At 41.4% G+C, this 144,179-nt stretch overlaps 1 protein-coding gene across 4 annotated transcripts; it reads right to left on the reverse strand.

Annotated features, from left to right (window-relative positions):
- Positions 1-15,288: 15,288 nt before the first annotated feature.
- Positions 15,289-108,882, reverse strand: CEP63 (centrosomal protein 63). 4 transcript variants are annotated; one of them, XM_053709788.1, is made up of 15 exons: positions 108,548-108,882; positions 106,676-106,743; positions 102,389-102,566; positions 100,554-100,649; positions 93,842-93,958; positions 92,728-92,841; positions 90,354-90,563; positions 82,605-82,750; positions 68,473-68,607; positions 68,263-68,377; positions 53,369-53,566; positions 38,924-39,001; positions 24,674-24,792; positions 16,717-16,963; positions 15,289-16,050 (listed from the first exon to the last, which is right to left on the reverse strand). In XM_053709788.1, exons 2-15 carry the CDS (start codon positions 106,717-106,719, stop codon positions 15,889-15,891), a joined length of 1,959 nt encoding a protein of 652 aa, XP_053565763.1. In that variant the 5' UTR covers positions 106,720-106,743; positions 108,548-108,882; the 3' UTR covers positions 15,289-15,888. The 4 variants fall into 4 exon arrangements, with proteins under 4 accessions (XP_053565763.1, XP_053565762.1, XP_053565765.1 ...); XM_053709787.1 differs by having other exon boundaries at positions 90,354-90,566; XM_053709790.1 differs by lacking the exon at positions 53,369-53,566 and having other exon boundaries at positions 90,354-90,566.
- Between the last annotated feature and the right edge of the window lie 35,297 nt (positions 108,883-144,179).

The raw sequence follows: 144,179 nt of genomic DNA on the forward strand, positions 1-144,179 counted from the left end.
CTCCTGGTTAATATTTTTGTTAGAAACAACCTTTGGAAGGAAACCAGGCTTAGTACGCAAAACCACCTTATCTGCATGGAACACCAGATAGGGCGGAGAACACTGCAGAGCAGATAACTCTGAAACTCTTCTAGCAGAAGAAATAGCAACCAAAAACAAAACTTTCCAAGATAACAACTTAATATCTATGGAATGTAAAGGTTCAAACGGAACCCCTTGAAGAACTGAAAGAACTAGATTTAAACTCCAGGGAGGAGTCAAAGGTCTGTAAACAGGCTTGATCCTAACCAGAGCCTGAACAAATGCTTGAACATCTGGCATAGCTGCCAGTCGTTTGTGTAGTAAGACATATAAAGCAGAAATCTGTCCCTTTAGAGAACTCGCAGATAATCCTTTATCCAAATCTTCTTGCAGAAAGGAAAGAATCTTAGGAATTTTTACCTTATTCCAAGGGAATCCCTTGGATTCACACCAGCAGATATATATTTTCCATATCTTATGGTAAATCTTTCTAGTTACCGGTTTTCTGGCCTGAACCAGAGTATCAATCACCGAATCTGAAAACCCACGCTTTAATAGAATCAAGCGTTCAATTTCCAAGCCGTCAGCTGGAGGGAGACCAGATTTGGATGTTTGAATGGACCCTGAACAAGAAGGTCCTGTCTCAAAGGTAGCTTCCATGGTGGAACCGATGACATATTCACCAGGTCTGCATACCAAGTCCTGCGTGGCCACGCAGGAGCTATCAAGATCACCGAGACCCTCTCCTGTTTGATCCTGGCTACCAGCCTGGGAATGAGAGGAAACGGTGGGAACACATAAGCTAGGTTGAAGGTCCAAGGCGCTACTAGTGCATCCACTAGAGTCGCCTTGGGATCCCTGGATCTGGACCGTAGCAAGGAACCTTGAAGTTCTGACGAGACGCCATCAGATCCATGTCTGGAATGCCCCATAATTGAGTCAACTGGGCAAAAATCTCCGGGTGGAGTTCCCACTCCCCCGGATGGAATGTCCGACGACTCAGATAATCCGCTTCCCAGTTTTACACACCTGGGATGTGGATCGCAGATAGATGGCAGGAGTGATTCTCCGCCCATTGTATTATTTTGGTTACTTATTTCATCGCCAGGGAACTCCTTGTTCCCCCCTGATGATTGATATACGCAACAGTCGTCATGTTGTCTGATTGGAATCTTATGAATCTGGCCTTTGCAAGCTGAGGCCAAGCCCTGAGAGCATTGAATATCGCTCTTAGTTCCAGAATGTTTATCGGGAGAAGAGACTCTTCCCGAGACCACAGTCCCTGAGCTTTCAGGGATTCCCAGACCGCACCCCAGCCCACTAGACTGGCGTTGGTTGTGACAATGACCCACTCTGGTCTGCGGAAGCTCATTCCCTGGGATAGGTGGTCCAGGGATATCCACCAACGGAGTGAATCTCTGGTCTTCTGATCTACTTGAATCATCTGTAATGGTCTTAGATGAATTCGCGCAAAAGGAACTATGTCCATTGCTGCAACCATCAACCCTACTACTTCCATGCACTGAGCTATGGAAGGACGTGGAACAGAATGAAGAACTTGACAAGCGCTTAGAAGTTTTGACTTTCTGACATCTGTCAGAAAGATCCTCATTTCTAAGGAATCTATTATTGTTCCCAGGAAGGGAACTCTTGTTGACGGAGACAGAGAACTTTTTTCTATGTTCACCTTCCATCCGTGAGATCTGAGAAAGGCCAGAACGATGTCTGTATGAGCCTTTGCTTTTGAAAGGGACGACGCTTGTATTAGAATGTCGTCCAAGTATGGTACTACTGCAATGCCCCTCGGTCTTAGAACCGCTAGAAGGGACCCGAGTAACTTTGTGAAAATCCTTGGAGCAGTGGCTAATCCGAATGGGAGGGCCACAAACTGGTAATGTTTGTCCAGAAAGGCGAACCTTAGGAACTGATGATGTTCTTTGTGGATAGGAATATGTAGGTACGCATCCTTTAGATGCACGGTAGTCATAAATTGACCTTCCTGGATAGTGGGTAGAATCGTTCGAATGGTTTCCATTTTGAACGATGGTACCCTGAGAAATTTGTTTAGGATCTTTAAATCCAGAATTGGTCTGAAGGTTCCCTCTTTTTTGGGAACTACGAACAGATTTGAGTAAAATCCCATTCCTTGTTCCTTCATTGGAACTGGGTGTATCACTCCCATCTTTAGCAGGTCTTCTACACAATGTAAGAACGCCTGTCTCTTTATTTGGTTTGAGGATAAGTGAGACATGTGGAACCTTCCCCTTGGGGGTAGTTCCTTGAATTCCAGAAGATAACCCTGAGAAACTATTTCTAGCGTCCAGGGATCCTGAACATCTCTTGCCCAAGCCTGAGCAAAGAGAGAGAGTCTGCCCCCCACTAGATCCGGTCCCGGATCGGGGGCTACTCTTTCATGCTGTTTTGTTAGCGGTAGCAGGCTTCTTGGTCTGCTTACCCTTGTTCCAGCCTTGCATCGGTTTCCAGGCTGGTTTGGACTGTGAGGCATTACCCTCTTGCTTAGAGGATGCAGAATTAGAGGCCGGTCCGTTCCTGAAATTACGAAAGGAACGAAAATTAGACTTATTCTTGGCCTTGAAAGGCCTATCTTGTTGGAGGGCATGGCCCTTTCCCCCAGTGATATCTGAGATAATCTCTTTTAATTCTGGGCCAAAGAGAGTTTTACCCTTGAAGGGGATGTTAAGCAATTTTGTCTTGGATGATACATCCGCTGACCAAGACTTTAGCCAAAGCGCTCTGCGCGCCACAATTGCAAACCCTGAATTTTTCGCCGCTAATCTAGCTAATTGCAAAGCGGCATCTAAAATAAAAGAGTTAGCCAACTTAAGTGCGTGAACTCTGTCCATAACCTCCTCATATGGAGTCTCTCTACTGAGCGACTTTTCTAGTTCCTCGAACCAGAACCACGCTGCTGTAGTGACAGGAACAATGCACAAAATGGGTTGTAGAAGGTAACCTTGCTGTACAAAAATCTTTTTAAGCAAACCTTCCAATTTTTTATCCATAGGATCTTTGAAAGCACAACTATCTTCGATAGGAATAGTAGTGCGCTTGTTTAGAGTAGAAACTGCCCCCTCGACCTAAGGGACTGTCTGCCATAAGTCCTTTCTGGGGTCGACCATAGGAAATAATTTCTTAAATATAGGAGGGGGAACAAAAGGTATGCCGGGCTTCTCCCACTTCTTATTCACTATGTCCGCCACCCGCTTGGATATAGGAAAAGCGTCGGGGTGCACCGGAACCTCTAGGAACTTGTCCATCTTGCATAATTTTTCTGGAATGACCAAGTTGTCACAATCATCCAGAGTAGATAACACCTCCTTAAGCAGTGCGCGGAGATGTTCTAATTTAAATTTATATGTCACAACATCAGGTTCAGCCTGTTGAGAAATTTTTCCTGAATCTGAAATTTCCCCATCTGACAAAACCTCCCTCATGGCCCCTTCAGATTGGTGTGAGGGTATGACAGAACAATTATCATCAGCGCCCTCCTGCTCTTCAGTGTTTAAAACAGAGCAATCGCGCTTTCTCTGATATGCAGGCATTTTGGATAAAATATTTGCTATGGAGTTATCCATTACAGCCGTCAATTGTTGCATGGTAATAAGCATTGGCGCGCTAGAAGTACTAGGGGCCTCCTGCGTGGGCAAAACTGGCGTAGACACAGAAGGAGATGATGTAGAACCATGTCTACTCCCTTCATCTGAGGAATCATCTTGGGCAATTTCATTATTTGTGGCAGTACTGTCCTTACTTTGTTTGGACGCTATGGCACAATTATCACACAATTTTGAAGGGGGAGACACATTGGCTTTCATACATATAGAACATAGCTTATCTGAAGGCACAGACATGTTAAACAGGCTTAAACTTGTCAACAAAGCACAAAAACCGTTTTAAACAAAACCGTTACTGTCTCTTTAAATTTTAAACAGAGCACACTTTATTACTGAATATGTGAAAATATATGAAGGAATTGTTCAAAATTTACCAAAATTTCACCACAGTGTCTTAAAGCATTAAAAGTATTGCACACCAATTTTCAGAGCTTTAACCCTTAAAATAACGAAACCGGAGCCGGTTACAGATTTAACCCCTATACAGTCCCAGCTACAGCCTTTGCTGTGACTTTACCAAGCCCAGAGGGGAATACGATACCAAATGACGCCTTCTAGGAACTTTTCCAACTACTCTCAGGTCCTCACACATGCATCTGCATGTCTTGTACTCAAAAACAACTGCGCAGTAAAGGCGCGAAAATGAGGCTCAGCCTACAACTGGGAAGGCCCTTCCTGACTGGAAAAGGTGTCTAACATAGTGCCTGACGTTAAAAAACGTTCCCCAAGTTTATAAGTGTGAATTATCAGCATAAACATGTATAAAATGTCCAAATAAAGCAATCGATTTAGCCCATAAAAGTGTCTACCAGTTTTATAGCCCATATTAAGCCCTTTATTCTGTTTGAGACTAAGAAAATGGCTTACCGGTCCCCATGAGGGGAAATGACAGCCTTCCAGCATTACACAGTCTTGTTAGAAATATGGCTAGTCATAGTTAAACAGAAAAGTCTGCTAACTGTTTCCCCCAACTGAAGTTACTTCATCTCAACAGTCCTATGTGGAAACAGCAATCGATTTTAGTTACTGTCTGCTAAAATCATCTTCCTCTCACAAACAGAAATCTTCATCTTTTTCTGTTTCAGAGTAAATAGTACATACCAGCACTATTTTAAAATAACAAACTCTTGATAGTAGAATAAAAAAACTACAACTAAACACCACATACTCTTAACCATCTCCGTGGAGATGTTGCCTGTGCAACGGCAAAGAGAATGACTGGGGTGGGCGGAGCCTAGGAGGGACTATATGGCCAGCTTTGCTGGGACTCTTTGCCATTTCCTGTTGGGGAAGAGATATTCCCACAAGTAAGGATGACGCCGTGGACCGGACACACCAATGTTGGAGAAAACAATTTTGAGGGAACAAATATACGTTTGCCAAAAGGTCAGAAGCCACTAAATTCACCATAGAAGTGTGTCAGGTTGCCAGCTTCTCTAAAGTCTAGATAAATGTTCTTTAAAATATTGTGACTTTATCTTTCTAAAAAGAAGTAACATAAACCTGTGGCCAGCCAGAAAATGAAAAGTTAGAAACTGAACTGTTCCAAAGTAAACCTGAAGAGACTGAAATTATTTACGTTGGTGGGTAGGTGCGAATACGAAAAGAACATTACATCTGACCTATAGTTGTCATAAGTGAACTTGGGTCTAGTTCAAGAATAGATGTTTGGATTCCTTATTACCACATGATAAACATTCTGTCCATTTATATCAAGGAATGAACACTCATCATTGGTGGTTACTGTAATTAGTCAAGAAAGAAATACTTTTAAAAAAAATCTACGATTTGTACACTGCTTATAAATGTAATGCATTCATGATTCCCTGTCACACTAACAAATGGAATCCACTTAAGTTCATGACTACATTCCAACTGATAATAGGCATATTGAAAATTTCTCAGAGAGAGACAACAGCGTGTACTGACACAAAAATAGACATCAATTCTAGAATGAGACAGACTGTATTATCCTCACTCTACTACCAACCAATGCACAAATGGATTAAAATCATCAGTAGATAAGACACTTGCAATGAAACCTTAAATAAATGAGTCATCAAGAGCTGATAAAAACATAATTTATGTAAGAACTTACCTGATAAATTAATTTCTTTCATATTGGCAAGAGTCCATGAGCTAGTGAAGTATGGGATATACAATCCTACCAGGAGGGGCAAAGTTTCCCAAACCTCAAAATGCCTATAAATACACCTCTCACCACACCCACAATTCAGTTTAACGAATAGCCAAGCAGTGGGGTGATAAAGAAAGGAGTAGAAGGCATCAACAAAGGAAATTTGGAAATAATTGTGCTTTATACAAAAAAATCATAACCACCATAAAAAGGGTGCGCCTCATGGACTCTAGCCAATATGAAAGAAATGAATTTATCAGGTAAGTTCTTACATAACTTATGTTTTCTTTCATGTAATTGGCAAGAGTCCATGAGCTAGTGACGTATGAGATAGCAATACCCAAGATGTGGAACTCCACTCAAGAGTCACTAGAGAGGGAGGGAATAAAATAAAAACAGCCATTTTCCGCTGAAAAACATTAATCAACAACCCAAAAAAAACATAATTTATGCTTACCTGATAAATTCCTTTCTCCTGTAGTGTAGTCAGTCCACGGGTCATCCATTACTTATGGGATATTAACTCCTCCCTAACAGGAAGTGCAAGAGGATCACCCAAGCAGAGCTGCTATATAGCTCCTCCCCTCTACGTCACACCCAGTCATTCGACCGAAAACCAAACGAGAAAGGAGAAACTATAGGGTGCAGTGGTGACTGGAGTATAATTTAAAATTTAGACCTGCCATAAAAAACAGGGTGGGCCGTGGACTGACTACACTACAGGAGAAAGGAATTTATCAGGTAAGCATAAATTATGTTTTCTCCTGTTAAGTGTAGTCAGTCCACGGGTCATCCATTACTTATGGGATACCAATACCAAAGCTAAAGTACACGGATGACGGGAGGGACAGGCAGGATCTTTACACGGAAGGAACCACTGCCTGAAGAACCTTTCTCCCAAAAACAGCCTCAGAAGAAGCAAAAGTGTCAAATTTGTAAAATTTGGAAAAAGTATGAAGAGAAGACCAAGTTGCAGCCTTGCAAATCTGTTCAACAGAGGCCTCATTCTTAAAGGCCCACGTGGAAGCCACAGCTCTCGTAGAATGAGCTGTAATTCTTTCAGGAGGCTGCTGTCCAGCAGTCTCATAGGCTAAACGTATTATGCTACGAAGCCAAAAAGAGAGAGAGGTAGCAGATGCTTTTTGACCTCTCCTCTGTCCAGAATAAACGACAAACAGGGAAGAAGTTTGGCGAAAATCTTTAGTTGCCTGTAAATAAAATTTCAGGGCACGGACTACGTCTAGATTGTGCAGAAGTCGTTCCTTCTTTGAAGAAGGGTTAGGGCACAATGATGGAACAACAATCTCTTGATTGATATTCTTGTTAGTGACTACCTTAGGTAAGAACCCAGGTTTAGTACGCAGAACTACCTTGTCTGAATGAAAAATCAGATAAAGAGAATCACAATGTAAGGCCGATAACTCAGAGACTCTACGAGCCGAGGAAATAGCCATTAAAAACAGAACTTTCCAAGATAACAGCTTGATATCAATGGAATGAAGGGGTTCAAACGGAAAACCCTGTAAAACGTTAAGAACTAAGTTTAAGCTCCATGGTGGAGCAACAGTTTTAAACACAGGCTTAATCCTGGCCAAAGCCTGACAAAAAGCCTGAACGTCTGGAACTTCTGACAGACGTTTGTGTAAAAGGATGGACAGAGCTGAGATCTGTCCCTTCAAAGAACTTGCAGATAAACCATTTTCTAAACCTTCTTGTAGAAAGGACAATATCCTAGGAATCCTAACCTTACTCCATGAGTAACTCTTGGATTCGCACCAGTGTAAATATTTACGCCATATCTTATGGTAAATTTTCCTGGTAACAGGTTTCCTAGCCTGTAGTAAGGTATCAATTACTGACTCCGAAAATCCACGCTTTGATAAAATCAAGCGTTCAATCTCCATGCAGTCAGCTTCAGAGAAATTAGATTTTGATGTTTGAAAGGACCCTGAATTAGAAGGTCCTGTCTCAGAGGCAGCGACCAAGGTGGACAGGATGACATGTCCACTAGATCTGCATACCAGGTCCTGCGTGGCCACGCAGGCGCTATTAGAATCACCGATGCTTTCTCCTGTTTGATCCTGGCAATCAATCGAGGAAGCATCGGGAAGGGTGGAAACACATAAGCCATGTTGAAGACCCAAGGTGCTGTCAGAGCATCTATCAGCGCCGCTCCCGGGTCCCTGGACCTGGATCCATAACAAGGAAGTTTGGCGTTCTGGCGAGACGCCATGAGATCCAGATCTGGTTTGCCCCAACGTCGAAGTATTTGGGCAAAGACTTCCGGATGAAGTTCCCACTCCCCCGGATGAAAAGTCTGGCGACTTAGGAAATCCGCCTCCCAGTTCTCCACGCCTGGGATGTGAATCGCTGACAGGTGGCAAGAGTGAGACTCTGCCCAGCGAATAATCTTTGAGACTTCCATCATCGCTAGGGAACTCCTTGTCCCTCCCTGATGATTGATGTAAGCCACAGTCGTGATGTTGTCCGACTGAAACCTGATGAACCTCAGAGTTGCTAACTGAGGCCAAGTCAGAAGGGCATTGAGAACTGCTCTCAATTCCAGAATGTTTATTGGAAGGAGACTCTCCTCCTGAGTCCATGATCCCTGAGCCTTCAGGGAATTCCAGACAGCGCCCCAACCTAAAAGGCTGGCGTCTGTTGTTACAATTGTCCAGTCTGGCCTGCTGAAGGGCATCCCCCTGGACAGATGTGGCCGAGAAAGCCACCATAGAAGAGAATCTCTGGTCTCTTGATCCAGATTCAGCATAGGGGACAAATCTGAGTAATCCCCATTCCACTGACTTAGCATGCACAATTGCAGTGGTCTGAGATGCAGGCGTGCAAAAGGTACTATGTCCATTGCCGCTACCATTAAGCCGATTACCTCCATGCATTGAGCCACTGACGGGTGTTGAATGGAATGAAGGACACGGCAAGCATTTAGAAGTTTTGTTAACCTGTCCTCTGTCAGGTAAATTTTAATTTCTACAGAATCTATAAGAGTCCCCAAGAAGGGAACTCTTGTGAGTGGTAATAGAGAACTCTTTTCTTCGTTCACTTTCCACCCATGCGACCTTAGAAATGCCAGTACTAACTCTGTATGAGACTTGGCAGTTTGGAAGCTTGACGCTTGTATCAGAATGCCGTCTAGGTACGGAGCTACCGATATTCCTCGCGGTCTTAGTACCGCCAGAAGAGAGCCCAGAACCTTTGTAAAGATTCTTGGAGCCGTAGCTAACCCGAAGGGAAGAGCTACAAACTGGTAATGCCTGTCTAGGAAGGCAAACCTTAGATACCGGTAATGATCCTTGTGAATCGGTATGTGAAGGTAGGCATCCTTTAAATCCACTGTGGTCATGTACTGACCCCTTTGGATCATGGGTAAGATTGTCCGAATAGTTTCCATTTTGAACGATGGAACTCTTAGGAATTTGTTTAGGATCTTTAAATCCAATATTGGTCTGAAGGTTGCTTCTTTCTTGGGAACCACAAACAGATTTGAGTAAAATCCTTGTCCATGTTCCGACCGCGGAACCAGATGGATCACTCCCATGAGTAAAAGATCTGGCGGGCCGTGGACTGGATACACCACAAGAGAAATAAATTTATCAGGTAAGCATAAATGTTTTCTCTTGTAAGGTGTATCCAGTCCACGGATCATCCATTACATGTGGGATACCAATACCAAAGCTAAAGTACACGCATGAAGGGAGGGACAAGGCAGATACTTAAACGGAAGGTACCACTGCCTGTAAAACCTTTCTCCCAAAAATAGCCTCTGAAGAAGCAAAGTTGCAAGAGAATGACTGGATATGGCAGTTAGGGGAGGAGCTATATAGCAGCTCTGCTGTGGGTGATCCTCTTGCAACTTCCTGTTGGGAAGGAGAATATCCCACAAGTAATGGATGATCCGTGGACTGGATACACCTTACAAGAGAAATAAGTTTATTTTCATAATTGAAAGAAAAAAACTTAAATCAAAAGCAGAAGAATCAAACTGAAACAGCTGCCTGAAGAACTTTTCTACCAAAAACTGCTTCCGAAGAAGCAAATACATCAAAACGGTAGAATTTAGTAAATGTATGCAAAGAGGACCAAGTTGCTGCTTTGCAAATCTGATCAACCGAAGCTTCATTCTTAAAAGGCCACGAAGTGGAGACTGATCTAGTAGAATGAGCTGTAATTCTCTGAGGAGGGGCCTGACCCGACTCCAAATAAGCTTGATGAATCAAAAGTTTCAACCAAGAAGCCAAGGAAATAGCAGAAGCCTTCTGACCTTTCCTAGGACCAGAAAATAAAACAAATAGACTGGAAGTCTTCCTGAAATCTTTAGTAGCTTCCACATAATATTTCAAAGCTCTTACCACATCCAAAGAATGTAAGGATCTTTCCAAAGAATTCTTAGGTTTAGGACACAAGTAAGAGACAACAATTTCTCTACTAATGTTGCTAGAATTCACAACCTTAGGTAAAAATTGAAAAAAAGACCGCAAAACTGCCTTATCCTGATGAAAAATCAGAAAAGGAGACTCACAAGAAAGAGCAGATAGCTCAGAAACTCTTCTAGCAGAAGAGATGGCCAAAAGGAACAACACTTTCCAAGAAAGTAGTTTAATGTCCAAAGAATGCATAGGTTCAAATGGAGAAGCCTGTAAAGCTTTCAGAACCAAATTAAGACTCCAAGGAGGAGAAATTGATTTAATAACAGGCTTAATACGAACTAAAGCCTGTACAAAACAGTGTATATCAGGAAGTATAGCAAACTTTCTGTGAAATAAAACAGAAAGAGCGGAGATTTGTCCTTTCAAGGAACTTGCAGACAAACCCTTATCCAAACCATCCTGAAGAAACTGTAAAATTCTAGGAATTCTAAAAGAATGCCAGGAGAATTTATGAGAAGAACACCATGAAATGTAAGTCTTCCAAACTCTATAATAAATCTTTCTAGAGACAGATTTACGAGTTTGTAACCTAGTATTAATCACTGAGTCAGAGAAACCTCTATGACTTAGTACTAAGCGTTCAATTTCCATACCTTCAAATTTAATGATTTGAGATCCTGATGGAAAAACGGACCTTGAGATAGTAGGTCTGGCCGTAATGGAAGTGGCCAAGGCGGGCAACTGGACATCCGAACCAGATCCTCATACCAAAACCTGTGTGGCCATGCTGGAGCTACCAGCAGCACAAATGATTGTTCCATGATGATTTTGGAGATCACTCTTGGAAGGAGAACTAGAGGCAGGAAAATGTAAGCAGGATGATAACACCAAGGAAGTGTCAGCGCATCCACTGCTTCCGCCTTCACATCCCTGGAACTGGACAGGTATCTGGGAAGTTTCTTGTTTAGATGAGAGACCATGAGATCTATCTCTGGAAGCCCCCACATCTGAACAATCTGAGAAAATACATCTGGATGGAGAGACCACTCCCCTGGATGTAAAGTCTGGCGGCTGAGATAATCTGCCTCCCAATTGTCTACACCTGGGATATGTACCACAGAGATTAGACAGGAGCTGGATTCTGCCCAAGCAAGTATCCGAGATACTTCTTTCATAGCTTGGGGACTGTGAGTCCCACCTTGATGAGTGACATATGCCACTGTTGTGATATTGTCTGTCTGAAAACAAATGAACGGTTCTCTCTTTAACAGAGGCCAAAACTGAAGAGCTCTGAGAATTGCACGGAGTTCTAAAATATTTATGGGTAATCTCGCCTCTTGAGATTTCCAAACCCCTTGTGCCGTCAGAGATCACCAAACAGCTCCCCAACCTGAAAGACTCGCATCTGTTGTGATCACAGTCCAGGTTGGCCGAACAAAAAAAGCCCCTTGAACTAAACGATGGTGATCTATCCACCATGTCAAAGAGTGTCGTACATTGGGATTTAAGGATATTAATTGTGATATCTTTGTATAATCCCTGCACCATTGGTTCAGCATACAAAGCTGTAGAGGTCTCATGTGAAAACGAGCAAAGGGGGATCGCGTCCGATGATGCAGTCATGAGACCTAAAACTTCCATGCACATAGCCACTGAAGGGAATGACTGAGACTAAAGGTGCCGGCAGGCTGCAACCAATTTTAAACGTCTCTTGTCTGTTAGAGACAGAGTCATGGACACTGAATCTATCTGGAAGCCTAAAAAGGTGACCCTTGTCTGAGGAATCAAGAAACTTTTTGGTAAATTGATCCTCCAACCATGTATCCGAAGAAACAGCACTAGTTGATTTGTGTGAGATTCTGCAGTACGTAAAGACTGAGCTAGTACCAAGATAGCGTCCAAATAAGGAAACACCGCAATACCCTGTTCTCTGATTACAGAGAGTATGGCACCCAGAACCTTTGAGAAGATTCTTGGAGCTGTTGCTAGGCCAAATGGAAGAGCAACAAATTGGTAATGCTTGTTTAGAAAAGAGAATCTCAGAAACTGATAATGTTCTGGATGAATCGGAATATGAAGGTATGCATCCAGCAAGTCTATTGTGGACATATAATGTCCTTGCTGAACAAAAGGCAGAATAGTCCTTTTAGTCACCATCTTGAAAGTTGGTACTCATACATAACGATTCAAAATTTTCAGATCCAGAATGGTCTGAATACATTTTCCTTTTTTGGGACAATGAAAAGATTTGAATAAAACCCCAAACCTTGTTCCTGAAGAGGAACTGGCATGATTACCCCTGAAGACTACAGGTCTGAAACACACTTCAGGAAAGCCTGAGCTTTTACTGGATTTGCTGGGATACGCGAGAGAAAAAATCTTCTCACAGGAGGTCTTACAGATTTTATCCAAATATCCTTGAAAAACCTTAATCTGCCCCCTACCAGCTGAGCTGGAATGAGGGCCGCACCTTCATGCGGACTTAGGGGCTGACTTAGGTTTCCTAAATGGCTTGGATTTATTCCAATTTGAGGAAGGTTTCCAATTGGAAGCAGATTCCTTGGGGGGAGGATTGAGTTTTTGTTCCTTATTCTGACGAAAGGAACGAAAACGGTTAGAAGCCTTAGATTTACCCTTAGGTTTTTTATCCTGAGGCAGAAAAACTCCCTTCCCCCCAGTGACAGTTGAAATAATAGAATCCAACTGAGAACCAAATAAAGTATTACACCTTTAGATGTCATATCAGCATTCCAAGATTTAAGCCACAAAGCTCTTCTAGCTAATATAGCTAAAGACATGGATCTAACATCAATTTTGATAATATCAAAAATGGCATCACAAATAAAATGATTAGCATATTGCAGTAAGCGAATAATGCTAGATAAGTCAGAATCCAATTCCTGTTGCGCTAAATTCTCCAACCAGAAAGTTGATGCAGCCGCAACATCAGCCAAAGAAATTGCAGGTCTAAGAAGATGACCTGAATATAAATAGGCCTTCCATAGATAAGATTCAAGCTTCCCATCTAAAGGATCCTTAAAGGAAGTACTATCTTCCATAGGAATAGTGGTACGTTTAGCAAGAGTAGAAATAGCCCCATCAACTTTGGGGATTTTTTCCCAAAACTCTATAGATTTTGCTAGTAAAGGATACAATTTTTTAAACCTTGAAGAAGGAATAAAAGAAGTACCTGGCTTATTCCATTCCTTAGAAATCATATCAGAAATAGCCTCAGGAATAGGAAAACCCCTGGAGAAACCACAGGAGGTTTAAAAACTGCATTTAAACGTTTATTAGACTGAACGTCAAGAGGACTGGTTACCTCAATATCCAAAGTAATTAACACTTCTTTTAACAAAAAACGCATATACTCTATTTTAAATAAATAAGTAGATTTGTCAGTGTCAATGTCTGAGGAAGGATCTTCTGTATCAGATAGATCCTCATCAGAAGAGGCTAAATTATTATGTCGTTGGTCATTTGAAATTTCATCAACTAAATGAGAAGTTTTAAAAGACCTTTTACGTTTATTAGAAGGTAGAAATGCAGACAAAGCCTTCAAAATAGAATCAGAAACAAATTCTTTAAAATTTACAGGTATATCATGCACATTAGAAGTTGAAGGAACTGCAACTGGCAATGTACTATTACTGATGGATACACTATCTGCATGTAAAAGTTTATCATGACAACTATTACAAATGACATTCGGCGAAATAATTTCAACAATTTTACAACAAATGCACTTAGCTTTGGTAGAACCAATGTCAGGCAGCAATGTTCCAGCAGAAACTTCTGAGGCAGGATCAGATTGAGACATCTTGCAAAATGTAAGAGAAAAAACAACATATAAAGCAAAATTATTTATTTCCTTATATGACAGTTTCAGGAATGGGAAAAAATGCAAATAGCATAGGCCTCTGATAGAGAAAAAAGCAAGAGGCAAACATCAATGGGGTATTGAAATAATGAAAAAGTTTGGCGCCAAGTATGACGCACAAACGTAACGTAAACTTTTTTGGCACCAAAAATAACCGGAAATGACACACTCGTGTTACTAATGACGCAACCGTGTGAAAGGTGTCGGCGTCAAGTATGAACCTGGAAATTACGAAGTTGCGTCATAGACTTATTTTTCCGCGTCAAAAATATTTTCGCGCTAAGAATGACGCAATAAAGTTTAGCATTTGACGCACCCGCGGGCCTAATGCCGCCCGCAATTTGCAAGAAGTAGTCAATAGAAAAAAGACTAAACCCCAGGTAAGAAAAAAATTTCTTTAAAAGATGTTTATATTTCCCAAATATGAAACTGACAGTCTGCAGAAGGAAATACATGAACCCGACTCATGGCAAATATAAGTACAATACATATATTTAGAACTTTATATAAATGCATAAAGTGCCAAACCAGAGCTGAGGTGTCTTAAGAAATAAAAACATACTTACCCAAAGACACCCATCCACATATAGCAGATAGCCAAACCAGTACTGAAACAGTTATCAGTAGAGGTAATGGTAAATTGAGAGTATATCGTCGATCTGAAAAGGGAGGTAGGAGATGAATCTCTACGACCGATAACAGAGAACCTATGAAATAGATCCCCGTTAGGGAAATCATCGTATTCAATAAGTGATACTCCCTTCACGTCCCGCTGACATTCGCTGTACTCTGAGAGGAATCGGGCTTCAACAATGCTGAGAAGCGCATATCAACGTAGAAATCTTAGCACAAACTTACTTCACCACCTCCATAGGAGGCAAAGTTTGTAAAACTGAATTGTGGGTGTGGTGAGGGGTGTATTTATAGGCACTTTGCCCCTCCTGGTAGGATTGTATATCCCATACGTCACTAGCTCATGGACTCTTGCCAATTACATGAAAAATGCTTGTCTGATGTGCAGTATTCAATTATGAGTGATTAAGGGCCCCACAAGAAAACGCCATAAATGTTTACTTCTGTAGAGAATGATATACAGCGATCAAAAAAGCAACAGCAGATGTAGGGTATTGAGTGAAAAGAATCGCAGGGTTAGGGTAAGATGTTATAAGCTTTATAGGAGAGATTTAGGATCCGACAACATAAAAACAGATGTAAGACAAAACAAATAAATTGATATATTAAAACATTTATTTATAAATAAAATAAAAATATATTGATATAAATATGTTTAAACAGATATAAATATACATTCACATTTTATAGCAATGTCTAGCATGAAAGCAGCTCATTCACAATATAATGCTGTCACGTGTTGCTATATAACATCCTATTCTACAATGAGTTTACTATACACAGGAAATTAGTCATTTTAGAACGGCATCAGACAATCGAGAATTATTTCTTACACCAACCCCATGGTTAAGTATGGCTGTGTTTCCCACCCCATACATTGCTAAAACATCAAATAGGCAGTCATAAAGCTGCACTACCAGCCTAGGTCCCATTTCATACCATACGTAAAAGCTTTACATCCAGCTATCGCTGTACCTCAGAATGAGGAATGTGTACAGCTTCCTTGTTGCACCAAAGGATAGAAAATCCAATCTTCATAGATACCAGAATCTATTGCAGTATCACAGTCTGAGCTCACGTGTAGACAAAATCAATAACTTCCGCATGAGTATGCACTGATCCATTTACGAATATGCACCATTCTGAGTCCAGCAGCATATACATATTATATACATAGCATATACATATTACTGTAAGTTATCTAGGCTGAGAAAAGATTTGCACTGTTCGCTGGCTCTCTTGCTTCAGCTCCTCAATATGAGAGTCTAGTCGATGTATAAGTTCCTGGGAACGAATTTCTTCCTCTTGCAAGAAGCGTGAGGCAACTGCATCTGCAGGTGATGTAGGTGGAATTGGGAGCTATTTAAAAAAAAAAAAAAAAAAACACACATAAATAACAGAAGCTTTGTACATCAAAATGAGCCGTACTTACTGAAGTAGAAAAATACATCAATTATAGTAGTATAAAATGGGCAGGAAAGTGAGAGAGAGGATAACTCATAGCTTCTTCATTGTATTGAAATTGATGAAATCATAGTGCAAAAGTAATGTCTAAAGCTAGCATGGGCTCACGTTTTAAGCTGATCACCTTGTTTGTTCTTCTTATAAAAACACTTTTGGTACTTTACAGCAGATGAACTTTGAGACATCTAATAATAGTCAATGATAACTTTTTCCAAATTGAGTTCATGTAGGAAACTTGGATTTTTATAGTAGGACAGCCATGTGTATCTTACAGGGTATGCACTGCAAAAAACATTGCTCTGCACATGCCAAGTGAAATCTTATAAAAAGAAGAAAAGGTGGCAGTCAATGAAAGATTAGTTACTATTATTTGCTCAAAAACAGCAAATGAGAAGACAGTGGAAATTGTCAATATTATACATGCCAAAATATTAGAAAGTTCAGAAAAGCAAAAGTTGTTGGCACAGGGCAGAAAGAACAAATGTTTGATATACTTCAGCAAAACAATGTAAGAACATATGCATGGTAATACTAGTAACTGATGTTGTTCATACAACTTACCAAAGATACAGACTCCACCAATGACTCTTCAGAAGAGTTCTGCTCTCTTCCGATAGGCTCAGATGACATCAGATCAACCCCCTTCCAGACCTCTGAGGACAGAGAATCAACAGAGTTGCTTCTACTAAGTTCTTTTTGAGTAAAGCATGGACCCTGCTGAGATTGGTAATTCTCTGTGGCTTCTTTCAGACGCTCTTGCATCTGCTTTATTTCTTGCTTGTGTCTCAGTAACAGCTCCTGGGATATCCTGGTCAGATGAAAATAAACTTTACTGAGCTGCATATTAAATATGATTTCATATGAACATACATCATAATTTCTCTTTAATAGCAATGTTATTTCTTGTATAAAAATATTTTTGTCAGAGTGCACATCATTTAAAAAAAACTAATAAAAAACAAAAAAACACAACAAAACACACAGCAAATCTGTCAAGTCTAAAACATGTTAATTTCATATAACCAGACTGTAAGGGTTGGTTCAAGAAAAGCCTCTCACAATTATAATATTTAAGTGAATGTCTGTTGATACATTAACTGCAGTTAAATAAATACACATTTCACTATTCACGTGGAGTATAAAAAGCAACAAACTGTAAAATGTCCCTTTTTCCTAACTACTTGCTCCGGAGCACCACATCAGGAACCCTTGATTGTTTTGGGCTGGATACTGGCATACAGGGAAAGCGCAGGAGTTTGTTTGATGGCTATTGTACTTAGGAGTTATAATTAGATTTAACATAGGTTTTGAAAGACATATGTATTAAAATATCGAAACTCTTTGAATGTGATTGTCATGATTTGGTTACCACTTATTATGAGCCCAGTGATCTGTACATCATGTTACGTTTTTGATTGTGATCTGTCTTTCTTGAGCTTTGTATTATTGGGGTCTTCCACTTATTCCCCTTATCCCACAATAAATGTAATAATAATTAAAAAAAAAAAAATTCCATTATGCCCCAAATTCATTGGCCCATATATAGTTTTTTGAAAAACAAGTATGTGGTCTTTGATATTTTTGGGCCATCATTAAATACCAAACACATATGGCACAGTGCAGTACAGCACAGCACTGAAAAGAAAATTTATGCTCAACTGATAAATGTATTTCTTTTTTGACACGATGAGCCCACGGATCATCTTAATTACTAATGGGATATTCACCTCCTGGTCAGCAGGAGGCGGCAAAGAGCACCACAGCAAAGCTGTTAAATAGCTCCTCCCTTCCCTCCCACTCCAGTCATTCGACCAAAGTTAAGGATAGAAAGAAAAAACCAAGGTGCAGAGGTGTCTGAAGTTTACAATAACCAACAACCTGTCTTACAAGAACAGGACGCGCCGTGGACTCATCGTGTCAAAAAAGAAATACATTTATCAGGTAAGCATAAATTTTCTTTTTTCTTTTTTATGACACCATGAGTCCACGGATCATCTTAATTACTAATGGGATTCAATACCCAAGCTAGAGTACACAGATGATACGGGAGGGACAAGACAGGGAACCTAAACAGAAGGCGCCACTGCTTGAAGAACCTTTCTCCCAAAAACGGCCTCGGCCGAGGCAAAAGTGTAAAATTTGTAGAATTTTGAAAAAGTGTGAAGAGAAGACCAAGTTGCAGCCTTGCAAATCTGTTCCACAGAAGCTTCATTTTTGAATGCCCATGAGGAAGCAAAAGCAATGAGCCGTAACTCTCTCAGGAGGCTGCTGTCCAGCAGTCTCATATGCAAAACGTATGATACCCTTCAGCCAAAAAAGAAAGAGAAGTAGCTGTAGCTTTCTGTCCCTTACGTTTTCCCGAAAAAATCCCAAACAAGGCAGAAGACTGACAAAAGTCCTTAGTCGCCTGCAGGTAAAACTTTAAAGCAGGGACCACGTCCAAATTGTGCAGAAGTCGTTCTTTCTGAGAAGGAGGATTAGGACACAAAGGAGGAACAACAATCTCCTGATTAATGTTCCGATCAGAAACGACCTTAGGAAGAAATCCTAATTTAGTACGTAAAACTACCTTATCTGAATGGAAAATAAGGTAAAGAGACTCATACTGCAATGCCGAGAGCTCAGACACTCTCCGAGCAGAAGAAATAGCAACAAGAAATAAAACTTTCCAAGATAACAACTTAATATCTAAGGAATGCATGGGCTCAAACGGAGCCCCTTGAAAAACTTTGAGAACTAAATTAAGACTCCATGGAGAAGTAACTGGTTTGAAGACAGGCCTGATCCTGACCAAGGCCTGACAAAATGATTGCACATCTGGGACATCCGCCAGACGTTTGTGTAACAAAATAGATAAGGCCAAGATTTGACCCTCTTGGAGAAAAGACAAAATTCTAGGAATCCTAACTCTACTCCATGAGTAGCCCTTGGATTCGCACCAATTGAGATATTTACACCAAATCTTATGGTAAATCTTTCTAGTCACAGGCTTACGAGACTGAATCATGGTCTCTATGACCGAGTCAGAAAACCCCCGCTTGGATAAAATTAAGGGTTCAATCTCCAAGCAGTCAGCTTTAGAGAAACTAGATTTGGGTGAAGAAAAGGCCCCTGAATTAGACGGTACTTCCTCAACGGAAGTCTCCAAGGTGGCAGAGATGCCATCTCCACCAGATCTGCATACCAAATTTTGCGAGGTCAAGCCGGTGCTATGATGATCACTGATGCCCTCTCCTTTTTGATTCGAGCAATGACCCAAGGAAGAAGAGCAAACAGAGGAAATAGGTATGCTAGACTCAAGGTCCAAGGAACCGCCAGAGCATCTATCAGCTCCGCCTGGGGGTCCCTGGACCTCGACCCGTATCTCGGGAGCTTGGCATTCTGTCAGGATGCCATGAGATCCAATTCCGGCTGACCCCACTTGAGAATCAGATTTGAAAACACTTCCGGATGGAGTTCCCACTCCCCCGGATGAAAAGTCTGCCTGCTCAGGAAATCCGCCTCCCAGTTGTCCACCCCTGGGATGTGGATCGCCAACAGACAGCAAGAGTGGATTATTTTGGCTACCTCTGTCATCGCTAAGGAACTCCTCGTTCCTCCCTGATGATTGATGTAAGCCACTAAAGTTATATTGTCCGACTGGAACCTGATAAACCAGACCGAGGCTAACTGGGGCCAGGCCAGAAGGGCATTGAAGATCGCTCTCAGTTCTAGAATGTTTATAGGAAGAACAGACTTTGACTGAGTCCAAACTCCCTGAGCTTTTAGGGAGTCCCAGACTGCTCCACACCCTAGAAGGCTGGCGTCTGATGTCACAATTACCCAAGATGGTCTGCGAGAGCAGGTTCCCTGGGAGAGGTGATCCAGAGACAACCACCATTGAAGAGAATCTCTTGTCTTCTGCTCCAGTAGTATTCGAGGAGACAAGTCCGCATAATCTCTGTTCCATTGCCTGAGCATGCTTAACTGCAGAGGTCTGAGGTGGAACTGAGCAAACGGGATAATGTCCATTGCCGCCACCATCAGCCCGATTACCTCCATACACTGAGCCACTGACGGCCAAGGAGTGGACTGAAGGACTAGGCAAGTATTGATAATCTTTGATTTCCTGACTTCTGTCAAAAAAATCTTCATAGACAGGGAATCTATTAAGGAACTCTTTTCCAAATTTACCTTCCACCCGTGAGTTCGCAGGAAAGATAACACCATGTTGGTGTGGGATTTTGCTTGTTGAAAGGATGGCGCCTGGACTAGGATGTCGTCCAGATAGGACGCCACTGCAACGCCCGTGACCCGAAACACCGCCAACAGCAATCCCGGAACCTTTGTGAAAATTCTGGGAGCTGTGGCAAGACCGAAAGGAAGAGCCACAAACTGGAAGTGTTTGTCTAGGAAGGCAAACCTTAGGAACTTGTGATGATCCCTGTGAATAGGGACATGTAGGTACGCGTCCTTTAAATCCTCTGTTGTCATAAATTGACCCTCCTGGATCAAGGGAAGAATGGAATGAATAGTTTCCATCTTGAAGGACGGTACCCTGAGAAATTTGTTTATACTTTTGAGGTCTAAAATTGGTCTGAAGGTTCTCTCCTTCTTGGGAACCACGAACAGATTGGAATAAAAACCCCGACCCTGTTCCTGTACTGGAACGGGAACAATCACTCCCAGGGCGGAGAGGTCTCCTACGCGATGTAAGAACGCCTCTCTCTTTGTCTGGTTTGCAGATAATCTTGAAATTAGAAATCTGCCTCTGGGAGGAAAACTTTTGAACTCTAGTTTATATCCCTGGGACACTATTTCTATTGCCCAGGGATCCTGAACATCCCGAACCAAAGCCTGAGCGAAGGAAAGTCTGCCCCCTACCAGATCCGGTCCCGGATCGGGGGCATACCCTTCATGCTGTCTTGGATTCAATAGCAGGCTTCTTGGATTGTTTTCCCTTATTCCAAGACTGGTTGGGTCTCCATGCAGGTTTAGATTGTTCCTGCTTAGAGGAGGAAGAATTTCCTGTGAAATTTCGAAAGGAACGAAAATTACTCTGTCGTCCTTTCTGTTTGTTTCTCTTATCTTGAGGGAGAAGATGACCCTTACCTCCCATGATATCAGAAATATTTTCCGTTAGGCCAGGTCCAAACAAGGTCTTCCCCATGTAAGGAATAGCCAGAAGTTTAGACTTAGAGGAAACGTCCGCAGACCAAGGCTTTAACCATAAGGCTCTGCAAGCTAGAATAGAGAACCCCGAAATCTTAGCTCCCAGCTTGATAACCTGAAGGGAAGCGTTGCTAAGTAAAGCCGTCGGGAGACACAAACCACCAGAGCAAAAAAAAAAAAGCTTTACTCCCAGGCCTAGTGCCTGCAGATTTGGCTTTCTAAAATCCTCTCCAGTCTAGGAGAGTCTGTAGTCCCAAACACAAAGTGCCACTTTCCTGTATGAGCCTTATATGTTCATTATCGCTTACTGAATGTCGGATTTTCCTCTTACGCTTGCCCTGCAACATTGGAAAAGCAGACAACGCATCAGAAATTGTAGAAGACATGAGAGAAGCTATGTCTTTTAAGGTAACTCTAGCGGGAGTTAGAGCAGAAGTGCAGGGCACTGCTTGTGAGGGCAGTAACATTTGGAACTCTTGGGGAGAAAGCTGCGGCATATATTGAACCTCGTCATTAGACTTTTGGACAGCATCCGCTTTAGAAAAATTTTGCTCAGAAAAAATCTTTTCCCTATAATTTAAATTCCTCTCAATACATGAGGGACAGAAAGGGATAGGTGGTTCCACATTTGCATCAAAACACAAGGAGCAAAGAATAAAAAAAGCAGCACTTACCTTGTATCTGCCTGACAGCAAGACAGCTCATAGGCTTGAGAGGTCCTATCCCTCACATCGACCTGTGGAGAAATAAAAGTCTGAGTAAATCTATCTCAGGCTATAGAAGATAGAGCAGGATGAAATACATGGGAGGCGCAGTGAGAATGATGTCCCACAAGTTGCCATTGCTCTAAAGCCACCACTGCTCTACTGAAGAGACTGATATGGACTACGGCTACACCCTAGGACAAAGCAGCACTATCTTGCACTTCTTTAAAAATAATAAACTCTTGATTGAAGAATCTTATCTAACACCTCACTTTAACACTTCCTAGCACTAACGTAGGCAAAGAAAATGTCTGGAGTGGGAGGGAAGGGAGGAGCTATTTAACAGCTCTGCTGTGTTGCTCTTTGCCTCCTCCTGCTGACTAGGAGGTGAATATCCCATTAGTAATTAAGATGATCCGTGGACTCATCGTGTCATAAAATTGAAAGAACACTAGTGGATGATATTATACATATAAATGCTTCTGCATACAGCTTGAAGGACTTGCAAGAGTGTGTAAGTAACTTCAGTGACAACATATGTCTGTTTATTGAATTAACTGCATCAATAATTAAATTAGACGTCTGATTAGCAGAAAAGAAGGTCCAGATATAAGGTTCAGAAATGCACAAGTTTAAATGTATTTTTTGTTGAAAACAAAAAATTAACAATTTAAGATTTAAAAAAAAAAAAAACACATTTTACAACCAATTAATAAGAAATGGAAATTATGATAAACTATTAAAGGGACAGTCTACCATAGAATTGGTATTGTTTTAAAAGATAGATAATCCCTTTATTACCCATTCCCCAGTTTTGCATAACCAACACAGTTATATTAATATACTTTTTACTTCTGTGATTACCTTGTATCTAAGAACCTTCTTCCAGCCCCCTGATCACATGACTGTGACTGTTTATTATCTATTGTCTTAAATTTAGCCTTGTTTTGTGCTAAATCTTAAATAACCCCCTGTGCCTGAACAGTGTTATCTATATGGCCCACATGTACTTTTTGTCTCTTTGTGTTGAAAAGAGATGTAAAAAGCATATGATAAGAGGCAGCCCACAAAGACTTAGAAATTAGCATATGAGCCTACCTATGTTTAGTTTAAACTAAGAATACTAAGAGAAAAAAGCAAATTTGATGATAAAAGTAAATTGGAAAGTTGATTAAAATTAAAAGTCATATCTGAATAATGAAAGTTTAATTTATACTAGACTGTCCCTTTAAGTTAAAACATCACTTTCATGCCCCATTTAAAAAAAAAAAAAAAAGCTCAATTATTAGAGTTTGTAACAATTCCTGTAGACAGAAAACACATTTGGACAGAGTACTCCTTAGAATCAGGATACTACTTTTTCCAGTGAGGGAACTCATGACTCACTTAATTACACCAGGTCTAATGTAAAGGGATATTCTAGTTTAAAAAGCTGTTTTTCTATTAGCTCTTTTTATTGTTAAAGTGAATGTAAAGTAAAAATATTAAAAACAGGGGCACTTTCATTCATTAAACTTTACATTGCAACATTTTTTTGTTTTGTTTTTTAAATACTTTCCTTTTCTTTAGCAAACCCAGACCGCAATCCTCCGCCTGCAGCTCTTCTGTACTTAGCACTTCAACAATAAAACTGGCTTCCTCCAATCACGGCGTGGCCTCACGAGATGGACGCTCTAAGGTGCACGCCATGAAAAAAAACCACTGCAATGTGAAGTTTAATGAATGAAAGTGCCCCTGTTTTTAATAGTATTTTAAAAAAACGGGCACTCATTCATGGAACTTTACATTCACTTTAAATGACTTCTGTTCTCACACAATGGACATGCACCTCAGTACTATGGATCTGATATGGGAAAAATCTAGCAGAAAACGCCTAAAGAATCTCACAGTGGTATCATTTTACAAACCTAGCAGAAAATGCCTAAAGAATCTCACAGTGGTTTCATTTTACAAACCTAGCAGAAATCACCTAAAGAATCTCACAGTGGTATCATTTTACAAACCTAGCAGAAAGCACCTAAAGAATCTCACAGTGGTATCATTTTACAAACCTAGCAGAAAACGCCTAAAGAATCTCACAGTGGTATCATTTTACAAACCTAGCAGAAAACGCCTAAAGAATCTCACAGTGGTATCATTTTACAAACCTAGCAGAAAGCACCTAAAGAATCTCACAGTGGTATCATTTTACAAACCTAGCAGAAAGCACCTAAAGAATCTCACAGTGGTATCATTTTACAAACCTAGCAGAAAGCACCTAAAGAATCTCACAGTGGTATCGTTTTACAAACCTAGCAGAAAGCACCTAAAGAATCTCACAGTGGTATCATTTTACAAACCTAGCAGAAAGCACCTAAAGAATCTCACAGTGGTATCATTTTACAAACCTAGCAGAAAGCACCTAAAGAATCTCACAGTGGCATCATTTTACAAATCTAGCAGAAAGCACCTAAAGAATCTCACAGTGGTATCATTTTACAAACCTAGCAGAAAGCACCTAAAGAATCTCACAGTGGTATCATTTTACAAACCTAGCAGAAAGCACCTAAAGAATCTCACAGTGGCATCATTTTACAAACCTAGCAGAAAGCACCTTACTCATAGCAGCTACATTTTAGCAACCTAAAGAATCTCACACTGGTATCATTTTACATTAGTTTTACCTCTCTACCGCAGTTTGGATGTCAGACTGTCTTTTCTGTTGAAAAAGCTCTAGATTTCTTTTGGTGTCTGTGAGCTCCTTCTGTAGTTTCTGGTTTTCACATTCCAAGTTATCCAGTGCCTAAAAGATTAATAAATTGTGTGGATAAACAATCTAATGAGATAAGGAGGAATATATGAATACTGTAAAGGTTATATTCATGTATTAGTGTATAACAAAACCGAATACTATGACTAAAGAGCAGGAAGATATACAAGGCTGTTAGGATAACTGTGTGCAAATATTAAAGGGCCATAAGAAAAATGACACACTCTAATTCGTAATAGCATGTAGTTTTATAACCAGCGACCCTGCACTACTGTGTAGGGGCCTGCAAAGGGGTTAAACACACAGGAAAAGTAATGCCGGTCCCAAGCAGCAATTGCCCCAGATCCAATCAGCAGTGCTTGACACAGCTGAGTTGCACAACTAGCACTGCTGATTGGATTACATTTTCTTACTATTATGGTCCTATAAAATGGACATAAAACAAGTTGAAATAGAGACAAAATAATATAATATGTACTTTAATTACTTTATCTGCAAATTTATACTGCAGTGCCTCGCCATCAACCCTTTCTTTTTAGTTTCTGAATTGTACAGCTCCAATCCGCCCTCACATGTCCTTCTAGGTCTGTATCTATATCTATTGTTGTTTTGGTAAAATGCAAAACTGAATAGGGATTATCTGCTGAAGCATGCCTAGAAGCTGTGAACTCAGTTGAAATACAATCCTTGTGTCTAAACACTGATAAGGGGGGGGGGTGGAGTTGGCTCCTCCATGCAGCTTAGCTATGTAAATGTAACGCTCGTGGGATACCCCTCTATCAGACCATCCCGGCGTCGAGCCGGAAATTATAGGGAATATCCCAGAGCAGAGAAAGTTAGTGAGATAGGGAAGGCAGCACTCACCACAGACAGAGCAGTCCCCAGCAGGAACAGCAGAGCAGTCCAAGGTTGAACCACTAGAATGGTCAGCAGGCAGGGTCTGGCAACAGCAAAGCAGTCCATGGATAAACCACTATAATGGTCAGGCAGGCAGGGTTTGGCAACAGCAAAGCAGTCTAAGGGCACACCACTAGAATGGTCAGGTAGGTAGGGTTTGGCAACAGTAGAGCAGTCCAGCAGTTTATTGGTTAAGGCAGAGTAGTCAGACAGGCAGGTTCAGCAACAGTTATTAATCCAGCAGTTTAAGGGTTAAGGCAGGTAGAGTAGTCAGGCAGGCAGGTTCAGTAACGTTATCAGGCACAAGAAAGAACGATCTGTCATACCCAGGAGAACACAATGTAACACCTATACTTGGGCAGTGACAGATCATTCTAAAAACATTTAAATAGGCGCAGATTTGCACCACTTAGTTCCGACCGGCATCCAGAGCGTGCGGCGATGATGTCAGCGACGCACGCATCTGGAGCCAACACTGCCCCTGACAACGAGCAGGGAAGGAGATGCTGCGCCCCTAGCAGAAGCTAGAGCGGAATGACATTGCCCCCCTCTCAAGGGTTCCCTCAGGGAACCGGAGTCGGCCTCAAAGGATGAGCAGCATCTGGAGTCCAGAGATGAAGCATGCACATCACAGGCAGGAACGATCTGCCACGGAGTAACCCTTCCAATGTATCAGATACTGCAGTTGTCTGCGCCTGTATCTGGAGTCCAGAATCTCAACAATTTTATATTCGGGGTCACCACGAACCAAGAGCGGAGGAGGTCGGAGCCGGGTATATCTATTCTTGATGTAAGGTTTAAGTAGTGAGATGTGGAAGACTGGATGTATGTGTAGGGTTTTTGGCAAGGCCACTTTGTAGGCAACAGGAGAGTCTTTTCAGGACCTTGTAAGGGCAGATAACCCTAGGCCCCAATTTGTGACAGGGTTGACATAGAGATCCAAACAAGTTCACCCACTGGGATGGCACATACAGAAGCCCTATGACGATCAGCAAACTTCTTATATCTAGAGACAGCTGAGCGCAGCTGAGAGCAAATACGTTGCCAATGAGTGGTGAGTTCAGTGACGTGTCGGTCTGCGGCAGGGACCCCAGTGGAAAGAGGGAAGACACGAGGTTGATACCCTGCTGCGGCTTGAAACGGAGAACATCAAAGAGAAGAGTGCCAATGAGAGTTCCTTGCCAGCTCAGCTAGGGGTAGCAATTCAGACCAGTTGGTATGGCGAGCGTTGACAAAGGCTCTAAGGTAGGCTTCAAGATCCTGGTTTGTTCTCTAAGTTAGTCCATTGGTCTGAGGATGGTAGCCAGACGACAAGGAAACAGTGGTTCCAATAAACTTACAAAAGGCTCTCCAAAAGGCAGAGATGAACTGTGGACCTCTGACGGAAACAATATTCACAGGAATGCCATGAAGTCACACCACATGCAAGAGAAAAAACAGAATTTATGCTTACCTGATAAATTACTTTCTCCAACGGTGTGTCCGGTCCACGGCGTCATCCATAACTTGTGGGAATATTCTCTTCCCCAACAGGAAATGGCAAAGAGCACAGCAAATGCTGTCCATATAGTCCCTCCCAGGCTCCGCCCACCCCAGTCATTCGACCGACGGACAGGAGAAAAACAGGAGTAACCATAGGGTGCCGTGGTGACTGTAGTTAAAGAAAGAAATTCATCAAACCTGATTGAAAAACCAGGGCGGGCCGTGGACCGGACACACCGTTGGAGAAAGTAATTTATCAGGTAAGCATAAATTCTGTTTTCTCCAACATTGGTGTGTCCGGTCCATAACTTGTGGGAACCAATACCAAAGCTTTAGGACACGGATGAAGGGAGGGAGCCAATCAGGTTACCTAAACGGAAGGCACCACGGCTTGCAAAACCTTTCTCCCAAAAATAGCCTCCGAAGAAGCAAAAGTATCAAATTTGTAGAATTTGGCAAAAGTGTGCAGGGAAGACCAAGTCGCTGCCTTACATATCTGATCAACAGAAGCCTCGTTCTTGAAGGCCCATGAGGAAGCCACAGCCCTAGTAGAGTGAGCTGTGATTCGTTCGGGGAGGCTGCCGTCCGGCAGTCTCGTAAGCCAATCGGATGATGCTTTTCAGCCAAAAGGAAAGAGAGGTAGCAGTAGCTTTTTGACCTCTCCTCTTGCCAGAATAAACAACAAACAGAGAAGACGTTTGTCTGAAATCCTTTGTTGCTTCTAAATAGAACTTTAAAGCACGTACTACATCTAAATTATGTAACAAACGTTCCTTCTTTGAAACTGGATTTGGACACAAAGAAGGCACAACTATTTCCTGGTTAATATTCTTGTTGGAAACAACCTTTGGAAGGAAACCAGGTTTAGTACGCAAAACAACCTTATCTGAATGGAACACCAGATAGGGCGGATTACACTGCAGAGCAGATAACTCAGAAACTCTTCTAGCAGAAGAAATAGCAACCAAAAACAGAACTTTCCAAGATAACATCTTGATATCTATGGAATGTAGAGGTTCAAACGGAACCCCTTGAACTAAATTCAGACTCCAGGGAGGAGTCAAAGGTCTGTAAACAGGCTTGATCCTGACCAAAGCCTGAACAATAGCTTGAACATCTGGCACAGCTGCCAGTCGTTTGTGTAACAAGACAGATAAAGCAGAAATCTGTCCTTTTAGAGAACTCGCTGATAATCCCTTATCCAAACCTTCTTGGAGAAAGGAAAGGATCCTAGGAATTTTAATCTTACTCCATGAGAATCCCTTGGATTCACACCAACAGATATATCTTTTCCATATTTTATGGTAAATTTTTCTAGTTACAGGTTTTCTGGCTTGTACCAGAGTATCTATCACAGAATCCGAAAACCCACGCTTAGATAAAATCAAGCGTTCAATTTCCAAGCCGTCAGCTGAAGAGAAACTAGATTTGGATGTTCGAATGGACCCTGTACTAGAAGATCTTGCCTCAAAGGTAGCTTCCATGGTGGAGCCGATGACATATTCACCAGGTCTGCATACCAAGTCCTGCGTGGCCACGCAGGAGCTATCAAAATCACTGAGGCCCTCTCCTGTTTGATCCTGGCTACCAGCATGGGAATGAGAGGAAACGGTGGAAACACATAAGCTAGGTTGAAGGTCCAAGGCGCTACTAATGCATCCACTAGAGTCGCCTTGGGATCCCTGGATCTGGACCCGTAGCAAGGAACCTTGAAGTTCTGACGAGACGCCATCAGATCCATGTCTGGAATGCCCCATAATTGAGTCAACTGGGCAAATATCTCTGGGTGGAGTTCCCACTCCCCCGGATGGAATGTCTGACGACTCAGATAATCCGCCTCCCAGTTTTCCACTCCTGGGATGTGGATCGCAGATAGATGGCAGGAGTGATCCTCCGCCCATTTTATGATTTTGTTCACTTCTCTCATCGCCAGGGAACTCCTTGTTCCCCCCTGATGGTTGATGTAAGCAACAGTCGTCATGTTGTCTGATTGGAATCTTATGAATCTGGCCTTTGCTAGTTGAGGCCAAGCCCTGAGAGTATTGAATATCGCTCTCAGTTCCAGAATGTTTATCGGGAGAAGAGACTCTTCCCGAGACCATAGACCCTGAGCTTTCAGGGAGTCCCAGACCGCGCCCCAGCCCACTAGACTGGCGTCTGTCGTGACGATGACCCACTCTGGTCTGCGGAAGCTCATTCCCTGGGACAGGTGATCCTGGGTTAGCCAACAACGGAGTGAATCTCTGGTCTTCTGATCTACTTGAATCACTGGAGACAAGTCTGTATAGTCCCCATTCCACTGTTTCAGCATGCACAGTTGTAATGGTCTTAGATGAATTTGCGCAAAAGGAACTATGTCCATTGCTGCAACCATCAACCCTACTACTTCCATGCACTGAGCTATGGAAGGTCGTGGAACAGAGTGAAGAACTTGACAAGCGTTTAGAAGTTTTGATTTTCTGACATCTGTCAGGAAAATCTTCATTTCTAAAGAATCTATTATTGTCCCCAAGAAAGGAACTCTTGTCGACGGAGACAGGGAACTCTTTTCTATGTTCACCTTCCACCCGTGAGATCTGAGAAAGGCCAGAACGATGTCTGTGTGAGCCTTTGCCTTTGAAAGAGACGACGCTTGTATCAGAATGTCGTCCAAGTAAGGTGCCACTGCAATGCCCCTTGGTCTTAGAACCGCTAGAAGGGACCCGAGTACCTTTGTGAAAATCCTTGGAGCAGTGGCTAGCCCGAATGGGAGAGCCACAAACTGGTAATGTTTGTCTAGAAAGGCGAACCTTAGGAACTGATGATGATCTTTGTGGATAGGAATATGTAGATACGCATCCTTTAGATCCACGGTAGTCATGAATTGACCCTCCTGGATTGTAGGTAAAATCGTTCAAATAGTTTCCATTTTGAACGATGGCACTCTGAGAAATTTGTTTAGAATCTTTAAATCCAGAATTGGTCTGAAAGTTCCCTCTTTTTTGGGAACTACAAACAGATTTGAGTAAAACCCCATTCCTTGTTCCACAGTTGGAACTGGGTGTATCACTCCCATTTTTAACAGGTCTTCTACACAATGTAAGAATGCCTGTCTCTTTATTTGGTTTGAAGATAAGTGAGACATGTGGAACCTTCCCCTTGGGGGTAGTTCCTTGAATTCCAGAAGATAACCCTGAGAAACTATTTCTAGTTCCCAGGGATCCTGAACATCTCTTGCCCAAGCCTGAGCGAAGAGAGAGAGTCTGCCCCCTACTAGATCCGGTCCCGGATCGGGGGCTACTCCTTCATGCTGTTTTGGTAGCAGCAGCAGCAGGCTTCTTGGCCTGCTTACCCTTGTTCCAGCCTTGCATCGGTTTCCAAGCTGGTTTGGTTTGCGAAGCATTACCCTCTTGTCTAGAGGCTGCAGAGTTGGAGGCTGGTCCGTTCCTGAAATTGCGAAAGGAACGAAAATTAGACTTATTCTTGGCCTTGAAAGGCCTATCTTGTGGGAGGGCGTGGCCCTTACCCCCAGTGATGTCTGAGATAATCTCTTTCAATTCTGGCCCAAAAAGGGTTTTACCCTTGAAAGGGATATTAAGCAATTTTGTCTTGGAAGATACATCCGCTGACCAAGACTTTAGCCAGAGCGCTCTGCGCGCCACAATTGCAAACCCTGAATTTTTCGCCACTAATCTAGCTAACTGCAAAGCGGCATCTAAAATAAAGGAATTAGCTAACTTAAGTGCGTGAATTCTGTCCATAACCTCCTCATACGGAGTCTCTCTACTGAGCGACTTTTCTAGTTCCTCGAACCAGAACCACGCTGCTGTAGTGACAGGAATAATGCACGAAATAGGTTGCAGGAGGTAACCTTGCTGTACAAAAATCTTTTTAAGCAAACCCTCCAATTTTTTATCCATAGGATCTTTGAAAGCACAATTATCCTCGATAGGAATAGTAGTGCGCTTGGCTAGTGTAGAAACTGCCCCCTCGACCTTAGGGACTGTCTGCCATATGTCCTTTCTGGGGTCGACCATAGGAAATAATTTCTTAAATATAGGAGGGGGGACAAAAGGTATGCCGGGCTTCTCCCACTCCTTATTCACTATGTCCGCCACCCGCTTGGGTATAGGAAAAGCATCGGGGTGCACCGGAACCTCTAGGAACTTGTCCATCTTGCACAATTTTTCTGGAATGACCAGGTTGTCACAATCATCCAGAGTAGATAGCACCTCCTTAAGCAGTGCACGGAGATGCTCTAACTTAAATTTAAATGTCACAACATCAGGTTCTGCCTGTTGAGAAATTCTACCTGAATCAGAAATTTCCCCATCTGACAAAATCTCCCTCATGGCCACTTCAGATTGGTGTGAGGGTATGACAGAGCAATTATCATCAGCGCCCTCCTGCTCTACAGTGTTTAAAACAGAGCAATCACGCTTTCTCTGAAATGCAGGCATTTTGGATAAAATATTTGCTATGCTTTAAGGCTATTTCTGACAGTGTAGTAATGTGGTCACAATAAAATATATATTTAGAGGTTGTGAAATCAATGGTATTTGTTGTTTTGGTTTTTATTTAGGGGAAACAAAAAATGGTTTAATTTATATGAGCTGGTGCCTTATGGGTATACAGTGCATGTGCCTATGGTGTGTAATATTGTGTAATATATTGTAAAAAATTTTCATTATACATTTCTTTCTAAGTTCGCTTATTGTAAAACCTATTTGTTTATTTTTTATTTTGCTGCGTTTATGGTTTAGAAACAAAATTAACAGAACATTATATTAATATCTTGCATAAAAAATGGCTGCACATTTTCCAGATCATAAAAGTGCATTTTTAAAACATTTGTTTTGTAAAAACTATTAAAATTAATGAGCCACTTTTTTCCACATAAAACTGTAAAAAAAAAAAAAAAAAAAATATTTGCTATGGAGTTATCCATTACTGCCATCAATTGTTGCATAGTAACAAGCATTGGCGCGCAAGAAGTACTAGGGGTCTCCTGCGTGGGCAAAACTGGTGTAGACACAGAAGGAGATGATGTAGAACTATGTCTACTCCCTTCATCTGATGAATCATCTTGTGCAACTTTACTATCTGTGGCAGTACTGTCCTTACTTTGTTTGGACGCTATGGCACAATTATCACACAATTTTGAAGGGGGAGACACATTGGCTTCCATACATACAGAACATAGTTTATCTGAAGGCACAGACATGTTAAACAGGCTTAAACTTGTCAATAAAGTACAAAAACCGATTTAAAATAAAACCGTTACTGTCTCTTTAAATTTTAAACAGGGCACACTTTTTTACTGAATATGTGAAAAACTATGAAGGAATTGTTCAATTTTAACCAAATTTTCACCACAGTGTCTTAAAGCATTCAAATTTCAGAGCTTTAACCCTTAAAATGACGAAACCAGAGCCGTTTATAGTTTTAACCCCTCTACAGTCCCAGCTACAGCCTTTGCTGCGACTTTACCAAACCCAGGGGGGTATACGATACCAAATGAAGCCTTCTAGGAATCTTTTCAACTACTTCCAGACCCACACACATGCAGCTGCATGTCCTGCTCTCAAAAGTAACTGCGCAGTAATGGCGCGAAAATGAGGCTCTGCCTACTACATAGAAGGCCCTTCCTGACTGGGAAGGTGTCTAAACCAGTGCCTGACGTAAAAAAACGTTCCCTAAAGTTATAAAGTGTGAATTTTCAATATCAAGCTGTATAAAATGCCCAAATAAAGCAATCGATCTAGCCCATAAAAGTGTCTACCAGTTTTATAGCCCATATTAAGCCCTTTATTCTGTTTGAGACTAAGAAAATGGCTTACCGGTCCCCATGAGGGGGAAATGACAGCCTTCCAGCATTACACAGTCTTGTTAGAAATATGGCTAGTCATACTTTAAGCAGAAAAGTCTGCCAACTGTTCCCCCAACTGAAGTTATCTCATCTCAACAGTCCTATGTGGGAACAGAAACCGATTTTAGTTACTGCTGCTAAAATCATACTCCTCTCACAAACAGAACTCTTCATCCTTTTCTGTTTCAGAGTAAATAGTACATACCAGCACTATTTTAAAATAACAAACTCTTGATAGTAGAATAAAAAACTACAACTAAACACCACATACTCTTCACCATCTCCGTGGAGATGCTGCTTGTTCAGCGGCAAAGAGAATGACTGGGGTGGGCGGAGCCTGGGAGGGACTATATGGACAGCTTTTGCTGTGCTCTTTGCCATTTCCTGTTGGGGAAGAGAATATTCCCACAAGTTATGGATGACGCCGTGGACCGGACACACCAATGTTGGAGAAAGGGACTACAATTCCAGAGCAGAAGGCAGTTTGGTTAGGGGTACGAAGTGAGCCAGTCTGTAAAAGCGGTCCACCACAACCCAGATAACTGTATGGTGGTCGAAAGAAGGAAGGTCCAAAATGAAGTCCATTGTTATGTGTGTCCATGGTCGTTTGGGAATAGACAATGGTTGGAGAAAGCCAGGAGGAAAGGATCGGGGAGTATTGTTGGTCGCACAAATTGTGCAGGCTTTCACATAATCCTGAGCGTCAGACTTCATAGTAGGCCACCAAACATGTTGGGAAAGATGCTTGAAAGTCTTAGTCAAACCAAAATGTCCTGAGAGTTTGCCATCATGAGCCCAGGCTAGCACAGGGATGTGTAGGTTCAGAGGTGCAAAGAGGATATCGGAGGCCATGGGGGCACCAGGAGGTTTACTAGACTGAGCACGATGCAATCTGTGCAGAAGGGTGGTATTGAGTTGAGCAACCACACAGGAGTGGTGTATGATGTGTTCGATAGGAGCTTCTGAGGAATCACTTGAGTGAGGGAACTGACGGGAAAGGGTGTCCGCCTTCTTGTTCATGGTCCCAGGAAGCTAAGAGACCACAAAGTTAAAACGGGAAAAGAACAAGGCCCACCTGGCCTGTCAAGGATTGAGTCGATGAGCAGTCTCTAGGTAAGTCAGATTCTTGTGGTCGGTGAGAATCTGAATAGGATTGGCAGTGCCCTCTAACCAGTGATGTCATTCAGTCAAGACCATCTTAATGGCTATGAGTTAATGATTACCCACAATGTAGTTCCTCTCAGCAGGAGTAAAGCGTTTAGAGAAAAAGGCTACAGGGTGTGACTTTGAAGTCAAAGGGTCCCTTTGGGTAAGAACTGCTCCAGCCCCTATCTCGGAGGCATCAACCTCTAAAGTTGTAGGTCAGGATCAGGATGGAGGAGCACAGGAGCTGTACAAAAAGCCTTTTTCAGACAAGAGAAGGCGTTTATGGCCTCAGGAGGCCAATGTTTACAGTCTCTGTTCCGTTTGGTCAATTCAGTGAGAGGAGCTACTGTTTGAGAAAAGTTCTTTATAAACTTGCGGTAATAATTGGAGAATTCCAAGAACCTCTGCAATTCCTTTAAAGAGGTAGGTTGAGGCCATTCTAGTACTGCGGTGAGTTTAGCAGGATCCATGGCAAAACCCTCCTTCAAGATGACATATCCAAGGAATTGGATCTGAACTTGATCAAACTCATACTTTTCTAGCTTGGCTACCAAAGAATTATCTCTGAGACGAAGAAGCCCCTGTCTCACGTGCCTATGATGCTCCTCTAAAGTGGAAAAGAAAACAAGGATATCATCCAGATAAACGATGACAGTGCGGTTGATGAGGTCACAGAAGACATCGTTGACAAATGCCTGGAAGACTACAGGGGCGTTACACAGCCCAAAGGGTATTACAAGGTATTCGTAATGCCCAGATCTTGTGTTAAAGGCGGTCTTCCATTTGTAGCCTGGAAAGATGCGAATCAGATTGTAAGCCCCACGTAAGTCCAATTTGGTGAAAAAGCGAGCATCCTGGAGTGAATCATACAGTTCGGTGATCAATGGTATAGGATAGCGATTCTTGATTATGTTGTTCAAGGCCCTGTAGTCAATGCAGGGTCTGAGCCCGCCATCCTTCTTACTGACAAAAAAGAAGCCAGCCCCAGCAGGAGAGGAGGAAGGGGAAATTAACCCCTTAGCTATGTTCTCTTGGATGTACTCCTCCATGGACTTGGTTTCAGCCTTGGAGAGTGGATAAGTCCTCCCTTTAGGAAGTGGGGCTCCGGGAAAGAGGTCAATCTTGCAGTCATAAGGATGGTGGGGTGGCAGCACGCCGGCTGCTTTTTTCTCAAACACATCCGCAAAGTCTGTGTATATTGAAGGAAGGTTTGAAGGACTCTGTGTACTGGCTATGGGAATACCGGGCAGAGGAATGAATTTAGCAAGGCAGGAGTGGAAACACGAGGTACCCCAGGAGGCCAATTGTGTACCCGAAGCCAAGGAAGGGTCAGGGGTGCTGACTCAAAATGGATCACGCCCGAACCAAGGGGGGTGCCATCCAGGGTAGTTATTTTGAGACAATGTCTCTTCTGCAGAAGAGGCAAACCAGCTTGAATCAGAAAACGGAGATCCGGGAAGTTTCAAGCTGCTCCTGAATCAATGAAGGCTTGAGTGTGGACAGTATTCTGAAGGAAGGTAAGGGTAACCGGTACCAGGATCTGAGAGTAGTGAGGGAATTTAGTTGACACCATGCTTAGAGGTACCCCAGTGTTATCCCTGAAGCATTGGCTTTCCCGGCCGAATGTCACAGTCCTTTAGTTGGTGGGTGTTAGATGCACAATAAAAACATAGTCTCAGTCTAATTCTTCTCTGTGTTTCAGACTCTGAAGGTTTGAAGGAGGAGAGATCCATGGGTTCTTCAACTGAGGTAACTGGAGTAGCTGAAGGGGTAGCGGATGCTGCCAAAACTGGGCTAATAGGAGGACGGGAGGGAAGGACCCTCCTAGTTCTGTCTCTCTCAGCTTGCCTTTCCTGAAAGCGAGAGTCCAGATTGATACAAAGCGCTATAAAGTCATCCAAAGAAGAAGGAATATCACAATAAGTGAGTTCATCTTTGATGCATTCATGGAGACCCCCTCCTAAAGGCTGCCTTGAGAGCACTGCCATCCCAAGTGGTTTCAAGTGCCAAGGTGCGGAACTCAATGGCAAATTGTGCCACAGTTTTATTGCCTTGGCGTAAATCCAAAAGAGAATATTCCGCAGCAGATGTACGGCCACACAGAAGATAAAGCAAAAATAAACTCATCAGCATCATGCAGGAGTGTAGCGTTTTGTTCCAAAAGGGGGGAGACCCAGGCTAGAGCCTTGTCCTTTAGCAAGTAAATGATAAAGGTGACCCTTGACTGATAAGACTGAAAGGTGTGAGGATCATTGCGGAAGTGCAGCCTGCATTGGTTTAGAAAGCCCCTGCAATCAGTAGTACCTTCATACTTGTCAGGCAAGGGTATCCGGGGTATACTTCCAGAAGCAGAGGAAGAGGTCAGTAGGAGTAGGGGCTGGTGGTGTAGCAACAGGAGCGGCATCCCTTGCTGCAACTAGTAAGGAGAGTTGAGTGGTAATAGCCTCTAGCATGGAATCCATATTCTGCAACTGTGTGGTATGGGTTCCCAACATATGTCCCTGAAGATAAAAACCTCGTGCCACCTCATCTGGCTGCAGTGCCCAAGTATAATGTAACGGAATGATAGGGAGAATCCCAGAGCAGAGAAAGTTAGTGAGATGAGGAAGGCGGCACTCACCACAGGCAGGACAGTCTCCAGTGGCAACAGCAGAGCAGTCCATGGATGAACCACTAGAATGGTCAGGCAGGCAGGGTCTGGCAACATCGAAGCAGTCCAAGGCACACCACTAGAATGGTCATGCAGGCAGGGTTTGGCAACAGTAGAGCAGCCCAGCAGTTTAAGGGTTAAGGCAGGTAGTCAGACAGGCAGGTTCAGCAACAGTAATTAATCCAGCAGTATAAGGGTTAAGGCAGGTAGAGTAGTCAGGCAGGCAGGTTCAGTAGCGATATTAGGCACAAGAAAGAACGAACGATTTGTCACACCCAGGAGCACACAAAAGTAACACCTATACTTGGGCAGCGACAGATCATTCTAAAAACATTTAAATAGGTGCAGATTCAGGCCACTGAGCTCCGACCTGCATCCTGAGTGTGCGGCAATGACGAGCAGAGAAGGAGATGCCGCGCCCCTAGCAACGGCTAGAGTGGCGCGGCGTGACAGTAATCAATTTTGCTTATTTTTGAAAAATATTTTAAATACTTGCCAGCAATTTTTAAACATTTTGTTATGCAAAACTATTTTTAATGAATTAGCCCTTATAGGATATGCACAGATCTCAACCTGTTTTATGTCCCTTTAAGCTAAGCCTACAGCAGAGATATTTGAGTCTCTGGGACTGCCATAAGTATCTGCAACTTTCTCATTTCATTTCACAGCATCCCTATAAAGCACACATATGCCTCCCCCTAAAAGCCCTAAGATGCAATATGTGTGCTTTGCCTCACCAATAAAATGCTCATAATTTATCATTTGAAAATTCTCCCTTCTTATATTAACAAGAAAGAATAAATCACCGCTATAGAATATCCAACTTACTCCAATACTTTCAAAATAAAACTATATGACATAAAACCATGAATAAAAAAGTCTGATAAAAGTTATTAGGATGCACATGGTCGTGTAAAGAATTGTTCAATTAAAAAGCTTCCACAAACAAAAACGGAGATGCAGCTGTATAAATGAGAAGCCAACTTGGAAATCTTCTATACTGTACAATCACTAAAAACAAACAGGGAAACTCCGATTCAAGGTATAATATATATTTAATCACGCTTCTAAAACATAGTAAAAATGCAATTACTAGAAGCGCAACAGATAATTGCACAAAATCAGAAAGTCCATCCGGGATCTGTCCGTGTTAGTGTAAGCTCTCCTTTATTACTTCAAACGTTTGGTAGTCTGTATCTAGTAACGAATCAGGGTAGCAACAAAAAAAACACAATGTATTCCAAACATGCATGCGCCTTTGATAAAGTCTGCAAGTACAAGCAGATGAAACGCATCCGGCTATTCAGGTCCCACTATTGTATCCGTAGTTCCTGTTATCGGCGGTTGTTTCAAACTGTCTCAATATGTTGCTAATAGGGCCATTTTTTACAACACCGTTTAGAATACGTTGCGTTTGCTACCCGGACTTGTTACTTCAGATACAGACTACCAAGCTGCTGAAGTAATAAGGGACAGATCCCAGACAGACTTTCTGATTTTGTGCAATTATCATTTTTACTATGTTTTAGAAGCGTGATTAAATATATATTATATTATACCTTGAATCGGAGTTGCACTGTTTATGTTTATCAGTTTTTATACTAACAAATGGGAAACTAAGCTCCAACCCCCGTTACCAAAAAAAAGTATTTTAATCTTTAAAACAAATGAGCAATATGCATCCTCTGTATCTGTAATTGATACGAACATGGAGTTATCAAGCAGATGGTACCTTACACCAGTCAGACTAGGGGTGATCTATATTGTGGCACTTTGGTTACCTGCTGGAGAGGTTGTGCAGACACAGGTACATATTTACATATTTGGTGTCATTGCCTTGTAGCTCACAAATCTTGGATTGCTAGCACAAAAGAAATGGAAAGTGTGTAATCTATTAATCTATCCAAGGATGTCAGTTTTTTGTAATCCTAGGTGAGCTCAGGAGCGTGCACATGTCTTAAGCCATCTAAAAGCTTGCACAACACTGTTTATAGTAATGTTATACATTATTACAAAACACAACTGCCATAGACATGTGCATGCTCCTAAGCTCCTCTCACCCGACCTATATTTATTCTTCAACAAAGGATACCAAGAGAAGAAAGTTTATTTTTGACTTTACTGTCTATTTAAAGCTTTACCTGCAGCACATCTGGATCTCTCTTCTCAAGCATTGCTGACAGCCTTCTATTCTCTTGTTGTAAATTCTCCAGGAAAACCTTAAGTATCACAGGAGGAGAAATAGTATACGGAGAAAAATATGTTACTTAAAAGGGACAGTCTAGTTAAAATTAAAGGGATAGGAAAGTCAAAATTAAAAATTGCATGATTCAGATAGAGCATGACATTTTAAAACACTTTTAAATTCACTTCTATTTTAAAATGTGCTTTGTTCTCTTAGTATCCCTTAGGGAAAAAGAATACGCACATATCCTACACTAGTGGGCGCTGCTGCCGATTGGTCCCTGCACACGTTTGTCTCTTGTGATTGGCTAACTAGATGTGTTCAACTAGCTGTCAGTAGTGCAATGCTGTTCCTTCAAAGGATAACAAGAGAATGAAGCTCATTTGTTAATAGAAGTAAATGGAAAAGTCGTTTGAAACTGTATATTCTAAATTATGAAAGAAAATGTTGGGGTTTCCTGTCCCTTTAAACTTTCATGGTTTAGATAGGACATGCCAATTTAAACAAGTTTCCACTTATCAAATTTTTTTTTGTTTTCTTGGTATTCTTTGTTGAAAGCTACACCTAGGTAGGCTCATATGCTAAATTTCTAAGCCCTTAAAGGCCTCCTCTTAAGTTAGTGCATTTTGACAGTTTTTCACAGCTAGTTCATGTGTGCCTTATAAATTACATTGTGCTCACTCCCATGGAGTTATTTATGAGTCCGCGCTGATTGGCTAAAATGCAAGTCTGTCAAAAGAACTGAAGTAAGGAGGCAGTCTGCAGAGGCTTAGATACAAGTTAATCACAGTGGTGAAAAGTATATTAATATAACCGTGTTGGTTATGTAAAACTGGGGAATGGGTAATAAAGGTATTATCTATCTTTTTAAATAATAACAATTCTGGAGTAGACTTTCACTTTAATACAAACTTTGTTACTATGAAAAAAAGATTCTCTAACATAACAAAAGTGGCACACAGATGTGTATAAGATCAGATGTATGCAGTACAAGCAGGGCTGGATTTATAATTAGGCAGCATAGGCATGTGCCTACAGGTGCCCTCCATAGAGGGGTGCTTGTTTCTGCTTATTATAAATACCAGTAAGCTAAAAGTTACTTTTACGAAACCACAATACGGAGAGCTGGAAAAAAATGGTAACAGCTAGTTCCTGTTCAGCTAAAGGACCTTTGATGTTCGAGCTTCCTGCACTTTCTATCATTTGTTAGTCATGTGCCTACTCTGACATCACAGGTGACTTAAGTAGATGGGAACTAGCTGCTAATTGCAATATGGTGGCTAAAATTACTATTCTTGGGCCTATTTGGGCATTAAACACTAAATTCTTTTCAGGCACCTCCCTCTAATAATGGGTGCATCAATTTTGGAACCTAGGTTCCACTGTAGATATCCAAGTTAGAGCATATGTGCAACCATGTAAGCTTTGTAATGCAGTGAAAACTAGCGGCACCCATGACAAGAAGGAGGCTGTGAATAAAATCAATACTATGCTTATAAAAACAAAATGTATACTTACCTGATAAATTTGTTTCTTTCCGGGCATGGAGTCCACAATTTCATTCCAATTACTAGTGGGAATTCAACTCCGGCCAAAGGAAAATGGAAAAAGATAACATAGGTATATAGAGTTACCTGAGGTTTATACCAAAAAATTGCCCTCTTAACTGTAAATAAGGGCAGGTCGTGGACTCTCCATGCCCGGAAAGAAACAAATTTATAAAAGGTAAGCATAAATTTTGTTTTCTTAGAGAGTCCACGATTTCATTCCAATTACTAGTGGGAACCAATACACAAGCTAAAGGACACAGAATAAAAGTGAGGGAGAACGAGAGAGGCGGACCTAAACAGAAGGCACCACCGCTTGAAGAACTATTCTCCAAAAGGAAGCTTCAGCAGAGGCAAAAAATCATTTTATTTTATTTTAAATTTAGAAAAAAGGTATGCAATAAGGACCAAGAGGACACCTTGCAGAATTGCTCCATAGAAGCTTCCTCTTTGAAAGCCCAGGAAGGAGAGACACCCATAGTGGAGTGAGCCGTAATTCTCTCAGGAGGTTGTTGTCCAGTTGTTCTATAAGCTAACCGGATAACACTTCTCAGAGAGAAAGAGTAGCAGAAGTGGCCTTCTGACCCTTACGCTTACCAGCGAAAACAACGAATAGGACAGAAGATTGCCAAAATCTATAAATGCTAGCAGATAAAATTTTAGCATACGCACCAAATCCAGGTTGTGCAACAAACATTCCTTCTAAGAAGAAGGGCTAGGACAAAAGGAAGAAACAACAACAATTTCTTGCTAGATGTTGTGATCTGACACTACCTTATGAAGAAATCCCAACTTGGATCTCCTTATTCACATGAAAAATAAGGAAGGGAGAATCACATTATAGAGCCAGTCATTCTACCGAAGTTAGGAAGAGAAAGGAAAAGCCAAGGTGCAGAGAAGTTTACAATAATTAACAACCTGTCTAAAAGAACAGGGCGGGCCGTGGACTCATTGTGTCTAAAAAGAACCAAATTTATCAGGTAAGTATAATTTTTCTTTTCTTTTTAAAGACATTATGAGTCCACGGATCATCTTCATTACTTATGGGATACAATACCCAAGCTAGAGTACACAGATGATAAGGGAGGGACAAGACAGGGAACCTAAATGGAAGGCACCACTGCTTGAAGAACCTTTCTCCCAAAAGCTGCCTCAAGATAGGAGCTTTAATTATTATCTTGGATCTCCTCTAAGGAAGTCTCAGTCTTGAGAGACTCAGACAGAGCATCAAACCAATAAGCTGCTGCACTAGTGACAGTAGCAATGCACGCAGCTGGCTGCAATAGCAGACCCTGGTGAACATAAACCTTTTTAAGTAGACCCTCCAACTTCTTGTCCATGGGATCTTTAAAAGCACAACTATCCTCAATGGGAATAGTAGTTCGCTTGGCTAAGGTGGAAATAGCCCCTTCTACCTTAGGAACCATTTGCCAAGCTTCCCTGACAGCGTCAGCAATAGGAAACATCTTTTTGAAAATAGGAGAGGGACAGAAGGAAATACCTGGTCTCTCCCATTCCTTAGAAACAATCTCTGAAGCTCGCTTAGGCACTGGAAAAACGTCCGAGTAAGAAGGAACTTCGAAATATCTGTCCAATTTACTTGACTTCGCAGAAGCGACCACTACTTGGAATTACAGTCGTCTAAAGTAACCAAAACCTCCCTGAGTAACAGACGGAGGTGTTCTAGTTTAAACCTGAAAGAGACAACCTCTGAATCAGTCAAAGGCAATGAACTCTCTGAGTCTGAAATTTCGCCTTCCGATAGAACCTCTATACCCTCCATCTCAGTTCCCTGGAAGGGTACATCCGAGATTGCCACCATTGCATCAGAAACCTCACTGATAGCATGGTTGTCTTTCCTCTTACGTTTGCCTTGTAGCATAGGAAAAGCAGACAACGCATCAGAAATTGTGGAAGACATAAGCGCAGCTATGTCTTTTAAGGTAACTCCAGCACGCGCTAGAGCAGAAGTACAGGGCACTGCTTGTGCGGGCATTAGTGAAGTTTGGGACGCTTGGGGAGAAAGCTGCGGCATACTATGAATCTCGTCATTAGACTCCTGAGAAACATCCGCTTTAGAAAAATTTTGTTCATGAAAAATCTTTTCTCTATAACTTAAAGCCCTCTCAATACATAAGGGACAAAAAGGAATTGGGGGTTCCACATTGACATCCAAACACATGGAGCAAGTTACATTTTCCACGGCTCCTATGTCCATACTGAAGCACAATAAAATGACAATGTAATAAAACTTTAACAAAAAAAATGTATTACAATAAAACGTTACTGTCCCTTTAAAAAGGAAACTTTTTTTACTTGCAGCAAGAAAAACGTCTCACCAAAAATAAAAATTCGAAGTTAATCAAAATACTTTATTTAAAAAAAAATGTATTATGTAAACCGTTACTGTGTCTTTACATTTTAAAACGTCAACTATTTTACTGCATTAAGAAAAAGAACGTATTCTCAGTTAAATAAAGCAAAATTCAGACCCCCCTTACACCTCAGCAGCTCTGCTGAGGCACCTACCTGCCAACCGGCTCACTGCTATGTCTTTAGCGATCCGGATAATAAGGTCTCTATAGCACTAAAACCACTTGCTCAAATTATACAACAACCATGCGGTTCGAGTGCGATGTTGCTCAGACGTCCATGACACACCAGACAAGGCTGAATACTGTGCAGCTTAAAGGAAGCACGCAAAAACGACTGCTCCCCATCGTGGGCGTTACTAAACAAAAATAACCCGACCGGCTTCATAGAAAAATAAACCGTTAGGGAAATTAACCACCGTAATGTCAAATAAGCTTAGCTCCCAGCCCCAGTGCTCCTGTACTTGTGCTGTCCAAAACTCTCCATACACAGAGAGTATAATGTCCCAACACAAAGAGCCCCATGTTTCTGAGCCTTATGTGTTATATGTATCTTATTAAAGTGCCCACTTTCCTCTGAGTCTTGTTATCCTCCCAGAATAAAAAAGTCAGCACTTACCTTCAATTTGTCCAACAGCAGGACAGTCCAGCAGGTTTAAGAGGTCTTCTCCCTCCCATAGCCCTGTGGAAAATGATAAAGCCTGAGTTAAGTTTGCTTAGGCCATCAGGATTAGGGCAGCATAAATGTATGGGAGGCACAGTGAGAATTATGTCCCACCAGTTCCCATTGCTCTAAAGCCACCAAAAGCTCTACTGAAGAGACTGATATTGACTACAGCTACACCCTAGAACAAGGCAGCACAATCTTGCACTACTTTAAAAAATAATAAACTCTTGATTGAAGAATATTTTCTAACACCTAACTTTACCTCTTCCTAGCACTAACGTAGGCAAAGAGAATGACTGGGGTGGGAGGGAAGGTAGGAGCTATTTAACAGCTCTGCTGTGGTGCTCTTTGCCTCCTCCTGCTGACCAGGAGGTGAATATCCCATAAGTAATGAAGATGATCCATGGACTCATCGTGTCTTTAAAAAGAAATAGGCCACGCCTTAAATGAACATCCAGCGCCAGCAACTGGATTAGAACCATCAACCTTTGAGTTGCAAAGCCACGGAGATAATCACCAGTTTACATTGGCCTGCTTTCCTAAGTAACGGCCCTTCGCTCAACTGAGCTCTAATTAACTGCGCCATAAATTTGAGAAAAAAATGAGACGACATGTTTATCATCAAATTAAAAACTGCCACGGACATGAACATGTCGCGGACCAGTCAGCAGCGTTCCACACACTGAGACGGTATAAGAAACAAAGATAACCCTCTGCTCCTGTCACATACCTATTTACATAGAAAATAAAAGGCTTATTGCACATAGAGAGATTAAACACCTAACTTAGGACAACAAAAAATAAGAAGAAGAACTTAAAAAAAGTTCTAAAAAGTTCTAAATTGGAGTAAAATTAAATGATAAAGTTTTAGTATGTGATGAGTTATACAGAAAAGGCTAATTATGTACGAAAAAAGTCTTTCCATCCATCGCACAAGATGGCGACAAACCCTTAGAAAAGAAGACTTTTACAATGTAAAAAAGTCTAGAGCAAAAAAAACACACAGCCATTGCAACTAGTAATCACTTAGAAATTAATATTTTAATAATCAGAGGCTGACAGAAAAAAATATTATGGCAGTATTACTTAAACACTACCATTTAGAATGATGCGCTAAGATATTTAAAAAAAAAAGCGCTGAGACAGACTCTAAGAAAACATAATTTATGTAAGAACTTACCTGATAAATTCATTTCTTTCATATTAGCAAGAGTCCATGAGCTAGTGACGTATGGGATATACATTCCTACCAGGAGGGGCAAAGTTTCCCAAACCTTAAAATGCCTATAAATACACCCCTCACCACACCCACAATTCAGTTTAACGAATAGCCAAGAAGTGGGGTGATAAGAAAAAAGTGCGAAAGCATATAAAATAAGGAATTGGAATAATTGTGCTTTATACAAAAAAAAATCAAAACCACCACAAAAAAGGGCGGGCCTCATGGACTCTTGCTAATATGAAAGAAATGAATTTATCAGGTAAGTTCTTACATAAATTATGTTTTCTTTCATGTAATTAGCAAGAGTCCATGAGCTAGTGACGTATGGGATAATGATTACCCAAGATGTGGATCTTTCCACACAAGAGTCACTAGAGAGGGAGGGATAAAATAAAGACAGCCAATTCCTGCTGAAAATAATCCACACCCAGAATAAAATTTTTAATGAAAAAACATAAGCAGAAGATTCAAACTGAAACCACTGCCTGAAGTAGGTTTCTACCAAAAACTGCTTCAGAAGAAGAAAACACATCAAAATGGTAGAATTTAGTAAAAGTATGCAAAGAGGACCAAGTTGCTGTTTTGCAAATCTGATCAACCGAAGCTTCATTCTTAAACGCCCAGGAAGTAGAAACTAACCTAGTAGAATGAGCTGTAATCCTTTGAGGCGGAGTGTTACCCGACTCAACATAGGCATGATGAAATAAAGATTTCAACCAAGATGCCAAAGAAATGGCAGAAGCTTTCTGGTCTTTTCTAGAACCGGAAAAGATGACAAATAGACTAGAAGTCTTTCGGAAAGACTTAATAGCTTCAACATAATATTACAAAGCTCTAACAGCATCCAAAGAATGCAATGATTTCTCCTTAGAATTCATAGGATTAGGACATAATGAAGGAACCACAATTTCTCTACTAATGTTGTAAGAATTCACAACCTTAGGTAAAAAATTCAAAAGAAGTTCGCAGCACCGCCTTATCCTGATGCAAAATCAGAAAAGGAGACTCACAAAAAAGAGTAGATAATTCAGAGACTCTTCTGGCAGAAGAGATGGCCAAAAGAAACAAAAAACTTTCCAAGAAAGTAATATAATGACCAAAGAATGCATGGGTTCAAAAGGAGGAGCTTGAAGAGCCCCCAGAACCAAATTCACTTTGTTTGACTTAATGACAGGTTTTATACGAACCAAAGCTTGTACAAAACAATGAATATCAGGAAGATTAGCAATCCTTCTGTGAAAAAGAACAGAAAGAGCAGAGATTTGTCTTTCAAGAAACTTGCGGACAAACCTTTATCTAAACCATCCTGAAGAAATATAAGTCTTCCAGACTCTATAATATATCTCTCTAGATACAGATTTACGAGCCTGTCACATAGTACCAATCACAGAGTCAGAGAAACCTCTTTGACCAAAAATCAAGCGTTCAAACTCCACACCTTAAAATTAAGGTTTGAGATCCTGATGGAAAAAAGAACCTTGAGACAGAAAGACTGGTCTTAACGGAAGAGTCCACAGCTGGCAAGAGGCCATCCGGACAAGATCCGCATACCAAAACCTGTGAGGCCATGCTGGAGCTACCAGCAGGACAAACGAGCATTCCTTTAGAATATTGGAGAATACCCTTGGAAGAAGAACTAGAGGCGGAAAGATATAGGCAGGATGACACTTGTAAGGAAGAGATAATGCATCCACTGCCTCCGCCCGAGGATCCCTGGATCCGGACAGATACCAGGGAAGTTTCTTGTTTAGATGAGAAGCCATCAGATCTATTTCTGGGAGTTCCCACATTTGAACAATCTGAGGAAATACCTCTGGGTGAAGACCATTCGCCCAGGTGCAACGTTTGGCGACTGAGATAATCCGCTTTCCAATTGTCCATACCTGGGATATGAACCGCAGAGATTAGACAGGAGCTGGATTCCGCCCAAACCAAAATTCGAGATACTTCTTTCATAGCCAGAGGACTGTGAGTCCCTCCTTGATGATTGATGTATGCCACAGTTGTGACATTGTCTATGTGAAAACAAATGAACAACTCTCTCTTCAGAAGAGGCCAAGACTGAAGAGCTCTGAAATTACACGGAGTTCCAAAATATTGATCGGAAATCTCACCTCCTGAGATTCCCAAACCCCTTGTGCCGTCAGATACCCCCACACAGCTCCCCAACCTGTAAGACTTGCATCTGTTGAGATTATAGTCCAGGTCGGAAGAACAAAGAAGCCCCCTGAACTAAACGATGGTGATCTGTCCACCATGTCAGAGAGTGTCGTATAATCGGTTTAAAGATATTAAGTGAGATATCTTTGAGTAATCCCTGCACCATTGGTTCAGCATACAGAGCTGAAGAGGTCGCATGTGAAAACGAGCAAAGGAGATCGCATCTGATGCGGCAGTCCTAAGACCTAAAATTTCCATGCATAAGGCTACCAAAGGGAATGATTGTGACTGAAGGTTTTGACAAGCTGAAATCAATGTTAAACTTCTCTTGTCTGACAAGGACAGAGTCATAGACACTCAATCTATTCTAGAAACCTAAAAAGGTTACCCTTGTCTGAGGAATCAATGAACTGATTGGTAAATTGATCCTCCAACCATGAACTTGAAGAAACAACACAAGTCGATTCGTATGAGATTCTTCGAAAATGAGAAGACTGAGCAAGTACCCAGATATCGTCCAATAAGGAAATACCAAAACCCTGTTCTCTGATTACAGAAAGAAGGGCACAGAGAACCTTTGAAAAAAATTCTTGGAACTGAGGCTAGGCCAAACGGTAGAGCCACAAAACTGGTAATGCTTGTCTAAAAAGAGAATCTCAGACACTAAAAGTGATCTGGATGAATCGGAATATGCAGATACACATCCTGTAAATCTATTGTAGACATATAATGCCCTTGCTAAACAAAAGGCAGGACAGTCCTACAGAAACTGAATGTTGGTATCCTTACATAACGATTCAATATTGATAGATCCGGAACTGGTCTGAAGGAATTAACCTTCTTTGGTACAATGAAGAGATAAAATAAAACCCCAGCCCCTGTTCCAGAACTGGAACTGGCATAAATACTCCAGCCAACTCTAGATCTGAAACACATTTCAGAAATGCTGAGCCTTTGCTGTGTTAACTGGGACACGGGAAAGAAAAAAATCTCTTAGCAGGAGGCCTTAACTGAAGCCAATACTGTACCTTTCTGAAACAATGTTCTGAAACCAGAAATTGAGAACGGAATTGATCAAAATTTCTTTGAAGAAAACGTAATCTGCCCCATACCAGCTGAGCTGGAATAAGGTCCGCACCTTCATGGGTACTTAGGAGCTGGCAATAGGTTTTCTATAAGGCTTGGATATATTCCAAACTGGAAATAGTTTCCAAACTGATACCGCTCCTGAGGATGAAGGATCAGGCTTTTGTTCCTTATTGTGAGGAAAAGAATGAAAATGATTATTAGCCCTAAATTTACCTTAGATTTTTTATCCTTTGGTAAAAAAGTTCCCTTCCTTCCAGAAACAGTTGAAATAATAATTTATTACCCTGGAAAGAAAAGGAAAGCAAAGTTGACTTAGAAGACATATCAGCATTCCAAGTTTAATCCATAAAGCTTTTCTAGCTAAAATAGCTAGAGACATATACCTGACATCAACTCTAATGATATCAAAAGATGGTATCACCAATAAAATTATTAGCATGTTATAGAATAATAATAATGCTATAAAATTATGATCTGTTACTTGTTGCGCTAAAGCTTCTAACCAAAAAGTTGAAGCTGCAGCAACATCCGCTAAAAATATAGCAGGTCTAAGAAGATTACCGGAACATAAGTAAGCTTTTCTTAGAAAGGATTCAATTTTCCTAACTAAAGGATCCTTAAATGAATTACTATTTGCCGTAGGAATAGTAGCACATTTAGCAGGAGTAGAGACAGCCCCATAACCTTAGGGATTTTGTCCCAAAAAAACTCTAATCTGTCAGATGGCACAGGATATAATTGCTTAAACGTTTAGAAGGAGTAAAAGAATTACCCAAATTATTCCATTCCCTGGAAATTACTTCAGAAATAGCATCAGGGAGATTAAACACTTCTGGAATAACTACAGGAGATTTAAAAACCTTATTTAAACGTTTAGATTTAGTATCAAGAGGACCAGAATCCTCTATTTCTAATGCAATTAATACTTCTTTAAATAAAGAACGAATAAATTCCATCTTGAACAAATACAAAGATTTATCAGCATCAACCTCTGAGACAGAAACCTCTGAACCAGAAGAACCATGATCAGTATCAGAATGATGATGTTCATTTAAAAATTCATCTGAAAAAAGAGAAGTTTTAAAAGACTTTTATGTAAACTAGAAGGAGAAATAACAGACATAGCCTTCTTAATGGATTTAAAAAATAAAATCTCTTATGTTTATCAGGAACACTCTGAAAATTAGATGTTGACGGAACAGCAACAGGTAATGTAACAGTACTAAAGGAAATTTTATCTGCATTAATAAGTTTGTCATGACATGCAATACAAACAACAGCTGGAGAAACAGATACCAAAAATTATAGCAGATACACTTAGCTTGGTAGCTCCAGCACTAGACAGCGATTTTCCTGTAGTATCTTCTGACTCAGATGCAACGTGAGACATCTTGCAATATGTAAGAGAAAAAACAACATATAAAGCAAAATTGATCAAATTCCTTAAATGACAGTTTCAGGAATGGGAAAAAATGCCAAAGAACAAGCTTCAAGCAACCAGAAGCAATGAAAAAATAAGACTTAAATAATGTGGAGACAAAAGCGACGCCCTTATTTTTTAGCGCCAAATAAGACGCCCACATTATTTGGCGCCCAAATGATTTTGGCGCCAAAAATGATGCCACATCCGGAACGCCAACATTTTTGGCGCAAAATAACGTCAAAAAATGACGCAACTTCCGGCGACACGTATGACGCCGGAAACGGAAAAGAATTTTTGCGCCAAAAAAGTCCGCGCCAAGAATGACGCAATAAAATGAAGCATTTTCAGCCCCCGCGAGCCTAACAGCCCACAGGAAAAAAAAGAGTCAAATTTTTGAAGGTAAGAAAAAATGATTAATTCAAATGCATTATCCCAAATATGAAACTGACTGTCTGAAAAATAAGGAAAGTTGAACATTCTGAGTCAAGGCAAATAAATGTTTGAATACATATATTTAGAACTTTATAAACAAAGTGCCCAACCATAGCTTAGAGTGTCACAAAAAATAAGATTTACTTACCCCAGGACACTCATCTACATGTTTGTAGAAAGCCAAACCAGTACTGAAACGAGAATCAGCAGAGGTAATGGTATATATAAGGGTATATATAAGAGTATATCGTCGATCTGAAAAGGGAGGTAAGAGATGAATCTCTACGACCGATAACAGAGAACCTATGAAATAGACCCCGTAGAAGGAGATCACTGCATTCAAAATAGGCAATACTCTCCTCACATCCCTCTGACATTCACTGCACGCTGAGAGGAAAACCGGGCTCCAACTTGCTGCGGAGCGCATATCAACGTAGAATCTAGCACAAACTTACTTCACCACCTCCATCGGAGGCAAAGTTTGTAAAACTGAATTGTGGGTGTGGTGAGGGGTGTATTTATAGGCATTTTAAGGTTTGGGAAACTTTGCCCCTCCTGGTAGGAATGTATATCCCATACGTCACTAGCTCATGGACTCTTGCTAATTACATGAAAGAAAGAGTCATCCAGTAAACTTCACAGTCCGTGGCGCTCAAGAACAGCCATGAGGAAAAATACCTTATTATAGTATACAAATCCTCTAAACCAGTGATCCCAGTTACAAAATGCATAAAAAGAGAGAGTGGATCGCACAAATAAGTGCAGTCTAGAAGTCTAGGAAATGCAGCACATATAAGAGTAAATGATGTCAGAAAAAAGAACAGATACATTCAATTTGTGCAAAAAATATTGAAATACATTTATTAATATTACTATATATAAGCTTAAAAAACACACACACACATACAAGTAAGGGGTCCCCCTAAAAAGTTGCGTACAAAAGATATGGCCAGATAAATTACTAAAGTGGTGCACCACTTGTCCAAAGATTGCTTGGAACTGAAGAGTCAAGCAAGGCAAGAAAGCATTAATGCATAAGTGTAGCTCAGCAAAGCAGTCAATGCTCAAACAATGTTCCAGATTAATGCAGAAAAGCGTAGTGCACAAAGCAATGAAAAAGTCAGCATCAAGCCAAGCAAAATAAATCCATAAGCAGTTAGAAATTCTTCAGTTACACTGACATATCTTTAGAGACCATCACAGTTAGTAACCCTCAATGTGTGTATAGCAAAGATGAAACACATATATTGCATTCATACGTTCTAAACAATATGCCCCAGGTGCTGCACTTTCAGATAAAACAGAACGCATCCAGCGTTATATCCGATGATGAATACTGATCCACATGCAGATTTCACCAACAGGCAATGTTCCATCAGTCACAGAGGGTAAGCAAAGTGAGGAAGGGATCTCCCAAACAAGTGAGGTCACTTTTTTGTTTTACAAAATGCATAACCCGACATAAGCAGTGATCAAATGCACCAACACCGAAGCCTCTAATGAATAAGCGACCGTATGCCACGATAAAGCCCTAGGACAGCCCAGAGATTAAACATCTTCCAACTAACTGAGCGGCTGGAAGTTGCGATGCGTGAGAGCAAGAGGAATAATATTTTGCTCCGTATGCGGATGTGTTGCTTGTGCGGCCATGAAACAAATTGCGTATGAGAATATATACACAAACGCCCTAGGAAAGAGATATGAAATATTTACCGAAGCGACCTAAATAGGAAGCTGCAAATGTCAATAACACCGGCGCTCTACATACATCAGCACCCCATACAATGTGCTGCGAAAAACAGCACTTAACAGCAGCGCTCTATGAATACAAGTACCCATACTGTGTACTGTAAAGGTGGCCATTTACTCTGCATATGATACCAGCACCCTATACTGTGTGCTGTAAATGCGGCCATCCACATCAGCACCATATTTACACAAGCGCTCTGTGAGCCGCGAAAGTGGCCATAAATACCACCACTCTGCATACAGCCGCAAATGCGGCCATAAACACCACTGCTTTGTATACATAAACACCCATACTGTCTGCTGTGAAAGATATTGACAGCACTCTATATGACAACAGCGCTCTATACTTTTATGTTGCAAATGTGGTATCCTAGTTGTGAGCTGAAATGCGGCCTCAAACTTGAGAATCGGATCCTCAAAGAAAAGTCGTTGCTGCTCTTAGTGAAATGATATCCCAAGATTTTGATATAACTAATATTCCTAGACGCAACATTTTAATAGGGTAATGGATGTGCCAGCTGGTCACCGTTAAACGTCCCGTCCCCCCTTCCCCTGATGGCAGTAACATCATACCTGCCAAGGGAAGGGAATAAGTAATAAAAAAAAAAAAAGACACAGTACTTCCTAGTCTGTCAGCTTCATCCAACATCTGACAGGGTCCTGGGTAGAAAAGAAAAACAGAGTAACCAACCCTGGTTTTCTAAATAGGGGTAGAATAAGTGCTGGAAGGTAAGGACTACCTCGCCGTCTTCCAACTTCTAAAAGCCACCATTACGCTTACTAAAGAGATTGACATGGACACAGCATAGCCACAATCCTTGTTTGCAGGGAAAGTACCCATCAAAGGATTACATTCTTCAGACACCATCTTCGCACATCCTCCCGATGATAGAGGCAAAGAGGATAACTGGGGATTATGGGTAAGGGAAGTGACACTTAAAGGGCCATGATACCCAAATGTTTAAACACTTGAAAGTGATGCAGCATAGCTATAAAAAGCTGACTAGAAAATATCACCTGAACATCTCTATGTAAAAAAGAAAGATATTTTACCTCAAAAGTTCCTCAGTAGCCACCTCCCATTGTAAAGGACTTCTAAGCAGCAAATCAGTATGCCTGTCCGGGGCAGCGAAGGGAGTGAGCTTCGCGAACACTCATCTTATTTTCCTATTCAGTTTAAGGAAGTTTACTATGAAATCTCATGAGAGTAAATTCAAATCTCATGAGATCACAGTAAAAGAGTTCATAACCTCAGCACTGCTGATGCTGATTGGCTGCTATTCATTTCTTCATTATTATTTTTTTACCTGCAGCTGGGCAGCAGCTGAAGTATAAAACTTTTTACACAGAACTTACTCTGCTGAGCTAAGGAAATTGTGAGGCAAAATATCTTCCTTTTTTACATAGAGATGCTCAGGTGATATTTTCCCGTCAGCTTTTTACAGTTATACTGCATTAGTTTCAAGTGATTTAGCATATGAGTATTATTGTCCCTTTAAAAGCTCTGCTGGGGTGCTCTTTGCCTCCTCCTGCTGGCCATGAGTTGAATTCCCAAAAGAAATTGGAATGAAATTATGGACTCTCCATGCCATAGGAAAGAACTGTATTGTACAAGAACGTCAAAATAATGTTGTGCAAAAATAAAAAAGTATGATGTAACATGTATAAGAATGAAAACAAATGATGCAGAAAGAGAGAGACAGTAATTATTACATTTACATTACAAAGACATGCCCCTACCCTATGTTCTGCAGATTGTCTCTCGGCTCTCTCCCTCTCTGATCGTAGCTTTTTCTCCCACTCACCAGCAGTGGTGTTGGAGGAAGCCATGCACATATCTCTTTTATGCAACTCCTGGGTCAACTGGGAGATCTCTTTCCTCATCCCATCTACAGCACTGTTGTATGTAAGCTCAGCCTGGGACAGCTGGCCCTTCAGCTGGAAGATCAAGGGAAATCAGTCACAGAGAGCTCCCTGCCCCCAACACTTGTACTAATGGAATTATCCAGCTAATCTGCAAGATGTGATCAACTCATGGTTTTTATTAAATTAGAAGCATGTGAGTGAGTGAGTGCATAAAGAGCACTCCTTTCCTGTGTAATTACATTATTACAATAGAGTTTTTCTACTCTATTTTCCTTATATACTTGTGCGTCAGGTAACCAAGATATACCATTAAATTCTGAATAGCATCAAAGTAAAAGATGGACAGACATAACCAGCAGACAGAACTAGGTAGATGCATGCAAAGTAGGGCAAACAAAAGCCGCCATATCAAATATAGGCGGGGTATGCACAGCAGAATATGCACACCAGGGCCTAGATTTGGAGTTTGGCGGTAGCCGTGAAAACCAGCGTTAGAGGCTCCTAACGCTGGTTTTAGGCTACCTCCGGTATTTGGAGTCACTCAAAAACGGGGTCTAACGTTCACTTTTCAGCCGCGACTTTTCCATACCGCAGATCCCCTTACGTAAATTGCGTATCCTATCTTTTCAATGGGATTTTTCTAACTCCGGTATTTAGAGTCGTGTCTGAAGTGAGCGTTAGAAATCTAACGACAAAACTCCAGCCGCAGAAAAAAGTCAGTAGTTAAGAGCTTTCTGGGCTAACGCCGGTTCATAAAGCTCTTAACTACTGTGCTCTAAAGTACACTAACACCCATAAACTACCTATGTACCCCTAAACCGAGGTCCCCCCACATCGCCGCAACTCGATTACATTTTTTAACCCCTAATCTGCCGACCGCCACCTACGTTATCCTTATGTACCCCTAATCTGCTGCCCCTAACACCGCCGACCCCTATATTATATTTATTAACCCCTAACCTGCCCCCCACAACGTCGCCGCCACCTACCTACAATAATTAACCCCTAATCTGCCGACCGCAAAGAGCCGCCAGCTACATTATAGCTTTGTACCCCTAATCTGCTGCCCCTAACACCGCCGACCCCTATATTATATTTATTAACCCCTAACCTGCCCTCCCTAACATCGCCGACACCTAACTTCAATTATTAACCCCTAATCTGCCGACCGAATCTCGCCGCTATTCTAATAAATGTATTAACCCCTAAAGCTAAGTCTAACCCTAACACCCCCCTAAGTTAAATATAATTTTAATCTAACGAAATTAATTAACTCTTATTAAATAAATTATTCCTATTTAAAGCTAAATACTTACCTGTAAAATAAATCCTAATATAGCTACAACATAAATTATAATTATATTATAGCTATTTTAGGATTAATATTTATTTTACAGGTAACTTTGTATTTATTTTAACCAGGTACAATAGCTATTAAATAGTTAAGAACTATATAATAGCTAAAATAATTACAAATTTACCTGTAAAATAAATCCTAACCTAAGTTACAATTAAACCTAACACTACACTATCAATAAATATATTAAATACAATATCTACAAATAAATACAATTAAATAAACTAACTAAAGTACAAAAAATAAAAAAATATTTACAAACATAAGAAAAATATTACAACAATTTTAAACTAATTACACCTACTCTAAGCCCCCTAATAAAATAAAGCCCCCCAAAATAAAAAAATGCCCTACCCTATTCTAAATTACTAAAGTTCAAAGTTCTTTTACCTTACCAGCCCTGAACAGGGCCCTTTGCGGGGCATGCCCCAAGAAGTTCAGCTCTTTTGCCTGTAAAAAAAAAAAAAAATACAATACCCCCCCACCCCCACCAACATTACAACCCACCACCCACATACCCCTAATCTAACCCAAACCCCCCTTAAATAAACCTAACACTAAGCCCCTGAAGATCATCCTACCTTGTCTTCACCATACCAGGTTCACCGATCCGTCCTGGCTCCAAAATCTTCATCCAACCCAAGCGGGGGCTGGCGATCCATCTTCCGGCGGCTGAAGAGGTCCAGAAGAGGCTCCAAAGTCTTCATCCTATCCGGGAAGAAGAGTAGATCCGGACCGGCAACCATCATCTTCCAAGCGGCATCTTCTATCTTCATCCGATGAGGACCGGCTCCATCCTGAAGACCTCCACCGCGGACCCATCTTCATCCGGCGACGTCCAACTGAAGAATGACGGTTCCTTTAAGGGACGTCATCCAAGATGGCGTCCCTCAAATTCCGATTGGCTGATAGGATTCTATCAGCCAATCGGAATTAAGGTAGGAATATTCTGATTGGCTGATGGAATCAGCCAATCAGAATCAAGATCAATCCGATTGGCTGATCCAATCAGCCAATCAGATTGAGCTCGCATTCTATTGGCTGATCGGAACAGCCAATAGAATGCGAGCTCAATCTGATTGGCTGATTGGATCAGCCAATCGGATTGAACTTGATTCTGATTGGCTGATTCCATCAGCCAATCAGAATATTCCTACCTTAATTCCGATTGGCTGATAGAATCCTATCAGCCAATCGGAATTCGAGGGACGCCATCTTGGATGACGTCCCTTAAAGGAACCGTCATTCTTCAGTTGGACGTCGCCGGATGAAGATGGGTACGCGGTGGAGGTATTCAGGATGGAGCAGGTCTTCATCGGATGAAGATAGAAGATGCCGCTTGGAAGATGATGGTTGCCGGTCCTGATCTACTCTTCTTCCCGGATAGGATGAAGACTTTGGAGCCTCTTCTGGACCTCTTCAGCCGCCGGAAGATGGATCGCCAGCCCCCGCTTGGGTTGGATGAAGATTTTGGAGCCAGGACGGATTGGTGAACCTGGTATGGTGAAGACAAGGTAGGATGATCTTCAGGGGCTTAGTGTTAGGTTTATTTAAGGGGGGTTTGGGTTAGATTAGGGGTATGTGGGTGGTGGGTTGTAATGTTGGGGGGGGGTATTGTATTTTTTTTTTTTTACAGGCAAAAGAGCTGAACTTCTTGGGGCATGCCCCGCAAAGGGCCCTGTTCAGGGCTGGTAAGGTAAAAGAGCTTTGAACTTTAGTAATTTAGAATAGGGTAGGGCATTTTTTATTTTGGGGGGCTTTGTTATTTTATTAGGGGGCTTAGAGTAGGTGTAATTAGTTTAAAATTGTTGTAAGATTTTCCTTCTGTTTGTAAATATTTTTTTATTTTTTGTAACTTAGTTCTTTTTTATTTTTTGTACTTTAGTTAGTTTATTTCATTGTAGTTATTTGTAGATATTTTATTTAATTAATTTAATGATAGTGTAGTGTTAGGTTTAATTGTAACTTAGGTTAGGATTTATTTTACAGGTAATTTTGTTATTATTTTAACTAGGTAACTATTAAATAGTTATTAACTATTTAATAGCTATTGTACCTGGTTAAAATAATTACAAAGTTACCTGTAAAATAAATATTAATCCTAAAATAGCTATAATATAATTATAATTTATGTTGTAGCTATATTAGGATTTATTTTACAGGTAAGTATTTAGCTTTAAATAGGAATAATTTATTTAATAAGAGATAATTAATTTCGTTAGATGTAAATTATATTTAACTTAGGGGGGTGTTAGTGTTAGGGTTAGACTTAGCTTTAGGGGTTAATACATTTATTAGAATAGCGGTGAGCTCCAGTCGGCAGATTAGGGGTTAATAATTGAAGTTAGGTGTCGGCGATGTTAGGGAGGGCAGATTAGGGGTTAATACTATTTATTATAGGGTTAGTGAGGCGGATTAGGGGTTAATAACTTTATTATAGTAGCACTCAGGTCCAGTCGGCAGATTAGGGGTTAATAAGTGTAGGCAGGTGGAGGCGACGTTGTGGGGGGGCAGATTAGGGGTTAATAAATATAATATAGGGGTCGGCGATGTTAGGGCAGCAGATTAGGGGTACATAGGGATAATGTAAGTAGCGGCGGTTTACGGAGCGGCAGATTAGGGGTTAATAATAATATGCAGGGGTCAGCGATAGCGGGGGCGGCAGATTAGGGGTTAATAAGTGTAAGGTTAGGGGTGTTTAGACTCGGGGTACATGTTAGGGTGTTAGGTGCAGACGTAGGAAGTGTTTCCGCATAGCAAACAATGGGGCTGCGTTAGGAGCTGAACGCGGCTTTTTTGCAGGTGTTAGGTTTTTTTTCAGCTCAAACATCCCCATTGTTTCCTATGGGGGAATCGTGCACGAGCACGTTTTTGAGGCTGGCCGCGTCCGTAAGCAACTCTGGTATCGAGAGTTGAAGCTGCGTTAAATATGCTCTACGCTCCTTTTTTGGAGCCTAACGCAGCCTTTATGTGGACTCTCAATACCAGAGTTATTTTTATGGTGCGGCCAGAAAAAAGCCGGCGTTAGCTACGCGGGTCCTTACCGAAAAAACTCTAAATCTAGCCGCAGGTCTGGTAATAGAATAGAAGCACGTTCACAAAAGGAAAAACAGAATTTATGTTTACCTGATAAATTACTTTCTCCAACGGTGTGTCCGGTCCACGGCGTCATCCTTACTTGTGGGATATTCTCTTCCCCAACAGGAAATGGCAAAGAGCCCAGCAAAGCTGGTCACATGATCCCTCCTAGGCTCCGCCTACCCCAGTCATTCGACCGACGTTAAGGAGGAATATTAGCATAGGAGAAACCATATGGTACCGTGGTGACTGTAGTTAAAGAAAATAAATTATCAGACCTGATTAAAAAAACCAGGGCGGGCCGTGGACCGGACACACCGTTGGAGAAAGTAATTTATCAGGTAAACATAAATTCTGTTTTCTCCAACATAGGTGTGTCCGGTCCACGGCGTCATCCTTACTTGTGGGAACCAATACCAAAGCTTTAGGACACGGATGAAGGGAGGGAGCAAATCAGGTCACCTAAATGGAAGGCACCACGGCTTGCAAAACCTTTCTCCCAAAAATAGCCTCAGAAGAAGCAAAAGTATCAAACTTGTAAAATTTGGTAAAAGTGTGCAGTGAAGACCAAGTCGCTGCCCTACATATCTGATCAACAGAAGCCTCGTTCTTGAAGGCCCATGTGGAAGCCACAGCCCTAGTGGAATGAGCTGTGATTCTTTCGGGAGGCTGCCGTCCGGCAGTCTCGTAAGCCAATCTGATGATGCTTTTAATCCAAAAAGAGAGAGAGGTAGAAGTTGCTTTTTTACCTCTCCTTTTACCGGAATAAACAACAAACAAGGAAGATGTTTGTCTAAAATCCTTTGTAGCATCTAAATAGAATTTTAGAGCGCGAACAACATCCAAATTGTGCAACAAACGTTCCTTCTTTGAAACTGGTTTCGGACACAGAGAAGGTACGATAATCTCCTGGTTAATGTTTTTGTTAGAAACAACTTTTGGAAGAAAACCAGGTTTAGTACGTAAAACCACCTTATCTGCATGGAACACCAGATAAGGAGGAGAACACTGCAGAGCAGATAATTCTGAAACTCTTCTAGCAGAAGAAATTGCAACTAAAAACAAAACTTTCCAAGATAACTTAATATCAACGGAATGTAAGGGTTCAAACGGAACCCCCTGAAGAACTGAAAGAACTAAATTGAGACTCCAAGGAGGAGTCAAAGGTTTGTAAACAGGCTTAATTCTAACCAGAGCCTGAACAAAGGCTTGAACATCTGGCACAGCTGCCAGCTTTTTGTGAAGTAACACAGACAAGGCAGAAATCTGTCCCTTCAGGGAACTTGCAGACAATCCTTTTTCCAATCCTTCTTGAAGGAAGGATAGAATCTTAGGAATCTTAACCTTATCCCAAGGGAATCCTTTAGATTCACACCAACAGATATATTTTTTCCAAATTTTGTGGTAAATCTTTCTAGTTACAGGCTTTCTGGCCTGAACCAGAGTATCGATAACAGAATCTGAGAACCCTCGCTTCGATAGGATCAAGCGTTCAATCTCCAAGCAGTCAGCTGGAGTGAAACCAGGTTCGGATGTTCGAACGGACCCTGAACAAGAAGGTCTCGTCTCAAAGGTAGCTTCCAAGGTGGAGCCGATGACATATTCACCAGATCTGCATACCAAGTCCTGCGTGGCCACGCAGGAGCTATCAAGATCACCGACGCCCTCTCCTGATTGATCCTGGCTACCAGCCTGGGGATGAGAGGAAACGGCGGGAACACATAAGCTAGTTTGAAGGTCCAAGGTGCTACTAGTGCATCCACTAGAGCCGCCTTGGGATCCCTGGATCTGGACCCGTAGCAAGGAACTTTGAAGTTCTGACGAGAGGCCATCAGATCCATGTCTGGAATGCCCCACAGCTGAGTGACTTGGGCAAAGATTTCCGGATGGAGTTCCCACTCCCCCGGATGCAATGTCTGACGACTCAGAAAATCCGCTTCCCAATTTTCCACTCCTGGGATGTGGATAGCAGACAGGTGGCAGGAGTGAGACTCCGCCCATAGAATGATTTTGGTCACTTCTTCCATCGCCAGGGAACTCCTTGTTCCCCCCTGATGGTTGATGTACGCAACAGTTGTCATGTTGTCTGATTGAAACCGTATGAACTTGGCCCTCGCTAGCTGAGGCCAAGCCTTGAGAGCATTGAATATCGCTCTCAGTTCCAGAATATTTATCGGTAGAAGAGATTCTTCCCGAGACCAAAGACCCTGAGCTTTCAGGGATCCCCAGACCGCGCCCCAGCCCATCAGACTGGCGTCGGTCGTGACAATGACCCACTCTGGTCTGCGGAATGTCATCCCTCGTGACAGGTTGTCCAGGGACAGCCACCAACGGAGTGAGTCTCTGGTCTTCTGATTTACTTGTATCTTCGGAGACAAGTCTGTATAGTCCCCATTCCACTGACTGAGCATGCACAGTTGTAATGGTCTTAGATGAATGCGTGCAAAAGGAACTATGTCCATTGCCGCTACCATCAACCCGATCACTTCCATGCACTGAGCTATGGAAGGAAGAGGAACGGAATGAAGTATCCGACAAGAGTCTAGAAGCTTTGTTTTTCTGGCCTCTGTCAGAAATATCCTCATTTCTAAGGAGTCTATTATTGTTCCCAAGAAGGGAACCCTTGTTGACGGAGATAGAGAACTCTTTTCCACGTTCACTTTCCATCCGTGAGATCTGAGAAAGGCCAGGACTATGTCCGTGTGAGCCTTTGCTTGAGTAAGGGACGACGCTTGAATTAGAATGTCGTCCAAGTAAGGTACTACAGCAATGCCCCTTGGTCTTAGCACAGCTAGAAGGGACCCTAGTACCTTTGTGAAAATCCTTGGAGCAGTGGCTAATCCGAAAGGAAGCGCCACGAACTGGTAATGCTTGTCCAGGAATGCGAACCTTAGGAACCGATGATGTTCCTTGTGGATAGGAATATGTAGATACGCATCCTTTAAATCCACCGTGGTCATGAATTGACCTTCCTGGATGGAAGGAAGAATAGTTCGAATGGTTTCCATCTTGAACGATGGAACCTTGAGAAACTTGTTTAAGATCTTGAGATCTAAGATTGGTCTGAACGTTCCCTCTTTTTTGGGAACTATGAACAGATTGGAGTAGAACCCCATCCCTTGTTCTCTTAATGGAACAGGATGAATCACTCCCATTTTTAACAGGTCTTCTACACAATGTAAGAATGCCTGTCTTTTTATGTGGTCTGAAGACAACTGAGACCTGTGGAACCTCCCCCTTGGGGGAAGCCCCTTGAATTCCAGAAGATAACCTTGGGAGACTACTTCTAGTGCCCAAGGATCCAGAACATCTCTTGCCCAAGCCTGAGCGAAGAGAGAGAGTCTGCCCCCCACCAGATCCGGTCCCGGATCGGGGGCCAACATTTCATGCTGTCTTGGTAGCAGTGGCAGGTTTCTTGGCCTGTTTTCCCTTGTTCCAGCCTTGCATTGGTCTCCAAGCTGGCTTGGCTTGAGAAGTATTACCCTCTTGCTTAGAGGACGTAGCACTTTGGGCTGGTCCGTTTCTACGAAAGGGACGAAAATTAGGTTTATTTTTTGTCTTGAAAGGCCGATCCTGAGGAAGGGCGTGGCCCTTACCCCCAGTGATATCAGAGATAATCTCTTTCAAGTCAGGGCCAAACAGCGTTTTCCCCTTGAAAGGAATGTTAAGTAGCTTGTTCTTGGAAGACGCATCAGCCGACCAAGATTTCAACCAAAGCGCTCTGCGCGCCACAATAGCAAACCCAGAATTCTTAGCCGCTAATTTAGCCAATTGCAAAGTGGCGTCTAGGGTAAAAGAATTAGCCAATTTGAGAGCATTGATTCTGTCCATAATCTCCTCATAAGGAGGAGAATCACTATCGACCGCCTTTATCAGCTCATCGAACCAGAAACATGCGGCTGTAGCGACAGGGACAACGCATGAAATTGGTTGTAGAAGGTAACCCTGCTGAACAAACATCTTTTTAAGCAAACCTTCTAATTTTTTATCCATAGGATCTTTGAAAGCACAACTATCCTCTATGGGTATAGTGGTGCGTTTGTTTAAAGTGGAAACCGCTCCCTCGACCTTGGGGACTGTCTGCCATAAGTCCTTTCTGGGGTCGACCATAGGAAACAATTTTTTAAATATGGGGGGAGGGACGAAAGGAATACCGGGCCTTTCCCATTCTTTATTAACAATGTCCGCCACCCGCTTGGGTATAGGAAAAGCTTCTGGGAGCCCCGGCACCTCTAGGAACTTGTCCATTTTACATAGTTTCTCTGGGATGACCAACTTGTCACAATCATCCAGAGTGGATAATACCTCCTTAAGCAGAATGCGGAGATGTTCCAACTTAAATTTAAATGTAATCACATCAGGTTCAGCTTGTTGAGAAATGTTCCCTGAATCAGTAATTTCTCCCTCAGACAAAACCTCCCTGGCCCCATCAGACTGGGTTAGGGGCCCTTCAGAAACATTATTATTAGCGTCGTCATGCTCTTCAGTATCTAAAACAGAGCAGTCGCGCTTACGCTGATAAGTGTTCATTTTGGCTAAAATGTTTTTGACAGAATTGTCCATTACAGCCGTTAATTGTTGCATAGTAAGGAGTATTGGCGCGCTAGATGTACTAGGGGCCTCTTGAGTGGGCAAGACTCGTGTAGACGAAGGAGGGAATGATGCAGTACCATGCTTACTCCCCTCACTTGAGGAATCATCTTGGGCATCATTGTCATTGTCACATAAATCACATTTATTTAAATGAATAGGAATTCTGGCTTCCCCACATTCAGAACACAGTCTATCTGGTAGTTCAGACATGTTAAACAGGCATAAACTTGATAACAAAGTACAAAAAACGTTTTAAAATAAAACCGTTACTGTCACTTTAAATTTTAAACTGAACACACTTTATTACTGCAATTGCGAAAAAACATGAAGGAATTGTTCAAAATTCACCAAATTTTCACCACAGTGTCTTAAAGCCTTAAAAGTATTGCACACCAAATTTGGAAGCTTTAACCCTTAAAATAACGGAACCGGAGCCGTTTTTAACTTTAACCCCTTTACAGTCCCTGGTATCTGCTTTGCTGAGACCCAACCAAGCCCAAAGGGGAATACGATACCAAATGACGCCTTCAGAAAGTCTTTTCTAAGTATCAGAGCTCCTCTCACATGCGACTGCATGCCATGCCTCTCAAAAACAAGTGCGCAACACCGGCGCGAAAATGAGACTCTGCCTATGCTTTGGGAAAGCCCCTAAAGAATAAGGTGTCTAAAACAGTGCCTGCCGATATTATTATATCAAAAAACCCAAATAAAATGATTCCTCAAGGCTAAATATGTGTTAATAATGAATCGATTTAGCCCAGAAAAAGTCTACAGTCTTAATAAGCCCATGTGAAGCCCTTATTTACAATCGTAATAAACATGGCTTACCGGATCCCATAGGGAAAATGACAGCTTCCAGCATTACATCGTCTTGTTAGAATGTGTCATACCTCAAGCAGCAAGAGACTGCACACTGTTCCCCCAACTGAAGTTAATTGCTCTCAACAGTCCTGTGTGGAACAGCCATGGATTTTAGTGACGGTTGCTAAAATCATTTTCCTCATACAAACAGAAATCTTCATCTCTTTTCTGTTTCTGAGTAAATAGTACATACCAGCACTATTTCAAAATAACAAACTCTTGATTGAATAATAAAAACTACAGTTAAACACTAAAAAACTCTAAGCCATCTCCGTGGAGATGTTGCCTGTACAACGGCAAAGAGAATGACTGGGGTAGGCGGAGCCTAGGAGGGATCATGTGACCAGCTTTGCTGGGCTCTTTGCCATTTCCTGTTGGGGAAGAGAATATCCCACAAGTAAGGATGACGCCGTGGACCGGACACACCTATGTTGGAGAAAAGTATAGTGAGCATAACAAGCATTTATAACCAAGTAAAACATGAAAATACATTTTACACTGCACAGTAGGACAGTGTAAGTCATAATTCTGGTCTCCTTTGCTGTGGCCAGAGGCTAATCTGAGGTAAAATGTAAGATTCACTTCAGCATTACTATATATACAAAGAGAATATCACTGCAGTATTAGCTCCTGGACTCCTGTAACTTTGTTGGGAAGGGAATGAAAGAACAATTTGCCCAGGTAAATTACAGCAGAAGGCAAAAGAATAAAAGTGTATTGTCAGGGTTTACTATGCTTAAAAAGGGACATTAAACACTATATTTTATAAGCTTAGTATTGAGGTTATTCCCCACCTCCCTCTAGTCCAGGGGTCAGCAACCTTCGGCTCCCAGATGTTTTGGAACTACATTTCCCATGATGCTGAGACACTCTTTAGGCTATCTGAGCATCATGGGAAATGTAGTTACAAAACATCTGGGAGCCGAAGGTTGCTGACCCCTGCTCTAGTAATTGGTGCCGCCATGTTGAAATCTTACTATTACTACATTCCAGTGCCGACCCATTTTAACCTGCAGTGTAACCTAAGTTATATAATGGCAACACCCATGATTAGAGGGAGGTGCATAAAATTGTATTTAGTGTCCATTTATTTACACATTTTATAGGGATGTTTGTGTTCCCCCCATTAAACTTTTAAAGGGACATTAAACACTTTGAGATGGTAAAATAAAATTATAAATTGTATATATAAAAAAACTCAATATACTTTCATAATTTATTTTGTCCCCTTTTCCTGTAATTCCATTATGAAATTGTGAGCTTTTCAGTTCCTGTTAGAAATTTAAGTGCAGAACACAGTTATATTCCACACAGTCATTGGCTGCACACTCTAGTGACCTATTTATAACAGTCTCAAATTGGCCACAGCAGAGAAAGTAACCTAAGTGACATGACAGCTCCCATCGTTTCATAGACATTAAATAGAGACAAAATAAGTGTAAAGTTTTAAACAATTAATGAAACTTTAAACTATAGGCCCCATCCGATATGCAGCGTCGCCCGCACAAGCTGGCGACGCCGTTTTTTGCGAGTTTTTGGTATCCTATATACCCGTCGCTCACAATTTTTACTCCTATAAGCTAACATGGGACCGCGACGTAAATCGGTATCCAATATCCAGCGCAGGGCCTTACGTGGCGAAAATGGAGAAATCTTACTCCATTTTCACCTCGCCATAAAATGCAGCCGTAGCAGGCCTTGCGCTGAGTATGGGAACACCGTAACTCCCTAAAATACCTGCAAAAAAAAAACTAACACCTAACGCATGCGCAATGTCTATCTACCTGTCAACCGCAATCCCCTACCGCAATAACTAATAAAAAGTGTATTAATCCCTAAACCGCCATAGCCCACATAGCCTATTAAATCTATTAACCCCTAATCTGCCGCCGCCAACCTCGCCGCCACTATAATAAAGTGATTAACCCCTAAACCTAAATAAAGTGATTAACCCCTAAATCTAACCCTAACACCCCCCTAACTTAATTATTATTTAAATAAATCTAAATAATATTACTATTAACTAAAGTATTACTATTTAAAACTAAATACTTACCTATAAAATAAACCCTAAGATAGCTAATAATTACAAAATTACCTGTAAAATAAATCCTAACCTAAGTTACAAATACACCAAACACTACACTTGTAGCTACAATTAGCTACAATTAAATAAACTACACTAAAGTACCAAAAAAACCAAACACTAAATTACAGAAAATAAAAAAAATTACAAGAAGTTTAAACTAATTACACCTAATCTAAGCCCCCTAATAAAATAAAAAAGCCCCCCAAAATAATAAAATGCCCTACCCTATTACAAATAGTCCTTAAAAGGGCTTTTTGCGGGGCATTGCCCCAAAGTAATCAGCACTTTTACCTGTAAAAAAAAAAAAGAACAATCCCCCCCAACATTACAAACCACCACCCACACACCCCTACTCTAAAACCCACCCAATCCCCCCTTAAAAAAACTAATACTACCCCATTAAAGATCACCCTACCTTGAGCCGTCTTCACCCAGCCGGGCACAAGTGGTCATCCGATCCGGCCAGAAGTCTTCATCCGATGGGGCAGAAGAGGACATCCAGACCGGCAGAAGTCTTCATCCTACCCGGGCAGAAGAGGACATCCGGACCGGCAGAAGGCTTCATCCAAGCGGCATCTTCTATCTTCATCCATCCGACGAGGAGCGGCTCCATCTTGAAGACATCCGGCGCGGAGCATCCTTCCAGCACGACGGACTAACGACGAATGACTGTTCCTTTAAATGACGTCATCCAAGATGGCGTCCCTCGAATTCCGATTGGCTGATAGAATCCTATCAGCCAATCGGAATTAAGGTAGGAAAAATCTGATTGGCTGATTTAATCAGCCAATTGGATTGAGCTGATTGGATCAGCCAATAGAATGCGAAGTCAATTCTATTGAACTTCAATCCGATTGGCTGATTAAATTAACCAATCGGATTTTTCCTACCTTAATTCCGATTGGCTGATAGAATCCTATCAGCCAATCAAAATTCGAGGGACGCCATCTTGGATGACGTCATTTAAAGGAACCGTCATTCGTCGTGCTGGAAGGATGCTCCGCGCCGGATGTCTTCAAGATGGAGCCGCTCCTCGTCGGATGGATGAAGATAGAAGATGCCACTTGGATGAAGCCTTCTGCCGGTCCGGATGTCCTCTTCTGCCCGGGTAGGGTGAAGACTTCTGCCGGTCTGGATGTCCTCTTCTGCCCCATCAGATGAAGACTTCTGGCCGGATCGGATGACCACTTGTGCCCGGCTGGGTGAAGACGGCTTAAGGTAGGGTGATCTTCAATGGGGTAGTGTTAGTTTTTTTTAAGGGGGGATTGGGTGGGTTTTAGAGTAGGGGTGTGTGGGTGGTGGGTTGTACTTTTGGGGGGGATTTTATTTTTTTTTACAGGTAAAAGAGCTAATTACCTTGGGGCAATGCCCCGCAAAAGGCCCTTTTAAGGACTATTTGTAATTTAGTATAGGGTAGGGCATTTTATTATTTTGGGGGGCTTTTTTATTTTATTAGGGGGCTTAGATTAGGTGTAATTAGTTTAAACTTCTTGTAATTTTTTTTTATTTTCTGTAATTTAGCGGGTTTTTTTTTTGGTACTTTAGTGTAGTTTATTTAAGTGTATTTAATTGTAGCCAATTGTAGTTAATTTAATTTATTTAATTATAGTGTAGTGTTTGGTGTATTTGTAACTTAGGTTAGGATTTATTTTACAGGTAATTTTGTAATTATTTTAACTAGGTAGCTATTAAATAGTTATTAAAATATTTAATAGCCACTGTACCTAGTTAAAATAAATACAAAGTTGCCTGTAAAATAAAAATAAATCCTAAAATAGCTACAATGTAATTATTAATTATATTGTAGCTATCTTAGGGTTTATTTTATAGGTAAGTATTTAGTTTTAAATAGTAATACTTTAGTTAATAATAGTAATATTATTTAGATTTATTTAAATAATAATTAAGTTGGGGGGTGTTAGGGTTAGGTTTAGGGGTTAATCACTTTATTATAGTGGCAGCGACGTTGGCGGCGGCGGCGGCAGATTAGGGGTTAATAGATTTAACAGGCTATGTGAGCTATGGCGGTTTAGGGGTTAATAATAGAATAGGTTTATTGTGGTGTGGGCTATGGCGGTTTAGAGGTTAATATTTAGGCTTATTGCGTTGTGGGGGGTTGTCGGTCTAGGGGCTAATAAATTTATTATTAGGAGTGAGAGGGGGGATTGCGGATATAGGGGTATACGTGTCGGGCTTATTTTTGGGAGGCGTGTTAGACAGTTACGGCAGATTTAACATTTTAGTTAGTTTTCTTAGGCGCCAGCAGTTTCTAAAGTGCCGTAAGTCACTGGCAACTCCAGAAATTTGTACTTACGCTTATTTCTGGACATCGCTAGTTTATCCGACTTACGGCACTTTAGCAACTGCCGGCGGGGTATATGTAATACCCCGATGTGCGAGGTGAAATTACGGGCGGCGCGGGTTCCCTCGCTTGCGCCTAAAACTACGCCGTATATCGGATCGTGCCCTATATACCTACATGTTATGCAAAGACTAATCTTTTCCTTCAATGCATCATTCTTTCTAGAATTTATATAATGTCCCTTTAAGCTGCCAGAAGGACATTAGTCACTGTGTCCCAATCCTACCAGTTGACAGAAGATAAAAAACAATGTAATATAAAAAAAAAAAAACTATAACTATATACACAATAAAGATTAAAATAGATTCTATCAGATGTTATAAGGCATGGGTTTCCCTTTTTATCATATAATAAAACAAAGTGAATTGTCAAGAGGAATAAAGAAGATATATTTTTAGCATTTATGGCGACCACACCCACCCACACACCTTTCTAATTTCATTCCAACTCTTCTTGTATTCCTCTTCTATCCGTTGCAGGGAGTCTTTCTTCTCATTTAGCTCACTGGCAAGCTGCTGGCACTGCACAGTCACCGACCCAACCCTGAAACCATAGAAAAAGGAACTTGTCTGCATACATTGAAGCGATTAAATAAGTCAGAGATCAGGATTTAGTCAGGTTTTGCCATGTATACTAACCTGTCTTCTAAATGTGTCACCTCAGCCTTCAGTCTCTTCTCATTCATTAGGCTAACAGAAAGCTGGAAACTAATCTCTTCCTTGTCTGTTCTTCCTTCTGACAACCTTGTTTCCTGCAATCTCTCCTCTAGGGATCTATGTAACAAACAGCGGACACAAGACACTCATCATTTATACCAGTTTTTTACTAAAAATACTTTACAATCATTCTTTAAGCTTTACAATTATTCACCAGCACTGTAAGGTTAAAAGAAAATGGTAAATATATCATGAAATAAACCCTGTTATAATGGGTTTGCAGTGATTTATACTCTGGGGAATTGGAGACTGCTTTGTATTATTGTATCATGCCTTACTACCTCTCGTACTATCTCTCAACCAAAATGTTTCAGAAATTCTACATATATATGTGCAAAAACAATATATAAATTACCAATAAATGTATTTTGGGATGATGAAAGTCCATAGGTGTCCATAACATGTGGGATATATTTCCTGCCACTAGGAGGAGGTCAGGAACCTCAGAAGAGCTTTAATCTCTCCCACCTCCTCTCCCGACTCAGTTTACGTAGCAGAGGAGAAAGACAGAGAAAGCAGGGTTAAGGGGTGCAAATGAAAACTAATCGCCCATATAGCAAAAAAAAAAAAGAACAGGTCCAATGGACTCTCCTCATCCCAAAAGAAATTTATCGGTAAGTATAAATTCTGTTTTCTTTGCTACATGAGAGTCTATAGGTGTTCATAACATGCGGGATACAATACCGAAGCTGAGAGTCCATGTTAAGGACGGGTGGGACAAATGAGGACAGTTCCCATTTGTCGGACACTGTGGCCTGAAGGACTTTTCTGCCAAAAGAAGCTTTGGAAGAAGCAGAAATATCAAAATGGTAAAAATGTAGAAAAAGGTATGGAGAGAAGACCAAGTTGCCGCTTGCAAATCTGTTCCAAGGAGGCAACATTTTTGAAGGCCCAAGTAGTAGATACAGACCTAGTACAATGAGCCATTACTGTTTTTGGAAGCGGTTTTCCCATAACCAACTAAGCCTTACAAATAGTCTGCTTCAGCCATGATGCTAAGGCCCTCTGCTGTAGCCTATTGACCCTTTCTGGGACCTGAAAAGTGGACAAATAATCTAGAAGTCTGTCTAAAATCTTTAGTAGCCTAAAGATAAAATTTTAAGATTCTGACTACATCCAAATTAAGTAGTAAGCATTCCTTAGAGGTACAATTATTTGGGCACAGAGAAGGAACAACAATCTCCTGATTAATATTTACTGAAGACACTAACTTCGGAAGAAAACTCATATTTAGTTCGGCGAACCATTTTATTCTGATGAAAAATCAAAAATGGATGATCACAAGACAAGAAGATAATTCAGAAACTCTTCTAGCAGAAGAAATAGCTAGAAGAAAGAGAACATTCCATGATAATAACTTTAGGTTCGGAGAATGCATAGGTTGAAAGTGGGGGATCTTGCAAAACAGAAAGAACTAGATTCAAATTCCAAGGGGGAGAAATGGGCCTAATAACACCAAGGCTTGAACAAAAGTCTGAACATCAGGCAAATAAGCCAGCTTTTTGTGAAACAAAACAGATAATGCTGCAATCTGACCCTTTAAAGAAATAGCCGATAAACCCTTATCTAGTCCATCCTGAAGGAACTGAAGAATTCTGGGGATTCTAAAAGATTTCCAAGAGAACTCTCTAGAAGAACACCAAAGAAAGTAAGCTTTCCAATCGTATGATAAATTCTCTGTTTGACAGGCTTTCTGGCTTGCAGTAGAGATAACAGAGTCGGAGAAACATTTGTTCTTGAGAACTAGGCGCTCAACTTCCACACCGTCAAATTCAGAGATTTGAGAGCCAGATGATACCAGGGTCCCTGAGACAGCAGATCTTTCCTTATGGGTAGAGCCCGTGGAGTAAGGGATAACATCTGTCTGATTCTGGCAAGATTAACAAACTGAGCAAAAAGATAGACCAGATGAAAGTTCTAAGGACAGACTAGAGCATCTATCATGTGAGCTCATGGATCTCTTGACCTTGACAATAAACCGGAAGTTTGTAGTTTAATTTGGACACCATAAGATGTATTTCTGGAAGACCCCACCTCATGGACTTCATGTCCTGATGAATATACCATTTTCTTGGATTGACAGATTGATGACTTAGGTCATCTGCTTCCCAATTGCTCACTCCAGGAATGTGAATGGCCAACAGTGTGCAATAGTTTTCCTCTGCACAAGACAGAATGCGAGATGCTTCTTGCCTAGCTAAGGGACTTCATGTCCCTCCCTGATGATTGATGTACACCACAGCAGTGACGTTATCTGACTGGAATGAACTAAACTTTTCCTGGTGGAGAAGGGGCGAAGACAGAAGGGCCCAAAGAATCAAAGTTCTAGGATGTTGATAGGTACCCTTGACTCCTGAGGGTACCATACTCCCTGCACCCTCCGGGACTCCCAAACAGCACCCCAACTGATCAGACTTGCATCCGTAGTGACTACAGTCTATCGATCAAAGAAAAGAAGCTCCAAGGGTCAAATAGGGATTTTCCCTCCACCATGAGAGAGATTGTTTGATTGAATAACTGAGCGAGGATAAAAAAGGGAGCAAAAAGTTCTGACACTGCTATCATAAGACCTGTTGCTTCCATACACTGTGCTACAAGTGGAGAATGAGCCATCTGTAGGGAAGGTCAGTCTATAGTTTGGTTCGGCGAGGATTTGTTAGAAATAAGTGAATTTGAACAAAGTCTATTATCACTCCCAGAAAAGTCATCCAAATGGCTGATAAAGTACCTTTGGGGACAATAATTTCCTTTCCATGTTCCTGAAGGAAATTATATATATATATATATATATATATATATATATATATATATATATATATATATATATATATATATATATATATATTCTTTTTGTGTATGAGCAGTAGCCCGAGAAAGAGAGACAGAGCTTGGACCAAATTATCATCCAAATAAGGAGCAACAAAGATTCCCTGAGCGCTGATCACTGCTAAGAGAGCACCTAATACCTTTGTGAAGATGCAAAGGGCTGTGGCCAGACCAAAGGGGGGGGCACAAATTGGTAATGTTTGTTAAGAAAAGCAAATCTTAGAACCTGGAAATGATCCTTGTGAATTGGGATGAGCATATATGCATCCTTTTACTCTATGGTTGTCATAAATTGACCTTCCTGAACTATAGGCAAAACGGATCGTTTCCATTTTGGAAAGTCTTTAGATCCAGGATAGCATGGTAGGTGCCTTCCTTTTTTGGGACAACAAGAGGTTAGAATAGACCTCAACCCTGTCCCTGTTGAGAGTTTGGAATGTGAGACAGATGAAACCGCTCCCAGGGAGGTCTGGTGCGAAAGCCTATGTGATAGCCCTGGTATAGCATTGAGAACCCAAGGATCCTGAAGTGGTTGAGACCAGGCCTTCTGAAACCAAATCAATCTGCCATCCCTTCATGCAGACTTCTGATTAGAATTGGGCTTTTTGGTCTGTTTGTTCTTAGATCCAGGCTTCCAGGAAGGCTTGGAGGATTCAGACTTATGGTTGTATAGGGACAAAATAGTTTGTTTCTTTGTACTACCCCTTAGACTTTTTGTCCAGAGGTAGAAAAGCCCCTTTTCCCACAGTGACAGCCTAATAATAATAGCCTATTCTTAGAGACCATATTAGCTGACGAAGATTTAAGCCATTAAGTTCTCCTTAAAGGGACAGTCAACACCAAAATTGTTATTGTTTAAAAAGATAGATAACGCCTTTACTACCCATTACCTAGCTTTTCACAATCAACATAGTTATATAAATATAACTTATAACATTTAAAGTGATGGTAATTCCTAGCGTTTGTGAAAAGCTAGGATTTACCAGTGGAACAAATAAAGGAGACTTTCAGTCATGAAGTATAAAATAATTCATGCTGAAAGCTCCTTTGTTTGAAGCGTTCGCCGGACTTAGCTGCACAGGCAGCCCACGGCAGAGTGCTATTTTGCTGAGAGGTGACGTTTCCACCTCTCAGCCAATAGCCGTGGGGGTCGGCTGGCCTGCCGGGCTATTTACTAAGAAGTGGAAACGTCACCTCTCAGCAGAATATTATTATTGCTTGAAGTATTTTATACTTCCTGACAGAAAGTCCCCTTTATTTGTTCCAATGGTGAATCCTAGCAATTCACAAACGCTAGTATTTACCATCACTTTAAACCTCTTCATACAGCCTCTTATCACATGGTTTTTTATCAGCTTTTCACAACAGGAGACTGCTAGTTCATAAGGGCCATATAGATAACATTGTGTTCAGGCCCGTGGGTTGTGGATGACACCGCAGTAACTGGCTAAAATGCAAGTCAGTAGATAATAAATATATAGCCATGTGATCAGGGGGCTGTCAAAAGAGGCTTAGATACAAGGTAATCACAGAGGTTACAAGTAGGGTTGCACCATTTTTTTTTTAAGACCGAGTACAAGTACCGATACTTTTTTTCAAATACTCACTGATACCAATTACCGATACTTACTTTTTAATGTCATGACAGTTTACCAAGAACAATACAGACTAATGATTTAGGATAGCTTCTTTATAATTATGAACTGTAACTCAAAAGACATTTTGAAATAATAAAAGTTTTATTTGATTGTTGTCAAAGTTCACAGAACATGTTTATTAATAAAAATATTACAATAAAATATATTAATAATGATAACAATAAATAACAGCTGCAGCAGCTTGGGCTAGAAAGCTACAAATTAAAGGGGTAATTACTGGATGCCATTGGGTTGTAGGGTGCCTATATAACATCAATCTGACATTTGTATTTAATACAAAGTAATATAATTTAATTCTGAAAAAAATATTGGGGAAGGAGTGTCCCAGTAATCCCCTTTGAGAAAAATGGGGCATTTGCATTCTACTGACTCACCAGGGAGGAGGCAAAGAGCACCACAGAAGAGCTGAATAAATAGCTCCTCCCTTCCCTCCCAACCCAGTCATTCGACCGAAGTTAGGAAGAGAAAGGAAAAACCAAGGTGCAGTGGTGTCTGAAGTTTAACAAAAAATATCATAACCTGTCTCAAACAGGGTGGGCCGTGGACTCATCGTATCGGAAAAAAAAAATTATCAGGTAAGCATAAATTTCCTTTTCTTTTTCAAGATACGATGAGTCCACGGATTTCACAATCCTAATTAATTTCCTCCACAGAAATAACCTTAGGAAAACCTATATGGTAATGCCGAAAACTCAAACACTCTTCGAGCAGAAGAAAAGACAACAAAAAATAAAACTTTCCAAGATAAACGTAATATCAATGGAATGTATAGGTACAACAGAACCCCTTAGAGGAGCTCCATGCTCCATGGAGGAGCAATTGGAGAATACACAGGCCGGACTCTAATCAGAGCCTGACAAAAAGAATGAACATCTGGAACAGCTGCCAAACGCTGTTGTACCAAAGTAGAGAAAACAGAGATCTGACCCTATAGGGAACTCTCTGAAAAAAAACCTTTAAGGAAAAACAAAATCCTGGGAATCCTGCCTTTCCTCCCTGAGGAACCCTGGATTCACACCAGAAAAACCTTTATGCCCCATCTTATGGGAAAATCATTCTAATGACAGGCGTACACGCCTGAATTAAGGTAACTATGACTAAATTTAAGACACCTCGCTTGAACAGGATCAAGCGTCCAATCTCCAAGCAAATAGCCAGAGAACTAGACTTGGGTGAAAGAAGGGACCCTGTATAAAAAGGTCCCTCCACAACAGTAGTATCCAAGAATGTAGAGACGACATTAACCAGATTGGAATACCAAAACCTGCGAAACCGCACAGAAGCGAGGAAAAGCACTGATGACTCCTCCTATTTGACCCAGCAAGGAAGCGCAAACGGGGGAAATAGACATGCTAGACTGAAGGACTAAAGAACTGCTAAGGCAGTCATCAGCTCGGACCGGTGGCCCCGAACCTAGACCTGCATCTCAAAAGCAAGGCAGTTTGACAAGATGCCATGAGATCCAACTCCGTCCAACCCCAGTAGAAAATCAGGATGGAGAAAACTCCCGTATAGAGTTCCCACTCACCCGGACGAAATTCTGACCATTCAGAAAATCCGCTTCCCAAAAATCCACCCCAAGGATAAGGAACACTGACAGATAGCGAGAAAGAAACTGGGCCGAAACCAACGGAGGCCAGACCAGAAGAGCCTCGAAGCTCGCTTTCAGTTGCAGGAAGTCTATAAAAAGAAAAGACTCCACCTGAGTCCACACTCTGCAAAATCACGTTCCCTGAGATAAGGGAACCTGAGAAGACAAGTTTACATAAGCTCCGTTCCCTTGTCCAAGTATGCTAAACTGCATAGGACTGAATGGAACTAACCAATGAAAATTTAAGTGACACAAGGCGCTGCACAGATTATTGACCTTATAAGGATAAAAAGTTGAGTGGACCTCACCGGGGAATGAACCCTCAACCCTCAGGTTGTTACAGAGCTCAGCCACAGTGCCTTAACATGCCGAGTCAACTGTCCGGGTAATGTCCGTTGTCAACGCCACCAGCCCGAATACCTCTACACACTGGGTCACCGAAGGCCAAGAGGTGGACTGAGGGACTAGACCAGAATTACCTTGATTTCCTGACCTCAGTCAGCAAAATCCTCAGCGATATGGAATTCAGCATGATTCCCAAGAAAGCAACCCTTGTGCTTTGGACCAAGGAACACCTTCCTCCACCCGTGAGCCCACGAGAGGTAGAACACCACGTTCGTGTAAATCTTGCTTGCTGTAAAAATGACCCCTGAACTAGTGACATTAGCCAGATAGGGCGCCATTGCCAAGCCCCGTAACAAACACCGCTAACAGCGATCCCAGAGTTTCCGAAACCAAGGCAAGCCCGAAAGGAAGGAACACGAACGGGAAGTGTTTACCCAAAAAAAGGGAAACCCCAGAACTTGAGACGAGTCTCAAGAACGTCACATGAGAGTACTTGACCCTTTCACAGGTGATATAACCCGACCTTCCAAGACCAAGGCCTTACAAAATGGTCTGAAAAATTCCCATTTTTTTTTTAGGAACAACAACCCAACCAGTAACCCTATATCCAATACCAGTATTAGGACTGGGTCAACCACTCCCAGGTCTGAGAGGACTCCTACGCAGTGTAAGAACTTCCCTCCCTATGTCTGAGCCTCAGACAATTATGAAAGCAGAAACTGCCCCTGAGAGGAAAATATTTGAGTTTGAAACTAAACATGAGCGAAAACGGAAAATCAACCCCTACAAGATCCATCCCGGACCGGCATGTCCCCCATGCCATCTATGATTCAACAGCAGGGTATGTGTTCACCAACATCCTAGTCTTAGAACACGTATCCGTAAAACAAGGCTCTAACCAAAAGGTTCCCAGAACTGGAACAGCCACCTATGCTCCCCGCTAGAGAACTGGAAGGGAGAAATTGAAATAAAGGAGTAAGGCAATTGAAAATTGTATCCAGTCTTGGATTTTATCCAGAGAATCTACTGACTAAAAGCCTTAGACAACGTAACAAACCAAAACGCTGTCACACCAGTGACAGTAGCAAAGTACACAGATGGTTGCCACTGTAAACCCAGGTGTGTGTCCCATAACTAAATTTAGCCCATTAAGACTATCCTCTAAGGGAATAGAAGTTCACGTAGTGATCGAAACCATTCCCCCTAAGGAATGTCGTCCAGCCTCTTAGCGGATATGGCTATGGGAAACAGTCCCGTAAATATAGAGAACGCCCAAGGCACCAATTCCATCTGAAACGGAAACTCTTAGTACCATGGAGAAACCGTTAGAATAGCAATTCTTCCAACAATGTTAAACCCTATGGAAAAACATAGAATGCATCATAACCCCGAGTGGAGCGAGAAGGAAACGCACTGCATGCGGGCCTAAATTTCGAACGGTATACTATAGGAGAAATTTGTGGCCAGCTGTTAACAGACTCCCAAACAGCAATCGCTGAAGAGGGAATAGTTCAAAAGGAAAAAAGAAATGTGAAGACAGGAAACGATACCGTTCCTTTAAGTCTGAAAATTAACTCTATGCTTGAGTGTGTCTGTTGCATCCTCAGTTCAAAAAGGATAAACAAGAAAACAGCTGAAATCATTTAATATAACGCACACAGAACAAGACGTCACTGTCTCTTTATTCTAAAAGAAACCCATTCTTGTGAGGGTTTGTACCATCCTACGTTACAAAGGATGATTGAACAAACAAAACAGCCACAATTATTTTAATAAAAATTATTTTATTTTTTTATTTATTTTTTTAAATTTTAAAAGGAACATGTTATCTCTGTCGTGTAGAGACAATCCAGTAACATAGATATTGCTACAACAAGACATCGCTATGTATATAAAAAGCAAAGGTTTTTCAAGGAACCGCAGAGCCCTGCCTGTGGTTCATAAATTAATTTGGGCAACACATGTAAAATATTGTGGCATGGGTTGTGCAATAAAATCTACACATAATAAAATGTTACTGTCTTCTTTTATGTAGTGTGCTTTTACTCCGTCCTGAGACACCAAGGAGAAAGGGACAAATAAACAGCTGAAATTCATCTTACTGTTTCTTTAAATCATAAAAAGAAACCTATTTTAGTGTATGCAATTATCCCTTCCAAATCACAAAGGATGGATTAGCAAACTAACAGTTGAAAGTCTGTAATAAACAGACACCAAGAAAACGGTACTGTTTCTTTAAATGTTAAAGTAACACTTTAAGTCTTGTGTGCTGATTCATCCTAGGTCAGCACACAAGAAAATAAAGGCAACTAAAAAGTGTACTAGCTGCCTTATGTACCCCATGGAAGTTGGAACGCAAACAATTGCGATAACAGCAGTACCATAGCTTCCGATAACCGGAAGTGATATGAGAAGTGCTCAATACAGAGCGCACACGTCTACAGCTAGAGCTCTCCGTTCCTTGCTAGCCCTGCAAGGAGGAAAATGTCTCTAGATCACTTTAATAAAGTAAGAATCCTCCGCTCCTTACTACATTGCTCAAATAGGTATAAGGAGGAAGAAGAGACCTCGGCGCCCTTTACTTTCGCGCCCTTTAGGAACTCCGCCCCTCGTGGGTGTTTCGTCAGCTATCTCCCGGTAGCCATTGTTTCTATGTAAAGGCACCGGGAGTGACATGTACAAATAAAAGCTGTCGTCTCCAGCAGCCTGCTGCCCCTAAGAACAGTCTAATCGGCCATAATACACATTGTATGAAGGCGAACAAAACCCCGCCACTCGTGGGCATAAACAACCCTCTCCCGGTCGTCATTACATTTGTACAGAAAGCGCCGGGAGGGAAAACTCACACAGACTGTTCCTCACAATACCCAATGTAAAGGGTAGCCGGTAGCAATGGTCGCCAAAGTTAATGTCAACGCCCAAGACACAACAGTCACATAGTGAGCCCATAGTCACACATGCCCCACAGTGCATTATCACCCATTACTAAAATAAGTCGCCATGTGAGGAGTCCCTTTGAATGAGACTTTGTTAATGCTGTCAGGGGAAAACAGCCCTTTACTGACAGAGCCCCTGTCCCCAAGACATAAGTAAGTGCAGAAAAAAACCTCCCAGAGGTAAATAAGTCCCTGAGGAACTTTCCCTGCAGAGAAATAAAGGCTGCACTTACCTCTTATGCTGTCCGACAGCAGGACAGCCTCAACAGGGTTCAGAGGTCCGTTGGGTCCCTCCTGTAGTCCTGCAAAAAGATGAAGCCTGCCTGAGTCAATCGCAGCTTAGGCCATCACAGAAAGGGCAGCATCACAGTATGGGAGGCGCAGTGAGAATTATGTCCAACAAGTTCCCATTGTTTTAAATCCACCAAATGCTTCTCTTTTTACTGAAGAGAGTGATCTGGTCTAGGCTACACCCTAGCACAAAGTAGCACTCAGTGGCACCACTTTAAAAAATAATAAACACTTGATTGAAGAATCTTTACTAACACCTCACTTTGCTATCTCCTATCTAACTAACACAGGCAAAGAGAATAACTGGGTTAGGAGGGAAGGGAGGAGTTATTTATACAGCTCTGCTGTGGTGCTCTGTGCCTCCTCCTGCTGACCAGGAGGCGTAATCCCACAAGTAAGGATGAAATCCGTGGACTCATCGTATATTGAAAAAGAAATAGGGCTTGTCTTCATATTTTTCCAGAGCTGCTTTTTATTCCCAGTCCAGCCCTGGCTAAAGATGTTCCTCAGAGTACAGTATGTTTTGAGCATAATTGTTCAAGATGAGAACTAGCAGTATAACAGGCAATCTAGCAATTAGAATATTTTTTCAAAAGTTAGTGGCAAGTTCTTTTTAAAGGAACAGAAGCATCTCTGCATGTTCAGCTGTAAGTCTGTTTCTGCTATCAGAACGTTTGACGCTAAGTTGAACAGTCTTTCACTTTTCACACTACTGCATCGGGCAGAAAGATATTTTTGCGCCATTTTAGCCAGAGCTCAGTTTATTAACTGCCCAGTACTTCAGGGGTTTGCCTGAACAAGGTATAGAGATCTCTCCCAGGTAGGCTTCCAGCTGTATAGTAGTGGCTTTTGGAGCACTGCTCTGACGTACAATAATACAAATAACATCAATTTGTATTGGCAGAACAGAAGTGAACAAGTTTTAGTAAAGTCTCCACTCCAGCTTAAAATGAAATGGGAACATGCAGTTTGAAAAAAGGCACAAGATGGTGTATGGGTGTAAGGTTACGTACAATTCGATATGATTATCAGTTACCAAATAACCCTCTTTGCTACCACTCAGTCTCACACCAAACCACAGGTGGTTCTATGGTAGTATTTAGAACCTTGTTATGCTCATAGATCTGAGGGTGACTGATGTCAGTCAAGAGAAATAGAACAAACCTGAAATAAGCTCGAGTATATATAGAGAGCTACAATACGTAGTTTAGACACATATAAAGGTCACGATTCCCTTTTGGTTTAAACATACAGGTTTAGAGATGAGAATAAGAGTCAATTATATTGATTATTGTCAAAAGGTTAAGACAGCTGTTCAAGACGAAAGTTAGTTAGCAGCATACATGGTTGATTCCATTAGTACACAGTCCAGCAGGAAAGCAGTAGAGATAGTGCAAGGTAAAGTTACTAAGTTCACAGAACAGATGGGAGACACAAACGGAATAGATTTAGAGAGTAGCTGCAGGCAGTCCGTAGGTATTTTAACCCTAAGTAACCCTTGAATACAGGAGAAGAACTGCTTAGACTAAATTGCAGGCAGATATAACAGACAGCTAGTGTAGCATAAGATTCTGTGTAATGGGACTTCCAGCTCCTACGAGATCATATCTGACACAAGAACTGTAACTAACTTTCCCGTGATTTAGATGGCAAACTGTTGTGCTATCCAGTTCCCCGGTCTGTGAGCGTGCAGACTTGTCAGGTGACGTCATGCGCCACAGCTTGTAGGCACGGCCGAATCAACGTAGCGGAACTGCTGCGAGGATTGCAAGGCTGAAAATTTACTGCCTCCAGATTCTCCGGATCAATAAAAGTACTGAGATGGTATTGTTGGGCAATTGAAGTGAGCAAGTCGTTCCTTGTAGAACTTTTGGGAATCAATTCTACTGTAAAGGAAGAAACTACAAAGGATTCAAGTGGCTAAGAAGTAGATGCTCCCTCGGCGGTAGTTAAACCTAACAAAGCAAATTACCTAGCATAGAGGAGAGGGAGGAGGGGACTTAAATAGGGTGGATAGTGATAATTCTTAAAGGGACATACCGACCCAGATAAGGCATGACAATGGGTAGGAAGTAGAGGTATCGGTTTAAGTATTGGTGCATTTGCATTTACTCATGCAAATACTTGGTACTGGCACCGATACCAATACTAGTATTGGTGCAACCCTAGTAACAAGTATATTAATATAACCATGTTGGCTGTGCAAAACTGGTGAATGGGTAATAAAGGGATTATCTATCTTTTTAAACAATACCATTTTTGGAGTAGACTGTCCCTTTAATAAAACAGCAATGGACATTCTTGACATCAATTTTGATGATGTCAAAGACTGCATCACAAATGAAATCATTAGCCATCTTAAGGACTATTATGCAGTTGCAAATATCCTCAGAAGATTGATCAGAAACCATCTGAGGCAGAGAATCACACCAGAAGGACACCGCAGCAGACACACTGGTGATTGCTACTTCAGGTCAAAGCTGAAGAGCCGACTGGGAGAATAATTTCCTAAGCAAGAAGAATTGCAGTCCATTGGATCTCTAAAAACAGAACAATCCTCTAGTAGGAATAGTAGCGTGTCTAGCTAAGGTGGAAATATCTTAGGGACAACTTCCCAGGCTATTAATTTCTTCGCTAAAAGTGCATACATTCTTTTGAACCCGTTAGAAGGTGCAAAAGGAATGCCTGGTTTCTTCCATTCTTTGGCTATATATTCAGTAACCAAGTCAGGTGCTTCAAAGTCTATAGGCACTTTGGGCAGAGATTTAAAAATTTAATTTGATTCAATTTATTTACAGGCTTGGAATCCTCTGGATTTAGTTCTGATAGTTCTAAGATATTCAAAACCTTCTGAAGCAGGAAACAGATAACGTCCATGTGGAATCAGTCTCATTTATTGGATCAAGATCCTCATAGGAAATCCCCCCTCTCAGAAAGGGACTCACCCAAGTCAGAGCTTTGTAAACTTGGTAGTAACTGAGCCTGGGGAATAGGACCCTGCAAGTTACAGGTGGTGTGAGGTAAATCTCTTGATTTTCGCTTACTTGGTTTGGGGATAGCCGCGAAAAACTCTGTCATAGCCTTTTGAAAACTTTTTTTAAACTCTGGAGAAAAGTCAGTGGAATCCCCCTGCGCCACATGAATATGCATGGACACTAAATGTCTACCAGGTGCTATGCGGACAGGATTATGGTTTGCGAAATGGAGATGTTTTTAATAACAAGTGTATTTACCCAAAACAAAAACAAACAGCCTATAAGAACATCCCAGAACCCCCAAAAAAAACAAATGATTTACACTAAGAAAAAAATCCCCTACCCACCCCCTCAGCACCACCTATAAGGGTTATCACCCACCTCCTGGCCAAATAAAGTGTTAAAAACTGGGACCAGATAGCTTAAAATGTCTGGAGTAAATTTTAATCAAGGTGGGGCAGACGGCCCTTACCTCCAGAATGATATGCAGGCCAAAACCGGTGAGTAAAGACACACAATATACATGCAAAAAGGGAATAAAAGTCCCTCTTTGATTCCCCTTCTGTCCCCAACCACATCCACAATGAGCTGAAATGCTAACTTAAAGAGATAGTAAAACTTTTTTGGTTTGTGAGGAAAAGAAAAGGTAAGCCAAAAACATATTGAGAGCTGCTCAATATGTAGGACAATGGAATAAGAGGGATTTTTAAGTTTGAATTCTGGAAATTTTGGTGTTAAGCACATAGGTAAAGGACTATGTGTAAAGGATATGAACCCCCAACTACGTAGAACCTATATAATGAGAGTACTAGGGATAGTTCCTGGGCTGTGTTTAGTGTCTGAGTCACTTACCTGGACTGCAGTACCCCTCCAGTGTATCTTACAAGGTTGCTGAGGTCTTTCTCCGTCACAGAATGCTGATCCAGTAGAGCCCATCCAGTTAAAGTAAACATACTGCAGAGGATACTTGCAGATATACCAGCAACCCTTCAGGTGGAGGCTGAGGGCAATTATGGCTGAGAGATTTACCCGTGAGGGTACAGACATGCCATTTACCCCTGCTTCACTGCTTTAGAGAAATTATACTGAAGTCTTCCCTGAGCCAAGATGGAAGAGGGATACTGGGTCTGAAATTAGGTCTGAGCTCCCAATACGATTAGATAGAAAATAATAAAATCTTGCTTGCAGAGCACCTCTCTCAACCACTATCCTCAGAGGCCAAGAAAAAAACCGAGTGGGGAGAGGAGGTGGGAGGGATTAAACATCCTGTGGGGGTTCTTGACCTCCTCCTAGTGGCTGGAAATATATCCCACATGTTATGGACACCTATGGACTCAAATAATCTTACAAAAGAAATATCTTATGAACCAGATCTTGCTGATGCAATTTACAGGTCAGAAAAGGCTTCACATTGGCATAAAACATAACTTACCTGATGCTTTCCTCCTTGTCTATCAGGGTATCACTCATTCTGCACACCTCCCTCTGCAGCTCCTCTTTCTGCGATTTGCAGCCCTGCAGGAAGTCTGTGTGAGTCTGCAGAGTGGCACGTAGCTCTTCCTTCTCCTCCTGAAGCACCTGCAGATATTCAACAGAACAGACATTCAAGTAACTAATTTAGCATAAGTGAACTGATCTCCAATCACTACAGTGTTTAGACTCACATGAAAATGTATATAGAGGTAGATAAGGAACAAAGAAAATGACCAAATATAGCTTTATATTGATTCATAACTATATACAGGTTTATCAAAAGGGACACTGCAATTTATATATAAAAAAACACAATTTATGCTTACCTGATAAATTTATTTCTCTAGTGGTGTATCCAGTCCACGGATCATCCATTACTTGTGGGATATTCTCATTCCCAACAGGAAGTTGCAAGAGGACCCACAGCAAAGCTGTTATATAGCTCCTCCCCTTCCTACCATATCCAGTCATTCGACCGAAAACAAGCAGAGAAAGGAGAAACCATAGGGTGCAGTGGTGACTGTAGTTTAAATTTAAAAATAACCTGCCTTAAAATGACAGGGCGGGCCGTGGACTGGATACACCACTAGAGAAATAAATTTATCAGGTAAGCATAAATTGTGTTTTCTCTAGTAAGGTGTATCCAGTCCACGGATCATCCATTACTTGTGGGATACCAATACCAAAGCTAAAGTACACGGATGAAGGGAGGGACAAGGCAGGTACTTAAACGGAAGGTACCACTGCCTGTAAAACCTTTCTCCCAAAAATACCCCCCGAAGAAGCAAAAGTATCAAATTTGTAGAATTTTGAAAAAGTATGAAGCGAAGACCAAGTCACCGCCTTGCAAATCTGTTCAACAGAGGCCTCATTTTTAAAGGCCCAGGTGGAAACCACAGCTCTAGTAGAATGAGCTGTAATCCTTTCAGGGGGCTGCTGTCCAGCAGTCTCATAGGCTAAGCGTATTATGCTTCTTAGCCAAAAAGAAAGAGAGGTTGCCGAAGCCTTTTGACCTCTCCTCTGACCAGAGTAAACGACAAACAAAGCAGATGTTTGCCGAAAATCCTTAGTAGCTTGTAAGTAAAACTTTAAAGCACGAACCACGTCCAAATTGTGTAACAGACGTTCCTTCTTTGAAGAAGGATTAGGACACAAGGATGGAACAACAATCTCTTGATTGATATTCTTGTTAGATAACACCTTAGGTAAAAACCCAGGTTTGGTACGCAGGACTACCAGAATGAAAAATTAGATAAGGAGAATCACATTGTAAGGCAGCTAACTCGGAGACTCTACGAGCCGAGGAAATAGCTACCAAAAAAAGGACTTTCCAAGATAAAAGTTTTATATCAATGGAATGAAGAGGTTCAAACGGGACACCTTGAAGAACCTTAAGAACCAAATTTAAGCTCCATGGTGGAGCAACAGGTTTAAACACAGGCTTGATTCTGACTAAAGCCTGACAAAAAGCCTGAACGTCTGGAACGTCTGCCAGACATTTGTGCAAAAGAATAGACAGAGCAGAAATCTGTCCCTTTAAGGAACTTGCTGACAAACCTTTTTCCAAGCCTTCTTGGAGAAAAGACAATATCCTAGGAATCCTGACCTTACTCCATGAGTAGCCCTTGGATTCACACCAATAAAAGATATTTACGCCATATTTTATGGTAAATTTTCCTGGTGACAGGCTTTCGTGCCTGTATTAAGGTATCAATGACTGACTCGGAGAAGCCACGCTTTGATAAAATCAAGCGTCCAATCTCCATGCAGTCAGTCTCAGAGAAATTAGATTTGGATGGAGGAAAGGACCCTGAAGTAGAAGGTCCTGTCTCAGAGGCAGAGTCCATGGTGGAAAGGATGACATGTCCACTAGGTCTGCATACCAGGTCCTGCGTGGCCACGCAGGCGCTATTAAAATCACTGATGCTTTCTCCTGCTTGATCTTGGCAATCAGTCGAGGGAGCAGAGGAAACGGTGGAAACACATAAGCCAGGTTGAAAGACCAGGGCGCTGCTAGAGCATCTATCAGCGTCGCCCTAGGGTCCCTGGACCTGGATCCGTAACAGGGAAGCTTGGCATTCTGTCGAGACGCCATGAGATCCAGCTCTGGTTTGCCCCAGCGATGAATCACTTGTGCAAACACCTCCGGATGGAGTTCCCACTCCCCCGGATGAAAAGTCTGTCGACTTAGAAAATCCGCCTCCCAGTTCTCTACACCTGGGATATGGATAGCTGATAGATGGCAGGAGTGAAACTCCGCCCAGCGAATTATCTTTGAGACTTCTAACATCGCTTGGGAACTTTTTGTTCCCCCTTGATGGTTGATGTAAGCCACAGTCGTGATGTTGTCCGACTGAAATCTGATGTACCTCAGAGTTTCTAACTGAGGCCAAGCCTGAAGAGCATTGAATATCGCTCTTAGTTCCAGAATGTTTATTGGAAGGAGAGACTCCTCCTGAGTCCACAATCCCTGAGCCTTCAGGGAGTTCCAGACTGCACCCCAACCTAGAAGGCCTGCGAAAGGTCATACCTTTGGACAGATGGACCCGAGATAGCCACCAGAGGAGAGAATCCCTGGTCTCTTGGTCCAGATTCAGTTGAGGGGACAAATCTGTGTGTAATCCCCGTTCCACTGACTGAGCATGCATAGTTGCAGCGGTCTGAGATGTAAGCGTGCAAACGGCACTATGTCCATTGCCGCTACCATTAAGCCGATTACTTCCATACACTGACCCACCGAGGGGTGCGGAATGGAATGAAGAACCCGGCAGGAATTTAGAAACTTTGATAACCTGGACTCCGTCAGGTAAATTTTCATTTCTATAGAATCTATCAGAGTCCCTAGAAAGGAAACTCTCGTGAGTGGGGATAGAGAACTCTTTTCCTCGTTCACTTTCCACCCATGCGACCTCAGAAATGCCAGTACTACGTCCGTATGAGACCTGGCAATTTGGAAGTTTGACGCCTGAATCAGGATGTCGTCTAAATAAGGTGCTACTGCTATGCCTCGTGGCCTTAGGACCGCTAGAAGCGACCCTAGAACCTTTGTAAAAATTCTTGGGGCTGTAGCTAATCCAAAGGGAAGAGCTACAAACTGGTAATGCCTGTCTAGAAAGGCAAACCTGAGAAACCGATGATGATCTTTGTGTATCGGAATGTTAAGGTAAGCATCCTTTAGATCCACTGTAGTCATATATTGACCCTCCTGGATCATAGGCAGGATGGTACGGATAGTTTCCATCTTGAATGATGGAACCCTGAGGAATTTGTTTAAGATCTTTAGATCCAAAATTGGTCTGAATGTTCCCTCTTTTTTGGGAACCACAAACAGATTTGAGTAAAAACCCTGTCCTTGTTCCTCGTTTGGAACTGGATGGATCACTCCCATAACTAGGAGGTCTCGTACACAGTGTAAGAATGCCTCTCTCTTTATCTGGTTTGCAGATAATTGTGAAAGGTGAAATCTCCCTTTTGGGGGAGAAGCTTTGAAGTCCAGAAGATATCCCTGGGATATAATTTCCAACGCCCAGGGATCCTGAACATCTCTTGCCCACGCCTGGGCGAAGAGTGAAAGTCTGCCCTCACTAGATCCGTTACCGGATAGGGGGCCGTTGCTTCATGCTGTCTTGGAGGGAGCAGCAGGTTTTCTAGCCTGCTTACCCTTGTTCCAGGTCTGGTTTGGTTTCCAGACCGCTTTGGATTGAGCAACAGTTCCCTCTTGTCTTGCATTAGAGGAGGTTGATGCCGCACCTGCCTTGAAGTTTCGAAAGGCACGAAAATTAGACTGTTTGGCCCTGGATTTGGACCTGTCCTGAGGAAGGGCATGACCTTTTACTCCAGTGATATCAGCAATGATCTCCTTCAAACCAGGCCCGAATAAGGTCTGCCCCTTGAAGGGAATGTTAAGCAGCTTAGATTTGGAAGTCACGTCAGCTGACCATGATTTAAGCCATAGCGCTCTGCACGCCTGTATAGCAAAACCAGAATTCTTAGCCGTTAGTTTAGTCAAATGAACAATGGCATCAGAAACAAAAGAATTGGCTAGCTTAAGTGCCCTAAGTTTGCCAAGTATGTCATCCAATGGAGTCGCTACCTGTAAGGCCTCTTCCAGAGACTCAAACCAGAACGCCGCAGCAGCAGTGACAGGGGCAATGCATGCAAGGGGCTGAAGGATAAAACCTTGTTGACAAAATATTTTATTAAGGTAACCTTCTAATTTTTTGTCCATTGGATCTGAAAAAGCACAACTGTCCTCGACAGGGATAGTAGTCCGCTTTGCTAAAGTAGAAACTGCTCCCTCCACCTTAGGGACTGTCTGCCATAAGTCCCGTGTGGTGGCGTCTATAGGAAACATTTTTCTAAAAATAGGAGGTGGAGAGAACGGCACACCTGGCCTATCCCATTCCTTAGTAATAATTTCTGTAAACCTTTTAGGTATTGGAAAAACATCAGTACACACCGGCACTGCAAAGTATTTATCCAGTCTACACAATTTCTCTGGCACTGCAATTGTGTCACAGTCATTCAGAGCAGCTACAACCTCCTTTAGTAACACGCGGAGGTGTTCAAGCTTAAATTTAAATGTAGAAACATCAGAATCAGGTACTCTGCCTGAGTCAGAAACATCACCCACAGACTGAAGTTCTCCTTCTTCAGCTTCAGTATAATGTGAGGCAGTATCAGACATGGATCTTAAAGCATCAGTATGCTCTGCATTTCGTCTAACTCCAGAGCTATCTCGCTTACCTCTAAGTTCAGGTAGTCTGGCTAATACCGCTGACAGGGTATTATCCATGACCGCCGCCATGTCTTGTAAAGTAAACGCTATAGGTGCCCTTGAAGTACTTGGCGCCATTTGAGCGCGAGTCCCTTGAGCGGGAGTCAAAGGATCTGACACGTGGGGAGAGTTAGTCGGCATAACTTCCCCCTCATCAGAATCCTCTGGTGATAAATTTTGCAAAGACATAATATGATCTTTATTGCTTAAAGTGAAATCAGTACATTTGGTACACATTCTCAGAGGGGGTTCCACCATGGCTTTTAAACATAATAAACAAGGAGTTTCCTCTATGTCAGACATGTTTATACAGACTAGCAATGAGACTAGCAAGCTTGGAAAACACTTTAATTCAAGTTAACAAGCAATATAAATAAACGGTACTGTGCCATTAAGAGAAACAAATTTTGTCAAAATTTGAAAAACAGTGAAAAAAGGCAGATACACAAACGAAATTTTTACAGTGTATGTAATAGGCTAACAGAGCATTGCACCCACTTGCAAATGGATGATTAACCCCTTAGTTCAAAAAACGGATCAAAAAAATGACAGACGTTTTTTAACAGTCCCAGCAAAGTGCCACAGCTTTACTGTGGCTCCTACCTTCCCCAATAAACGATTTTAGGCTCTTTAGGGATGTCCTGTAGCATTCAGGGGACTCCTAAGGAAAACTGGATGCCTCAGTCTGTAATTTTAACTGCGCAATAAAGCGCTAAAATAGGCCCCTCCCACTCATATTACAACAGTGGAAAGCCTCAGGAAACTGTTTCTAGGCAAAAATAAAGCCAGCCATGTGGAAAAAATTAGGCCCCAATAAAGTTTTATCACCAAGCATATATAAAAAACGATTAAACATGCCAGCAAACGTTTTATATAGCATATCTATAAGGGAAATACCCCTGAGAGTAAGCATGATACCAGTCATTATTAAATCACTGTATTCAGGCTTAACTTACATTTATCAGGAATCAGCAGCATTTTCTAGCATTTCCAATCCTAGAAAAAATTATAACTGCACATACCTGATAAGCAGAATAAACTGCACGCCATTCTCCCTCTGAAGTTACCTCACTCCTCAGATATGTGTGAGAACAGCAATGGATCTTAGTTACAACCTGCTAAGATCATAGAAAAACTCAGGCAGATTCTTCTTCTATCTCTGCCTGAGAAGAAATAGCACAACTCCGGTACTATTTAAAATAACAAACTTTTGATTGAAGAAAATAAACTAACTATTTTTCACCACTCTCCTCTTACTACATCCATGCGCGTTGAGAGTTGCAAGAGAATGACTGGATATGGTAGGAAGGGGAGGAGCTATATAACAGCTTTGCTGAGGGTCTTCTTGCAACTTCATGTTGGGAATGAGAATATCCCACAAGTAATGGATGATCCGTGGACTGGATACACCTTACTAGAGAAATATGAGTAATGAAACAACTTTGCAATATACTTTCATTATATTGTGTCATTTAGCTCTAAAAATTGAGGATTTTCTAGATCTCAGAATTAAAAATGCACCCTAAATACTTGTCATTGCCAACTCTGCTACATATATCTTTCCCTAATTGGCTTTATCAGCTAACAACTGCAAAATGTTGTTCATTAGCTGCCAAATGCGGAAGGCAGCTCTTTTCGGAGCTGGATTTCTTTTAGTGAAAGTGCAATACACTTAGTGTGTTAAATAAAAGATAGGAGACAAGAGGGGCACCTCATGTGTGTATCAGTATGCTAAACCACAAATGAAAATATAATAGCCAAGTGGGTACTCACATTAGGCCCAAGTACACTTATGTACTGGTAGGTGCGGGCTAGTAACTTGGGGTGTACCAGCTAACCCTCTCCAGGCGTAGGTTGGTCGGTGCAGGGGGATCCTGCCACACTCAAATGATAATGGAAAGTCAGTAGCAGCGGTTGTAACCGATTTCCATAGAGCACCCTTATGTGCTAGTAGACGCAGGCTGGCAGTATAAAAAGGTATGTCAGTTCACCTCCAGAGCAGCTTCCTCCTCCTGGAAAACCTCTCTTCACACGTCAGCAATGACTAATCCGGCTTCCTCCAATCACGGCTTTCCCCCCAGGGTAGTCATTGCCTGAGGCCATGCTGTGATTGGAGGAGGCTGGATTATTTATTACTGACGTGTGAAGAGAGGATTTCCAGGAGGGGGAAGCTGCTTTGGCTGTGAAAAGAAAAAAAAGGTAAGTTTTTAATCAAAACGGCTGCTTTGTAAACTTTGATGAATGAAAGTGCCCCTGTTTTTAATAGTATTTTTAAAAAATGGGCTTTCATTCATCAAAGTTTACCTTCACTTTAACGGTAAGAAAAATGAAAAATAGTCTGGTCACTAAGGGGTTAAGCACAACAGAACTGAAATAGAAGAATGTGCTCAACCAGTAGAATATAGCAGTGTATGAAAATAACCAGCAAGTCAGGCATTGAAGAGTAATAGCCAGTAGGCTGCTACACCAGAGAACTTTAAAATTAAACAAATAAATACTACTATATAAAAATGCAATAAGTAAAAGACTTCTCTTATGCATTCAATAAGTGGATGTGCCCCACTGCTTCTATGCTAAATACTTCTGTAGTACAGGCAGTCCTCGGGTTACAGACATCCGACTTAAGTACAACTCGTACTTACATACAGAGAGAATAGAGCTTTATCGACAATCCTTCTTTCCAGGATAATCCAAAATACTGAAAATCCAATTGTCACAAGGACAGAAAGTGATGTGAAAGTTTCTGAACAGGGGCACAGATAGCAAAACAAACTTTATCATATGCTATCCAAAACAAAAAAAAAAAGTTTGGCTAGAGTTTCACCTAAAAAAGTGCCTGTTCCAACTTACATACAAATTCAACTTAAGAACAAACCTAAAGTCCCTATCTTGTACGTAACCCGGGGACTGCCTGTATATTGTATTGCCTACCTGAATGGCTTGCCGAGCCTGCACAACTTCCTGTTCTGCTTGCTCCTGCCCTCCCATTGCTACTTCCAGCTGCAGTTTTAACCTGTCAGTTTCCTCCTCTTTGGCGCACAGGGTGTCGTTAGTACGCAGCAGCTGTCCAGTAATGTGCTGGAGCTCAGAGCGGCCCGCAAGACTCGTCTGCTCCAGCATCTGTTTGCGGCTCTGGGACTGCTGCTGAAAGAGAAAAAAGATAAATGTATTACTTGAGACTCTGCATCAGTGGCTCCTCAGTTTATAATTTATGTACAAAAGTATAAGGGGTATTTATCAGTGTATATTCTGTGGGGAAGCTATGAAAAAAATTGGCGTAGTAGATGCATGGATATGTCAGAATATTAACAATGGGTCAAACAAACTTAGTGAAGAACTTTTAAAAGGGAAACAATCTTCTAACCAAACCTGATACACTTTAGTGCATGTAAAATGTGACCCTTTTAAGAATGGGATTATTTGTATGACCCTGCTACATGTTACAGTATTTGCTTGGATCACTGCATGAGCTCATTTAGATCTGGCTCCTACTGGCCAAAATACAGAAGATAAGAGATTTACTCAATAAGCTTTTCAATATTCTCAAGGCTGAAAATACAAAAACCTGCAAATTTTGCCAACAAAAGATCAGTCTTATAAAACGTGCATATTCTATATAGATCTTTTGCAATATAATGTTAATAAATACCACACACATTTAAAGGGACACTAAACCCAAAATTTTTCTTTTGTTATTCAGAAAGAGCATGCATTGCTATTTTTTTTTTTGAAAAAGAAGGCATCTAAGCTTTTTTTGGGTTCAGTACTCTGGACAGCACTTTTTTTTTATTGTGGATGAAATTATCCACCAATCAGCAAGGACAACTCAGGTTGTTCACCAAAAATGGGCCGGCATCTAAACTTACATTCTTGCATTTCAAATAAAGATACTGAGAGAATGGAGAAAATTTTATAATAGGAGTAAATTAGAAAGTTGCTTAAAATTTCATGCTCAATCTGAATCACGAAAGAAAAATTTTGGTTACAGTGTCCCTTTAAGCCCACTATATCACCACCTTCACTAATCAAACTAGTGTCAAGGTTTTCAAAAATCTCTTGTAAAGATTATTTATCTCCCTCTACTGCCCTCTAGTGGGTAAATCATTCATCTCTTCTCTTTTATTTATCAACTTGGTCAATATTAAAATATATTCAATAACTGATGAAATAAACCATAAAACTTAGTCAAAAACCAGACCAAAAGGGGATATATTAACCAAAAAGGCCCATTGATCTAGAATAAGTCTGAATTGCCCTCTTATGTGGGCAGTCCTTAAAAATGTTCTTTAAGAAAAATAGCTGAACCTGGATGTCCTATTAATTTGCAAGCTAACTTTCAGAAAAAGTAATGAAGCTCTCTAAAATGCAGAATCTTGCAGGGGAGAGTGAATGCAACAGGGAGCACCCAGCACAGATAGATGTATTTTTTTAGAAGCACATACGAGTTGTATGAGTATTTTTTTTAAAAAATAATCTAGAAACAAATGCAAGTCAAGGTACTTTGAAAATAGCTTCTCTCTTTTTATTTATGCAAATTATGAATATCAGGGAAGTCTCCCTAAGCGTGATGAGTGGACCCGTTGCTCACTGTGCCTAGAGCAGTGCTTTCCAAACTGTGTGCCGTGACACATTAGTGTCGGCGGCAGAGTGTAAGCGCGTCCCTGCTTCAGCACAATTTTTTTTAAATGTTTTTTTTTTCGTTTCCGACTTTCCGCCTGCCTGCTACGCATATCACATGATTGCTACCTAGTGGGTCACAGATCATCTTAACCTATTGGAGCAGCTCAGGGGGAACATATACATATAAAAGTACAGTTACAATCATAACTGTCTGATAAAATAAAAAAAAAAAAAGGATTGCAAAGGGCTTTATATATATATATATATATATATATATATATATATATATATATATATATATATACACACACACACTCTGTTAAAGCCCTTTGCAGTCTTTTTACTTTCAACTTGTAATATGCTCACTACCCAACGTGTGCAAAAAAAGCCTCCGTCTAGCAAAGTTAACGTGCAAGCGGGAGGGCAAAGTACCACTCCACTTGTAATCTAGCCCTTAGTACAATTGTCCTGTCTTTATTAGGCTTCTTTTTAATAGATCAGACCCAAACATGTTCCGCACACTGCTAGGCAGATAATTTATGCACTCGCTGTCATTATTCCCCTGAGCCTCCATTAGGCCTGTGTAGCCTCATAGTCTATATCATGTTTTTTTTATATACATTTATCGCTTTACTACTTGCAAAGAGATGTAAGACCTATTAAACAATGAGCCCTTGTATAGTACCTGGTAGACCTCTGCCTGCTCCATTAGAGTTCTTCTCTGAGCTTCAAGACTAGCCACTTGCTGCTGATAAAGCAGACGTTGTTTCTCCCAATCCAAAGATCTTTGGCGGAATTCCTAATAGGAGTAATAATAAAAAGGGAAATCAATTAGTAGTTTAATCCAACACCATATCTTGTGTACAGATACCACATTTTAATTGGGTTATCTTTACCTGTTCTTGGGTTATCTTTACCTGTTCTTCCACTAACTCTTGAGAGCCAACACAAAATATATATTTGCTACAGTTAAGCCACTGCAATAAATGTTCCAGCATTATAGTGCTCTCTGATAATTTTATAAAATTAAATAAATTATACATTTTATGTATGACATCAGCATTAGGTGCACTAAACTTTATTTAAAATAAAAATCTAGACACTGTAAAATACATGTGTAGCCTACAAGTACACTTTTCTTTAGTTTCTGATGTTAACCCAGAAATGGGAAAGGGATTTACAATGAAGCGGATATGCTTTGTAGAAATAATGTTTTAGCCTGTTTACAGGAGGGGATCATAAATCGCAGGTATAGACTTATGGACATTGACTTTAGAGTCTTGACACCAGGAAACCAAGTGTCAGTTCTTGGTAGTCATGATGCCGATTTATGCCGTCACATATGATGAAGGATTAGAGTTTTTTTATACAACAGTGTGGATTCTGTAGCATTTTTACACTCCAAAGAAATGCATTTTAATCATTATACCCCACTCCATGCACTCTAAACCAGTGCAGACATTACGCTTTACTTGTGTCAGATTTGCCCTGAGACACCCATGGGATAAATCTTAAATTCATGTGACAGCCATAATAGGATATACTGTGAAGAAGCATAAACAAGCACTCTGATCTTTTCATCCCCTCCTAGTTTGAGGTGAAACCATGGGCAGAAAGTGGTGTCACCATATGGTGTCCTACGTGAGACACTACTCGAGAGAAACAAAGCTAAAGCTAAGCTCTGACTCATCACTTTCTTGCTAAAAGATTTTTTTTTTTATTCAAGTGACAAATACATCCTGGGGAAAAAAAAAAATCATCCTTAGGATCACCTGTAATGTTCACAAATCCATTCTTACCTCTAACCTGCGATTCAGACGTGAGATCTCACATTGTTCTTCTTCTGCTCTGTTCTTCAATTCTAATTTGAGGTGCCTCTTTTGTACTCTCTCATAACTTTTCTTCAGTTTGGTCAGCTAAGTAAGGGAAAACAGAGCACTAATCTTACAGACTTACATTAAAGGGACAGTAAACCTTAAAAATAATGTTATATAATTCTGCACATAGTGCAGAATTATATAACATTATATTAGCGCAAACGTTATAAAACAAAATTTCCCCTTTGAATTTTAAAAAAAAAACTGCTGTTTTACAGACCCTCTCTCTGTGATCTTCTGAGCGGGTCTGTTTTTTCAAACAGCGCATCGGGCCAGCTGTATAGTCACAGCCTGGCCCGACCACGCCATAGCACTAACTGCAGCTCGCTCCTGCTCTGTCAGACAGCAGGAGCGAGCTGCACTTAGTGCTATGGTGCGGTCGGGCCGGGCTGTGACTATACAGCTGGCCCGATGCGCTGTTTGAAAAAACAGACCCGCTCAGAAGATCACAGAGAGAGGGTCTGTAAAACAGCAGTTTTTTTTTAAAAAATTCAAAGGGGAAATTTTGCTTTATAACGTTTGCGCTAATATAATGTTATATAATTCTGCACTATGTGCAGAATTATATAACATTATTTTTAATGTTTACTGACACTAAGATTTTACAATAATCTACAAAACTAGAAATGTTTGAAAAGCAATATTTTATAACAGAAAGTAGAACTATTTGTCAATTATTGCCCCTTTAATGCAGCTTCAGCTATTGGTAATGCCCAACCAATGAATACGATAATATGGACAAAAATACCATTTGAAATTCCTTACTTTACAGACCGGTAAATCTGCCTGTAAATGCACAAATATTAAACAATAGCTATTAATGGAGTATAAATATTTACTACAAGCTACAGTATTCATGATGCTAGTTCACACAATATACCAAGTATAGTTTTATGTGATAAGCTACCTGTTGGCATAACGTGCGTCTACAGTCTCGGGGCAAGGTAATCAAACAGATCAAAGGCTTTGTTTGTTTATTATTTTATTACAGTAAACAACATCAATGATATTGCTGTAAAATACCTCTGAAAATTGCACTTGTTTCACTCTAATAATGGACACAAAAAAACAAACTCTAAAAACAGCCCCTGCAATTAAATAAGTGCTATCACAGGATGACCATGTCCTAACTGTTAGGAAATAAAACTTATACTTTTCTGTGAAAAATAAAAACAAATCAAATAGATTAAAACAATTAAAACAGAGTCTCCCCAAAAGGATCAAATTCCCTAGCATATATACATTATTACAGATTCTACTATAGTCACAATACTGAATTATATAATAATAAAAAGGAATAAACTATGCCTATTGGAGTAGGGGGCATCAATGTACAAAAGTTGAAACCCTATGAAATACCTATTAGTGACCATCAACAGACCACAATAAATGTGAGTCCAGCCAAAGGGAATGGCCACTGCCTAACCTCTCAGGCCACGCTACCCTTATTATTATGAGCAATTCTGTCTCTATGCTAGTGCAAAAATAAACGTATTGGGGGATATTTATCAAAGGTCTGGCGGACTTGATCCGACAGTGCGGATCAGGTCCGCCAGACCCCGCTGAATGCGGAGAGCAATACGCTCTCCGTATTCAGCATTGCATCAGCAGCTCTTGTGAGCTGCTGGTGCAACGCCGCCCCCTGCAGGGAGGTGTCAATCAACCCGATCGTACTGCTCAGAGCAGGCGGACAGGTTATGGAGCAGCTGTCTTGATATATGGGCCCCATTGTGTAGTTTACAAACTATCCATAAATCTATTTGGTCATAACAATGTAATATCAGAAGACACACAAGAGGACCCCAGACCACATGACTTGTTCTACTCTGCCTGAAAAGGCAGGAACTCAGTTTGTTTAAAAAAAAAAATTAAAAAGATAATCCCTTTATTACCCATTCTCCAGTTTTGCATAACCAAGTTATATTAAAATACTTTTTACCTCTGTGATTACCATGTATCTAAGCCTCTGCAGACTGCCTCCCTTATTTCAGTGCTATTTACAGACTTGCATTTTAGCCAATTAAAGCTGACACATGAATAACTCCATGGAGTAAGCACAGTGTTATCTATATAGTACACAAACTAGCAGTGTCTTGCTTTGAAAAGCTATAAAATGCACTGAGATAAGAGGCGGTCTATAGTTGCTTAAATACAGACAAATGTATAGGTTTAAAAGGTTATAAAGAATATTAATATAACTATGTTGGTTGTGCAAAGCTGGAAAAATGGGTAGTGAAGTTATCTATCTTTAAAAATTAAAACATTTTGGAGTAGACTTTCCCTTTAAATACAATTCATAAGTTCACCTCAGTTTTTCTGTATCTGCTACATAGTGCATACAGCAATTGCATACAACAGCTAGCCCTTACTGGCCACAATCTCATCGAAAGCTAGCCCTTACTGCCATAGAGAAATAAAATGAAATAAAAGTGCATGCTCTGATACAAAATATAAGAATTATTAGAGCAGATGCAATGATCTCAAAAAGAAAACCACACAATGGCGCCAAATCCTAAGCCATTGCAAAACAAAAATTATGAATATACAGAAATATGAGCTTAGATTAATTAAAAATAGGCTCTGAGATTGGGTATTTCAGTTAGACAAACAGTTTCAAAACCATAGTCCTCTTTAAACTACAGAGGAATACAAGTTACCACCGTCATACCTGAACTAAAGGACATCATAGTCCTACATGGCAGCCAGGTGTACATAATAGGCCCAGAGAACACAGGAAAATAAAGGCATTATAAAAGTGCCCTGCTTCATTATTCACTGTTGTGAATACAGACTGTCTGCAAGAAGTTCTGTGTATCGCACCATCTCAATAAGAGGCCAACTTAACTGTATAACATAAGGCATAACCATAAAAGACCTTCTATAAAAAGTCTGTATTGAGAGGAGGCAAGACGCTAAACCCATTAAAATTTGATGTCAGGGCGGTCTGAACACACGTGCAATTTAGACACAAGTGCGCCTCCGGCATGCGACGGAAACTATTAACCCCCACTCTGAAAACAGTGACTTCAGTCAGCCAACAAAACAGTTTGAGGCGCGCATGAACCCCATGAGAAAAAATACCTTAATAAAGTACTTCAATTCTGAATATCAACCATCCTAGTTACAATGCTTAACCGGACATAAGTTTATATAACACAGAAAAACTGTGACAAAGACAAAAAACGGCCGTCTATCGCAATAAGCCCCACTTGTCAGCCCTCAAACAAGCGGCTGAAAAAGAGAAGCGTTATAGTCAGCGGCTAGTTTGCTACGTATCTAATGTAGCAAAAATAAACTATTATTAACCCCCACTGACACAAACTACCAACAAAAAAAAAGGGATATGGGATCTTTGTGCAAGTTAACGAAATAGGAAGCTGCTCCCCTTACACCGGCACTCTTCATACATCAGCACCCTAAAGTGTTTGTAAAAGGTGGATTCTGTATACCGGCACCATTTTAAAATACTCGCTCTGAAAGTTGAGAATGCGGTCCTCTACGGCAGCACCAATCTATATCAGAGCTCTAACAGTGAAAAGCAATTGCGGCCATGACACCGCTTTTCATTATATCCAAAAGCATACTGGTGTCCTAGCTGTTAGCTGAAATACAGCCTTAGCAGTTTAATAACCGGATCCTGTTAGGAAATGCCGGTCCACCGTACACTGACCCACTCATGTAAGGAGACTGTCACTCCTATATTTCAGTCCAGCCACATCCATATCTAAGGATGTTCTGACTTTAAAAAAAACACGGCCCATAAAATCCCTTATATGTGTCTGTTGAAAGAAAAAGGATAGGCACTAATCCCCACTAGGGATCCTTGACATTATAATCTATAAGTGCTTTCCTCCCGTCTGGAAGATAAAAGGGCATTTACCTGTTCTGTAGTAGGGCAGGAGCATTTCTAGGTGTGATAGATGGCCACATCTATCATAGACCTGTGGAGAAAGAAAATACAGAGTAACCAACTCTGGTTTTGTATAACAGGGGTAGCCAATATGATAGAAAACAAAGCAAGGACAATCTCACTATTTTCTAACTGCTTAAAAGCCACCACTACTCTTACTCAAGAGATTGACGTGGACACAGCTAAACCCCAATCCTTGCAGGCAAGGAAAAGTACCCATCAATGGAATAAAAAAAAATCTTCAGACACCAACTTCACACAACCTCCATTGACAGAGGCAAAGAGAATGACTGGGGGTTATGGGTAAGGGAAGTTACACTTAACAGCTTTGCTGGGGTGATCTTTGCCTCCACCTGCTGACCAGGAATTGAATATCCCACTAGTAATTGGAATGATGTCGTGGACTCTCCATGTCATAGGAAAGAAATACATTTGAATGCCCCTTTACCAGTCTAAATGTGGACTGAAAAAGAAAATGACTCAAGCAACATCAAAATACTGCAAATACCTGACTCACTGTCAAACTGCTGTCATTATGACAATACAGTATATTTAGAAGGGACATAGAAGTGTAAAAAGAAAATCTTATAAAGTATTATGTACAAGCTGCAGTGAATAAATAAACCCTTGCAAAGTCAGCACTACTGAGTCCTAGCTGAACTGGTGAGCCAATAACAAGAGGCATGTTTGTAGCCACCAATCAGCAGCTAGCTCCCAGTAGCATTGCTGCTCCTGAGCCTACGTAGATGTACTTTTCAACAAATGATACCAAGAGAACAAAACACATTAGATAATAGTAGTAAACTGAAAAAGTCTTTCAAAAATGCACGTTCTATCTGAATCTTGAATGACTTTTGTGCCCCTTTAAGATAATGGCTCATTATCATTTTGAGCACTGCTGATTTAGTGCCTGTTCCTAATGTTATAATTTTTACATGACAGCAGTGTGTATTAGTGCCGTTGCGAGAGAGGCAGAGGTATCATCCTGCATATGACAGCAGTGTGTAAGGATTAGTGCCGTGCGAGAGAAGCAGTGGTATCCTACTGCATGTGACAGCACTGTGTAAGGATGAGTGCTGTGCGAGAGCAGTGGTATCCTCCTGCATGTGACAGCAATGTGTAAGGATGAGTGCCGTGCGAGAGAGGCAGAGGTTTCCTCCTGCATGTGACAGCAATGTGTAAGGATGAGTGCCGTGCGAGAGAGGCAGAGGTTTCCTCCTGCATGTGACAGCAATGTGTAAGGATTAGTGCCGTGCGAGAGAGGCAGAGGTTTCCTCCTGCATGTGACACCAGTGTGTAAGGATTAGTGCCGTGCGAGAGAGGCAGAGGTTTCCTCCTGCATGTGACACCAGTGTGTAAGGATTAGTGCCGTGCGAGAGAGGCAGAGGTTTCCTACTGCATGTGACACCAGTGTGTAAGGTTTAGTGCCGTGCGAGAGAGGCAGAGGTTTCCTACTGCATGTGACACCAGTGTGTAAGGTTTAATGCCGTGCGAGAGAGACAGGAGTTTCCTCCTGCATGTGACAGCACTGTGTAAAGATTAGTGCCGTGCGAGAGTGGCAGTGGTTCCTCCTGCATGTGACAGCACTGTGTAAAGATTAGTGCCGTGCGAGAGTGGCAGTGGTTTCCGCCTGCATGTGACACCAGTGTGTAAGGATTAGTGCCGTGTGAGAGGCAGAGGTATCCTCCTGCATGTGACACCATTGTGTAAGGATTAGTGCCGTGCGAGAAAGGCAGAGGTATCCTCCTGCATGTGACAGCAGTGTGTAAGGATTAGTGTCGTGCGAGAGAGGCAGCGGTATCCTACTGCATATGACACCAGTGTGTAAGGATTAGTGCCGTGCGAGAAAGGCAGAGGTATCCTCCTGCATGTGACAGCAGTGTGTAAGGATTAGTGCCATGCGAGAGAGGCAGAGGTATCCTCCTGCATGCGACAGCACTGTGTAAGCATTAGTGCCGTGCGAGAGGCAGAGGTATCCTACTGCATATGACACCAGTGTGTAAGGATTAGTGCCGTGCGAGAAAGGCAGAGGTATCCTCCTGCATGTGACAGCAGTGTGTAAGGATTAGTGCCGTGCGAGAGAGGCAGAGGTTTCCTCCTGCATGTGACAGCAGTGTGTAAGGATTAGTGCCGTGTGAGAAAGGCAGAGGTTTCCTCCTGCATGTGACAGCAGTGTGTAAGGATTAGTGCCGTGTGAGAAAGGCAGAGGTATCCTCCTGCATGTGACAGCACTGTGTAAGGATTAGTGCCGTGCGAGAGAGGCAGAGGTTTCCTCCTGCATGTGACAGCAGGCAGAACAGCGGCTTGTACCAGTCAATAGCCCGTGCTAAATGTGCAAAGGCTCAGTCTGGTGTGCAAAAATATGCAGCGATACACACGCCTCATCGCTGCCTCTCTGCGCACAGATCTTTTAAAATGACAGCATTAGATATGGGGCCAACAGACCATAATCAACAGTGCTTTGTGAATGTCAATGTTAAAAATAATACTCTCAGTAACATTTTAACATTATTTGCGGTCCTCGTCATACAATATATATTATTATATACTGCCTGACACACAATAAACCAAATCTGATCCTGGAAACATATCTACATAGCCTTCTCAGGCACAGTTTATCAACTGCATGGAATACAGAATGAATCTAGCTCTAACAGCTGAGAGCAAAGGGAGGGCAGGAACGAAAGTGAAAAGAAGATCTGGATAATTAGTACAACAACCCACCTCTTCTTGAAACCGTTTGAGTTGGGTTTCATATTCTGCCGTCTTAACACAATTCCCTTCCTCCTGTTCCCGTAGCTGCTTTCTGAGTGACCTGATCTGCAGAAACACAGACAGTATTAAACGTGAATCTAAAATGTCAGTTACAAATTTCCCTAATATTTTTAATAAGGTTATAGATAGGTATTTATTTATTAGCCACATCACCTCTAGAATTGCATTTCATGCTACTAGTTTTTATAATTATTATTTGCAATAACGTAGTTCGAGGTGCAGGACAATTACACACACAACTATTTTTTCAACTCACAATCATTTCTTTAATTGTGGATTTTATTTTCAAACTTGATTTATGGATCAAAACTATAAAACATGAGTATCTTTAAAATACAATAAAGATGAATGCACTTCAAGAGACAGGCAAGTATCAAGAAAGATCAATTCTAAACAGTAACAGTTTAAGTGAAAGTTATAATTAAAGGGACATGAAACCAACATTTTTATTTCATGATTTAGGTAGAACATACAAATTTAAACAACTTTCAAGTTTACTTCGATTATCAAATGTGTTTAATTCTCTCGGTATAATGCACTACTGGTTTCTAACGGAACACATGGGTGAACTAATAACAATCGGTATATATATGCAGTCACCAATCAGCAGCTAGAACCTAGGTTCTTTGCTGCTCCTGAACTTAACTTGATATGCCTATCGGCAAAGGATAACAAGAGAAGGAAGCAAATTAAATAATAGAAGTAAATTGGAAAGTTGTTTAAAAATGGTATGCTCTGTCTGAATCATGAATGTCTAATTATGACTTTACTGTCGCTTTAAGTCTTTATTGTAAGATGTAAATACAATTAAAATAAAAAGATGACTCTCCTAAAGATAATAAAAGTTTTCACAACTAAGCAAAAGGGCCAGAATAAATGGATCACATCACTTTTAGCTACCATTATAAGATTACCAATAAAAGATACTTTATTGGACAGCATTCTTTTAAAAAAAAAAAAAAAGGGAGTAGGTATAAGGCTGAGCCTTAAAATCGAATGAAGTGTTTTAATGCAACTAGCAGATGGGTTGACTTTAAGGGAAAGTGTACTGTAAAATTGGTTTCATCTTAATGTGTTTCCAGTTACTTACAATACCAGCTACAGAGTTTACAATTTATGGGAAATTGTTTCTTTAGTTATATTTTTGTATAAAAAATAGCTGTCTCTTCTAATTGAAACTACAACCCAATCAAATGAGCTTGATTTGCAGGGAGAGCAGATTTAATTAGCTTATATTGCTATGTTTACTCAAGACCCTCCTTATCGTTATCTCTCACTGTATAAACTGTAAGATTGGTGCATAGAGAGAGGAATTAAAAGTGTACATTTTATTAACTCTGTACAACACCCCGCTGAGAACATGGTTTGTTCCAACCCCACTTGTTCACATAGCATTTCTATAACCAATACTTAAATACTGTAATTTTGAATATAGGTGGGGGTACAACAGGCAAAAGCAGCTTTTCAAATTACAAATTAAAAAGGTAAATTAGCTATTTGTAAACAATTGAATACACTTCCACAGGTAAAATGGATCATTGGGAACACAGAGGAGAATAAAAAAAAAAAAAAAAAAAATATCACACTACACTTTCTACTTTAAATATAGCTCAAAGCAACATCTGTGGGATATAACCATTGTTCTCCTGAACGTTTGCTTCTATTTTTCCTTTTCTGCCTCTTATTTATTTTTGTATATGGCCCAATAATTATCTGGTTACTAACAGCAGTGAATACAAACATATGCCATATGGTCAGTAGCTGTACTGCCTTTCGATAACCACCTCTTGATTCAGTCGTTCCTCTCGCTCATGGGCCGAACTCAGCTCCTGATCTCTCAGTTCTAGGCGAGTAGTCAGAATCTGAGTTTGAGCATCCCACTCGGACTTCTTGTGAGCCAGCATGATGTCTATTTGTCTCATGAGCTCCTGCAGCTCTGCCTCACAGGATCCCTGCAGCACTCTGTGAGAGGCAAAGACAGGCAATACAGGGTTAATAAGTACAGCAGACCATAAATTAAAGTGAAGAAAATGTATTAAAAACAGAAACAAACCATACAGATAGGAAATAATGCATAAAAAAATAACCAAAATCAGATTGACTAAAGTGGTCAAATTCCTGGGCACAACACCCAGTTAAATTAGCAGCTACAAATTATCAAGACCCCTTATTTGAAAAATAATTTCCTGCTTGATAAAAATAATAATAATAAAAGTCAGAATATTATATTTTAATGGGGAGGGGACCTTTCGGGAGACACACACAAATAAAAAACATCTGATACATATAGTAGATAATAGAGATGTGCATTCAGCAGTTTCGTTCAATGCCAAATGCTAACGGCCTCCTACTTCCGCACTTGGTAGGGAACGAAACTACCAAAAACACATCTCTAGTAAACAAGTCCTTTAAAACTAAAAAACAACTCTTGCAGGTTTTGAGCACATAGTTAAATGCAAACAACAGTACAATAATAAAATGAGTTTACACATTAGAGAATTTTATTTCTCCGGTTTTATATCCCTTTAATTAAATATTCCTCTATAAGTTTTTCACAACCAAATCCAATTCAGCTGCAGCAGAGGACAGGATGACATGCTTCTGTGACTTGCAGACATTTTTTTTTTTTTTTTTTTTTTTAAGGCTCATAAAATAAACCAGTTCTTAAAGTGATGGTTAATCACATTTATGAACACATATATTGCACATATTTACACAAACATGCATGCGTTTGTGTAAATATTTATTAAATACATACATTCAGTGGAAGTAACCTAAGGCAGCAGTAAGTGTTCTCTTAGCCTTGGCAATTTTAGGACTGTCTATAAGGAGTAGAGCAGACAATCCCCCCCCCCAATTAGAAAGTTGCCTTGGTGCGGAATTGTAGAGTAACAAAACAAGCCATCCCATGCGAAACGCATGACTGCCCCAAAGTGGCTAAAGCAGCCCACCCATAGTGATTTAATCCAAGGTTCTTCAAACTTTTTTTTCCAAGACCCAGTGCCATGATACCACATACCTTAACTACCTACGATACACACACTCGCCACACACTAATACAAAACACCTACTCTCATACAACACACACACACACACACTAATACAAAATGCATACTCATAATACACACACACTAATACAAAATGCATACTCTCATACAACACACACACTAATACAAAATGCATACTCTCATATTACACACACACACTAATACAAAATGCATACTCATAATACACACTAATACAAAATGCATACTCTCATACAACACACACTAATACAAAATGCATACTCTCATACAACACACACACACTAATACAAAATGCATACTCATAATACACACACACTAATACAAAATGCATACTCTCATACAACACACACTAATACAACACACACACACACACACACACTAATACAAAATGCATACTCATAATACACACACACTAATACAAAATGCATACTCTCATAATACACACACTAATACAAAACACATACTCTCATACAACACACATACATACTAATACAAAATGCACACTCTCATAATACACACACTAATACAAAACACATACTCTCATACAACACACACAAACTAATACAAAATGCATACTCATAATACACACTTATTCAAAACTCATATTTTCATAAAACACACACACTCATACAAAGCACACACACGCCTTGTGGGAGCTAGCTGTCTGCAAATACATAACCGGCATCAAATTGTGCTAGTGTGGGATGCATGTGTATAGCTAAATATCCTACCCAGGTAGCTCTTAGTGAGCCCAATGGAGAGGTAAAATTCTAAAAAACTGAACAATATCTACTCTTTAACAATTCATTTTTATGTGATTCATACGTTCTAATGCTTTCAAATAGTTTGGGGGTTTCTTGTCCTTTTTAGGAATATGTCATAACTTAAAACATTTTTTGCAATTTAATAATAATAGATAATGCCTGCAAAGGAAGGATTGGCTGGATTATAGTATGGAGATGTCATTTTTATTTTATTACATGTTTTAGTATCCAGAGGTAAAACATACACATATAGATTTTTTTTTTTATTGCTTTACTTGCATATAACTAGCACATTAGAGCAATCTGCTGTTATATCTGTATTTGTTTTAATGCTTTTCTTGACTGAACTTCATTTTAAATAGGGTGACACAAATCTGTGCAATGAGCTTACTTGCAAATACAATTCATAATAAATGCTTCCATTCCAATCAGCGTTTTGCCCTAATTCTTATTCATTAGTCACAGTTTATATTGATATTAAACCCTAGATTATCAATAAGGATCCCTTGTAGTTTTTTTCAAACTGTACAAAATATAGAGCATTAAATGTACAGTTTGCTGCAGTTGTATCTCTGCATGATACATCCACCCAGCAGGTGTCACTCACCAGGTCATCGCTTGCAGTAACCACCATTGTGGAGTGAACTAGCTAGCTCTCAGACAGGAGTGAGTTAATCCATAAATTTAGCTCCTTCTCTGCAGGGTTTGACCGCTCCTCAGCAGTTTGTAACTGCTGCTCCTGCACGCTGCAGCTCAGACTAATGGAGGGAATTTTCGGCACCATGGTTCTACTCTCTGTCGCGCTAAATATTGACAGTGTTAGCGCGTAACAAAAAAGTCCCTTAAAAATAATGTACAGCTGGTTCTTCCTACCTCTTCACCCCAAGTATCCCCTGCTGGCCTAGGTTATGGCAGTGTCGCCCTATGGAAGGAGGGACAAGTGTCAGTGTGCAGGAGCCGGTCTCTGACATCACGGTGAGGGCTGGGATTAATATCTTCTAGTATGTCTAGACTGGAACTAGTTTGAGATGCGTGCCGCGGGATGTGGAATATTTTCCATAGCACTCGATCTTATGTTTATGCAGCCAAATTACTAGGTATTGTAATTCTAAAAACAGCAGGGAACTACAGATCCCAGAAAAGGAAAACAAGCCGCAACTGGGCAATAGTTAAAAATTGATCCACTTTATTCAAAAAGTTAAAAGCGCCATAGAAAGGGCACATTTCCATTTTCTATGGTGCTTTTAACTTTTTGAATAACGTGGATCACTTTTAACTGTTGCCCAGTTGCAGTTTGTCCGCCACTTACTGCCGGCACCACGCAGCCCCAGGACTCAGAGTTGTCCCTGTTCTGCCTTGCTACGTTCTGCCTCCAGATCTGTGCGGCATACTTCAAAAACAGACAGATGGGCAGGATTTTTCAAGAGCCAATGAGTACAGAGCAAGGGAAAAGGCATTGTGACAGGACAGACAGCACAACCAATGTTGCTGAGTAAGAAGGGGAGTAATAAAAAAAAAATAAAAAAAAAAAATGTTCCTGCTCTGTTTGCGCCCCCTGCAAACACCAGCCCTGGCAGCCATGTGTAACCCGACTCCTCCCCCTAATAGCCCAGAAGAAGATGGGGAGGGGAAGAAAACTTTAGCTCTGTTGCAATCTGCTTGCCCGCAGCAGCGCTAAATGTAAAAAGAAACCACATGTCCGGCACCAGGAACTGAATGTCCTGGGTGTCGGGCGATAGGAATTGCGCATCCCTGGATTTACCATCATTAAAAATAAACGGTAGGTTTCATTCATCAGTTACTAAATTCACCCTTTCTGTGCAGCAGCAGCTAGCTGAAGTCAGCGGCTCTGGCCGCCCACAACACAGCACTCTTCTTCAATGAGGTAACTTTTCCACTTCTAAACCAATAGCTGTGCGTGTCATCTGACATCCTAATACGGCTATTGGTTTAGAGGTGGAAACATCACCTCATTGGTAATTAGCGTTATGCCGTGGGCAGTCAGAGCCGCTGAGTTTAGTGACCTGCCGCTGGACAAAAAAGGTGAGTTTAGCACCCTTTTTTTAGTAACTGATGAATTAAACTACCATTTATTTTTAGTGATGGTAAATCAGATTTACCATCACTTTAAACATTTTAACCTATTCTTGGATTTATATATATTTACTGAGCAGTGCATAGAATTGGAAACATCAACTTTGGAAACATATGAAATAACAGACAGCAGTAATATGCACACAGAATAAAAAGGAAAATGTAAAAGTTTACAAACCAATCTTACCCCATTTTCTCCTGCGTCTGTAGACTTTCTAGCAATGCTTCCATTACTCTGGCAAATCAGGAACTAGACTATAAAATATGCAGTAAAGAGTAACTATAGAGCCTTTAACAAGCAACAATTAAAAAAGTGAGGATAGATATTGTACTTTATAAACATTTTCATTTAAAAGGGACACTCAAGTCAAAATTAAACTTTCATGATTCAGATAGAGCATGCAATTTTAAACAACTTTACAATTTACTTTCATTAACACAATGTACACAGTCTTTTTATATTTACACTTTTTGAGTCATCCGCTCCTACTGAGCATGTGCAAGAATTCACAGAATATACGTATATGCATCACATGATACAGGAGGAGTGGAAATAGTTCATAACTGAAATTTGTCAGAAAAACATCGAATACTCCTTTGAAGTTAAGACTAAGTGCTATTGCATTGTCTTTGTATCATGCATTTCTTGATTATGTAAATCTACTATATTTACCGTCCCTTTAACATCATCTGAAAATACAAGAGAAGTGGTTTCACACAAAATAAAAAACACAAGGTTAGGAGAAATATAATACATATAATCTAAAAAAACTTTTTTTTTTCCCCCATTATGCAGATTTCTCATGTTAAACAACTTGGCAATTTACTTCTTGGACAGGATTCATTTCCCTCCCCATACACCACACACCTTGAGCTGCACTAGGAAGAGTTTCCTGTTTAAACACATTGTTACCACGCTCGAATCTCGGCACTCAGGTGAACAGTAGGTGTATGGGGCTACGATCGAGTAGCAGGGAATCCCATTGGTGCAGGATACGATTCACGTCACGGACCGGAAGCACCTGACAACGCTCAGTCACAGCGTGCAAACTAAACAGCATTACGGAGGCTGTGGAGTGGTATGCCCATACGGGTGATTATCGGAGCACCGGACAACGACCTCTACGAGTGAGGAGTCAGTGGTGCAGCAGCGGAGGCAGGTTTTTCTAAAGGCTCCCGGAGACAGGCTCAAGCAGCAAGTGTGGTGAGTTATACACCATCCCGGTGTCAAGCCGCATTTATACCTGCCATACCGCACACCTTGCTTCATCCATATCCTTATACCCATTGTATTGTTTGCACGTATTACCCAGCTTGGACAGGATTCATTTCCCTCCCCATACACCACACACCTTGAGCTGCACTAGGAAGAGTTTCCTGTTTAAATTTACTTCTGATATCTAGTTTGCTTAATTATCTTGGTATCCTTTGTTGATAAAGTAGCAATACACTACTGGAAGCTAGCTAACTGCAACGTATTCTAAGAGAACAAAACAAATGAGATAACAACATGTTATCCCCTTTAGTTTGTTCCCAATAATCCACTTTACCTGCTGGAGTGTATCAAATTGTTTACAAGTATTTTCTTTACCCTGTGGTATCCACACCTATTCTGAAAGTTTCTGACCTTAGGTCCAAGCTATAGATAAGCTGTGGAAACACAGTCAGCAGAAGATATTACACTCCCAGTGGGGTATAGAAAAGATAATGTAATAAATGTTAATTTTCCATTGTTCTCTCCAAGTATTGGTGATTGGTTTATGAACATATATAAGATAAAGAAACATTTATATGTACACAATGTGATAAAGTAGTGAGATCTGATTATACCTACAAGCTCAACCCATTCTATTAGAGCTACAAAACACAAAACCAGCTAATTCATTTTTATGTTATACTTTGCAGCTGGTAAAAAAAAAATAACTGGAAAGTAATTGCAAACACATTAAAGGGAAAAACAATTGTATAATATACTGTCCCTTTAAGCTAACAAACACGGCTAACTGTTCTTGAAAGAACTTTGATTAAACCTTTACATTCTCTAAATACCTAAACATACCCATTAACGTCAGTCAGGTCATCAGCTGCTGCAGGGATAGGCTGCCCGTGGGCACACAGTCATTGCATTGTTCTGCAGCATATTGTATGCGCAATCAAGAAGCAAAACAACACATAGCACCTGGTCTCATTGAAACCCTTTCATGTAACCTAATAACGCGGTATCAGTAAAGCTATTAATGAGCTGCAACCACTTCTCTCCTATTTCCTGCTACTCTAAACAAAGGGAATGATGGACCAAAATTTCCAAAGGATCCTTTTAACGCAGCAAAGCATCGTGTCGGAAGATGTCAAAGTTTTCAAAACAAAACCCAGAAGAGTACGCATGCGCAATACGACATTTTTTTTTTGTACGCAACACGCAAAACACTCATTTAGAATAGTTTTCCCGTAAAGCGCAGGCGCATTATTCTATGTTTAGGGAGTCTGTCATTACAAGAAGCTAGCGGCACACTGGCAACACGAGCCTATTGGTTGTCCGGCCAGTGACTTCACGGATACACGCATCAATCAGATAATGCAGTACGCCTATTTTATATGTATTATCTGATTGGTCCGTAGTCCGTTTCATTTGCCCGCCTACACCTACATTGATTCAATTTCCAAATTGTTCCTTTGTGGAAATTGTTGTGCCCGCCTCGCGAGTCGAGTTTGAGCAGACTTACCGGGGTGGGAAGCTGTGGCTGATGCGGGTTACAGAGAGAGGGGTGCTGATGGTGGTTATAGGCGGTGCCTATGGGGGTTAAAGGGGGTGCTTATTGGGGGGGTTACAGTGGAGCTGATGGGGCTTATGTAGGTTATACAGGGGGTGCTGATGGGGCTTATGTAGGTTACAGAGGGGCTGCTTATGGGGTTACAGGGGGTGCTGATGGGGTTTATGTAAGTTACAGAGGGGCTGCTTATGGGGTTACAGGGGGTGCTGATAGGGCTTATGTAGGTTACAGAGGGGCTGCTTATGGGGTTACAGGGGGTGCTGATGGGGCTTATGTTGGTTACAGAGGGGATGCTAATGGGGGTTACAAGGGATGCTAATGGGGGCTACAGGGGGTGCTTATGGGGGTTACATGGGGTGCTTATGGGGGCTTTTGTATGTTACAGAGGGGCTGCTTATGGGGTTACAGGGGATGCTGATGGGGCTTATGTAGGTTACAGAGGGGGTGCTTATAGGGGTTACAGGGGGTGCTGATGGGGCTTATGTAGGTTACACAGTGGGTGCTGATGGGGGTTACAAGGGGTGCTGATGGGTCTTATGTAGGTTACAGAGGGGGTGCTTATGGGGGTTACAGTGGGAGCTGATGGGGCTTATGTAGGTTACAGAGGGGGTGCTTATGGGGGTTATAGTGGGAGCTGATGGGGCTTATGTTGGTTACAGAGGGGGTGCTAATGGGGGTTACAGGGGATGCTGATGGGTCAATATGTAGGTTAAAGAGGCGGTGCTTATGGGGGTTACAGGGGGAGCTAAAGTGGCTTATGTAGGTTATATAGGGGGTGCTAATGGGGGTTACAGGGGTTTGCTGAAGGGGCTTATGTTGGTTACAGAGGGGGTGCTAATGGGGGTTACAAGGGATGCTAATGGGGGTTACAGGGGGTAATAATGGGGGTTACAGAGGGGTGCTGATGGGGCTTATGTAGGTTACAGAGGGGCTGCTAATGGGGGTTACAGGGGGTGCTGATGGGGCTTATGTAGGTTACAGAGGTGGTGCTTATGGGGGTTACAGAGGGGGTGCTTATGGGGGTTACAGTGGGAACTAAAGGGGCTTATGAAGGTTACAGAGGTGGTGCTTATGGGGGTTACATAGGGAGTGCGTATGGGGGTTACAGGGGGTGCTGATGGGCCTTATGTAGGTTACTGAGGGGGTGTTTATTGGGGTTACAGTGGGAGCTGATGGGGCTTGTGTAGGTTACACTAGGTGCTTATGGGGGTTACAAGGGGTGCTTATGGGGTTTATAGGAGATGCTTATGGAGGTTACAGAGGGGTGCTTATGGGGGGGTTACAGTGGGAGCTGATGGGGCTTATGTAGGCTACACAGGGGGTGCTTATGAGTGTTATAGGGGGTGATGATGGGGCTTATGTAGGTTACAGAGGGGTGCTTATGGTGGTTACAGGGGGAGCTTATGTAGTTTACAGTGGGAGCTAAAGGGGCTTATGTAGGTTACATAGGGAGTGCTTATGGGTGTTACAGGGGGTGCTGATGGGGCTTGTGTAGGTTACACTGGGTGCTTATGGGGGTTACAAGGGGTGCTTATGGGGGTTACAGGGGATACTTATGGGGTGTTAGAGAGAGTGCTGATGGGGCTTATGTAGATTACAGAGGGGGTGCTTATAGGGGTTACAGTGGGAGCTAAAGGGGGCTATGTAGGTTACATAGGGGGTGCTGGGGGTTACAATGGGAGCTGATGGAGGTTACAGGCGATGCACTTTAGCTGATGGGAGTTACTGGGGCTTATGGGGGTTACAGGGGGTGATGATAGGGCTTATGTAGGCTAAAGCCCCATAAGCACCCCCTCAGTAACCTACATAAGCCCCATCAGCTCCTAATGTAACCCCCATAAGCACCCCTTGTAACCCCATAAGCACCCCCTGTGTAACCTACACGAGCCCCATCAGCTCCCACTGTAACCCCCATAAGCACCACCTGTGTAACCTACATGAGTCCCATCAGCTCCCACTGTAACTCCCATAAGCACCCCCTCTGTAACCTACATAAGTCCCATCAGCACCCCCAGTACCCCCCATATGCACCCCCTCTGTAACCTACATAAGCCCCATCAGTATCCCCTGTAACCCTCATAAGCCCCGTCAGCTCCGACTGTAACCCCCATAAGCACCCCCTCTGTAACCTACATAACCCCTAGCAGCTCCCACTGTAACCCCCATAAGCACCCCCTCTTTAACCTACATAAGCCCCATCAGCATCCCCTGTAATCCCCATAAGCACCCCCTCTGTAACCTATATTAGCCCGATAAGCACCCCTTGTAACCCCCCCTAAGCACCCCCTCTGTAACCTACATGAACCCTATCAGCAGCCCCTCTGTAACCTACATAAGCCCCATCAGCAACCCCTGTAATCTCCATAAGCACCCCTCTGTAACCTACATATGCCCCATCAGCTCCCACTGTAACCCCCATAAGCACCCCCTCTGTAACCTACATAACCCCTAGCAGCTTCCACTGTAACCCCCATAAGCACCCCCTCTTTAACCTACATAAGCCCCATCAGCATCCCCTGTAATCCCCATAAGCACCCCCTCTGTAACCTATATTAGCCCGATAAGCACCCCCTGTAACCCCCCCCCAAGCACCCCCTCTGTAACCTACATGAACCCTATCAGCAGCCCCTCTGTAACCTACATAAGCCCCATCAGCAACCCCTGTAATCTCCATAAGCACCCCTCTGTAACCTACATATGCCCCATCAGCTCCCACTGTAACCCCCATAAGCACCCCCTGTAACCCCCTTAAGGCCTCATGTGGTAACTTCTTTGGCCTGGGCAATGGGTCCAGGGGATCCGGCAACACTCCCCCCATGAACTTCTGGGGCTTCATCAGGGTGCTGATGGGGGTTACATGGGGTGCTGATGGGGCTTATGTAGGTTACAGAGGGGGTACTTATTGGGGTTACAGGGGGTGATTATGGGGCTTATGTAGGATAAAGAGGGGGTGCTGGGGGTTACAGGGGGTGCACTTTAGCTGATGGGAGTTACAGGGGGGCTGGGGCTTATGTAGGTTACATTGGGGGTGCTTATGGGGGTTACAGGGGGTGAAGCTTATGTAGGCTAAAGAGGGGGTGCTTATGGGGAATACAGGGGTGCTTATGAGTGTTACAGTGGGAGCTGATTGGGCTTATGTAGGTTACATAGGGGGTGCTGATGGGGCTTATGTAGGTTACAGGGGATGCTGATAGGGCTTATGTAGGTTAAAGAGGGGGTGCTTATGGGGGTTACAGTGGGAGCTGATGGGGCTTATGTTGGTTACAGAGGGGGTGCTAATGGGGGTTACAAGGGGTGCTAATGGGGGCTACAGAGGGTGCTTATGGGGGTTACAGAGGGGTGCTGATGGGGCTTATGTAGGTTAAAGAGGGGGTGCTTATGAGGGTTACAAGGGGTGCTTATGGGGGTTACAGATTATGCCCTCTGTAACCTACATAAGCCCTATCAGCAACCCCTGTAATCTCCATAAGCACCCCTCTGTAACCTACATATGCCCCATCAGCTCCCACTGTAACCCCATAAACACCCCATGTAACCCCCATAAGCACCCCATGTGTAAATATAAATACATAAACCCATCAGATCCCACTGTAACCCCCATAAGCACCCCTCTGTAACCTACTTTAGCCCCATCATTACCCCCCGTAACCCCCATAAGCACCCCGTCTTTCACCTACATAAACCCCGGTAAGCACCTCCTCTGTAACCTACATAAACCCCATCAGCACCCCCTGTAATCCCCATAAGCACCCCCTCTGTAACCTACATAATCCCCATCAGCACCCCCTGTAACCCCCATAAGCCCCCTCTTTAACCTACATAAGCACCATCAGCATCCCCTGTACCCCTCAAAAGCACCCCTTCTGTAACCTACATAAGCCCCATCAGCTCCCACTGTAACCCCCATAAGCACCCCCTCTTTAACCTACATAAGCCCCATCAGCACCCCCTCTGTAACCTACATAAGCCCCATCAGCACCCCTTGTAACCCCCATTAGCACCCCCTCTGTAACCTACATAAGCCCCATCAGCACCCCCTGTAACCCCCATAAGCCCCCTCTTTAACCTACATAAGCACCATCAGCATCCCATGTACCCCTCAAAAGCACCCCTTCTGTAACCTACATAAGCCCCATCAGCTCCCACTGTAACCCCCATAAGCACCCCATCTGTAACCTACATAACCCTCATCAGCACCCCCTGTAAATGCCATAAGCACCTCCTGTAACCCCCATAAGCACTTCCTGTGTAACCTACATAAGGTCTCCTCTTCCTTGAAGACCCGAAAGGCTTCATGTGGTAACTTCTTTGGCCTGGGCAATGGGTCCAGGGGATCCAGCAACACTCCCCCCATGAACTTCTGGAGCTTCATCAGATGGACCCTGGTGGCGTCAATAACGACCCAAGTAATGATTTCCTTGGGTGGGTTAGGTCCATAGAGGGCCAGCCGCCACTAGACCTGTCTCTCGAGGTCAGACATTGTGGTCCCCTGGGATGAGGCCCCACTGATTCATTCTCCCTCTTGGATACCACCAGCCTCACTAGCGGGTGCACTAACCCTATCATCCTCCATCAGCTCCTCGATGAGCACTGCCTTAGACTTGTTCCTGGCAGTTTTCCCTCAGGCCTCCAGTTGGCTCTTTAGTTCTTCCTTCCGGAGCCTCTCATACCGCTCCATCCGTGTGTGTCTTCAGGTGGTGGTTTGGACGTTCCAGGTAGATGGAAGCATCCCATCGCTGCCACCAATGTGATGGACTCCAGCTACCCCAAATGGGTAGCTCCGCCAATGGATTCTTCCAGCACCTGGGACCTGCCGCTATGTAGCGGAGAAGAGTGATTTTAGCAGTTCCCATCCAAATAACTAGACAGACTAGCATTCAGGTGAAACAAGAAGAACTATATTTTATTGGGAAAAACACACAGCATTTATACAGAAACTGATCTTAATAAGCGTATTATCGGTCCCCCGCCCCTCCAGACAGGCTGGCGCCTCCATAATGGCCCTCAGTGTCCAGCAGTACAGGAAGGGTGCATTCTGGGTGATCCCGGGGGAGTGGTGGCACTTCCAGAGTGTCGCTGGAAAGCGCTTGGGGGTCGGAGTTAGGGCTACCCAGCGTACACTGAGAAGACCACTGGGAAATGGGTATTGATGGGAGGTCCGAAACCCCCGGTTCCTAAGAGGGCTCACCCCTGGAAGTTACCCCATCTCTTGTCCTTCCTGAGAGGTATCAGTCCCCAAAAGAGCGGAGCCCTAGGACGAGGGGCCGCTGGAGCGACCTGGGTCAAAGGGGACCCAGGAATTCGAGCTGCTGTGGCCAGCCGGCAATTCCACGGGGCTGGCCGTCTACTTAATAGGGCTCGGAAACCCTGTTTCCTTATGGAGCTCACCTCCAGCAATCGACCCACATCCTACCCTTCCCACGGGGTACCAATCCCAAAAAGAGCGGAGCTATGGGGCAAGGGGCCTCTGAAGCGGCCGGAGGTAAAGATCTCTGGAGGATGCTGGGTGCGGCGGCCTGCTGGTAGATCCAGGGGCCCGGCCGGAGAGGGATAGGTCGGTGAAAGACCAGCTCTTTCAAGATCAGGTTCACACACAAATTCCTACAAAAGGAATGGTCTGGGGATCGTGGTTGCTCTGAGGAGCCCAAAGCTGCCAATAATCAGAGGGGGGTGAGGTAGTAGGGGTAGGGGTTAACCCTTGCATCCCGGTAGCTGTGACAGCTCCCCCCTTCGAGTTTGGCAGACCCTAGCTGCCGTCTATCTCCTTAAACAATCAGTAATAAATGTCTCTGCCAGGCTGATCAGCCTTACACATTGCTCCACATCTGCACATCTCTGCCAATCCATTCACTGGCTTCTTCTAGCCTCCAGAATAAAACACAAAATTCTCTCCCTCCCGTTCCCTTCACTCTGTTCATGACCTTCTCTCCTCCTCTCTTGTTTCCTCCTGACATTCCTGTCTACAGGACTTCTCCAGAATGGCCCCGAATTTTGTGGAACTCTCTGCCTCACTCCACAAGACTCTCCTCTAGTTTTCATTGTTTCAAGCATTCCTTAAAGACTCGACTGTTCAATGATCAATACAATATTCTCCTTTCCTTGAACCACCTTAGCATGTAAGCCTATGCGCCAATCTGTTTTGTAGATCACATTCATGAGAAGTGATTTACAACACTGCAACTCTTGACAGGGTTCTCTATGCATTTGTCTCCTATAAATGTTACCATTGCATGTTATTCCCCATATTGAATCATGGTACTTGTAGTTTTAGGGAGATTGCATTTGCATTTCATTTGCAGGCTTCAAGGAGTCATTATTACAATGAGGGAGACTCCTTGAATTTCAGGGAGAGTTGCGATGTCTGGTAACACCTATATGCACCCCTGAAACCCCCATAAGTATTCCCTCTGTAACCTACATAAGCCCCATCAGCTCCCACTGTAACCCCATAAGCACCCCAGTAACCCCCATAAGCAGCCTCTGAGTAACCTACATAAGCCCCTCAAGACGTCGGGAAAAGAGGATGCTCCGTGCCGGATGTCTTGAAGATGGAGCCACTCCGCGCCGGATGAATGAAGACTTCTGCCGGCTTGGATGAAGACTTCTGCTGGCTTGGATGAAGACTTCTGCCCGCTTGGATGAAGACTTCTGCCGGCTTCGCTGAGAACTTCTGCTGCTTCGTTGAGGATGGATGTCGGATCTTCAAAAACTGTAAGTGGATCTTCGGGGGTTAGTGTTAGGTTTTTTTCAGGGTTTATTGGGTGGGTTTTAATTTTAGATTAGGGATTTGGGCTGAAAAGAGCTAAATGCCCTTTTAAGGGCAATGCCCATACAAATGCCCTTTTCAGGGCAATGGGGAGCTTAGGTTTTTTAGATAGGTTTTTATTTGGGGGGTTTGGTTGTGTGGGTGGTGGGTTTTACTGTTGGGGGGGTGTTTGTATTTTGTTTTTACCGGTAAAAGAGCTGATTTCTTTGGGGCAATGCCCCGCAAAAGGCCCTTTTAAGAGCCATTGGTAGTTTATTGTAGGCTAGGGTTTTTTTTATTTTGGGGGGGTTATTTTCATAGGGCTATTAGATTAGGCATAATTAGTTTAAATATTTGATAATTTATTTTTATTTTGTGTAACTTAGTGTTTTTTATTTTGTGTAATTTAGTTGTTATTTTTTTGTAACTTAGTCATTTTTAATAGTAGATTTAAATAATTTGAGTAGGGTTAGGTTTTTAAATATGTAATATAGTTAATTTAATTGTTAGTTTAATGTAATTTTAGTATAATAGGGTAGGTTAATGAATAGTTTAATATAGTTTAATGTAATTTTAGTATAATAGGGTAGGTTAATTAATAGTTTAATATAGTTTAATGTAATTGTAGGATAATAGTTAGTGTAGGTTAATTAGTAGTTTAATATAGTTTATTTTAATTCTAAAGGTAAGTTTAAATTTATTATAAGATAGGGATGAGTTAATATTTAATGTAAAGTTAGCGAGTTGTTAGATTTAGGGGTTAATAGCTTAATTTAGTTTATGGCGATGTGGGGGGCTGGAGGTTAATAGGTTTAGTAAGTTGTAGTGATGTCGGATGCCAGGGGCTTAGTGGTTAATACATTTATTTAGTTGCGGAGGGCTCCGGGAGTGGCGGGATAGGGGTTAATACATTTATTAGAGTTGCGGTGGGCTACAGGAGCGGCGGGATAGGGGTAAACATTTTAGTATAGTGGCGGTGTAGGTATAAATAAAGTTGGGAAAAAGCCGAATAGCAGCGAGATCGATGACTGTTAGTTAACAACAGTCCGCTGCTCATCGCCCCGTACTTGGTGCGCGGCTTTTTCACAGCTTTTTTGATAAATAAGGAGAGCGTATTCAGGTTCGCGGCCGCAATGTTAGGTGTTAGGCGAGCGTATTGGTGCCGGCGAATGCAGCACAGTTGACGGCTTGATAAATAGGCCTCATAGCCAAGAAGTGAGGTGTAAAAGAAGGAGTAAAAAGCATACAAAAAGAGGAACTGGAAAAGCAAAGTGCTTTATGCAAAAAATCAAAACCACAAAAAAATATAGGGTGGGTCTTATGGACTCTTGCCACTATGAAAGATGAATTCATCAGGTAAGTTCTTACATAAATTATGTTTTCTTTCATGTAAGGGGCAAGAGTCCATGAGATAGTGACGTATGGGATATAATACCCAAGATGTGGAAGTCCACGAGTCACTAGAGAGGGAGGGATAAAATAAAAACAGCTAAATCCGCTGAGAAATTAAATCCAAACAAAAAATTACGTTTTCTTAAAAATTTAAAAAAAACTCAAATCAAAGGCACTAGAATCAAACACATCAAAATGGTAAAATTTAGTAAATGTATGCAAAGAAGACCAAGTTGCTGCTTTGCAAATTTGATCAAAGGCACTAGAATCAAACACATCAAAATGGTAAAATTTAGTAAATGTATGCAAAGAAGACCAAGTTGCTGCTTTGCAAATTTGATCAAAGGCACTAGAATCAAACACATCAAAATGGTAAAAAATGGTTAATGTATGCAAAGAAGACCAAGTTGCTGCTTTGCAAATTTGCAAATCAACTGAAGCTTTATTCTTGAAAGCCCAAGAAGTGGCAACTGATCTAGTAGAATGAGCTGTAATTCTCTGAGGCGGAGACTGCCCCACCTCCAAATAAGCTTTATGAATCAAAAGTTTCAACCAAGATGCCAGAGAAATGGCAGAGGCTTTCTGACCTTTCCTGGAACCAGAAAAAATAAAAAATAGACTAGAAGTCTTTCTGAAATCTTTAGTAGCCTCAACATAATATTTCAAAGCTTTTACCACATCCAAAGAATGAAAAGACACAGGGACGGAACAACAATTTCCCTATTAATGTTGTTAGAATTCATAACTTTAGGCAAAAATTTAAACAAAACAGCTTTATCGTGATGGAAAATCAGATAAGGAGACTCACAAGAGAGAGCAGACAATTCAGAAACTTTTCTAGCAGAAGAGATAGCCAAAAGAAATAGCACTTTCCAAGAAAGTAATTTAATATCCAAAGAATGCATAGGTTCAAACGGAGAAGCCTGTAAAATCTTCAAACCCAAATTGAGACTCCAAGGAGGAGAAATAGATTTAATAACAGGTTTGATCCGAGTCAAAGCCTGAACAAAACAATGAATATCAGGAAGTTTAGCAATCTTTCTATGAAATAAGACAGAAAGAAAAGACATTTATCCTTTCAAAGTATTTGCAGACAACCCCTTATCTAAACCATCCTAAAGAAACTGTAAAATCCTAGGAATTCTGAAAGAATGCCAAGAATAATTATGAGTGGAACACCATGAAATATAGGTTTTCCAAACTCAATGATAAATTTTCCTTGAAACAGACTTACAAGCCAGTATCATAGTGCTAATCACTGAGTCAGAGAAACCTCTATGACTAAGCACTAAGCGTTCAATTTCCATGCCTTCAAATTTAGAGATTTGAGATCCTGATGGAAAAAATGGCTCTTGAGACAGAAGGTCTGGCCTTAAAGGAAGTGGCCAAGGCTGGCAACTGGACATCCGGATAAGGTCGGCATACCAAAACCTGTGAGGCCATGCTGGTGCTATCAGAAACACATAAGATTGTTCCATTATGATCTTGGAGATCAACCTCGGAAGGAGAACCAGAGGCAGAAAAATGTAAGTAGGTTGGTAAAACCAAGGAACTGCTAAAGCATCCACCATCTCTGGCAGAAGGATAATAGATGGCGCTGGTCTGTTGAATAATTTTTATCTAATGAATCAAGAGAAAAATGGCTAGAAATGCTTATAGAAGCCAATGAATTTGGGTGCAGTATACTCACTCCATAGGTTGTAGTTGTTCAGCTCCAGTGGAATATGTCCTCAGGTAATGTGAATCCACAGAGTTGTGGTGTAGGGTTTCAACTTTTCAGAGGTACCCACTGATAGACTGCGGATAAATGGAGACTGTCCACTTGTGCCCGGCTGGGTGAAAACGTCTCAAGGTAGGGTAAGCTTCAAGGGAGTAGTGTTAGGTTTTTTAAGGGGGGATTGGGTGGGTTTTAGAGTAGGGTTGGGTATGTGGGTGGTGGGTTTTAATGTTGGGGGGTATTGTATTTTTTTTTTACAGGTAAAAGAGCTGATTACTTTGGGGCAATGCCCTGCAAAAGGCCCTTTTAAGGGCTATTTGTAATTTAGTATAGGGTAGGGAATTTTATTATTTTGGGGGGCTTTTTTATTTTATTAGGGGGATTACATTAGGTGTAATTAGTAATTTAGTGTTTGTTTGTTTTTGTACTTTAGTTTATTTAATTTACTGTAATTGTATTTAATTGTAGGTAATTTAGTAAATTAATTTAATGATAGTGTAGTGTTAGGTGTAATTATAACCTAGGTTAGGATTTATTTTACAGGTAAATTTGTACTTATTTTAACTAGGTAGCTATTAAATAGTTAATAACTATTTAATAACTATTCTACCTAGTTAAAATAAATAAAAGTTGCCTGTAAAATAAATATAAATCCTACGCTAGCTACAATGTAACTATAAGTTATATTGTAGCTATCTTAGGGTTTATTTTATAGGTAAGTATTTATTTTTAAATAGGAATAATTTATTTAATTGTAGTTATTTTATTTAGATTTATTTAAATTATATTTAAATTAGGGGGGGTTAGGGTTAGACTTAGGTTTAGGGGTTAATAACTTTATTATAGTGGCAGCGACGTTGGCGGCGGCAGATTAGGGGTTAATAAGTGTAGGTAGGTTGCGGTGACGTTGGGGGGGCAGATTAGGGGTTAATAAATATAATGTAGGTTTCGGCAATGTTGGAGGCAGCAGATTAGGGGTTCATAGGGATAATGTAGGTGGCGGCGGTGTCCGGAGCGGCAGAGTAGGGGTTAATAATTATAATGTAGGTGGCGACTATGTCGGGGACGGCAGATTAGGGGTTAATAAGGGTAAGCTTAGGGGAGTTTAGACTCGGGTCCATGTTAGGGTGTTAGGTGTAGACATAAAATTCCTTTCCCGATAGGAATCAATGGGGCTGCGTTAGAAGCTGAACGCTGCTTTTTTGCAGGTGTTAGGTTTTTTTTCAGCCGGCTCAGCCCCATTGTTTCCTATGGGGAAATTGTGCACAAGCACGTTTTGCCAGCTTACCGCTACTGTAAGCAACGCTGGTATTGAGGTGAGATGTGGAGCTAAATGTTGCTCTACGCTCACCTTATTGCGGCTAACGCCGGGTTTAAAAAAAACTGTAATACTAGCGTTGTCTTAAGGGAGCGTTAAAAAAAAAAAAGGCTTGTTAGCAACGCACCCCTGTTACCGCAAAACTTGTAATCTAGCCGTAAGATTACAAAAATAGCTAAGATTACAAAAACTTAAAAAAACTAACATTACAGAGAATAACAAATGAAATTATCCAAAATAAAAAAAGTTATTCCTAATCTAATGCCTCCTTAAAAACAAAGAAGCCACCCCAAAATACCTCCCCCCCATCTAAAAATAAACTACTAATAGCCCTTAAAAGGGCATTTTGTAGGGCATTGCCCTAAAGATATCAGCTCTTTTTCAAAATAAAATACAAAGTCCCCCCTAAAATTACAACCCCCCCACCCAACCCCCAAAATAAAAAATAAACACCTAACTAAAAAAAAACTACTCTTAGGATAATTTCGTTTATGACAATTCTTCAGCTACTAAATTAATATAAACCTGTACATGTCCATAAACAATTATCAGTTTGTCAATCAAATTAATACATTATACTTGTAATTTCTGGTGTATAGTTAAAGGGACAGTCAACACCAGAATTTTTGTTGTTTAAAAAGAAAGATAATCCCTTTATCACCCATTCCCAGAGTTTGCATAACCAACACCGTTATAGAAATACACTTTTTAACTCTGTGATTACCTTGTATCAAAGCCTCTGCAAACTGCCCCCTTATTTCAGTTCTTTTGACAGACTTGCATTTTATCCAATCAGTGCTCACTCCAGGGTAACTTTATGTGCATGAGCTCAATGTTATCCATATGAAACACATGAACTAATGCCCTCTAGTGGTCAAAATGCATTCAGACTAGAGGCAGTCTTTAAGGTCTAAGAAATTAGCATATGCACCTCCTAGGTTTAGCTTTCAACTAAGAATACGAAGAGAACAAAGCAAAATTGGTGCTAAAAGTAAATTGGAAAGTTGTTTAAAATTATATTCCCTATTTAAATCATGAAGAAAAAATTTGGACTTGACTGTCCCTTTAAGTAATAAATAGGGTAGGGGAAGTGGACTGCTTTGCCTTAAAATTACTGGGCCTATTTTTGGTCTCAGTTCGGCCCTGGGGAGATGCACTATATTTTTGTGAGCACAATAACAGCTTATTAAAAAAAAATAGATATTTCCACAATGTGCTGGAAATGCTTTGTGAGATTATAATAACACTATTTATTTTTCCTTTTTAAATAACATATATACACGTTACAAACAGACACGCAAAGGCAACTAAAGTTTCTTGCGGGCTGGTAAGTTTTGTCATTTACTCACCCGATGGGCGAGAGGAGTTTTTGAGTAATAATAAGCTCTGGTACTTAAAGGGACACTGAACCCAATTTTTTTCTTTTGTAATTCAGATAGAGCATGCAATTTTAAGCAACTTTCTAATTTACTCCTATTTTCAAATGTTCTTAATTCTCTTGGTATTTTTATTTGAAAAGCAAGAATGTAAGTTTAGATGCCGGCCCATTTTTGATGAACAAACTGGGTTGTTATTGCTGATTGGTGGATACATTCATTCACCAATAAACAAGTGCTGTCCGGGGTTCTGGACTTTCTTTTTCAAATAAAGATAGCAAGAGAACGAAGAAAATGTGATAATAGGAGTAAATTAGAAAGTTGCTTAAAATTGCATGCTCTTTCTGAATCACAAAAGAAAAAAATTGGGTTCAGTGTCCCTTTAACATAATTTCCTAGTGGTACCATATAGGCTTTTAGTCTCGCCCTTCTCTGGGAAGATTCCTCCTTTCTCATATAAAGGCCAGAGCTTTCTTGGCATGTGTAACAGACCTAGAAGCCATGGGAATGATTACTCCGGTGTCCTTGTGGGAACAGATTCAGGCCTTTTTCATTGTTCCAAAGAATGAAGGTACTTAAATTCCAATCATAGATATCAAAACTGAGCAAATTTCTGATGCCTCATGTGATTGGCTCACCCATTTTCATTACTATTTCTTCAACAAAGGATATCTGAAGAATTCAGCAAATTCAATCATAGAAGTAACTTGGAAACTTTAAAATGGAGACATTTTGCACTATATTACCTTTAGTTCAGGAGGGTCAATTTATGTCTACCATAGACTTGAAAGATGCCTGTATGCATATCCCTATATGCAGGGATCATATAAAATACTTAAAGGGACATAAAACCCAATTTTTTCTTTCATAATTTAGAAAGAGCATGACATTTTAAATGACTTTCCACTTGACTTCTATTATCTAATTTGCTTAATTCTCTTGATACCCTTTGTTGAAAAGCATATCTAAAAATGCTCAGTAGCTGCTGATTGGAGGTTGCATATAGATGCCTCATGTGATTGGCTCACCCATTTTCATTACTATTTCTTCAACAAAGGATATCTGAAGAATTCAGCAAATTCAATCGTAGAAGTAACTTGGAACGTTGTTTAAAATCGTATTCTCTATCTGAATCCTGAAAGAAAATGTTTGGGTTTCATGTCTCTTTAAGATTTACCTTTCTTAAAAGGCATTACCATTGTGTTCTGCTCCCTTTGGTCTTACACCAGCACCAAGAATCTTCTCAAAGTTTCTCAGGGATGTTTTGTCCATAGTGAGAGCTCAGGGCTCAGCAATAGCATCTTACCTAGACTACATTCTGGTACAAGCTGCTTCTTTCAGATGACTCAGACACAGGGATAGGCACGGACCAAGGCTGTGGCAGACATTTTCCAAAGTACAGAAGTTAGTAAAGGACACCAAGGTACATTTCAAATTAAAAACATCAAAAAACACACAGAGAGGGTAGTGGATACATGGGGGAGTAGCCATCCAGCAGAAGTGGTAGGGACAGTGAAGTAGTTTAAACATGCATGGGATAGGCATACGGTTATGCTAGATATAAGATAAGGCCAGGAACTAATAAAAGTATTCAGAAAATTGGGCAGACTAGATAGGCCGAATGGTTCCCATCTGCCGACGTATTCTATGTTTCTTTTTTTTTTCTGAGGTAAAATTTGGCATACAAACAGGATATGTAAAACATTCCACAAGTGCTGTCTCAATAACACAGTATAAGAGTCATCATACAGTTGAGAGGCTACAAGTTTCATCCGTAAAATCAACTAACAAAACAACAAGGTAACTAATGTTGAAACAAGTTTTGTAACGGCACAATATAGTCGTGCCCATAATGGTTTACGCCTCCCCTCTTATTTAAAGGGCCACTCTTGGACCCCTGGCTGAGTGAGAGTTTACCATAATAGGGGGCTACCTGCTATATAAGGGAGCACTCATGGATCTTATTTCGTTTACCTCAGATTTTTAAAATTAGTAGTTTCATTGTTAGGGATTATATCATAAGAAAAACATGCAAACAGAACCAGGCTTGATCCCTTCTAACTGTCATTAAAGACAATTTATCTATGGGAAAATGCTGTAATATTATACTAAGAGATATATTCATAAAGAAGGTAGTGAAGATGCGGTACAAGTAACAGAGAGACCGCGCGGTTAACTCTCCTAAACAAGGAGATATATTAAGTGGGGGGGGGGGGAGGAGGTGGTAACTTGGGTATAGTGAGTTTAATAAATCAGGCTGCGCTCTTATAATATAGAGTAAACATGCCTCAGGATAGCTCAGCTTCCCAGATATGTAAAGAGAAGTATATATAGGTTAACAGTAAATGCATAACAAAGGACTAACGCATATTGGGACAATGTCACACCCAAAAAATCAAGGGAGAAAGATCTAACTGTATAGGTCTGACATACCTTAGAAAGCTTAGCTCTGGAACTATGATGAGGGAGACTGTATAGATAGCAGAACCAGCCTGCGTGAACAATATGTTAAGTACATAGTTAAAGGATTGAGCATAATGATATGTAGCTTTACTCATGAGCAAGCACCTAGAACTATCATAGAAGGGCATATGTACATATCTACTACATTGAATAGATATGCAGCAATATCATGACGTATATTATCAACTTTCATACAGAATGCTATAACCTAATATTCCATACAGTTGATTGAATAAATAAGTACGTGCCTTATTTTAATCTGAGTTTTCCTCTGATGTCTACTTTATATATTGTAGCTTGTCTAGAATAAATGAATACTGATGCAGGCTACTGATTTTAACAAAAAAAAATAGCCATGCCTTAACCATAATGAATGTGGCCTAAATAGAAGCTTAGTGTTAACTTTAACTAAACATCATGGAGTAGTACATTTATAACCCTGTAGGGAGAAATCCCAAAAGTTAAGCACATGTACAGTGCAGTGAGTGCCCTTAAATCTCTTGAGCATGGAACAGAACTGAATAATCATACAGACCAAAGGCTCAATGGGTTAAAACTGCAAAAGAAATAACAAAGAACATTTGATGAACACAAAAGACACAGTCAGTTTTTATCACTAGCATTCAGAGGTATGCTTGCTCAAACCTAGGGGTTACTTATGGGAATAGTAGAAATCTATATGTGGATAACCCCTATAGGCAAATTGCACATAAACATCATCTCTCCAGAGCTTTAAATGTCATTAATGTAATGATATTCCATGAGCATGTAATTACTTGGCATAGCCCTAAAGAGTATAATCATACCAGAGACCTATATATGGGATTACAGTCCTCTTTGTGATTAACCCTTCACATAATAATTGATGAGTAATAACAGACTTGCATTAATTATCTCAGGTATAAGTCCATATACTCAGCTGAGCTATATATTGCAACAGAGCTAGATAGAATGACTATTACAAAATCTTTAGAGAGTATATACTCCTGTGCTGTATGCACTGTAAGTTAGGGTAATGTGGTGACTTAGTAGCCTGTATGCGATACCGGTTCACAGGTAAATGACAGCCCCAAACAGAGTCAAACTGTCATCAGCACTGTAGTGAGAAAAGAGAAGAAAGGCTCCCACTACCCAATACCGTGCCTGAAGTCAGCCTGTCCAAAGGGTGGTAAGTAGTAACAATGCATCAGGTGCCGAAAAGACAAGGGACCAAACTCACTCAAGCCCTGCATCACAAAATGACCGTCATCAAGGGAGACCACGTGAGCAAGGCCCATCACCTCTGGATAATTCTCTCCTCTGTAAGCCTGACCATAGCGGTGACTGGGACCAGAGCGCTGGGTGGGTGGCGACAAAAGCATCGGGGCACAGAAAAGAGCATGTAAGTTCGTTGACTTTGTAGCGCGATATGCGCTGTATACCTCAGGGGTCTTGTGACTGTTGTCATATTTCTTGGGAGAAATCTCTTGCGGCTTGCTCTCCGCTTGTCTGTGTCGCAGAGCCAATTCAAGCGCTATGTGTGCGGGCGCACTAACAGGAGGAGTAGCCTCTGGGGATGGTGTATGTCCAGCCGTGGGGGTCTTGTCTTTGGCAGCATTCTGGAACAGGTGATCCGCGGCATACTCACACTCCACCGCTAAACTATTGTGATGAGGGGATAGAGGACGCCGGGGCCCCAAAGCCCTCTGGTGTAGTCGTGTGGTTGGGTAAGTGAGCTGCATGGTCCTTAGGAGTGCCTTCGATCCGCTCGGATGTTGAAATGGATAGTTGTTCAAATACACCGTAACACCCGTCCAGAAAGGTGTATATATCGCTCATAATTTGCTCCGCAGTTTGCATAATTGAAGTAAGCGGAGGGCGCTTGGCTTAGGGATAATGTTGGGCCCAAGATGGACGATTTCAGAGCCGCCACAATAGAAGTGCTAAAATCGCAAAATTTTGTCAGTTTTGTGGAGCTCCCAGTAGAATTAGGTTCACAAGGCGCTTATGATGGTCAGTATTATAGAAGGATCCAATTTTTAAGCTAGAATAGTCCTTAAAATTGTATTATATACATGTTATAGCAGGAGCAGTTGAAATATGCGACTGAATTGCTTCATAGTTGGCTCCGCCCCCCCCTATGTTTCTATATGTCAGGAGAGCGACACTTTGCTGTCAAATGGGCTGCACGTTGGACGCCCCTGGTCTAGTTCCACAAATACAAATAAGTCATCTATTCAAACAAGTTTAAAATAACATTTATATAAAGACTGCTTGTGGTATTACCTTTTATTTTTTTTGGTTATATTGAGAGCCTGCAACTCCTGACTAAACCCACCCACCTTGATGTTTAATTGTATGATCATCATGGTTGGCTACTTACTTAGTTACATAAGGTTTGTCAGAGTAGGCAGCGGTCTTCTACACACAGATACCAGCACCACGCTGCCGCACAGATCAAGGAATTGGGATGGGTCACGACTCACAGTTAGTTGACTGCAGGCAGCTTGCGTCTTCCCTCACTTTCCCGCTACTAAGCGTGTACGGACACCTTGCCTATCCCTGCTCAGGCACATACAAACCGTTTCTTCAGTGCTTTCGTTCCCATGGTTGGAAAATCAACCTGCTAAAAAACTCTCTACTGCTACATACCAGAGTTGCCTTTCTGTGCTTCATCATAAACTCTGTAACAATGAGAGTTTCTCTCACAGATGCTTGGAAACTCAAGCTCTCTTCATAAAACTCTTCTTTCTTCACTGCTTCGAAGCATGGAAGTAGTTGTTAGCAGCTACAGATGTCGTTCCTTTTGCCAGATTCCACTTACGTTCTTTGCTACTTCAAATGTTGCGGTAGTTTGTGCTTGCATTTGAGCGTTAAAATCACTAGAAGTATTTTTTCACTCTAAGATTCGTGGTCATTTTATCAGTTAAAACTAAAAAAGTTTGCACTCTCGCGAACACAAAATCGCATTCCTCCATAGGTTTCAATGGAGCCAAAAAAGTTGAAAAAAAACCTAAGACCTATAAGTAGCGCGAACACGATCAGGGTTATTTAAAAGCCCAACATAAGAAGATATTATTGCACATTTCATAATCCAGTGTTCTGCACATAGCAGAATATATTCGATTTGTTCTTAGAAGAGATATTTGAATATATCTGATGGATTTTTTGCACAAATATATATTTATACCTATATATATATATATATATATATATATATATATATATATATACAGTATATATATATATATATATATATATATATACACACACATAATTATATATAGGTATAGATATGTACAGATATATGTATGAATGTCTATTTTAAAATACATATAACTTATTCTGCTTTGTGCAAAACATTGGAATTTATAATATTTACATAAGGGTCAAATCGCCATGACTTCATTCCCACCTTACCCAATAAAGACACAGAAACGTATTTGGAGGTATAAGACCGTGAAGCAAGGTCGCGTTTATTAAAACAAAACCAGGCAAATTCTAAACTTATTTAACTTGTGAAGCTTAAGGCTTATATCAATAGGTGGTGGCATCTGAGACTAATCTATATCCTATTCCTAACAATCACTTAGTATCTACAGCAAGCGTAGTGAGGTCACCGGCCCGGATTAGTTGTCGCAATGCTCCTGCCAAGCATTGCCCTTCAGGGGCTGGCATCATCCACAAGGGGTTTCTAGGTCAGCAGGCCCGCGGGGAGAGGCGTTACAAGCTGTGACTTGCAACATCGTGCACCTCCCATTAGCTCAACCACACCCTTGCGGAAACCATAAAAATTATTCGTCCGGGACCCCGCCACGCCAGCTGGTGACTTCTACCTTCACTCCAGAAATAGCTCCAAACCCATTAAGGTCATCATCAGATGTAAGACGCACAACAAACATCTTTGATGTGAAGCCAAAAAATTGTTAGCACTTTGGACTTACGATCAGCTAGCCTGACTAGGCATGCCCCCGCCAAAGTCCTACAACCACCCTAATGGCAGCCGTTCCCTCAGTGCCGCCCCTTGCCCTGAAAAACAAATAATTCAACATGTTAACAACAAGGGAGGGATGGGCGGGGAAAAAAACTTTCTCCAGCAGTTGCAGACAAGAAAGAGGAAGTGTTCCAGTATCCATGCAATTTTATAACAGGTAAGAGTCCCCACCCCACATATTGCAACAAATGTTGCAAACTCACACACTGCACAGCTTCACATTTCAGTCAGGCAGCATAACCCTTAAGACGTTACATGCACAAATATGCCTTCCACTACCAGTAAATACACAGTATAACACTTAAATATGAATATTGCACAAATATGATTTTTAATGTTCGCATCTACTTGACTGCAAAGGGCTCCAGTGCAATTATATATATGTCTATATATGTATACACTTGTATTTATGTATAAATACATAAATACACATATAAATACATATGTTCACACATATAAACATACATATATATAAACAGTATATATACGTGCATATACATATTTAGACATCTATATGTATGTATCTCTATGTTAAAATCCTGAGACCTTATATCTTTAAGGCCTTACAACTTTTTTTATGCAATTTAAAAACAATTGTATAAGATAGTGTTATTATGAGTGTAATTGTACTTTTAAATGTATTTTTGATGTGTTTTGTGCAACATTTTTGTTGAGCATAACAGTTAACTAGAGCTCTGAGGTAACGGTAATCATTGTAACGTAAATCGTGATTGCGCTCTCGCGTTCGCATTTACTTTCAACTTTTAATACGAAAAAACACAGACTGTACACAGATAGCTACAAGAGCCAAACAGGTACGCCGGAGAACAGTTCATTGCAAACATAGCTTGTTCGCGTTCGCCGCTGCGGGCGAACATATGCAATGTTCGATCCACCCCCTATGTGTCATCATTGAGGAAACTTTGACCCTGTATGTCACAGCCTTCTGACACATTTGAGCCAATCAGCAGCAGACACTCCCTCACAGACCCTCCCAGCTCCTTGGCAGCAGCCATTTTAGACTCATTACGATCTTGCTTTCTTAGTGAGAGGAGCTTTTAGTGTTGCTGCTGCTGACATAGTAGGGAAATAGATAGCTAGGCTAGTGTATTTAGTGTCCACCACAGTCCTGAAGGACTCATCTCATCTCTGCTGCAAGGACAGCACCCCAAAAAGCCCTTTTTAGGGCGATAACTTCAGTCGTTTTTTTTTTTTTTTCTTTGTATTCTTATTTGCATTTGCCTGGCTTTCAGCCTGTGTGTGAGGCTCACAGCATATACTGTGATTAGTGCCACCACTGATATCTGCCTAACATTAGTTTAAATTTAACCAACAAAACTTTGAAATTATTTTGCTAGTGTAATCTAATTTCATTTTCTATCAGGCCTGTGTCTCTCAGGCTCACACAGCATATACTGTGATTCATTGCTCTGTGCCAGCCACCACTCATATCTGCTTAACATTATTTTCAATTAAAAAAAAAAACTTTTAAATCATTTGGCTAGTGTAATCTGATTTCATTTTCTATCAGGCCTGTGTGTTTCTGACTTACAGAGCATACTGTGGTTAATTGCTGCCCTACCTAGCAGCCACAACTCATATCTGCTTAACATTTTTTTCAATATAAAAAAAAAAACTTTAAATCATTTTGCTAGTGTAATCTAATTTTATTTTCTATCAGGCCTGTGTGTTTCTGACTTACACAGCAAGCATACTGTGGTTAATTGCTGCCCTACCTAGCAGCCACGACTCATATCTGCTTAACATTATTTTAAATTTTTCAAAAAAAAGTTTAAATCATTTTGCTAGTGTAATCTAATTTCATTTTCTATCAGGCCTGTGTGTTTCTGACTTACAGACCATACTGTGGTTAATTGCTGCCCTACCTAGCAGCCAGCCACCACTCATATCTGCTTAACATTATTTTAAAGTTAAAAAAAACACTTTTAAATCATTTTGCTAGTGTAATCTAATTTCATTTTCTATCAGGCCTGTGTGTTTCTGACTTACAGAGCATACTGTGGTTAATTGCTGCCCTACCTAGCAGCCACGACTCATATCTGCTTAACATTATTTTAAATTTTTCAAAAAAAAACGTTTAAATCATTTTTCCAGTGTTATCTAATTTCATTTACTTTCAGGCCTGTGTGTTTCTGGCTTACTCAGCATACTGTGGTTAATTGCTGTCCTAGCAGCAGCCAGCCACCACTCATATCTGCTTAACATTATTTTAAAGTTAAAAAAAAACTTTTAAATCATTTTGCTAGTGTAATCTAATTTCATTTTCTATCAGGCCTGTGTGTTTCTGACTTACAGAGCATACTGTGGCTAATTGCTGCCCTACCTAGCAGCCACGACTCATATCTGCTTAACATTTTTTTAATTTTAAAAAAAAAAAAAACTTTAAATCATTTTGCTAGTGTAATCTAATTTTATTTTCTATCAGGCCTGTGTGTTTCTGACTTACAGAGCATACTGTGGTTAATTGCTGCCCTACCTAGCAACCAGCCACCACTCATATCTGCTTAACATTATTTTAAATTTAAAATAAAAACTTTTAAATCATTTTGCTAGTGTAATCTAATTTCATTTTATATCAGGCCTGTGTGTTTCTGACTTACACAGCAAGCACACTGTGGTTTATTGCTGCCCCACCTAGCAGCCACGACTCATATCTGCTTAACATTATTTTAATTTTTTTTAAAAAAACGTTTAAATCATTTTGCTAGTGTAATCTAATTTCATTTTCTATCAGGCGTGTGTGTTTCTGGCTTACTCAGCATACTGTGGTTAATTGCTGCCCTAGCAGCCACGACTCATGTCTGCTTAACATTATTTTAAATTTAAAAAAAAAAAATTAAATCATTTTGCTAGTGTAATCTAATTTCATTTCCATCAGGCCTGTGTGTTTCTGGCCCACATCATATAGTGTGATTAATAGCTCTTCTAGTGTTATTTAATTTTAGTTGCCAGGCCAGCCTGGCTGACATTAGTGCCAGACTGTGTGTCAGGCTGCCAGCATATATTGTGCCTACTTCCATCCTCAGTGCCAGTCCACCACTCCTATCTGGTGTAACATTATTTTAAATTTTGTAAAAAAAACTTTTACATCAGTCTTCTAGTGTTATTTAATTTTAGTTTACAGGCCAGCCTGCCACCACTAGTGCCAGCCTGTGTGTTACTCCTATCTGTTGTAACATTTTTGTAACTTTTTAAAAACAAACTGTTACATCAGTCTGCTATTGTTATTTAATTGCAGTTGCCTGTCTGCCAGCGTGTGTGCCAGGCCCACTTTCCAACTAGTGCCACGAATCATATTTGTTATAACAGTAGTGTAAATATTAAAAATTAAATCTTTTTTGACTGTGAAAGATCAGCCTGCTAGTGCAATAGAATTGCAGTTGCCTGCCTGCCTGCCAGCATGTGTGCCAGGCCCACTTGCCAACTAGTGCCACAATCATATTTGTTATAACAGTAGTGTAAATATTAAAAATAATTATTTTTTGACTGTGAAAGATCAGTCTGCTAGTGTAATCTAATTGCAGTTGCCTGCCTGCCAGCGTGTGTGCCAGGCCCACTTGCTGCCAACTATTGCCACCAATCATATTTGTTATAACTGTATTGAAAATATTTTAAATCATAACTTTTTTGACTGTGAATTATCAGTCTCCTAGTGCCATTGAATTGCAGTTGCCTGCCTGCCTGCCAGCGTGTGTGCCAGGCCCACTTGCCAACTAGTTACACCAATCATATTAGTTCTAACAGTATTGTAAATATTTAAAATAAAAAATTCTTAGACTGTGAATCATCAGTCTGCTAGTGCCATTGAATTGCAGTTTCCTGCCTGCCAGCGTTTGTGCCAGGCCCACTAGCCAACTAGTGCCACCAATCATATTTGTTGTAACAGTATTGAAAATATTTTAAATCATAACTTTTTTGACTGTGAATCATCAGTCTCCTAGTGCCATTGAATTGCAGTTGCCTGCCTGTCAGCGTGTGTGCCAGGCCCACTTGCCGTTCCAACTAGTGCCACCAATCATATTTGTTCTAACAGTATTGTCAATTTTTAAAAAAAAATTTTTTTGGGACTGTGAAGCATCACTCAGCTAGTGTAATCTAATTGCAGTTGCCTTCCTCCCAGCGTGTGTGCCAGCCATGCCCACTTGCCAACTAGTGCCACCAATCATATTTGTTGTCACAGTACTTTTAATATTTAAAAAAATAAACATTTTTGACTTTGAAACATCAGTCTTTTTTTTGTTGTCAGGCTCACAGCGTATACTGTTCCCACTTGCCCAGTGCCACCACTCATAATTTGCTTAATAGTATTGTAAGTGTACATTTTTAAAAAAATGACAGGCAGAGGCAGGCCACCCCGCAGGTGCCGTTGTGGTCGTGGTGCTGTGATTCCTTTAGACCCTACAAATATGCACATTGTTCAGACGCCCGGTGCCAGGGGGGACGCGAAAAGTTCTGAGGAGGACCTAGTTGAATGGCTAACACAGGACACCCAATCTTCTACAGCTTCCGCTCCTAGTCCTCCTAACCTTGACGCACCATCTACGTCCAGCTGTGCTTTGGGCACCTCTCAAGTGACCAGTGCCACTCGCCCGCCTGACGCCACCACCAACACTAGCACCACAGCTGCTTTACTTGATCTGTCACAGGAGTTATTGACACATCAGTTGGAAGAAATGAGTGATGCGCAACCATCATTGACAGAGGATGTAGATAACAGTGATATGTCTCAGTCAGGCAGCATTACAGACATGGAGGTATGGTGTGATGATGATGATGATGATGATGATGATGATGATTTTGTACCCGCTGCTGCTTCCTTTCTTGATGTGTCAGATACAAGTGAAGCGGTTGATGATGATGTGTCGGTGGATGTCACGTGGGTGCCTGCTAGAAGAGAATAGAAGAGAAGAAGAAGAGGGGAAAGTTTAGATGGGGAGATAGAGAGGAGGAGGAGGAGACGAGTTGGAAGCAGGGGGAGGTCATCGCAAGGAGCTAGTGGCACAGTCAGACAGCATGCATCAGCAAGAAAAACAGTACCCGGGGTCAGCCAGACAGCACGCCGATGACCATCAACGCATGCTGTTGCCACCACCAGAATGCCGTCATCGCAGAGCTCAGCAGTGTGGCATTTTTTTGGTGTGTCTGCCTCTGACAACAGTGATGCCATTTGCAACCTGTGCCAAAAGAAACTGAGTCGTGGGAAGTCCAACACCCACCTAGGTACAACTGCTTTGCGAAGGCACATGGTCTCACATCACAAACGCTGATGGGAAGAACACATGAGTAGAAGCAGCACACAAACTCAAAGCTGCCCTCCTCCTCCTGCTCCAGCATCTTCAGCCACGTCAACCACTGCTGTCCTCCTTGCCCCCTCTCAACCATCCTCCACTGAGTCTCTCTTACGTAGCAGTTCCTGGTCATCTGCCCACAGTCAGGTGTCTGTCAAGGACATGTTTGAGCGTAAGAAGCCAATTTCTCAAAGTCACCCCCTTGCCCGGCGTCTGACAGCTGGCTTGTCTGAACTCTTAGCCCGCCAGCCTTTACCATACAAGCTAGTGGAGTCTGAGGCTTTCAAAAAAATTGTATCTATTGGGACACCGCAGTGGAAGGTACCTGGCAGAAATTTCTTTTCACAAAAGGCAATCCCAAACCTGTACTCTATTGTGCGAAAGGAAGTAATGGCATGTCTGGCACACAGCGTTTGGGCAAGGGTCCATATGACCACGGATAGCTGGTCTGCAAAGCATGGTCAGGGCAGGTATATCACCTACACTGCGCATTGGGTAAACCTGCTGACGTCTGACAAGCATGGAATACGTGGCTCTGCAGAAGAGTTGGTGACACCGCCCCGACTTGCAGGCAGGCCTGCTGCTACCTCCTCTACTCCTCCTACTCCATCCTCTTCCATAACCTCTTCCTCGGCTGAGTCCTCTTCTGCTTCTGCATCTTGCTCCACATCAATGGCACCCCCCCCCAGCTCCCCAGGTACTATTCAACATCCCGGATACGGCAGTGTCACGCCGTCTTGGGGTTGACTTGCCTGAAAGTGGAGAGTCACACCACACCAGCACTCCTGACCGCCCTGAACACACAGGTGGATCAGTGGCTGACTCAACACCAACTGGAGATTGGCAAGGTTGTTTCTGACAATGGAAGTAATTTGGTGGCAGCATTGAAATTGGGCAAGCATGGCACATGTGTGTAATCTGATTGTACAACGCTTTGTGCATAAGTACCCAGGTTTACAGGACGTCCTGAAGCAGGCCAGGAAGGTGTGTGGCCATTTCAGGCGTTACTACACGGCCATGGCGCACTTGTCCGATATCCAGCGTCGAAACAACCTGCCAGTGAGGCGCTTGATTTGCGACAGCCCGACACGGTGGAATTCAACACTCCTAATGTTCGACCACCTGCTCCAACAAGAAAAAGCTGTTAATGATTATTTGTATGACCGGGGTGCTAGGACAGCCTCTGGGGAGCTGGGGATTTTTTTTGCCAAATTACTGGACGCTGATGCGCAATGCCTGTAGGCTCATGCGTCCTTTTGAGGAGGTGACAAACCTTGTCAGTCGCACCGAAGGCACCATCAGCGACATCATACCATTTGTTTTCTTCCTGGAGCGTGCCCTGCGAAGAGTGCTGGATCAGGCCGTAGATGAGCGTGAAGAGGAAGAGTTGTGGTGTCCATCACCACCAGAAACAGCCTTATCAGCATCGCTTGCTGGACCTGCGGCAACGCAGGAAGAGGATTGTGAGAAAGAGGAGTCAGAGGAGGAATGTTGCTTTGAGGAGGAGGAGGAAGACCAAGCACAACAGGCATCCCAGGGTGCTCGTTGTTGTCACCTCTCTTGTACCCGTGGTGTTGTACGTGGCTGGGGGGAAGAAGATACCCTCAGTGACATCAGTGAGGACGAGGAATGGGACATGATTAGCTCGGCATCCAACCTTTTGCAAATGGGGTCTTTCATGCTTTCGTGCCTGTTGAGGGACCCTCGTATAAAAAAGCTGAAGGAGAACAACCTGTACTGGGTGTCTACGCTACTATACCCTCGGTATAAGCATAAAGTGCCTGAAATGTTACCAAATTCCCGCAAGTCGGAAAGGATGGAGCATTTTAAAAATAAATTAAAAACTATGCTTTACACAGCGTATAAGGGTGATGTCACAGCACAACGGGAATCTAACAGGGGAAGAGAAGAAAGTAATCCTCCTCCTCCTCCCACGACCACGGCAGCAAGGACAGGATGCTTTCCTGACATCTTGTTGATGGAGGACATGCAGACCTTTTTAACTCCTATGCATCGCCAGAGCCTTTCGGGATCCAGCCTCAGAGAAAGACTCAACCGACAGGTAGCAGACTACCAAGCATTAACTGCGGATCTCGACACTCTGAGGAGCGATGGACCCCTTGACTACTGGGTGTGCAGGCTTGACCTGTGGCCTGAGCTATCCCAATTTGCAATTGAATTTCTGGCCTGCCCCGCTTCAAGTGTCCTGTCCGAAAGGACCTTCAGTGCAGCAGGAGGTTTTGTCACTGAGAAGAGAAGTCGCCTAGGTCAAAAAAGTCTTGACTATCTCACCTTTATTAAAATGAATGAGGGATGGATCCCGAAGGGACTGACATTGGGCTATACATTTGAGTAAAAAAGGCCTGATGATGAGATGAGCTGCCTTGTGCTACAAATGGTACACACGCTGGCTTTTTTTTTTCTTATAATGCAGGATGACTTGCATGACTTATCCGCCAACAACTAGTGTTCAAGCTGCAAGGTTTTAGGGCAATTTCTAACTGTTTTACAAACATCAATTTTTCTAGCCGCTGCTACAGCAGCGGCTGCAACAATACCGAATTTTTCAGGCATTTGTACATGCCTAATTTTTCTGGACTCTGCTGCTGCACTGTGGCTACAAAACTCAAAGCAAAAAAAAACGCACATAACAGTGATTAAACTGTTAAGAATAGTACTACTTAACACACCACTCATATCTGGTGGCACAGTAGATTGCATGCGCAGTGCCCCAAATTTGAAGTAGGAGGACCGACCAAGCATCTTTTTCCATCTCTTGGTTCCTCTAAATTATCTCCGGGTTCCATCTATGCCATACCTGTACTCTATTATGCAAAAGGATGCCATATGTGGTGTTTCATGCTGTTGTGCCTGTTGAGGGTCGTGGCCCATCGTATAAAAAGGCTGAAGGAGAATGACCTGTACTGGGTGTCGAAGCACGTTTTTTGATCAATATTCCCGGTTCCTCTAAATTATCTCCGGGTTCCTCAAATCAATGCCATACCTGTACTCAATTGTGCAAAAGGGTGGCATATGTGGTGTTTCATGCTGTTGTGCCTGTTGAGGGTTGTGGCCCATCGTATGAAAAGGCTGAAGGAGAACGACCAGTACTGGGTGTCCAAGCAGGTTTTTTGATCAATATTCCCGGTTCCTCTAAATTATCTCCGGGTTCCTCAAATCAATGCCATATCTGTAATCTATTGTTCAAAAGGATGGCATATGTGGTGTTTCCTGCTGTTGTTTCTGTTGAGGGTCTGGGACCCTCGTCTAAAAAGGCTGAAGGAGAACAAAGTGTACTGGTTGTCCAAGCATCTTTTTCCATCTCCCGGTTCCTAAAAATTATCTCCGGGTTTCTGAAATGGATGCCATACCTGTACTCTATTGTGCAAAAGGATGGCATATGTGGTGTTTCCTGCTGTTTTTTCTGTTGAGGGTCCTGGACCTTCTTATAAAATGGCTGAAGGAGAACGACCTGTACTGTACTGGGTGTCCAAGCATGGTTTTTTGTTCAATTTCCCGGTTCCTAAAAATTATCTCCGGGTTTCTAAAAACAATGCCATACCTGTACTCTATTGTACTAAAGGATGGCATTTGTGCTCTTTCCTGCTGTTGTTTCTGTTGAGGGTCCTGGACCCTCTTATAAAAAGGCTGAAGGAGAACGACGTGTACTGGGTGTCCAATCATTTTTTTTGTTCAATTTCCCGGTTCCTAAAAATTATCTCTGGGTTTCTAAAATCAATTCCATACCTGTACTCTATTGTTCTAAAGGATGGCATATGTGGTGTTTACTGCTGTTGTTTCTGTTGAGGGTCCTGGACTCTCTTATAAAAAGGCTGAAGGAGAACAAAGTGTACTTGGTGTCCAATCATTTTTTTTGTTCAATTTCCCGGTTCCTAAAAATTATCTCTGGGTTTCTAAAATCAATGCCTTACCTGTACTCTATTGTTCAAAAGGATGGCATATGTCCTCTTTCCTGCTGTTGTTTCTGTTGAGGGTCCTGGACCCTCTTATAAAAAGGCTGAAGGAGAACGAAGTGTACTGGGTGTCCAATCATTTTTTTTTGTTCAATTTCCCGGTTCCTAAAAATTATCTCTGGGTTTCTAAAATCAATGCCATACCTGTACTCTATTGTTCAAAAGGATGGCATATGTGGTGTTTCCTGCTGTTGTTTCTGTTGAGGGTCCTGGACCCTCTTATAAAAAGGCTGAAGGAGAACGACGTGTACTGGGTGTCCAATCATTTTTTTTGTTCAATTTCCCGGTTCCTAAAAATTATCTCCGGGTTTCTAAAATCAATGCCTTACCTGTACTCTATTGTTCTAAAGGATAGCATATGTGGTGTTTCCTGCTGTTGTTTCTGTTGAGGGTCCTGGACCCTCTTATAAAAAGGCTGAAGGAGAACGACGTGTACTGGGTGTCCAATTATTTTTTTTGTTCAATTTCCCGGTTCCTAAAAATTATCTCCGGGTTTCTAAAATCAATCCCATATCTGTACTCTATTGTTCTAAAGGATGGCATATGTGGTGTTTCCTGCTGTTGTTTCTGTTGAGGGTCCTGGACCCTCTTATAAAAAGACTGAAGGAGAACGAAGTGTACTGGGTGTCACTGTCCAATCATTTTTTTTGTTCAATTTCCCGGTTCCTAAAAATTATCTCCGTGTTCCTAAAATCAATGCCGTACCTGTACTCTATTGTGCAAAAGGATGGCATATCTGGTGTTTCATGCTGTTGTGGCTGTTGAGGGTCGTGGGCCATCGTATAAAACGGCTGAAGGAGAACGACCTGTACTGCCTTGCTGCTCCTTTTAGGCAGGCCAGCTCTTTGCATACATGCCCACAGACTCTGTAACGGATGCCTCTTTTAGGGAGAGGTGCAGCCATAATGCAGGGTCAGAACCTCTGTCTGCAACTGGTATACTTGATTGCGCAAAAGGAAGTAACCTTACCATGGTTCCCTGACCGCACGTCTTGTTGTTATATTTTGGTGAGGGTAATCATGATGGCCATGTAGACCTCCCCCGAGAGGTTTGGAAGTAACAGGGATGAAAGTGCTAAGAATAGTACTACTTTACACAACCGAGTTAGCCATGGGTCCCAGTCCCAGACCGCATGTCTTGTTGTTTTGTTTGGTGCGGCTAATCATGCAGGTCATATAGACCTCCCACCATTAGGGGTTGTAACAGGTATTAAACTAATAAGAACAGTACTACTTAACACAACCTAGTTACCATGGGTCCCAGATCACATGTTTTATTATTATATTTTGTAAGGGTAATCATGCAGGCCATATAGACCTCCCCGATAGGGTGAGTAACAGGTATTAAAATGCTAAGAACAGTACTACTTAACACAACCTTACCATGAGTACCAGAGCATATGTTTTATTATTATATTTTGTAAGGGTAATCATGCAGGCCATATAGACCTCCCCCGATAGGGTGAGTAACAGGTATTAAAATGCTAAGAACAGTACTACGTAACACAACCTTACCATGGGTCCCAGAGCATATGTTTTATTATTATATTTTGTAAGAGTAATCATGCAGGCCATATAGACCTCCCCCGATAGGGGGAGTAACAGGGATTAAAGTGCTAAGAATAGTACTACTTAACACAACCTAGTTACCATGGGTCCCAGACCGCATGTTTTATTATTATACTTTGTCAGGGTAATCATGCAGGCCATATAGACCTCCCCCGATAGGGGGAGTAACAGGGATTAAAGTGCTAAGAATAGTACTACTTAACACAACCTAGTTACCATGGGTCCCAGACCGCATGTTTAATTATTATACTTTGTCAGGGTAATTATATATCTAACAAATCTATCTATTTATCTTCTATCGATTCTATCTAACTATCAATCTATGTATATCTATCCTATCTATCTATCTTGTGTCCGGACTGTTTTGAGACAGCCACTTGTGTTTTTGACAAATTTGAAGTAGGAGGACAGACCAATCACAGGGATTAAACTGCTAAGAATAGTAATACTTAAGAAAACCTAGTTATACCAGTACCACCATGGGTCCCAGACCGCATGTTTTGTTATTATACTTTGTCAGGGTAATCATGCACGCCATATAGACCTCCGATAGGGGGAGTAACAGGGATTAAAGTGCTAAGAATAGTACTACTTAACACAACCTAGTTGCCATGGGTCCCAGACCGCATGTTTTGTTGTTATACTTTGTCAGGGTAATCATGCAGGCCATATAGACCTCCACCGAAAGGGGGAGTAAGAGGGATTAAACTGCTAAGAAAAGTACTACTTAACACAACCTAGTTACCATGGGTCCCAGACCACGTGTCTTGTTGTTATACTTTGTCATGGTAATCATGCAGGCCATATAGACCTCCCCCGATAGGAGGAGTTACAGGGATGAAAGTGCTAAGAATAGTACTACTTAACACAACCTGTTTAACACAGCATGTTTAATTATTATACTTTGTCAGGGTAATCATGCAGGCCATATAGACCTCCCTTGATAGGGGGAGTAACAGGGATTAAAGTTCTAAGAATAGTACTACTTAACACAACCTAGTTACCATGGGTCCCACACTGCATGTTTTGTTGTTATACTTTGTAAGGGTAATCATGCAGGCCATATAGACATCCCCCGGTAGGGGGAGTAACAGAAATTAAAGTGCTAAGAATAGTACTACTTAACACAATCTAGTGACCATGGGTCCCAGACCGCATGTTTTGTTGTTATACTTTGTCAGAATAATCATGCAGGTCATATAGACCTCCCCCGATAGGGGGAGTAACAGGGATTAAACTGCTAAGAACAGTACTACTTAACACAACCTAGTTACCATGGGTCCCAGACTGCGTGTCTTGTTGTTATACTTTGTTAGGGTAATCATGCACGCCATATAGACCTCCCCCGATAGGGGGAGTAACAGGGATTAAAGTGCTAAGAATAGTACTACTTAACACAACCTAGTTGCCATGGGTCCCAGACCGCATGTTTTGTTGTTATACTTTGTCAGGGTAATCATGCAGGCCATATAGACCTCCACCGAAAGGGGGAGTAAGAGGGATTAAACTGCTAAGAAAAGTACTACTTAACACAACCTAGTTACCATGGGTCCCAGACCGCGTGTCTTGTTGTTATACTTTGTCATGGTAATCATGCAGGCCATATAGACCTCCCCCGATAGGAGGAGTTACAGGGATGAAAGTGCTAAGAATAGTACTACTTAACACAACCTAGTTACCATGGGTCCCAGACTGCATGTTTAATTATTATACTTTGTCAGGGTAATCATGCAGGCCATATAGACCTCCCTTGATAGGCGGAGTAACAGGGATTAAAGTGCTAAGAATAGTACTACTTAACACAACCTAGTTACCATGGGTCCCAGACCGCATGTTTAATTATTATACTTTGTCAGGGTAATTATATATCTAACAAATCTATCTATTTATCTTCTATCGATTCTATCTAACTATCAATCTATGTATATCTATCCTATCTATCTATCTTGTGTCCGGACTGTTTTGAGACAGCCACTTGTGTTTTTGACAAATTTGAAGTAGGAGGACAGACCAATCACAGGGATTAAACTGCTAAGAATAGTAATACTTAAGAAAACCTAGTTATACCAGTACCACCATGGGTCCCAGACCGCATGTTTTGTTATTATACTTTGTCAGGGTAATCATGCACGCCATATAGACCTCCGATAGGGGGAGTAACAGGGATTAAAGTGCTAAGAATAGTACTACTTAACACAACCTAGTTGCCATGGGTCCCAGACCGCATGTTTTGTTGTTATACTTTGTCAGGGTAATCATGCAGGCCATATAGACCTCCACCGAAAGGGGGAGTAAGAGGGATTAAACTGCTAAGAAAAGTACTACTTAACACAACCTAGTTACCATGGGTCCCAGACCACGTGTCTTGTTGTTATACTTTGTCATGGTAATCATGCAGGCCATATAGACCTCCCCCGATAGGAGGAGTTACAGGGATGAAAGTGCTAAGAATAGTACTACTTAACACAACCTGTTTAACACAGCATGTTTAATTATTATACTTTGTCAGGGTAATCATGCAGGCCATATAGACCTCCCTTGATAGGGGGAGTAACAGGGATTAAAGTTCTAAGAATAGTACTACTTAACACAACCTAGTTACCATGGGTCCCACACTGCATGTTTTGTTGTTATACTTTGTAAGGGTAATCATGCAGGCCATATAGACATCCCCCGGTAGGGGGAGTAACAGAAATTAAAGTGCTAAGAATAGTACTACTTAACACAATCTAGTGACCATGGGTCCCAGACCGCATGTTTTGTTGTTATACTTTGTCAGAATAATCATGCAGGTCATATAGACCTCCCCCGATAGGGGGAGTAACAGGGATTAAACTGCTAAGAACAGTACTACTTAACACAACCTAGTTACCATGGGTCCCAGACTGCGTGTCTTGTTGTTATACTTTGTTAGGGTAATCATGCACGCCATATAGACCTCCCCCGATAGGGGGAGTAACAGGGATTAAAGTGCTAAGAATAGTACTACTTAACACAACCTAGTTGCCATGGGTCCCAGACCGCATGTTTTGTTGTTATACTTTGTCAGGGTAATCATGCAGGCCATATAGACCTCCACCGAAAGGGGGAGTAAGAGGGATTAAACTGCTAAGAAAAGTACTACTTAACACAACCTAGTTACCATGGGTCCCAGACCGCGTGTCTTGTTGTTATACTTTGTCATGGTAATCATGCAGGCCATATAGACCTCCCCCGATAGGAGGAGTTACAGGGATGAAAGTGCTAAGAATAGTACTACTTAACACAACCTAGTTACCATGGGTCCCAGACTGCATGTTTAATTATTATACTTTGTCAGGGTAATCATGCAGGCCATATAGACCTCCCTTGATAGGCGGAGTAACAGGGATTAAAGTTCTAAGAATAGTACTACTTAACACAACCTAGTTACCATGGGTCCCACACCGCATGTTTTGTTGTTATACTTTGTAAGGGTAATCATGCAGGCCATATAGACATCCCCCGGTAGGGGGAGTAACAGAAATTAAAGCGCTAAGAATAGTACTACTTAACACAACCTAGTTACCATGGGTCCCAGACTGCATGTTTTGTTGTTATACTTTGTCAGGGTAATCATGCAGGCCATATAGACCTCCCCCGATAGGGGGAGTAACAGGGATTAAACTGCTAAGAACAGTACTACTTAACACAACCTAGTTACCATGGGTCACAGACCACGTGTCTTGTTGTTATACTTTGTTAGGGTAATCATGCACGCCATATAGACCTCCCCCAATAGGGGGAGTAACAGGGATTAAAGTGCTAAGAATAGTACTACTTAACACAACCTAGTTGCCATGGGTCCCAGACCGCATGTTTTGTTGTTATACTTTGTCAAGGTAATCATGCAGGCCATATAGACCTCCACCGAAAGGGGAAGTAAGAGGGATTAAACTGCTAAGAAAAGTACTACTTAACACAACCTAGTTACCATGGGTCCCAGACCACGTGTCTTGTTGTTATACTTTGTCATGGTAATCATGCAGGCCATATAGACCTCCCCCGATAGGAGGAGTTACAGGGATGAAAGTGCTAAGAATAGTACTACTTAACACAACCTAGTTACCATGGGTCCCAGACTGCATGTTTAATTATTATACTTTGTCAAGGTAATTATATATCTATCAAATCTATCTATTTATCTTCTATCGATTCTATCTATCAATCTATGTATATCTATCTATCAAATCTATCTCGTGTCCGGACTGTTTTGAGACAGCCACTTGTGTTTTTGACAAATTTGAAGTAGTAGGACAGACCAATCATCTTCTTCCATCTCCCTGTTCCAAAAATGCAGGCCATATAGACCTCCCCCGATAGGGGGAGTAACAGGTAGTAGTAAACTGCTAAGAATAGTACTACTTAACACACCACAGGTCCCAGACTGCATGTCTTATTGTTATACTCTGTCAGGGAAATTATATATCTATCAAATCTATCTATTTATCTATCAAATCTATCTAACTATCAATCGTATCTATCAAATGTATATTGCATCTATTGATCGATGTAATTCGTATCTATAAAATGTATATTGCATCTTTTGATTGATGTTATTCGTATCTATCAAATGTATATTGCATCTTTGGATCGATAACATTCGTATCTATCAAATGGATATTGCATCTATTGATCTATGTAATTCGTATCTATCAAATGTATATTGCATCTATTGATCTATGTAATTTGTATCGATCATATGTATATTGCATCGACTGAGCTATGTAATCTATGTATCTATCTATCAAATCTATCTATCTCGTGGTTGTGCAAATGGACTGTTTGCGGTTGTTTGCGGTGCGTTACACTTGGAGTTTGGTCTGTCACTGTGAAGTGGGTGTAACCCTTACACTACCTGATCGATACAACATCATAACTGATGTTTTAAAGCATGTTATTGCAAACAATTTATTAATGTTAGGTGATTTAGGCCCTTTATGGGTTAAAAGCAGACTCTGCATGAACAATGTAATTTTCCATGGGAGTTTTGACATGGATCCCCCTCCAGCATGCCACAGTCCAGGTGTTAGTACCCTTGAAACAACTTTTCCATCACTATTGTGA

This window comes from Bombina bombina, chromosome 4 (genome assembly GCF_027579735.1).
Source record: "Bombina bombina isolate aBomBom1 chromosome 4, aBomBom1.pri, whole genome shotgun sequence".
NCBI lineage: Eukaryota > Metazoa > Chordata > Amphibia > Anura > Bombinatoridae > Bombina > Bombina bombina.

What these genes read in the sequence shown, in the direction of transcription:
- CEP63 (XM_053709787.1), bottom strand. Translation starts at nt 106,719, where the DNA reads ATGGAAGCATTGCTAGAAAGTCTACAGACGCAGGAGAAAATGGG. An exon ending in GTGACACATTTAGAAGACAG is followed by an intron (nt 68,378 to 68,472) that starts GTTAGTATACAT and finishes CTATGGTTTCAG; the next exon opens with GGTTGGGTCGGTGACTGTGC. An exon ending in ATCCAAACTGCGGTAGAGAG is followed by an intron (nt 16,964 to 24,673) that starts GTAAAACTAATG and finishes TCATCTGACCAG; the next exon opens with GATATCCCAGGAGCTGTTAC.